This window comes from Podarcis melisellensis, assembly GCF_964234715.1.
Source record: "Podarcis melisellensis genome assembly, chromosome: 7".
Classification (NCBI taxonomy): domain Eukaryota; kingdom Metazoa; phylum Chordata; class Lepidosauria; order Squamata; family Lacertidae; genus Podarcis; species Podarcis melisellensis.
The window spans coordinates 41,632,412-41,771,450 of NC_138539.1; the positions used below are offsets into that span (position 1 = coordinate 41,632,412).

The 139,039-nt window shown below is 40.5% G+C and overlaps 5 protein-coding genes and 1 long non-coding RNA gene across 16 annotated transcripts; 3 read left to right on the forward strand and 3 right to left on the reverse strand.

The window, feature by feature from the left end:
- The first annotated feature begins 7,318 nt into the window (after positions 1-7,318).
- TRAPPC8 (trafficking protein particle complex subunit 8) lies at positions 7,319-59,801 on the forward strand. 4 transcript variants are annotated; one of them, XM_081918485.1, is made up of 31 exons: positions 7,319-7,735; positions 10,760-10,954; positions 15,709-15,792; positions 21,325-21,414; positions 22,199-22,373; positions 23,796-23,949; positions 24,482-24,572; positions 28,681-28,937; positions 32,100-32,215; positions 33,520-33,670; positions 36,086-36,186; positions 36,732-36,837; positions 38,588-38,719; positions 39,297-39,521; positions 40,866-40,974; positions 42,684-42,878; positions 43,056-43,186; positions 43,986-44,060; positions 44,569-44,695; positions 45,915-46,072; positions 46,589-47,028; positions 48,299-48,446; positions 49,960-50,056; positions 50,506-50,574; positions 50,667-50,707; positions 51,363-51,548; positions 52,401-52,502; positions 53,112-53,159; positions 55,139-55,284; positions 56,494-56,583; positions 58,696-59,801. In XM_081918485.1, exons 1-31 carry the CDS (start codon positions 7,579-7,581, stop codon positions 58,928-58,930), a joined length of 4,431 nt encoding a protein of 1,476 aa, XP_081774611.1. In that variant the 5' UTR covers positions 7,319-7,578; the 3' UTR covers positions 58,931-59,801. The 4 variants fall into 4 exon arrangements, with proteins under 4 accessions (XP_081774611.1, XP_081774612.1, XP_081774613.1 ...); XM_081918486.1 differs by having other exon boundaries at positions 28,684-28,937; XM_081918487.1 differs by lacking the exon at positions 15,709-15,792.
- A 3,882-nt stretch (positions 59,802-63,683) lies between these two features.
- On the reverse strand, positions 63,684-66,296 carry CATSPERD (cation channel sperm associated auxiliary subunit delta). Its single transcript, XM_081918540.1, has one exon. The coding sequence runs from the start codon at positions 66,190-66,192 to the stop codon at positions 63,838-63,840; it is 2,355 nt and encodes a 784-aa protein (XP_081774666.1). The 5' UTR covers positions 66,193-66,296; the 3' UTR covers positions 63,684-63,837.
- Positions 66,297-69,306: 3,010 nt separating this feature from the next.
- Positions 69,307-90,818, forward strand: LOC309373936 (opsin-5-like). Of its 7 annotated transcripts, XM_081918555.1 has the most exons (8): positions 74,013-74,181; positions 75,106-75,173; positions 77,911-77,998; positions 80,308-80,470; positions 83,734-83,861; positions 84,573-84,689; positions 84,834-84,907; positions 89,827-90,818. In XM_081918555.1, the coding sequence occupies exons 3-8, from the start codon at positions 77,911-77,913 to the stop codon at positions 90,442-90,444; spliced, it is 1,188 nt and encodes a 395-aa protein (XP_081774681.1). In that variant the 5' UTR covers positions 74,013-74,181; positions 75,106-75,173; the 3' UTR covers positions 90,445-90,818. The 7 variants fall into 7 exon arrangements, with proteins under 7 accessions (XP_081774676.1, XP_081774680.1, XP_081774679.1 ...); XM_081918550.1 differs by lacking the exon at positions 74,013-74,181 and adding an exon at positions 69,307-69,366 and having other exon boundaries at positions 84,573-84,907; XM_081918552.1 differs by lacking the exon at positions 74,013-74,181 and adding an exon at positions 73,394-73,495 and having other exon boundaries at positions 75,151-75,173; positions 84,573-84,907.
- Positions 90,819-94,552: 3,734 nt separating this feature from the next.
- On the reverse strand, positions 94,553-102,329 carry LOC309373964. Its single transcript, XR_014170316.1, has 3 exons — positions 101,332-102,329; positions 94,798-94,907; positions 94,553-94,629 (listed from the first exon to the last, which is right to left on the reverse strand). It is a non-coding gene; the product is annotated as an uncharacterized lncRNA (long non-coding RNA).
- A 5,330-nt stretch (positions 102,330-107,659) lies between these two features.
- On the forward strand, positions 107,660-124,454 carry B4GALT6 (beta-1,4-galactosyltransferase 6). Of its 2 annotated transcripts, XM_081918563.1 has the most exons (9): positions 107,662-108,699; positions 113,601-113,717; positions 114,547-114,660; positions 115,687-115,811; positions 116,120-116,236; positions 117,832-118,019; positions 119,479-119,601; positions 120,567-120,668; positions 121,673-124,454. In XM_081918563.1, exons 1-9 carry the CDS (start codon positions 108,585-108,587, stop codon positions 121,818-121,820), a joined length of 1,149 nt encoding a protein of 382 aa, XP_081774689.1. In that variant the 5' UTR covers positions 107,662-108,584; the 3' UTR covers positions 121,821-124,454. The 2 variants fall into 2 exon arrangements, with proteins under 2 accessions (XP_081774690.1, XP_081774689.1); XM_081918564.1 differs by lacking the exon at positions 119,479-119,601 and having other exon boundaries at positions 107,660-108,699.
- Positions 124,455-125,876: 1,422 nt separating this feature from the next.
- Positions 125,877-129,838, reverse strand: TTR (transthyretin). The gene is made up of 4 exons (XM_081918578.1): positions 129,687-129,838; positions 128,295-128,440; positions 127,450-127,585; positions 125,877-126,160 (listed from the first exon to the last, which is right to left on the reverse strand). The coding sequence occupies exons 1-4, from the start codon at positions 129,753-129,755 to the stop codon at positions 126,053-126,055; spliced, it is 459 nt and encodes a 152-aa protein (XP_081774704.1). The 5' UTR covers positions 129,756-129,838; the 3' UTR covers positions 125,877-126,052.
- Positions 129,839-139,039: the final 9,201 nt, after the last annotated feature.

Genomic DNA, 139,039 nt, shown 5'->3' on the forward strand with positions numbered 1-139,039 from the left:
TTTCCAAACCATACTACCATCTTGTGTGTGGATTAAGCTGTTTTGGCTTCTTCTTCTTCTTCTTCTTCTTCTTCTTCTTCTTCTTCTTCTTCTTCTTCTTCTTCCAGTTAATGTATTAATCACGGTGCCTAAACCACAGTCTCAAGGTACATAAGAATAATTAGACTACTATATGGGATGATGACAGCACCACTTTCAGCAGTAATAACAGTGACCACCAGCAAAGTGCTAATCAGAATACAAACTCTTACAGACTGAGTATATATGATCACTTTGTGGATTACATTCATTCTTCTGAAAACTGAGTAGGAAATCTTAGGATGAATCTTGTAACACAAGAACCAATTAACTTCAATCCTTGGCATCTCAAAGTTGGGCTAGGAGATCCCTATCTGAAACCCTGGAGAGCTGCTGCCAGCTAGTGTAGACAACAGTGAGAGAGTAAGATGGACTAATGGTTCTACTCAGCAGCAGTATAAGGCAACTTCCTATGTGTATATGTTCTGTTTCATTCATTAGCTAGTAATTCTGAGTATTTTAACATTTCCAAACTGTGTTCAGTATCGCTTGGAGCCTAGCAAATATGGATACTGTTATAGGATTGACAGGGGTTGCTTTGGTGGCCATCTTTCGACCCTCAACAAGCCTATGGTTTTATTTCATGGGATTCTGTAATGGAAGGAACTACTGAACTGGACAAACCAGTCTCTTTGTTATGGTAATGGGCCTAGATAAGTCTTTTTTATATCTTTTTACATGACTAAAGAGTTGGCCCTCCCTGTTTGTGTGTGCATGTTTTGGGAAGGCCTTCCTTGCTTACCTAGCTGGAGGCTACATCATTGTAGCATTAGAAGAACAATAGGCTGGGGGTGGGCTAGTTTGGGCTAGTCTCCTCTGGAGCTGGGTGGACACAGAGGCTTGACTTGCTCTCTGTGCAGAAACCCAAGCTATGACATTGAGAAGCCCCCTGGAAGCCAAAGGGAACAGCAACCTCTGTTGGGAGTGTTACTGCTTTAAGTCTGTGGTTCTCAAAGGTGCGCCACACTGGGTGTAGCAGGAGAGGATCGCAAGTGTGGCGGGAAGAGTCAAGGGCATTAAAATACAGTTGTACCTTGTGTTGCGTAACCTCCAGGTTACAGAATCTTCGGATTATGGTTGCGGCAAACCCAGAAGTGGGTTTGCTGCTTGCGTGTGCACAGAAGCGCTCTGCGTGCTTCACACATGTGCAGAAGTGCTCTGCGGCACTGCATGTGTGTGCAGAAGTGATCCTCCGGCTACGAAATTTTCAGGATATGGCCAGGCCTCCGGAACGGATCCCGTTCGTAAGCGGAGGTACCACTGTAAACATTTAAACAGTTCAGCTTAGTATGGTACAGTATAGTATAATCAAAAATAATTATTATTTGCAGAATATGGATATATTTTCAAAATGACAACAAGAGTGTCAAGTGATACTGAGGACATCCTAGTTGTGTTTTCTGACGTATTTCTTATCAATAAAAAAATTGGTGTGGTGTGAGCAAATTTTTATTCTGAAAGTGTTGCCCAGAGAAAAAAGTTTGAGAACCACTGCTTCAAGCCCTTCAACCTTATGCTCAGCCTGTATATTTGTGTAACTAAAACCTTATTACAAAGACACCAGCGTCTCCAGTGACCTTCCTTCGAAGGAAACCAAACCTGATGTGCTACCACTCCTGAAGTTTCTTACTACTTCAAGTTTGGTGTGCTCATAGCAATAGATTACAAGATGTTCAATTAATATTTTGCAAATATATATGTACTTTAGAAATAAAATATTTGTGTGGGTTTTTTTAAAAAACCTTTTTCACTCATAGTCCGAACTTAGGCAGGTTTACTCAGAAGTCCCACTAGCTTACACAGCAATCCTAAGCATGTCTACTCAAAAGTCTCAATGAGTTTAGTTGGACTTAGTTCTGGGTGAGTGTGCATAGGACTGCAGCTTTGCCTTTGGTTGTTTGACATGTTATGGCAGGGATGGGTAACCTGCAGCCTATCAGATGCTGCTTAACTACAATTCCCACCATCCCTAGCCATTGACCATGCTAGTTGGGGCTGATGGGAGTTGTAGACCAGCAAATATCTGGAGAGCCACAGCTTCCCTGCGCCTAGATTATATGGGATGATCACACTGCAATCTATCGATTGTATATCTTTATATTGACCTCTGTAGCATATAAAATTCTTACCCTAAAGTTACAAGATATTTCCCCCCTCCACACCTAATGTTTATACACATAAATATGAAGGCTATTAAAGCCAGTGTGAATTCTGAAATTATATTTAAAAAGTGCCAACCTAGAAGTTCGAAAGCAAGTCAAAGTGCAAGTAGATAAATAGGTACCGCTCCGGCGGGAAGGTAAACGGCGTTTCTGTGTGCTGCTCTGGTTCACCAGAAGCGGCTTAGTCATGCTGGCCACATGAGCGCCGCAACCCCAGTCGCTCATGACTGGACCTAATGGTCAGGGGTCCCTTTACATTTACCTTTCCTATTTAATTCTTGCTCCATGACTCAAAACCTTTTCCTGTTGCCCCAGAGGATCCAGCCGTAAGAACAAAGGCTTGCAAGGCCATCAGTTGTGCAAGTGCAGTTGAGCAAATGGCATCTTGGGCCTGCGTAAAGACTTCTGATGTCACAGCGATACACAGTTGACTCATATACAAGGCAGAATTCACTTAAAGTGTTTTAGAGCCTCTCTCTCCTGCAGTTTATCATCTGATGGCCATGCAGAAATATGGGCCGCCACTGCATTTCAGCCATCCTGCTTTTGGTTTGCACTGAACAAGTATGTCCCATCTGAAACGCATTTAGTCCTCTACCCACAATTCCTCCCTCTGACAGAGTTGTGCACATTTGGAAATTACTCCTTCTGCCTCTTTTTTCACCTTTCCTCCCTTTGCACATCATGATTTAGTGCCTAACATGTAGTAGGAGATGCAGTGCAAACATTGTGAGAAAAGGTCAGAGCACCCAAGATGTTGGGCATGCAGATGGGAGTGCAGGAGTTTCTGAGGAGAGGTTTGGTAAATATTAATGGCTGCCATACAGATGGGCTTTATATTGTGACTAACATGCTCATAAATAATAAATAAAAATATGACAGCAAAATGAATGACATAGCAGAATGTAAAACCAGAATTTATTTTACTGAATCTTTTGTGGGATTTTATTGGAATCAAATAATGCAGTGCTGGTGAATCTGTGGCCCTTCAGATGTAGTTGGACTCCAACTCTCAGCCTCAGGCAAGGACTGTGGAAATTCTAAGTCAGTGCCACCTGGAAGCCCACAGGTTCCCACCGCTAAAATAATGAGTGTTATGAAAAAAACCTGCTCCTTTCCCCTTATGGGGTACCCAAGAACCCATATAGAGTCCTTTTGTAGGTTCTCTATCAGTAGGGACACAGGTGGCGCTGTGGGTTAAAGCCTCAGCGCCTAGGACTTGCTGATCGAAAGGTCGGCGGTTCGAATCCCTGCTGCGGGGTGCGCTCCCGCTGCTCGGTCCCAGCGCCTGCCAACCTAGCAGTTCGAAAGCACCTCCGGGTGCAAGTAGATAAATAGGGACTGCTTACCAGTGGGAAGGTAAACGGCGTTTCCGTGTGCAGCTCTGGCTCACCAGAGCAGCGATGTCACACTGGCCATGTGACCCGGAAGTGTCTCCGGACAGCGCTGGCCCCTGGCCTCTTAAGTGAGATGGGCGCACAACCCCAGAGTCTGTCAAGACTGGCCCGTACGGGCAGGGGTACCTTTACCTTTACCTTTATCAGTAGGAGAAATAACAGAGGCCAACCAGAGGATGTTGAGAAGTGAAGCAGTTATTAAAGCTTGATCTTTATTAAACTTTATTAAACTGTTGCAACAGGGTGTTCACTCACCACAAGCAGGAAAGAGGAGGAACCCAGAACAAAGGTGTGCCTGCCCTCATATAGACTTTTGAAATTGCCCACCATCAAACTCCAGACCATCCCTAGAAACATCATACAGAAGGGGTGTAGCCCAGGACCACTTCCCCCAATGCATCATACATACCTCAAAGTGGCAGTTAAAAATAGAATCCTGAGTGTATTATCTCCTGTGGGGCAGGTTACCTGATTGCATTATACAGTATCTGGGTTTTGGCCACTCTTTTGTTATTATAACTACTTCATTCCAGAATCCAGGTCACAGACTCACCCTGTTCACACCTTAAATGTGCCCTTAAGGCAGGATTTATGAGCACAGAGACAATGGGAAGGTTTTTCCCCCATTTCCTTCGACCTTGCAGAGAAATATTTGAGGTCATTTTGGGAAAGACAAAATGGTTTCAGGACTTTTCTGTGGGTTTCAGACATGTGCTTTACATATTTGTATGTGTTTGCTTGGTACATTTATGAACATTATTGTATATACAGTATATGTAAGACCTTAAAATTCTTATAACATGAGTATGTGGAAATTCAGATCTATAAACCATTCTGATAGAATGACTGGATCTTATGGAATGACTTTTTGAAGTGATCCTGTAAGTGGGTTGCTGTAAATAAGCTACCAAAATAAATTGATTTGTGGTGGCTTTTCCACACCATTATTCTTATTTCAAACAGAACTTCAGCTTTTTAAAACTTCCTATTTCTTCTCCCATGTCTACTAAAACTTCCAACTAGCATTTCAGTCTGATAATTTTTAGAAGTAACATGGTAATCTGCATATCAACAAAGATTAAAATAACAATTGGTGACAAAACTGATACAGGACATTCAGAGGTGCCACTCTGTCTTGTTCCCAGCTCCCCATGACAACACAAATGGCTAATAATACACCAGGGGATTTCCTAGGACCATTTTCTTGCAGTTGCAAAACAAACATGCAAATTCTCCCACCCTCAAATAAAAGCAAGGTGTTGGTGTTTCTGCAATTAGTTTTGTTTTTAATTTGAAACTCAGTTTTAGTAAGTTTCCTTACCTGATTCTTTGCCTTCTTAAAAACAAATATATAATCCTGCAGAAAAATATAGGACAAGGTTCTACTCAGGAAGCAAAGTGTACAAAGGATGTTGTAGCAATTTGCTTCTTTAAGCCTAGAACCTGAAGTCAACATATGTTGCCACAGAGCAAGTTCCTGCCAAATTTCCTGGAATGCAGGTGTAATCTTTAACTTTTACCTTGTTGACTGTAAAGAAAGAGTGTCCTGTGACTTCAGTCCTTTTGTTATCTATATTTCAATGGACAGGGTAGCTAAAGTAAAATTACTTTGGGAACACATGTGACAAAAATACTATTTGTAAAGGAAAGAAATCCAGACCATACTAATCTTTATAAACCTGGATTACAAAATTGCATCCTAAGAGTCACATCTGATTGTTTGAAGCCCCAGTCACCAGGGATTTGCATTGCTTCAAGGCTTTGTCCCCATCCTTAATTCAATTCGCTTTAAAAGAGAATATATTTGAAAAGTATCAAATCTAAATGAACTAAGATATGCAAATAAACTGTGTGCGTAGCTTCACCACATCCCATTTCCATTTCAGAATAAAAAGCCAAAATCACCTCTAGCACCTATTCTTTTAATGTTATGAACACTGTGCATACAATATTTTGAAGCAAGAGCTTACATTTTTGTGGACTTGAAACACCCTTCCCTAGGCCCCAGCTAAAGACTTATGAGGTTTCACATGTGGAATATCACAGGTATCATGGAGGAGCTATGGGGTGTGTCTTTTTATATTACCCCTTTCCTGATTCTACACCTGGGATGGGGAATTTTTTTCCAGCATTAAAACTGCATTCCCTCCTGCAGGACCTGCATGCCAGTTGTGGGTGGGGCGGGAGGCAAAGGTAGATGGATTAATGGGAAATGATTGTACTTTTGTATAGTAGGCTACATTCCAGCCATGCAAAACTCAAGATCTGTTATCACGATTCAAGGATGCATTCCAGCCAGCCATAAGTATTCAAGGGATGTGTGGAGCAGGCAGGTGAGCAGGGACATTTGGAAGCCCCTGCTCCTTCACAATGGCAGGAGGCCCTTTCAAGGTTGCACATGGGCTACCAATGAGGAGCACAGCAGACACATCCTTTCTGAAACTGTCCACCCCTCTGCTCAATGCTTGGAAACATTGGCAAAGGCAGGTTGGTCCTCCATTATTCTCTTCCTCCATTTCCCTGCCTCACAAAAAAATAGATTAGTTAGTAAATAAGCCAGACTCATACAGTGCACCAAGGTGCCTCCCCTGGTGTCCCCCCTGAAACATAATCCAATCCTACAGTAGAGCAAAGGCTGCTCAGGACACTCTGGCCTGGCTTTCAGAACTTGCTGTTGATAAACTCAGAGAGAAGACAACACTGCACAGGCTCAAAACCAGAACAGAACAGAACAGAACACGTGATTCTGATTTGCTGATAGGATGGCCATAGCTCAGCCCTAATATCTTCTTTCAGGGTGGGTGATCTGATATGCTAATTCCCTTGTCCTGAATTTCGAGTACTACCAATCATAGGAGTCAACTCCTTGGGCCTGAGATCCCTTCCCCCTCTCCAATTTTTTTTGAGGGTGCTGGAACCCCCCCCAGTTGATGGGCGTTGCCACTCAAATGGTGTGCATGTACCAACTCTTGTAATCAATTATGCAGAGCAGGGCTTACCTGCCCCCCTCAATGTTTTATTCAAGTTGGCATCCCTGCCGGCAATCAAGAGAGCTAGATTAGGATCATAAAAGCCTGATGGATTAGGCGACTGGTCCATCTAGTCCGGCATCCCATTCAACCAGTTGACTATGGAAATCCAGAAGCAGAACCTGAACGCAACAGGACTCTCCACCCTTGTGATTCCCAGGGACTGGAAATCCGAGAATTGCATGATCTGGTGCCCAGGCAAAATGCTAGTTTTTAAAAACGTGCTCAGGTTCTCCGCCTGAGACATTTTTGGGAGGGACCTACTCTGAGTAATGTTTTATGATTGGTTACACTCTGCAGAGATCCAACTGGCCACAACGCAGAAACATCTCCCGGAATCCCTGTAAATGGAAACTGAACTCATACAGGCATGAGCACAAGCGGAAGGAAAGCGCCTGGGCTGTGTCTTATCCTTGCAGGGGCAGCCCTGGTAGGAAAATCAGCCTGCACGCCCAGATCCTTTCCCCGGATAGTTTTTCCGCTCATTGATTCTGCACAACCCTCCTGCCTTTCCCAAAAGCTCAGTGAAATGCACTCTGCGCATGCGTACTTGTCTCCCTGCCCTGCCACCCCCGGTCGCCTCCTTGATTCCGACTCCAGGAGCCTCGCCTCTTCCCTCTCCCTCCGCTGTCACGTGACTAGCCGCAAAGACTGCCGGGAGCAGGCTGACCCGGTTGTCTGGGCTCTCCGGATTCAATATGGCGGGTCTGGGCGGTCACTGAGGGGCTTGGCGGGGCGGCGGGTGTCAGCGCGGGCAGCCCAACTCTGCGCTCGTCTGCGGCGGGGATTCGGCCTCAGCGCTCGAGGCGGGAAGCGTCTCCAGGAGGAAAGGAGCGGGCTAAGCCGGCCGGAGAGGGCCGGCCCTTGGCTTGGGCTCGGCGCGGCGGGCCGCCCTGTCAGTCGGCCGGAGCGATGGCCCAGCGAGTGCAGTCGGCGCAGGAGTTCCTCCAGGACTCGTTCGTACCGTTGGTAGCCGCGCTGTGCAGCGAGGAGGCGGAGAAGGTCACCCGCAAGAACAACCTGGGCTTCTGCGAGCTCATAAAGCCTTTCTGTCGCCTCACTTCGGAAGGTCGGTGTCACCTGGCGGGAGCGAAACTGGGTTGTTTACATGGTGGGAGGGGAGAGCCGCCGCCGGAGCACCCCTGCCACCGCCCCGGCCCTTCCGGGTGTGGGTGCTGCGAGACAGCTGGGCGGGGGCAGTATGTACATCTCCAGAGCCCTCCGAGGCAGGAGCCCCTTACACTGTGTTGACTTCCCCCTTTGCTGAAGTTCCGACTTCAGGCAGCTGCTTCCCATCCAGATCGCTTGCCAAATTCTCCCTTCTGCGAAAGCCAGGAGTGTACTTGTTCACGTGGGTGATGGCATCTTGTTTACTCTGAAGGGGGGAGCATTGGATCCGGCTTATGCTTTCACTCCAGCGGGGCAAATGTCTCTGAAGTGTAATGTCCAGGGGCCTTTGCAGCGACAGGGACACCAGCGTTAAAGTCATTAGGACCCTCGTGGGCAGAATTACCCTCTGCTGATCGTCAATGTTTTGATTGTATTTTGTGAAAGTGGCGTCCTTTACCGATTTTCCACACTTCAGAGGTAAAAGATGACACAGAATGCCCTACAAGTGCTGGCTCAAATTAAACCCTGTTGATGTGAGCCATGGGAGTGGTTATTAACAATGGATGTGTCAGTTGTAGCCTCAGTTATATGTACTGGAGACTGCTCCCTATGAGACTTAGGCTGATTTGCCAAAATGATTATATAATTTTGTACCAATAGGAATATTTCATATGTTTCTCAAACAAACAAGTCTATTACACATAGGTGATGTTTGAAAAAGGAATAAATTACTTTAACTTGGCTGTTACAACCTAGGAAAGCACATTTAACAAAATGCTCACCTTTGCTTAATGAAAATCAGTTAGAAACATCAAGTAATTGTTAATTTGTTTTGGTTTGTTTTATTCATTATTGCTTTGTATTATTATGCTATCTGAACATTAAAAGCATTAAATACATTTTTAGTTGGTCAACCAGTGTTTTTATTAAATATGCACGTTTTCTGCTGCTGATGTGAATGTAACAAATAAATGCCCATACATTTTGGATTAAGCTGTTGGAATTCTAATTGTGTACATGCTAGGCTCGTTTGAAATATGTACATATGTGGACAACTTTGCTGCCCCAAAGAAATAATAAATTCTTCAACCACTCTGCTAGGATAAGTGATGGCCACTTCCTGCCAGCATTTCTGAGTACTATATTTTATACCAGCTTTTGTGAATGAGTACAGTGGAGATATTCCAGCTCCCTCCACAAACAGAAGGAGCCCTTTAGTTGCAGGTGGGGATGACATCCACACCATTATATTTCTCATTTTATAATCACTATATCGATGCAGTCTTTAATTATGTTTCTTACCTGTGCTAAACCTTCATGGATGGAAAAGATAAGTAATCACAATTGGTAAGTAAGGAGTATGTTAAGCAGGGGTGTTGGCATACTGCCTACCAAACTGTATTTTAAGTTGCTGCTTTCATTTGCATCTTGTTTTAATGTGTCCGGAATTAGGAAATGTGCATTAGAGGCAGGCAGTTTTTCAGCTGGAGATCTACCAAGAATTTTTGCAATTCACAGATGTGCTTGTTTGGAAGCATAATGAACAGGAATACAAAGTTGAGGGCAATTTCTGTGAATTTGGAAAAGTGTCAGATAGGAGACTAGAAATGGAAGGATGTCAGAGTGACAAGTTTAGTTACAAACTAAGAATTTGAATACCAGTTTTTCTTATGATTTATAACTCATCCAAAGGTGTTCAGGACAGGTAAAAACTGCTTAGATATAGTGATTGTAAAATGAGAAATATAATGGCGTAGATCTCACACACACCAAACCGCAACCAAAGGGTTCCTTTTGCTTGTTGAGGGAGCTGGGTTACTTCCACTATTGGAGGCAGTATGTGCCTGTGTGCCTGTTGCTGGGAATCACAAGTGGGGAGAGTGCTGTTGTACTCAGTTCCCTGCTTTCAGGTTTCCCATAGACACCTGGTTGGCCACTGTGAGAACAGGATGCTGGAGTAGATGGGCATTCGCCTGATCCAGCAGGCTCTTATGTTCTTACTCATTGGAGGCTTCCAGTGGAGTGCAGAGGTTTGTGGCCTTCCCCCCACCCCCGAACCCCATTTCCCTTGCAGTCCCTGAAGGCTCCTCCAACTCTTTGGAGAAGATTTTCAAGGGGATTCAGGTGAAAGTGAAGAACAGCAAAAATGATTTTCCTCTTCCACTGACAGAGCATCCTAGTAGTGGAACTCTGATCATGAGATGTTGCTGCCATTGCAACCTTCATATGGATCCAAGCCATTATTATAACATATACAATATGTACTGCAAAATAATATATACTCATAATAGTTTCCTGCATTTATCAAAACAGAAGGGCATGTTGTAGATAGGGCTAGGGATATAGGATTTTTTTAATAGGGGATGGATGTTTATTACAGATACTTTGCCTGTTTGGTTATCCCTATAAAGCATAGGTTTATTGTAATGGGAATGCCTAAAATAGTATTTGCAATTGGCATCAACTCATTGTTACTAATGAGCTTTTCAAACAGAAAATTTTCTACAAAAAAGAAACACTAGAAAATTTTCCAGTGCTTGACATCACTGACAGAAATTTCTACTATTGAAAACATAAATGACTTTTAAAAATGACTTGGACACTTCAGAGGGAATGCTGTGCTGACAGCAACAACTGAAATTATGTTTCTTTGTGAAGTCCGTCCCTCCCCCCCCCCATCTGAATATCCTGTCCTTGGTTCCATGTTGAATGCTTCTAGCACTTTCAATAATGTAAAATAGTATAATCCCATGCATGTTTAATCAAAAGTGCACCCTACTAACTCCAGTGGGAGTTACTTCTTAGAGAGATTGCAGTCTAAAGGAATGTTCTCATTTTGAATATTTTGTGCGAGGAGATCTTGCTTGCCTTTTCAAAAATTTTGAAGATACTATGTTTTGATTTTTTTTTTTTTACAGAAATGTTGTGTATTGAGCACTGCTTCAAAGCAGACTAGTCTAACACAGCTATTTTCTTACTTTAGTGCACATGAGAGATCCCAACAACCAACTTCACATAATCAAAAACTTGAAAATTGCTGTCAACAACATTATTACACAGCCACCTCAACAAGGAGCCATTCGGAAGCTTCTGAATGATGTTGTGACTGTTAGTCAGCCTGCTGAAGGATTAGTAGCTAATGTGATTACTGCGGGAGATTATGATCTCAACATTAGTGGTATGTAACAAGACATTGAAATGTGTTAATGATTTTATATTTTGTTTTGTTTTATATTTTCCCAGTGAGAGACATACAGCTTGCAGCTTTGAAAACTTGATATTGCACAGTAATTAGTTACTACAGAAAAATACAATATAATATAACAGGTACTGTTCTGCACACATAGGCAGTTTGGGAATTGTTCAGGATAAAAATACAATACAATACTGCATATGCAGGAAATGTGGGAATTCTTCAGTTTTGTTGCCTATTGCCATGTTGATAAAATTCCATATATACTGTTGGAGTTTGGGTTTCTTAAAAGCAGCAGACAGTGTTAGAAATGCTCCTACTTTGATTCCCATTCTCCATTGCTGCTTATTTTCAATTTTGGAATTGTTAATCCCAGCCAAATTTCTTTGAAGGGCAGAGGTACATGTTGTAAGATAAATGGTTGTTGCCCAAAATGTTGAGCCTTATCCTTCCCACCCTGTAACATTTAGCCATATACTTAGTGCTGTCATCAAAGTTAGCATTGTCCCACTATTGCTTCTCACCATTACTGTCCTCTCATCAATATTCATCTGGCTCATAGAATGCAGATGGACAAATAAGCAGCTGCAGACCCCAGTCCCCATCATTTCTCCAAGTGAAGTGGCTGTCAGTAGTGAGGAAGGGTTCTGGTTCTGTGAGAAGCTTCTACCCCATAGATATGAAAGGAGCAACTTGCCTGATTTCTGCCCCTCCCTCCAAAAGACAGCATAAGCTTTCTGCATACCTATGTGATATTATGTAATGAGATTCCTCAATCCACATTACTGACAGTGTCCAGGAAGTGCAGAATGCATCTATGTCAGGCCACAATTTTTTACTGTATGTTAAGAAAGGGGTGAGAACTCTAGGGTAACGTACAATTCTGCCCTTAGATATAATTACTTATGTAAAAAGTGTTGAAACCTGTACTACTTTTCCGTAGAAAAGTTGTGCAAGTGGATGTCTACTCTTGTAATGGGATTTCCCCTTCTCCTTGCAGCTCCCAGTGTTCCCCTTTCCACCAAAATAGGCTGGAGCACATTTTTGGGGAGGGGATTCTGGAACAGGTGTGGGGAAGGAGAGGAAGGAAAGTCCTGTTGTTTGAGTGGAAGTTTGTTTGGCTGGTGGATGGTTACCATTGGATATTGCCCATTAGTTCTTACTCCCATTAGCTAAAAGTTCTCTGCTTTTTGCTTAATGGGAGTAAAAATTGTTTTCTAAAAAACAATATTATATAGTGTTTGGATTAAGGGAGGCGAGGTAAGTGAAGTTTCAAAAAACTAAAATATATACATATTTCTAGAAATGCAACCTCCCTATTCATACTATTTGTAACATGTAAGTGAAAGCAGATCATAGTTGTTACTTTTTGTGTGGAGTGAAATCTGTACAAATTAAAATACATCCTATCATTTTTATTACGCTTGTATTGCTGTAGCTCTCTGTCTGTGGCTGTTCATATACAACACATCCTCATTCTTTGTTTGTGCTATGTTGAAATCCAGTTAATGTGTGTAAGTTGCTTTAGATGACTCAAGTTCTGTGTATTCACTTGACTGCTGATTAAGTAAAATAATTGAGTTTTTTTGTTTTGTTTTTGCATGGTCAGTATTTTGGTAGTTGAAGACAAAAATCCTGCAAAGGCTGTCTTTAAGGCTGTAATTCTAGAAACATCTAGCTAGAAATTAAGCTCCATGGAAATAATTTTATTACCTGAACCTTTCTGCTTGAAAATCACCTGTACATGCATCACTTTTCTAGATTACCCCATGTCTTTATGTAATCATACTGTATGTATAAGCAGCAAATGAAACATAGAGAAAATTGTTGTTATTTCTTTGTTTATTTATATTGTGTAACCAGTGTGCATGACCTTTCAGAGTATATGAGGACAAGTCTACCCAAGAAACTTTGAATGGAATTCAGTGCCACTGTAATACAATTGTTCTGTCAGCGCAAACATTTCTACTTGCATATGGAACTATATTTCCTCTCCTCTCATGTGCTATTCTGGGGGTTTTCACAACCCTTCAGAGCAGGTTTTTTGAGGGTGGGAAACCCCATTGTGTTAGTGGAAGTCCTTTCACTGGCTTGTGCTAGTGCATCAGGTTAGTTACAATCAAAAATGTGAAAGTGTAAGCAAGTGTTTTACTGTATCACTTTATCTACCAACACTTTATGTCAAAGTCTTCACAGAAAAGGTGTAATTTGAAGGAAAGGAGATGTAACATCATACAGATGTTCTTGGAGGCTATTGAAGCACATGGAGTAGCATGAGAGAGAAAGAGCAACATGTTCTGAGGCTGCAGGAGATCTTCAGGTGGTAGAAAATGGTGGAGCTTTAGAAGGAAAGATCATGGGTAGAGCTGTTGGGATATAAAAAAGAAGATGTAATGCGGTGTGAGGGTGGGCAAGGCCATGAAAAAAAGGACAAGGAACTTGTACTGGATCTAGGAGCGGAGAGGTAACTGACATAGGATTTAAGAAGTGTTTTATCTATTTATCTGTTTATTAAATTTATATACCACCTTTATCATGATAGGAGCAAATGACTTAGGCAGCAGAGTACTAGATAGATGTGATGAGACTGAGAGACAATTAAAGTCTAGAGATTGCAGCAAACTAGGTCAGGACTAGTCTACTTCGTTTTTGCAGAAGGAAAGGATTATAGTTTTTCAGTGTTGCAAGGGGAAAAGCTATGGTTTGAATATGAGGAACAAAGGTGATCTAGGCATCAAAATGCGACTGGATGGTAATAATGCCAGTGAGGAAGGAAGGGCTAGAAGAAGTAAGGCTTTGGGGAAAATGGCAGGTTTGGTCTTTAAACAAAAAGTTTGAGGCTATAGCAAAGCATTCAATTAGAAATATCAAAGAGGCAGTTGGAGATATGGGATTAGAGTGGGGAGGGACAGTTTGTGGATAGGAGAGAGAGTTTGGGTGTTGTCTGCATATAAATAGGACTGATAGCCATAGAAATTGATGAGATTACCAAAGGACTATGTAGAGCCAGCATTGGAAACTTTGGCCAGGCTCCTTTCTGGTCATCAGGATTTTGCTTATGCTGGATACCCTCACCCCAGCTCTGCTGCTCATTTTCTTTGAGTGTTTTTGCCCGGCTGGAATATGTTCTACAACTGTGATCAGGTCTCTTGCTTGCCAAATGAAGAGATGCATGTGTGTGTGTGTGTGTGTGAAACCTCTGATTTTGTTTGGCTGGAATATAGCCTATTGTAACATTTTGTTGTTCTTTGGCTTTGGACCCACCACTGGCATGCAGCTTCTGGAAGGCCTGTCATGATGGAATTTGGCCTTGAGCTTGAGAATGAATAGCAGGGGGCTAAGAACAGATCACGGAGAGACCCCAACAGAGGAAGAGAAAGGATCTTTTATTGAAAGTAGGAGTCCAGTAAAACCCAGAACTGGAGCACTAATATGTCACTCTCTACTTAGAGGATATGGTGTGAACTACAATTCGTGTTCCTGAGATATTTCTCAGGGGGGGGAAGCTGGTGTGAACAGACTTTTTGAATAGTATATTTTAAAATACACCCAGTATTTTAAACACTTAAAAAACCCCAAAAACATTTTATATGCCCTTTGACATGTCTGAAGTATCCTACTCTCTGAGTATTAAATATATTTAAAAGTGCATGGCCAATGGAAATGCTTCAGACATGTCAAAAGGCATGGCTACTGACCATGTGAGAAGTTTCGTTATTTGTTCCTGAAAAACTCTTGTCTCTTGTTATAGTTAGTTGGGTAATCAGTTGTCTGTCTTAGGTGTATGTCTCGGTTTTGCAAGTACATTATTTTCTGTATTCCAGTTAATTTTTTAAAAAAATGTTATTTCATTTTATAATGTATAAAAAACAGAACAATAGTAGCAGCAGACAAAAATTAAAAGATGCAAAACAAAACTATAAAATTGCACATGAGTTAAAGTAACAAAGTCCAAGGAAAGATTATCAACTTTATCATATCATTAAGTATAGTTTTAGAGTTGCCACGCTTGTGATGAGTGTATGTGTGTGTTCCCATGACTGATGATACCTGTTGAATGGAGAAAAATATAGTTAAGGTAGATTGTTAATATTGTTTAGGTAGTTTTTTTTAGTGATTGTGCTGAGATTGCCTTAAAAGTGTGTTCGAAGTGATGTTCTCTGTCTGACTGATTTTCCCTGCTCCCCCCACCCCCATGAAATGCCATTTTCTCTTTTGAACAATATCTGCATTTAAAGAAGAAGATGAAGACTTAGGGGTGTGTGAATATTTCAATGAGCATAAGTCTTTTTTGTAATAAGCCCCCAAATGAAAATGCTACTTGGGTATTTTTTTCAGTAAGCAACTGTTGTAGATTGATATTGTAAATATCCCATATGTTTAAACCTAGTTATGTTCTTAGTAAGACACAGTTACCCTATGACAAATGCTTAAAATATTCGATGTTACTGAATAAATTTTGTCAAATACACCTGCTTTCTCAGGAGCTTTAAAATATTCAAATTCTGAAGAGAATGAGCATGATGCAGTTCGCTCCAGACAAATTGCTCTTGGTTTTATATTTTTCATGTTTGATTCTGAAAGTGTCCTATGTCCAGAGACGTCAGTGGAAGCTTAAGGGTTTACATGTATCCAGTAGATTTTCACATGCATATAAAGGAGGCTTCCTAAACCTGAACGAAGATGAAATGTATACAAACTACCTGTTTAGTTTAATACTTCCATGTTTTCTCTGTCAGATCTCTCAGTTAAAGCTAGTGTTCCTTGGTACAGTAGTTGGAAAGACACACTGATGGGACTGAACACATCCACGTTTTATTCAGGTATTTTGTGTGGCTGGTGTGGGTTTCCTAAATAGTCCTTTCTATTCCTTTGTTATGCAACCCATCCATCTTTTCTTACCACCCTACTACACTTTTCTTAGAATAGATTTTATTCCTAGAAATAAATATTGGTGATGGTTGCTGAGATCTTATCTTTTCTTTTAAATCCAATTGTGATTATTCCATAGATCAAAATGCAGAGAAAATCATTCTCTATTGACTTGATTGAGCATGCTGAATTTTATATTGCTTGACTTTCCAGAAATGCTTGCTTCCTTTTCCTTTTTTAAACAATAACTTTTTTGTGATAGTTGGAAATAATAGTAGTGTTCAGATGAGTTGTAAGCTGCTGTTCACTACCCACCATATTTTTCTTACCTGGGTTGTTGTTGTTAATCATATTTTGTTTTAGGGTCTTGTAGTTTATAGCTTAACAAATGTATAGTTGCTCATTTGTTGCATGGAATTTGGATGTCTTTCACAACGACAGCATTCTTGTTTGTGATATATTGCATTTGCCCAGCATATTATTCCTGGGAAAAGTTAGTTCTTTTCATTGTTAACAAGGCTGTTATTATTAATCTTGAATGTGATTGTGTGATAATCAGAAACTTAATTGACAGTGCTCGAGACATCATTGGTTACTATTTTCTCCCTTGTCAAACCACTCAGGCTGCAAAAAGGGACTTGCATGGAAGGAAGCATTGGTACTGAAACTAAGGGAGAATCTGCTGGTTTCCTCTTCCCTAAATTGATTGTGTGTTTGGCAATTCCACTCTTTTCTAAGTATGTCTCAGATGGAGGAAGCAGGCATTAGGAATTTGAGTTCATTTTAGACTTTGGTTAGATCCAGAATGTGCAGAGGATTTTTCTCTTTTTTTATATTTCTTGCTCTTAGGTCTTCAGTTCTCTCTCTCCCCTTTGTTGAAATCTCTTTGGGAGACATATCTTGGAAATGTATTGGATAATGCACAGTGGGGAAACTCGCTTTAGCAGAGGTCGTAATTTGGCCTATGAGGTATTTTTCTCTATGCTGGGCCAGGTAAAGATGCAACTGCAAAGGAACAATTGGGAGCTTTAAACTGTGCTTCCAATTGTTCCTTGACAAGTGGGGCTTGTATTTAGGCAAAGGTAAAGGACCCCTTATAGTTAAGTTCAGTCGCGAATGACTCTGGGGTTGTGGCTCTCATCTTGCTTTACTGGCCGAGAGAGCTGATGTTTGTCCGCAGACAGTTTTTCCGGGTCATGTGGCCAGCATGACTAAGCTGCTTCTGGCGAAACCAGAGCAGCGCACAGAAATGCCATTTACCTTCCCGCCGGAGCAATACCTATTTATCTACTTGCAGTTTTTGGCATGCTTTCGAACTGCTAGGTTGGCAGGAGCTGGGACCAAGCAACAGTTCACCCCGTCGTGAGGATTTGAACCGCCGACCTTCTGATCAGCAAGCCCTAGGCCCAGTGGTTTAGACCACAGCGCCACCCGCGTCCCTTGGGCTTGTATTTAGCACCTTTTAAATTTGGCACCAAATGCATGTCCACTGGAATTGGTTCCCCTTGGACACTGCGAATCAGAGCTCCCAGTTAGAACCAGTAGCTACCAAATATGAGACTTCAAGGTTAACGTGCTTTTAGCTTACTTTTTACCTAGAGGTGCATAATGAAGGACAGGCCTCCCTGATCTTCCTTGATGTAGAAAAAGTGTTGGATAGTATCTTCTGGGTATTTATGAAATAAGTACTAAAAAAAATGGAACCAGGTGATACTTTATTAAGAAGTATCAATGCTTTATATAAGGAACAAAGGGCAAATATTATAGTAAATAATATAATTTCAGAAAAAAGTAATATCATGAAAGGAACAAGACAGGGATGTTCGCTCTCCCCGCTATTATGTATTCTTACCCTAGAAATTTTATTGCAAAATATAAGAAACAATGATAAAATTAGTGGAGTAAGAATGGGCAGACAAAACTCTAAAACAAAACTTTCGTAGGCAGTATAGTCTTAACTTTGGAACAACCCTTAGAAAGAGTAGTAGAGTTAGTAAACGAGATAAATGAATTTGGAAAATTGGTGGACTTTAAAATGAACAAAGGTAAAACCAAAATGTTAGTTAAGAACATGGATGATCGCCCTAAAAGGAAATTAGAGGGAATTACCAGCTGGAAAATAGAGAAAAAAGTGAAGTATTTAGGAGTGTGGTTAATGGCAAATAATCATAATATTTACAAGGCCAATTATATGAAGACTTCGAAAGAAATGGAAAAAGACCTAGATATATGGGGCAGAATGCATTTATCTTTAATGGTGAGAATCTCAGTGATAAAAATGAATTTCCTCCCAAAAATGTTATTTCTGTTCCAAACGATCTCAATACTTAATGATGTACACTGTCTAAAATAATGGCAAAAATACCTGTCTAAATTTATATGGAGGAGGAAGAAACCCAGGATAAAATATAATATTCTTATCAATATAAAAGATAGAGGGGGTTTCTCACTCTCAGAGTTGTGTTTTGAAGCGGCCTGCCTATGTTGGGTAAAAGATTGGGTGCTTCTGGAAAACACACAGTTAGATTTAGAGGGACCTGATGTCAAACATGGTTGGCATGCATGTATTTGGTGCGGCAAAGCTGGAATACACAAAAGTTTCTCTAACCATGTTATTAGGAAAAATTTAATTAGAGTATGGGGAAAAATATAAAACCTTATTGGAAAACAAAACACCAAGGTGATTACCCCCGATAGAAGCAGAGACAAGAAAAAAAATTAACATGGGGGTTAAGTGGGGTACCTACAATGAGTTGTTAGATTTCTCAGAAGGAGAACTAATAATAAAAAAAATTAGATGAGATTAAATAATTTATGTGTTGAATTGGCTAAATTATTATCAAATTAACTCCAAATTTAAGGCAGACAAAAAAGTGGGATTCACAGAACAACCACCACAATTTGAAAAAGAAATATTAAGATCCAAGATCTAACCTATCTAAAATGTATAAAATATTACTTGAGTGGGAAATGAAAGAAGAATTAGTTAAATCATCCACGATCAGTTGGCACAAGATGTGGATCACAATATTGATTTAAATCAATGGGAGCAATTGTGGAAAATAAATTTAAAATTTACTGCATGTTACGTGTTAAAAGAAATCTATTTAAAAATGATCCACAGGTGGTATCTGACGCCAAGCAGACTAGCCAAAATATTTAGATCTAAAAGTGACAAATGTTGGAAATGCCAAGAAACAGTTGGTACATTCTATCATTTATGGTGATTGTGGAGGAGATCAAAATAATTTTGGGACAATAGTGTATAATGAACTTAAGAAAATGTTTAAAAGAATGTTTCCCAGAAATCCAGAGGCCCCCCCCCCCGAATTACCCCATGGATGTGTGTGACTACAGCTGCTTGAATTCTGTTTGCACAAAAATGGAAAACAGATACACTACCATCAAGAGAAAAATGACCTCTCAAAATGTTAGAATACTTAGAAACAGCCAGTATGACAGATAGACTAAGAAATAAAGATGCTAAGAGCTAAGAGATTGAAAGAGGATTGGATATTATATTGGGATTATATGGAAAAATATAACAAGAAAATAATCATGACGGATTGAAAAAAATACTCAACAGTAGATGTTATAATGTGAGATTATGTAAGGCAGTGGTGTCCAAACTTTTCAAAGAGGGTCAGATTTGATGAAGTGAAGGGGACCAACCTTTTTTTTTTTTAAGGATTGAAGTTGTTGGGCTTTTTTTTGTTGAGCTTTTTTTTAGGATTGAAGTTGATGAGGGTTTTTTTTAGGATTTTACCCCAGGAACTGCCACAGGGGCCGAATTAAACTGACTGGTGGGCTGGATTAGGCCCCTGAAATGGACTTTGGGCATGCCCGGTGTAAGGTAATGAAAATAATTTAGTAGAGTAAGAAAACACAGTTAAAAGGATAGTAGATAAGAAACCATGGAAAAAGTGGAAGGGTAGTTTAACTCAAAATATATGTGATTTAAAGAATCTTGGAAAAATATAGCTATGTTATTATTACTATCATATGTTTATGACCTATATCCATGCTATTTATTTATTTATTTTTATTTATGTATGACTGTAACATAGTATGTGTTGACGATGAGATATAACAGAAAAACAAATAAAAAACACGAAAAAAATGCTTTTAACTTACTTTGATCAATATTTTAATGGAGATTCTTTATTCTACGTAAACTGCTTATAAGTTACGGATGATTAAGTGGTATATAAATACGTAAGTAAAATATATTCAAATTCTGAGATTAGAAACCGCTACAATACCTTTTCTCGAATGAGGAGCAGTATGATGCTTTAGTGATTAACAATATTACTTTTGAAAGTCATAGGAGGACTTCTTTTTCTGATATTTTGTGTCTTGCATATAAAAAGTGATGATGGTTATGCTGAATGGTACAAAAGTGGTGTTTACGTTCCAGAATTAAAATATTTTATGCTTTAACAAATGAATTGGGCCTTTACTTGAAAAAAGATGAAATTTATACAGTGGGTTTACTATAAGGGAATAGTAGTCTTGGTTACTATATTTGTGGTGGTAGGAAATCCAGAAATGTGCTCATTTAACCACAACCATGACAACAAAACAAATTCCTGTTCTATGTTTTTCAAATTTAGAATTATACCTATAACCAGTTTCATTATGATGAACATGTGATTTTAGTAACATTGAATGTACATGACCAGTTGTGACCCTGCCAGGCCTATACCTAGCATCTGGGGAAAACAGCCTTGCGGACCTAATGAGTTCTGTAGCCTGGAGGTTCCCTTTGCCAGTGTTAGATCAATGTATGTTAGCTATATTGCTTTTTGTTTAATATATTTTGATTGTTCTCTGAATAATCTCAGCATTAGATCATGTTTCTTAAGTGGAGCTTACTTGTAATTTGGAATTACAAAAAATGATATAACTGATTTTAGACTCTTAACAAAATGTAGGCTGAAATCATATATACACTTTCATTGTAATGCAATTTACCAATCCATTTTACATTTTATTATTCTGTTCTTTTAAAAAAATCAGTGAATCTTGTATTGGGGCCCTGCTGTCACCTCTCCTCCCTAATTCTCTCCTCCCCTTTTTTCTCCCCAGCCATTTCCTCAACTCCTTTGTATGTTACAATGTCTCGCTTAGTCTTAGTTGTTTCTGTTTATTTGAAAACTGAATAAAAATTATGTATACACATACTTAAGACTACAGACATCAGACTACATTTCATTGAACTCAATGGAGCTGACTTCTGAGTAACTTACAGATAGGGTTGCCATATTTCAAAAAGTAAAAAACAAGACACTCCAAAACTGTGTTTGTTTTTTTAGCGTGAATTCTGTTATCATTCTAACTACTTAACTACTGTTAAGCTTGATAACTTTTTCCAAGACCTCTCCTGCTGGCAGTTAAATTGTCTACTTTTTTTTTTTTTTACAGCAGAGTAGCTTGTCTCTTCATTTTAAAAGTTTCTGTGATATCTTTTTCATTTATTTCAGCTACCACTCCATGGTTTGAGGCTTATCGAGAAAGCTTTCTTCAGTCTATGCCATCATCAGACCATGAATTCCTAAACCACTATGTAGCCTGTATCCTTTGGAACAGAAAGATAGATGTATGTTGTATATAAGATGCTTCTGTCCTACCTCTGCTAGTAAAGAAGCTTGTTAAAAAGGTGGGAAACTGCAACAAAACAATTCTGTTTTCCAAAATCTTTATTGGAATTAATTGGGAGTATATGGTGCTCAAGGTCATTTTGTTTGTGTTTGAGTTGTTTGAGACTGAATTGCTAATAATTGCAGCAAAAACCTGCATTATTCAGAACCTTAAATTACTCAATTTTTATGTGTTCTTGCTTGTACAGAACCCCTTTGCACCTCCCTTTGAACGAGCCACAATTACACCAGGAAGCCCTTAATTAGCTATGGTTTCACATTTCATCTGAAATGGTAAACTGTGGTTTTCAGCTTCGGAACAAGCCAGGATATTAATTCTTGGTTTGAACTTTGTGTAATATCCTGGCTTGTTCCGATGCTGATAAACATAATTGGAGGCTTCCTGGTTTAATCACAGGTAGCCTCCAATTAATTAGCTAATGGTAGCATAGCAAACAGACTGCAATGAGCCCATCGTTTATACAACATTATTTTTAGACAGTATTTTATCTTCAGTTAGCTGCCACCTGCCTTGCTAAAGGTGGATTATTATTATTATTATTATTAATCACAAGTGACTTACTTGTAGCTTTTCTTTAGATGTAATTTAGGCACAGGTTTAAAAGAAGCACTGAAGTTGTTACTGGAACAATACCCAAGCATTAACTAGTTCTTGGTTAACTTGTGAACTTGTGGTTCATCCTTAATGTCAACTAAGGTATGCTCGTGGTGTCATCTAGTGAACCTGAACCTGTGGAACAGTTTTTAAAGCTTTCACAAGAGCAGCATCAGATTCAACATAGTAATGAATACTCTTATCCAAAATGGTTCATTCCAAACACCCTCAAATACTATGTGTTGTTGCATGATGTGAGCTTAGGAGAGGAACAAAGGTGAGTAGGGTTGTCTAAGTGGCTTCCCTGACACTTTACAAGATTTCTGAAATGCTGATTTAAAACTTGCTAATGTCTATGTAGTTTAAGATAATTCCATGATCCTCAGTTCTTGGACGTACAGGTGTAATTCCTTGTGTACAAAAACTATGTGTCTAATATATCTTGCTGTAACAAGCATAAATCATGTAGGACTATGCCGCTATAAATAACCCAAAAGTAAGTATTCTTTTAAAGTAAGTAGGTTAAATTAGATATTTTGGTCATAGAGGATTCCTAGATAAAGTGTGATTCCTCTGGCTCATGTTAAGGAAATTCTTTTAGGATTTTGTGTTCTAAGTCATACATGTTTTTTCCTTTAGAATAAAGAATGGTGCTTTTTCAAAATAATTCATGAGCTCTTCCATGAAGCAGTCAGGAAATGCAAGTGCTTGATATTGCAAAACACTCTAAAAGTTTGTTATTTAGTACCTTCTGTTACCATTGTGTACAACTGGGGTGTGTGCATTTTTAAAATAGGAAATTGGACTTTTCAAATGGTTGTCGGCAGTTAATCACTAGGACCAGAATTAGCCCATAACAATATAAAACATAAACTGGTGAATTATTATTTTTTGCACCCACCCACCCACCCACACCCATGCTGAATACTCTTCTGCTTGTTCATGTTTCTCCTGATGGACTTTATTATAATTCTGTTTGCCATTGTTTTCAGCCCTTGCCTGTGTTAAATTGGAATTACTATGGCTGCATTGACTTGTGAAGAATCTTCCTTGTCAGCAGTTGCTTATTTCTGTATCCTCAGCTCTTTAAATTTCTGGTCACTTCAACAGTGTTTCTGTTTTTTCACGTTTTTTTCTCATTCAATCCTTAATCTTTCTTCATAAAGTCTTCTAAGTTGAGGATGGACATTTCCTGATGGATCACTAGTTTTTCCTGACTGCTGGGATTTTTGTCAAGAATGCTTCATATAAATTGTTCTGTGCAACACTGATTGCTGCTCTTTTCCGTTTCTGTAGTTCTGAAGAGAAATGTTTCCTTCCTGAAACTTTGCACGTTGAGCTGAAGCAAAGTTGTTCATTCAGTATACACTAGTTTGCATTCACATGCCACAGTAAGCCATAAACCATGCACTTAACATGCATGGGTGCTGTGAGGAAAGAAATCACAACCCCAGGCTTAGTTTTACAGCTTGTTTCACCCCAAACTACAGTTGAAGAAACTGGCCAAGTGTAATGCTGAGCCAGGAATTGTTTCTTCCCAGTACAAGTGAGGAGGAGTGGATTCCGTTTGCTTGTGCATGGTAAACTATGGTCTACGGCTTATGGCTACGTGAACATGCCAGGAATAAAGGTGAAGTTGCATTACCCATCAAGAAGGATGATGTTTGAAAATATTCTGCAATACTTTACAATTTTTTAGGGCTGATTCAATTTATGAAGAAATGAAACAGAGATATGGGACTCAGGGGTGCTATTTACTTAAGATAAATTCTCGTGGGTCTAATCGAGGAGCAGATGAACAGATTCCTGATCCCTGGAGCCAATATCTTCAGAAAAACACTATCCAAACCCAGGTATATTTTTTTACTTAAAACTTTTACTGTACTATACTGAAGGGTCTCTTCACCCTTTTTGCTGTATGTTAGTCTGTTTATTTCCTTTAATAAATTATTTTGTCGCAGTCTTTAAATGTCTGATTGAGAAAGCAGATCCACATACCAGTTGAAGTCTAAAGTTTCATCTTCTTTTGTTCTTTCTTGGCATTATTTTATAATATGATTGATTGATTGAATGCTGGCTGGTACCTTCCAACACAGCTAGCCCAGGACACTTTGCTGCCTGAGGTGAGTGGAAAAGTGAAAGGCACTTCCCCTTTCAACATACATAAGCTGACTAAACTAGCAGTTTGCCTCATCACCGGTGATGAAGATTCAGTGTCCCTTTCTGCCTCTGAAGACTGCAGCTTAACTTAGAGAATGCAAGGCATACTCTGCAATAGTATCCAAGCAGCATTCTGCTGGAAAGAAATTAGTGATTTCTAGAAGTGTAAAATATGTTATGTTTTCAGAAAGTTGAAACTGTTTTTTGTATGTTTTATCCTGACAGGAACCATATGAAGATGGCCCATATACAGTAATTTCAAATAAGAATTCTGATCACTTTATACCACTGGATGGGTTAGGTAATGATTCCAAAGGTATATTTCTTTTTATAACAACTGTTTAAAAAATAAAAATAAACCAGTGGTTTATCAGAATACTGCAGGTCCCATTTTAATCATGCCAGAACGTGCCCTTATTTCATCATGGTATAATAAAGTAACTGCCATCAAAATGTAATATGTAATATGAGCAGTGCTTTTTTCTGGGGGTATGCAGGGGTACACATACCCCTAAACATATTGTGAATCTAAGTTTGGCCTCATTGAGGGGTAGTATTTCAATATGGGTAGGAAAATGAGAATAAAAAAAATGAGAATAAAAAAAATGAGAATAAAAAAAAATTCTAGAAAAAAAGCACTGGATATGAGCTGCAAATCCTCACCTCAAATCTCAGTTCTCCTATGAACTCTTTTGATGGCCTTCTACAAACTACTAACTCGCTGTCTCAGCCCCCTTTTGAAATAATACTAGCAAACTTTGCATAATTATTCTAAGGCTTACTAAGAATGAAGTGGTTTTGAGTTTTCATAAAAGTATCAAGTGCTTATGTAGGGATGCTTGTTCCTCCAGGATTAGCTGAAAAGTATTTGCTGCAGTATCAATGATGATTCAAGTAGTATCTTGCTCTTCCAAGATGAATTTTAACAGGGAGAAATGTAAAGTATTGCACTTGGGCAAAAAAAATGAGAGGCACAAATACAAGATGGGTGACACCTGGCTTGAGAGCAGTACATGTGAAAAGGATCTAGGAGTCTTGGTTGACCACAAACTTGACATGAGCCAACAGTGTGACGCGGCAGCTAAAAAAGCCAATGCAATTCTGGGCTGCATCAATAGGAGTATAGCATCTAGATCAAGGGAAGTAATAGTGCCACTGTATTGTGCTCTGGTTAGACCTCACCTGGAGTACTGTGTCCAGTTCTGGGCATCACAATTCAAGAAGGACACTGACAAACGAACGTGTCCAGAGGAGGGCCACCAAAATGGTCAAAGGAAACTACGCCTTATGAGGAACGGCTAAGGGAGCTGGGCATGTTTAGCCTGGAGAAGAGGAGGTTAAGGGGTGATATGATAGCCATGTTCAAATATATAAAAGGATGTCACATAGAGGAGGGAGAAAGGTTGTTTTCTGCTGCTCCAGAGAAGCGGACACGGAGCAATGGATCCAAACTACAAGAAAGAAGATTCCACCTAAACATTAGGAAGAACTTCCTGGCAGTAAGAGCTGTTCGACAATGGAATTTGCTGCCAAGGAGTGTGGTGGAGTCTCCTTCTTTGGAGGTCTTTAAGCAGAGGCTTGACAACCATATGTCAGGAGTGCTCTGATGGTGTTTCCTGCTTGGCAGGGGGTTGGACCCGATGGCCCTTGTGGTCTCTTCCAACTCTATGATTCTATAATTCCTACAAACTTCACTACAGTGAAGCTGATTGGTGACTTTCCCCATCCCCTGAAATTGATCTGATCAGATCACCTAGTATGACCCTAGCCTTTCACCAAGAGTTTCCCCCTTACAAGTCAGGTGCCATTAAAAAATAAAATAAAAGCTTGTTGGAGTTCTTAAGCAAACAGTAAAAGACTACAATCATTGGTAAAATTCTAGATCCTTTAGAAGTGTTTCTGAAGCTCACTGTATTTGTAGAGATAAGCCTCTGTCTTTCTAAGCTGTGTTCACTAGGCTAAAATACATGGCAAGTTTATTTGTAGACCTCTCCTAGTTGAAACATAGCCAGCTCATAAGAATGTATTGCAGAGGTGGAGCAAACAAGCAAATATTGTTGCGTTGCATTACAAAAATGCAAAGGAACTTCAGAAATGCATGCATATTAGAATTAAGCTAAATAGAATTAGTGAATGTCCTGAGATTTTTACAGTTACCTCAGGTGCTGTAGATCTCACAATTTACCACACCCCCTTTAAATATACCCTTTTGCTAAATGCGTTTCATTAACACATAATAAATAATAATTACCAAATACATGACACTTGTTTGCTTCAGTTATTTTGTGGGGCAAACCATGCTTTCATGTTGTCATGGTACGCAGGTGGCGCTGTGGTCTAAACCATTGAGCCTCTTGGGCTTGCCGATTGGAAGGTCGGCAGTTCGAATCCCTTTGCTCTGTTCCAGCTCCTGCCAACCTATCAGTCTGAAAGCATACAAGTGTGAGTAGATAAATAGGTACTGCTGTGGCAGGAAGGTAAACAGTGTTTCCATGTTCTCTGGCACTTGTCACGGTCCTCTGTACACCAGTAGCGGTTTAGTCTTGCTGGCCATATGACCTGGAAAACCTGGAAAGCTGTCTGCTGTATGGACAAACACTGGCTCCCTCAGCCTGAAAAGTGAGATGAGCGCCACACCCCATAGTCACCTTTGACTGGACTTAACCATCCAGAGGTCCTTTACCGTTACCTACCTTTTACCTTTAATGCTGTTATACAGTTCCTAGTTTATATATCTTTGGTATCACCATAGGGTTCTTTGCAGATTGTGCCATTTCAGATTTCTGGTTTTCTTGGAGAGAAGGGGAGCTTAAGAACATGTGAGTAGGAATGTGGGGAAGAGAGTAGGAATGTGACTGCCCTACCTAAATGGTGGTGGTACTTTCTGGAGCAGGCATAGGCCCTCCAGATGTTTTTGGACTACAACTCCCATCATCCCTAACTAACAGGGCCAGTGGTCAGGGATGATGGGAATTGTAGTCTCAAAAAATATCTGGAGGGCCGAGTTTGCCTGTGCCTATTCTGGGGACTATAATAATGTTGGCAATTGTTGGCTGAGTTTGGTCTTGGGTCTTTCTAGTTGTTTGATAATGCATATAAAGGTAAAGGTAAAGGTACCCCTGCCCGTATGGGCCAGTCTTGACAGACTCTGGGGTTGTGCGCCCATCTCACTTAAGAGGCCAGGGGCCAGCGCTGTCTGGAGACACTTCCGGGTCACGTGGCCAGCGTGACAAAGCTGCATCTGGTGAGCCAGCGCAGCACACGGAACGCCGTTTACCTTCCCGCCAGTAAGCGGTCCCTATTTATCTACTTGCACCTGGTGGTGCTTTCGAACTGCTAGGTTGGCAGGTGCTGGGACCGAGCAACGGGAGCGCACCCCACCGCGGGGATTCGAACCGCCGACCTTTCGATCGGCAAGCCCTAGGTGCTCAGGTTTTAACTCACAGCACCACCCGCGTCCCGATAATGCATATATATGGGTTTAAAAACCACATTTGTTTATTAGTTGATTAATTGATTAGTTGATTTGGTGCTTTCCTCAGAGACATTTCACTGGCTCCCAGCTGAGAGCTGGCTTTAGTCTCTTTCCGGTTGTAATTCCAAGTTGTCAGAATTCTAAGTTTATACTTTATCCCTTTCTTGGAATCTCCATGTTACCTTCAGATACCATGAATAGAATTTGCATGTTTTCTTCAATATGTTGAGGTCATGACAGCTCTGACTTCCTGTGAATCATATTAGGTTGGCCAATGGCTCGGGAGGCTAGTCAAATGAGAGGTAGTGGCCAGCTAGATAAAGTGGTACCTCAGGTTACAGGCGCTTCAGGTTACAGACTCTGCTAACCCAGAAATAGTGCTTCAGGTTAGGAACTTTGCTTCAGGATGAGAACAGAAATCGGGCTCTGGCGGCGCGGCAGCAGCAGGAGGCCCCATTAGCTAAAGTGGTGCTTCAATTAAGAACAGTTTCAGGTTACATATGGACCTCCGGAACGAATTAAGTACTTAACCTGAGGTACCACTTTATACCTTTTCATTTTCTATTGTTTTCCTCTTGTAAGTTGGTACATTATTTGTTTGGAAACTTTCATATTATGCACTATAATTTGGCATAACCATTGCAAAATGTCATTAAATAGTATCCATGTAGACTGGGAAAATCTAACATACACTTATATTTTATTTTGCATATTGATATAATTATTTGATTAAAATACTACTAATCTAATTTGGAATAGAGTAATAGTAGCTGTAAAATATGTTGTATACAGAGGATTGACCACTATGAATTATAGTAATTTTCAGTACATTTTAGAAAGGTGGGATGTCAATTAACTCATAATCACTTAATAAAATCTTGCTAAAATTCCAATCATTAGTATCAGAGCTTATTTAAATGGGTAATTGTTTACATATTTTGTTTTTCAGTAGATGGTTTATCAAATAATTTTAAGAGTCATCCACTTCAATTGGATCACACTAGTGAGAGTGGTTGTTTTGATGGCACTGATTATGTGAAACCAAATTCATCCATGCATGAATCGAAGAAGTCAAATACATGGACACCTCATGGCACCTGTTTGACACTCACAGATCATGATCGAATTCGACAGTTCATACAGGAATTTACCTTTAGAGGGCTTTTGCCGCATATAGAGAAAACGATTAGGCAACTTAATGACCAGGTAAGTCATTCACCCTCTAAGCCTTTTTGCCTAGCTGATAAATAAACTCAGCAAGATATGCACTTTAATCTGTTTTATCTATAGTAGATGTAACAGGCATGTAGTCAACGTCTATGCTTGCTTACAACAAAGTGGTCTGCCTGTTTTCTGGAGTTAATGCCCTCCTGATACTCCCTCCCTCCTTGCTTCAGTTCCAGTCAGGCTGTTTGGGAAAAAACCTGAGTGTTTTCTTCAGAAAAGCCTTGTGTTACTCCTATCGGTCTGGTGGCTCTGGGTGGCGCTTCTGATCTTACTATCATTTGTCATTTTTGCTTCTGGCCTCCAGATGGGATCATCTGTCACCCTGAGTTATTTTTTGTAGGAACCCAAACCCATCTGACAGAATGTGAGTCATTTGCTTTTCCTTCTTGCGTCTCAGGGGACCTGTGTCAGGCTTAAAACTACTTTTGGATAATTTTTTTTCACATGCATCAAGGAATCAGGAAGACTGAGGTTGTCAGATACTCTAAAATCACCATCTTGAGACTCAGAGGTTGAGCCTTGAAGCTAAATACTTCAAGGACCACCTCTCCCCATATGAACTGACCCAGACCTTGCAATAATAATATTGACACCCGTCTTGGTGTGCCCCCTCCACAAGAGGTCCAGGGTGTGTGTGACAACATGAGAAATAGCATTTTCTGCGGTGGCTTGCCGTTTGTGGAATGCTTTCTCCATGGTACCATTTGGGGTTACTTTTTTAAAAAGGAATTAGTGCCGCTGCTGCTACTGCAGCAGCAGAACTCTGTCCTGTTTAGACAGATCCCAGAACTTTATTGCTAAATTAATAATGAGGGTTGGGGTTTACAAATGACACTGCTCCTTGGGACACGTCTGCTTCAGCCTGTTTCCTAATCTGGTTGTTGCTAGTTTCTTCCATTAAGACCGTTTGAGGTAGTTAGTAGTGATCCTGCTGGTAGGTTTTAAAATTTGTGAATTTGTCTTAATTTTTTTCTGTAGTAATAGGGATTTTTGTAGCATTACTGCACAGTACGCCTTGTCTGATGAAAAATTCCTGTGTTTTGCTACAGCATAGGTGGGGAACCCATTTTGTCAGTACAGGCTGGATCTTTATCTTCCCGTAACCCAGGTTCCAACTTTGACAGATGGGTGATCTCACCCACTTGTAATCCTGATTTCTTAATGATACCATGTGATTGATGGGTGGGAGGGTGGATAGTCCTGCTTACCTGTCAAGGTTTGCCTGTCTGGTTGTGATTAGCTAGAGCCTTGGCTGATGAGTGGGAAGTTCAGGCCTGCTTTCTACAAGGTTTGGGTGTGCCCATCTGAACCATACACAGTCGTACCTTAGTTCTCAAACGCCTTGGTACTCGTATGTTTTGGCTCCTGAACGCTGAAAATTCCGAAGTAAGTGTTCCGGTTTTTGAATGTTCTTTGGAAACCGAACATTCGACGCAGCTTCTGCGGCCTCTGATTGATTGCAGGAAGCTCCTGCAGCAAATCGGAAGCCGTGCCTTGGTTTTTGAATGGTTCCGGGAGTCAAACGGAGTCCCAGAACAGATTAAGTAGGACAGCCAAGGTACCACTGTGATACTTTTCTGCGTCTTTACCTTGCACATGGCATCACATATGATATGAGTTGTGGGCAGTAGGCATTGTTTTTGGAAACTGGACTTACAAGGCAAATGGAAAGGCTTGGCAGGCCAAATTTTGCCAGGGCTGGAGGTTTTCCATCACTGTGCTACAGACATTGATAACTTCTGATCATCTTAGCTTGTCTCTAGGAATAAAGCTATATTTAGATGAAGGCCTGCTTCAGTATTAAGAAGTGCAACACTTCATTTTTTGGGGTGATCTATACAGCTCTGAACATACCTTGCAGCTTTGCATAACATTTGAAAACTTCATAATAGAGGGTCTAACTCTACAAAACCTGCTTTCTCTTTACAATTGCCCATGAATGGCTTCTAGCACTAGGACCATGAAACAGTCGCAGTGCATAGTGCCTTAAAAATGGCAAACACAGCCTTATTAGACCTATCCTTTTCAATATTTTATATTCAAAGGAAATTTTTCATAAATCTTACCACATTCAAAGGAAAAATCACCATCTTGTTCCTTTGGAGGACAGGTAAGACCCACATAAATAAAAAATGTTTGTGTGTTTATTTTCTACTAGGGAAAATGTGTGTTGACTTCTAAAAAACAACAACCTTTGATTCAGCTCAGATCTCTGTTTCAAAAATAACACTTGGTTGTTTCACTAAAGCTTTATTGCAGTGCATGTGCAAAATGGGTTCAGAGTTGTGTTCACATTTGCAGACTTACCCTTAACCATAGAGTAGAGCATGACATTCAAAGCTTATTCTAAAGAGTTTCGTTTCCTTAGCAGTAGCTATGAAATGTAACATTTCCTGGTCTCTTGACCCTGATTAGGAGAGCAGAAGAGCCTCATGTAAATTTATGGCTCCCTTCACCCAGTCCCTCCCATTTCCAGTGCCAGTTCTCTCCACCATTCCCCTGAATGACTGAAGCATGTTGAAGGGCTACATCAGCACTAGCTTCAAGCATGGTGAATGCTAATCCAGCCTCTCACTCCATAATTTCTGGTCATACTTACATTGGTAAACCTGATTCTATTATTTAGTCATCACTTTTATACCCCACCTTTCCTCCAAGGAGCTCAATGTGGCCTATATGGTTTTCTTTCTCTCCATTTTATCCTCACAACAACTCTCTGAGGTAGGTTAGGCTAAGAGACTAACTGACCCAGAGTCATCCAGTGAACTTCATTGCTGAGATCTAACCACTACACCACACTGGCTTTGTTAACCATGGTGAAGGGTGGTGCAGATGTAATATTTAAGGCTGTCTGAGGAATAGTGGGATGAATTTGCATGTGAGAGGGAAAGGACTGTGTGATAGCTACCATTCTCCTGATCTTTTAATTGAACTTAGAGATTGCGCCCGTACCAACACACAAACATTAAAAGCTGTTTTCTGAAGACTACATCAGAAGTGCACTTGAACATTTCAATTCTTGATTTTGCAAGGGAAGCAGTCTTTAAATTGGTTTTAAAATCTTTGTAACATTATTTGCTCATAAAATAATAAACTGTGTTGCAATTCTATGATACTATAAGATTTTCAATTTTTTTCCAGTTGATATCCAGGAAAGGCTTGAGTCGCTCACTATTTTCTGCAACCAAAAAATGGTTCAGTGGCAGTAAAGTTCCAGAGAAAAGTGTAAATGAGCTAAAAAGCACTTCTGGCTTGTTGTGAGTAGATCTACTTGCCATAAAAATGTCAAGTACTTGATTTCTATTAGGTTTTGCCTTTCTGATTTCCATATGTTCCTTGTGATTTCTCTTGTCATTGATTCACACATTGGCTGTATTCAGACAATAATAGCTCTTCTTAGTAAGCTCAAATGTGTATACCTTCTGTTAGCACAGAACCATGTCCCTCTGAGATTAAACCAGAGAATAAACTTTACACTGAGATTAAACTAGGAAGTCTTCAGTAAACCATAGTTTCTCATTATATCTGAACCAACAAACTATGATTACTGGCTTGTAATATATTAGGGTATTAGACTTGCTTCAAACTGTAGTTTAAGATCCTGGCTTCTTTAGAAGCTGGTGACAACAATTTCCAAGTTTGGATGTAACTATGCTTAATCAAAAATTCCATATTTAGATACATCACATCTAAGAAGAAAGGGGCTACATTCATTGACAGAAGGCCTGTGCACATCTTGGCTTATTAAACTTAGATATGATCCTTCGCATCAGGCAATTAAGTTTGTATCCTAATTTGTTCAAAGATTAAAAACTTGCATCCACCTTAGGCTTATAATTTTTGTTTTTAGTGGTGATGGTTGTGTGAAGATTGTCTTAAAATGTATTGATTATCACTAGTAACACCAGTTAAATACGTGTTCTTAACTACCTCCATTGCATGCCTTCTAGATATAAAGCATAACACTTCTGCATTTTAATAAATAGGTGTGGTTCATCTACATGCCCTGGGACTGCTGATTTAACAGCTATTCATTTTTTAACTTGTACAACTATTGCAACTAAAAAAAAAAAAGAAAAGTTGACAAGAATCCTGCTATTTTAATCCACATTGGAAATCTGTTTTGTATTTTTGAGCATGCCTATAAAAACTCCGTCCTTCAGATTACCGTTGAAATTAGAGGTGATGTTTAACACTTTACAAAAATTACGCTATTTGCTTTTGGTCACTGAGTTGGGTCCAAAGATTTTGCTCTGTGATTGGAAGGAGCTTACTGTCACTGGAGGACTTCTTCCATGGAGTCTCTCATTTTATTCATGGGATGAATTCATCCGCATCCATGGAATCCATTCATCCATTCCATGTGTTTGGAAACAGCTGCTAGATACTAACCAGGGATGGTGGTCACTTTAGTGCCCTTCTTTTGAGCATTCAGAGGTTGGTAATTCGGGGAAGCACAACGTTGGAGTATCTGTACCTTGGTTTAAGTCTTGTGTTATTAAGAATGTGGTATGTTCTGTTTCCCTCAAATTTTGTTTTTCATAATGTCTTACATTTTTAGGTATCCTCCAGAAGCGCCAGAGCTTCAGATCAGGAAAATGGCAGATCTGTGTTTCTTGGTGCAACATTATGAACTGGCATACAATTGCTACCATACAGCAAAGAAAGACTTTTTAAATGATCAAGCAATGCTTTATGCAGCAGGAGCACTGGTTAGTTCATTAATATTGATTGTTTTGGAACAGTATACAATTCCTATTATTTATATGATAAATTTCCAGTAACCTCTTTTTATCTAAAACTATGTTTAATGAGCCTCCTAGTAAAATGGAATTGTTGTTTTTCTCATGTAACACACATCTGTATATGTTGAGCTTCTGGAATTAAGCTAAATATTATCCAGAAACCTTGAAAGTTGTTGTCACAAGCATAAAGGGATTAGGCAGATTCCCAGAAGGGAGGTCTATCACTCACTAATAGCCATGAGTGATATAGTGAACCTAATAAGTAGAGCAGGAGGCTTTTAATCTCAGCGTTGTGGGTTCAGATTCCTGCATTGCAGGGGTGCGGATTAGATGACACTTGTGGCCTCTTCCAACTCTACAATTTAATGATTCAAGCAGTATGCCTCTGAATACCAATTGTTACAGGCAAGTGGTGGGAGGGGAATGTTTTCGCCTTCCATTTCCTTTTTCTGGACAGGGAATCTTGTTGGCCACTGGTATAACTAAATGGACCTATTCAGTCTTGTCTAGCAGGGATTCTCTACACTCATATGAAATGAATGCTCATAGTTGCCGAAAGTCAAACATTTCAAAACTATTGCCAGCCAATTATAAGACCTAAATTTAATAGATCCATGACTTTAAATTTGTTAGTAATAGCTGATGTCAGAGTAAGGTTGTGCCTTGATTCAGTTATTTTGAAGACCAGAGACAGGTAGTGCTTGATTTTTAAAGCCAATTTTTAAAAATCTGGTGTGAATAGTGTTTATCACTTTTTTTCAGGTGTGGGGGAAAGGGGAGTGAGGTTTGGAAAGAACTGGCAAATTAGAATTGGATAGAATAGGGAGTTTTATCTCACATACTGCCTTCCCACATAGAAACAAGATGATACTTCATATCCTATGTTTCTAATTCAAACAGGTTGGGTGGGTATGTGGGTGATTTGTAGGGTTGGCATTTACCCACCTTTGGTCATGTTGCATATCATCTGTGTCATAGAATCAAAGAACTGTAGAGTTGGAAGAGACCACAAGGGTCACATAGTCCAAACTCTTGCACATGAAGCAATCCTTTGCCCAATTTGGGGCCTCGAATTAATAATAATAATAATAATAATAAATTTATACCCCGCCATCTGGCTGGGTTTTCCCAGCCACTCTGGGCAGCTTCCAACAAAATATTAAAATACAATAGTCTATTAAACATTAAAAACTTCCCTAAACAGGGCTGCCTTCAGATGTCTTCCAAAAGTCTGGTTCAGTGGTACCTTGGGTTAAGAACTTAATTCGTTCTGGAGGTCTGTTCTTAACCTGAAGCTGTTCTTAACCTGAAGCACCACTTTAGCTAATGGGGCCTCCCGCCGCCGCCGCCGCGCGATTTCTGTTGTTATCCTGAAGCAAAGTTCTTAACCCGAGGTACTATTTCTGGGTTAGCGGAGTCTGTAACCTGAAGCGTCTGTAACCTGAGGTACCACTGTAGTTGTTTTTCTCTTTGATATCTGGTGGGAGGGCATTCCACAGGGCGGGTGCCACTACTGAGAAAGCCCTCTGCCTGGTTTCCTGTAACTTGGCTTCTCACAGCGAGGGAACCACCAGAAGGCCCTCGGCACTGGACCTCAGTGTCCGGGCAGAACGATGGGGGTGGAGACGCTCCTTCAGGTATACTGGGCTGAGGCGGTTTAGGGCTTTAAAGGTCAGCACCAACACTTTGAATTGTGCTCGGAAACGTACCGGGAGCCAATGTAGGTCTTTCAAGACCGGTATTATATGGTCTTGGCAGCCACTCCCATAACCCTGAGATTAAGAGTCATGTTCTACCAACTGAGCTATCTAGTCCTTCTATGGTTTAGAGTATTTGATCTGCTATTGTGAAAGAGAAGCATATAACTGTAGCATGTGGCCAGAGTTTGAGGAGGGGGTTGTTGGCATTTTAGATGGTGCAATTAAAATGAACAATCAGAGAAGGGAATCAGAATTTAGGAAGCAGGATGCAGATTTCACATGGCACCTTCCAAATTCCCCACGTTCCCTTCTATCTTGGTTTGATCTTACATGTGACTGTTACTAGCCCAGGTTAAATAAATCAAAACAAAACTGACTCAATTTTAATCAGTTTTTTCAAAGTGACTTTAAAGGTAACCTGAGCATCCTTGCTGAGTATCCATCATTATTTCCTTATAGAATCATCTTGTAAGTTCTGAGGGTTTGAAGATTTGTGGGGGTTTTTTTGTGTGTGAGCCATTTAAACTTTATACAAGCATATGTGAAAACACAAATCACCGCTGCTGCAAAATGCAGTTGAATCATAATAGAGTGTGTATGTGAAATTTACTTGAATACAGTTTGTTTGTAATAAAAGCTTTGTAGCAAAAATAGTAGATAATCACCAATTGTTGTTTTATAGGAAATGGCAGCAGTATCTGCTTTTCTGCAGCCAGGAGCACCTAGACCATATCCTGCCCATTACATGGATACTGCAATTCAAACATATAGGGATATTTGCAAGTAAGTGTGGCTATTTATTTTCATTTCTTCCTGGTAGAAGATAGACTGTAGTCTTACTGAATATTGTTTTCATTCCTCAATGGGTAATTCATGATTACTCTGGGTAATACCAGTAATATAGGGTGCTGGCAGTGGTGTGTTGTAGTTCAACTTTTGGATAAAATTGCTCTGATTGACTAGGCAGAGTCCAGCTGCAACAAAGTTACCTTTGGTCTACCAGAGGAAAATCCAAATACTCTAAAATTAATCATGTATTTAGTTCTACAAGAACTCACAAGTTTTATAATTAACTTATCAAAGAAGAAACTTGGTTAAATCCTGTGCAGATGCTCCATATAACTTATATATTGCAGTGCTAGTTAGTCCTTCTAGCCCTGAACACAATGAGACCACCTTTGGTAAAGGAAGGGCCGTGGTAATTCTGTTTAATTAAAATGTGCCATTCATATACTAATCTGACATTCATATACTAATCTGTCAAGCACCACTGATAAAACATGCATTATAAGATATATGTAACTGGGCTTAAATTTTATGTCTTTTAGGAACATGATGCTGGCAGAGAGATGTGTGCTGCTTAGTGCTGAAGTATTAAAAAGCCAAAGCAAATATTCAGAGGCAGCTGCTCTCCTGATACGTTTAACCAGTGAGGTAAAGAAGATTTCTATTAGCTGGTCTTGTGCTTTGAAATGAGACAGGCATTCTTTGAACTTTTTCTAATAAATAACTAAATTATAAAATAGAGCTTTCTAGATAGAAAGTTGTAATGGCCCTTGGGGAAAAAAGATTGTCATGTCAGATGTTGATTCTAACTATTTCCATTCCATTGCATAAAACTATTCTGCTGCTTCTCCTCTGCATCTGTTAATTTATGGGAAACCCACAGAACTCTTGTTATGACCACAAAATAAGGAAGCCTTTGCCAGCCTGATGCCCTCAATATGTTTTGGACTTCCACTCTGAAACATCTGGGCAGCACCAGGTTGATGAAGGCTGGAATAAACTCTTATCTTGAGCATTCTGCTAGCCTTCCTTGAAGGAAAGTTGACAGGAGGTTAAATGTATAGTTTGCAGTATGCTGCAGTCTGTGGTTATGAAGCACACACACTTTCAAGTAGGATAGTATAACTATTGAAGAAACTTTAAGCTACAGTTTTGCTCTTCACATTTTCTTGTGGTTCTTAGAATCACACTTTTAGATAGCAGCAGAGTAGTCTTAAAATGCAGTATAAAACTCCCAAGATGCAATATAAAGATTCCCCCCCGCCCCCGGTCTAGTAGACATGAGATTAGAAAGACCAATAGTGAATACAATTATTTTGTGTTGGGGATCTGTTAAGATTGTTTGAGGCTACTTTGCATAGGTAACTGAATAATAGGAATTATTCCTGTGTCATTTTAGAATTGCCCAGAAATTATTTTGAAACCATTTTGAAGTTATGTGAGATGTTTCAGTTATAAATTAAAAAGATAACATAGCTCCTGTTTAGTTTTTCAGAATTACAACTCAAAGTTAGCTTGTAACATTCTATACTTGTTCCATGTCTTTTTTGCTTTTTGTTTAATTGAAATATGTTAAAGCTTATATTCTTATTCTTTAATTTTTCTGTTGAAAAATGGCAGCAGAGCGCTTGGATGGGAATGGTGAGTGTTAGAAATGTCAGCCTGAGTAGCTGGAGGTTTAGGTAGTGCGTTAAATCTGTTTTTACTCATCTGTATGCCACTGTGTTTTGATATCTGGCTATTGATTAAAATACCAGTGTAAGAAATTTTTTTCATGTTGATGATTGTGTGTGGTTCTGGATACTAACATGAACATCACAGCACTGTTGTGCTCATTGGAGAACAGTCCTCATTTGCTGAACTATTGGTAAATGAGACTTCATTTTTGCAACAAGCTCTGTGGAAGGAAGCTTCTTAAAATGTTTAAGCTTTGAATCATTTTTATATTGTTTCTACAAGCATTTTCCATAGGGTTTATTCAGCTCCTTTGTTTGAGGCATCACAAGTACTGAACCAAGGACAAAGGCCATAAAACTTCCTTTTTATACCAGCTCACTTTGATCTTTAAAAAGTCAAGCAGAACCAGTGAAATAGAAAATAGTTCACTTTTTGACATGCAGTACAGAAAACACGGTTTGCGATTAGTTGAGAAATAAATCATCAAGAGTACTGTTGTAGCTCTTTGCAGTGAAATTTGGATGCAACGTATTCAGTGTTGGCTAGTGAAGATTTATAGAATTGGCATATATTCACTGCATCAGTAATACTATAGAGCCTTGCATTGTTTCAGACTTCAGAGCCTTCTCTGGTAATAGGGAATTTATATTTAAGAATATGGACACCACTGTGTTTTCTGGGTAATTGTAACTTGTCTCTTATCACTCACTGTTTTTAATAGGATTCAGATCTGCGGAGTGCACTGTTGCTCGAGCAAGCTGCACATTGTTTTATAAATATGAAAAGTCCTATGGTTAGAAAATTTGCCTTTCATATGATACTGGCTGGCCATAGGTATAGTAAAGCAGGGCAGGTAAGTTTTCTGTGTTAGGAAATAAGTACATATTCTGTAATTTTCCAGTTCTCTTGATAGCGTTTTAGCACCTTTGAAATACTTTATCATTGTTAAATACTGCTTGAGTTGAGTGGAAAGTTTTATTCTACATCTTGAGAGGGGAAACTCAGAAATGAAATGTTTCCCATTCCATCTACTGAAGAGAACATAGGTAGTTGTATCTCAAGTGCTGGCTACCTGGACGCAGGTGGGATTAGCACTCTGTATTGAATTACCAAGACCATTCTTATGCTAGATATTGGGGGACCCTTCAGAGCAGATTAGGAGGGGTACAGGGGAAAGGTAAATTATCGGAAATTGCTTTCCCAGCCATTCTGCTGATGCAACCCTTACCATCAGTTTAGGGACACAGTTGGCTTGTGTTGATCTGCCCTTATTTTCCCCAGTATTCAGTAATCTCAGAAAGCTGTTTAAGGTAATGGCTTCTTATACTGACATAAAATATCCTTTTGAACTTTTTGGGTTTTTACTCTTTAGCTCTAAATACATCAGCAGGTGGAATTGTATTTACCATGCTTCACTTTTTATCTTTCAGAAGAAGCATGCTTTACGATGTTACTGTCAAGCCATGCAAGTTTATAAAGGGAAAGGATGGTCACTTGCAGAAGATCATATAAATTTCACTATTGGTCGGCAGTCTTTTACACTTCGGCAGCTTGACAATGCCGTATCTGCCTTCAGGCACATTTTGATCAATGACAGCAAACAAAGTGCTGCTCAGCAAGGGGCCTTCCTCCGAGAATATCTTTATGTTTATAGGGTAAGATGTCAGTTTTTATCCTCAATGTTCTGCAATTGTCTTTTAACTTTTCCCTGCTTGATACTAAAATGTAAGTTAACCTTACCTGATGACGTACGCAAAAATGTTATGTTGAATGCTTACAGCTCATGTTACTTTATGTAGGGCCATGTCTGGCTAGCATCTCACTGATGCCTGTCAGCTAGCTTCTGTATTATGAAGTTTCCCCCCCCAAAAAGAAGGTCATTTAATATGGACACAATATGATGTCCTAAATTCTATCCCACTACTCAAAACTTGTATATAGTAATAAGTATTTGTAAATTGCTATAAACTCTAGTCCTGGTTCAAAGCACTGCATGACTAATTTCATGTATCAAATGGGGCTTTGGTGTGTCAAAGAGTTTATTTTTCCATTTAGTAAACCTTTTCTTGAAACAATGGAAATTTAAAATGATATTGTATGGGGAAAGGCGTTAACATTTGTCTGTTGGAATCTGCATGTGTGTGCACCTTGTTAGCATCCCCTAAAACATGTTTATGTGAGAGGCAGACCTTTTGCAGGTATCAGTCATATGTTACCCTGAAAATCTTTGTAAGCAGTTGAACCTCAGAAATAAACCCCAAAATAAAAGCTTCCTTTGAATCCCCAAGTAAAATATTTATTACAAAGAGATAATGAAGAGATTTTTAATCGCAAATTAATTAAGGTGGTATAGTTTATATATAAAGTTGTGGGTACATTTAACCCAATTTCCTAACACATTCAAAATCCCAATGTAAAGATATAAGAGTACATATCCCATAAGATGAAATAAAAGTGGTGAAGAAGAACAATTTACTATGAGACTCCCAAGAAAATAGAGATTATGAGCGTTCCTGCAACTTGATAAATATGAGTGCATGATGAAGCCAAGGCACAAAGTCAGGGTCAGGAATGGCTAATACTAAACTAATTCAAAGTACATTAGTACATTCTGTTGCTTATGTAACCCATAATGTTGACTTCTTGTATATTTATGTTAAATGAAATATTAACTGAAAATATGATAAAAGCATGCTGCTTTTAGCAGCTTTCTTTAAAATTATATTTTAAAAATTCCACAGTAAAAGAAAGTAAATAGACAGTAAAGGGGATACATTGGAAGCTGTTGTTTGGATGGTACCATTGCAATTATAAAACAACACACAGGTTCATAAATTATTGTTTAATTATTTATACATTTTATACTGGAGGAATTTCAAGATATTATTTTGTGCACTCCCCTAAATGCTTCTTGCTTTCTTTAGTTTTGTATATTCCAATTCTCAATATCTAGTTTTACTTGCCAAAAGTTGACCAAGCTCTGCTTTTCTTTCTTGCAGAATGTAAGTCAGCTATCACCAGATGGGCCGTTGCCACAACTTCCTTTACCTTATATTAATAGTTCTGCAACACGAGTGTTTTTTGGACATGACAGACGGCCATCAGAAGGTTAGCACAAAAAAGGAGATTTGTTCTTAAGCCATTTGAGTTCATTAGGATACCATACCTTAACATAAGGTTGGATTTGTACATGCTACAGAATGAGATGGTAGACTAGACTATACCACTTCATACTACAGGTGGATATTATACTGCTTTTGTATATACCTCTGCATCAGAAACTTCCTGCAAACAGTAAACTAAGCACATCAGGGAGCAAAGTTGAAGCCCAGTCCTTTTCCTCTTGTGCTGGGTTTTTTCCCCCCCAGGAATTTTTATTTTTAAGTTTAGATGGGCATTAAAATACATTCTGAAATGCTGCAACCTACTCTACCAAATCAGCATCCTTCTTCCTCATTTTGTAAACTTCTTTGAGGTTTTTCCTACAATCAGGTGGTATATAAGTTTTATGGAATAAATAAATAATTTCTGTTGCATTTAAAGGCCTAATTCTGTGCTATTCACATATATAGAAAGTGAACGAATTCAGCATTTTCCTTCCTCACCTAAATGCACTTTAATAGATTTAAGATTAATGGGAGTTCTTGCTAACAGACAGATTCAGAAAAACCGAGCCGCCTTTGGTTGCTGTGATTGGGATGCTTTCACATGTAAGCTGCTTTAACTGTGGTAGCACCAGACAATAAATAGTACCTGGGCATTTTTTCCTTTTGCTGCTAGTTTTTCTGCCGCAGTTTTTCTATGCTAATCATGCTCATTCTCCTAATGTGTTTGAACTATAAACAGTCAGTCCAAGAGTTAGAACAGTTCTTGCACTAAACACTACAGTCAGGAGTTGCAGTTGTCTTAAAGCTTGGCTCCATCTGTGTGTCCACACAGCCATGACTCACCCCAACCCTGTCCTGGTAAGCTTAGCAACACTGATGTCAGGAGAGCAGTTTCCATCTCTGCTGCTTCACACCAGCCGCTTGTTGTTGTTGTTGTTTAGTCGTTTAGTCGTGTCTGACTCTTCGTGACCCCATGGAGCAGAGAACGCCAGGCACCTCTGTCCTCCACTGCCTCCCGCAGTTTGGTCAAACTCATGCTGGTAGCCTCGAAAACACTATCCAACCATCTCGTCCTTTGTCGCCCCCTTCTCCTTGTGCCCTCCATCTTTCCCAACATCAGGGTCTTCTCCAGGGAGTCTTCTCTTCTCATGAGGTGGCCAAAGTACTGGAGCCTCAGCTTCACAATCTGTCCTTCCAGTGAGCACTCAGGGTTGATTTCCTTCAGTATGGAGAGGTTTGATCTTCTTGCAGTCCATGGGACTCTCAAGAGTCTCCTCCAGCACCATAATTCAAAAGCATCACCAGCCGCTACTGGATTTTAAACCTATTGTGTGCCTTCTATCTATTACTGTAGTTTAGAATTAGTTCATAAGTTAGAAAAAAATATTAACAATTCTGCAGTCAAAAGTTTGGGCTGGCTAGTTCAATATGTTGACCTTGGTCCCCTCCCACTGGCTTGTTCATGTCCCTACCCACTTATTGTTCTGGATTTCAATCTCACTGTCTTCCCCCAGTCCTTTGGAGTTCTGCTCCCAGCAACAAATACCATCTCTTGAAAATGCATGTATGAAACAGGTGTTTTAAGAAAATTGTATGGTCTTCCAATTGAAAGTTGATTCACCATTTGTAACAAAAACAGAAAAAGTTTTTTGTTTGGTACTCTCTGGTGTACTGAAGTGATTGTAATTTTTTATTATTATTCACAACTAGGTGAAAAACAGGCAGCAACACATATAAGCCTTGATCAAGAATATGACTCTGAATTCTCCTATCAATGGAAGGAACTTGAAGAGCAAGCTGTGGCTGCAGCTAACAAGGGCACAGCACTTTCTAATTTCCAGCCAACACAGTATTGTCTGAATAAGTATTCAGATAACTCTAGGTTTCCACTCGGTGTAGTAGAAGGTAAAAAAATTGTACAGATTTTTAAAAATGGCACATAAAACTAATATTATTTCAGCAAAGTTGCTTATGGAATAGAATTGCAGTGATAAGCTTTTAAATTATGAATGGCTTGGTTTATTCTCACATCTTATAAGAATAACCTCCCTAAATACATACATTGACTTTTCTTTTTAATAGAACCAATAACTGTGGAAGTAGCTTTTAGAAATCCATTGAAAGTTCCACTTCTGTTAACCGACTTATCACTGCTTTGGAAATTTCAACCAAAGGATTACAGTTCAAAGAATAACGGAGAAACAAAGGAAGTAGTAAGTGATTTAATCAAGTCCTCTAAGAAGACTTCATACACTACTAGCAATATTTGTATCTTTCGAAATCTTTTTATTGAAAAGTAAATCAGTGCATGCTTTCATATGTTGATTTTCATTCTACTTAGTTTTTAATCCCCCAGAGATTTTTCACACCCTCCTCTTAGAGGACAAGGTTTAGAATCATGCATGGCCTCTGCTCTTGGTTTCTGCTCTTGGAACTAAGAGTCCCACCTCATCAAAGGGAAATTTACCTTCTAATTATTAGAGAGACAATGACTATGGTTGAAATTACTGAGACTGAGACTCCTCACCACCTTGCAGTGGAGAATGGAGGCCTCTACTTTATATTAGCTGTAGTTTATTGTGTCATCCAAATCCTATACCTTAGTGAAAACAAGCCAACATTATAAATTATGGTTTGAAGTTGGCTTGTTTCCACTAACGATACATAATATTAGTCATATGTTTGGCAACACAGGAAGCTTTGGTTAATCTAAAAAGAAAGCAAAAGTTTTCAAACATACAGCTACACCAGAGGAGGAAGCGGGGAGCACATAAGTACCCCAGAGAGCACCAGGCTCTTTCTCATAATGCAGAATTTGGTTTAATGTTGTGTCCAGTCAAACCCATTACATAGGATACCTGCCCCCCAGCTATACCTAGATTTTTGTTTTTGTAAACTAGGAAGCTTGAAATACATTAACATATAATGTTCTTAGAACCACTATTGGGAACAGTTTGCTACTGAGAAATAATGGTGTGCTTAATTGAACATTTTTTTCATAATTTATTTTAGGAAACATCTGGAAAAGATATGATTGGAGCTGAAGTAATATCAGAGTTTTTGATGAACAGTGAAGAAACTAAAATGGTGAGTACTTAATTTTCTCCCCCCGCAAAAATCAAATATTTTCCAGGTCCTCACAAAAGGAGTTAGACATAAAATGCTTTTAAACATTCCTTTTGTGAGGCACTTTGTGGGGGAGGGATTATTTTTCAGTTTTAAATAACTCACTAGAATTTAATACCTACTTTAATAGTGCTTACATTATTTAAGATGGTACTTGGCAGTAGAGAAGCATTGCAGTGGGGATGTTCTTTTCCATGTAAGGGGCATCTGGGCAGCCCTTTAACAATATCTGAACAAGTATTCTGTAGAATTGTAAAGACACAAGAAAAGTAATGGCAAATAGTTTGCCTATGCTACAGTGTTGCATTTATTTTCTGAAACACTTCTGTAGAAATATGTAAATTGTATTAATCTTGCAGATGGCTTCTTAGAATGGTAAATGTAGATGCTTGCTTTTGTTTAACTAAAATGGCGTTTAAATGTAAAATAACTACACTAGCAACAACAAAAATTTAACATATCTCCACAGGCAAGACTAAAGCTCTTTCCCCATCAAACAGGGGAGCTACACATTCTGGGAGTCGTTTACAATCTTGGCACCATTCAGAGCACTTCAGTGCTAGATGGAGTAGACCCTTCTGTTGTACTGCAAACAGGTATGCCTGTTGTATTTTTATGTCTAACACAGGGTCTAGTAACACATGGAATGTGGTCCATAGGGCTGGTTCCTTCAGTTTTGCCCACTACTAATGGGATATAGGTATTTCAGTTCATGATTTGTTATCATGACTAGACCATAGTCTTAACACCAAATTTGATACTTCCCTAGGCCATATGAGGGTGATAAACTAGAGTTCTGGTTCCCTTGTAATATCTAGACCATAGTGTGGGCTCATGCACTCCTGTGCACAAGATGTAGCTCAGAAGCATCCACTTTCAACTAACTGTGCTTTATGGCCCATCCTGGAACTGGTTTTAGGATTAACGATGGTTTATTGAAACAAGTAGAATTATTAAACGCAGTTTCAGATTGACTTGTTTTCAGTCTAGGTTTAGAAATAACAAATCACATTTATTTGGAAACTCAGCAAGTGCTTCTGATCTCCTTTTCACTGATGAAACCGGTGCAGGAAAGGGGATACAATCCCAAGGATTGTGTGCATAGTGCTAAACTGGGATTTATGTGTTATTACCAACATGGCAATAAAATACTACCTGTAAATATATGTGTTGACATCATGAGATGGCTACATCACATGAAAGAGATTTTCTTACTGCTGCAGTGTTGCCTGTTGAACTCCCATATTACTTAGTGAAAGAAAGGGTTTTCCAAATTCCAACTTCACCTTTACCAGAAGTAACATGAAAAGGATGCCACCAAGAAAGTCACCAGAAAACAATGGCTCCATTGGATCTGGACTTGTACAAGCAGCAGGGTGCTGTGCACTGAGATTATCTTGCTCCCTCTTCCAGCTCCCATTAAAAGCTGCTTCTGAGGACTGGCACAGGATGTTGTGTGGAGGTCTGTAATAAGGGGAAGGAGGTGTAAAAGCCTTGTTGTGTGAGCCACCACCTGCTTATACAAGATGGAATCCAAGCCAATCTGTTGATCATGTCGTAAAGTTAGGTTTAACATTAAAACCTCATCATTTTAACAGCCAGGCACACATATGACAACAAAATAATTTCATTATCTATATTTATTTTCATCATTAAACCTGTTTTTGGAGGGATGATGATGAAGATGGTTTCTTTCAGTGTCAAATTCACTTTTAACAATTGTAAGCTCAACTCAATGTGATCTTAAAAACCAGCTCAAATTTTTATCATCTGCTTACTTGTTGTTCCTCAATATCCTGTTGGTTTTCTTTTCAGGAAAATTTATCTCTAATGGAATGTCAGTACGGGGTCGACAAGATTTAGAAATACAGGGCCCTCGTTTGAATAGCACAAAAGAAGAGAAAACATCTATTAAATATGGACCTGATCGACGTTTAGATCCTATCATTACAGAGGAAATGCCTTTGCTAGAGGTACAGCTAATCATGGACAACATTGTCAAATATGTAACAGCTGCTTTTGAAATACATAGGTGTTTCTTCCAGTTTTTCCTTTATTACTCTGTATCAGATTAAACTTGTTAAGTTATAGTGCATAGAGTTGAAATTTGAAGCCCTGTTAAAATTAAATTCAAGTGTAAAAGAGTGTAAAAGAATGTTAAAGTGGAAAAGAGTGTAAACTGTAAAAGAGCATGATGCATCTTCTTCCCCAGACTTATTGCACTGAAATGTGTATTTTTTCTAAAGTTGGTTGATAACAGCTTTCTGAGAAAAAGAAAAACTATTTTGATTGCTTGTCACTTTCTAGGTGGTACTCTTCTCATGTTAATTTTAGTAAAGGTGAAAATGGAATTTGAAAAACCACCTTTATGTGGGCTTGATTCTGCAAAATTTATTTCTGTTGATAAATATGGACAAATAAGATAGTCCTACCTTAATGAACTTTGTCAGTTTGTCAAAATGTGTTCCTATGTTTCTCTTCCAATGCAGGTCTTCTTTATAAATTTTCCTACAGGGCTGCTTTGTGGAGAAATCCGAAAGACATATGTAGAGTTTATGAATGTAGGCAAGTGTCCTCTGACTGGAGTGAAAGTTGTCTCTAAACGGCCAGAATTCTTTACCTTTGGTGGCAGTAGCGCTATTTTAACACCACTAAGCCCTTCAGCATCTGAACACTGTAGCGCTTACAAGACTATTGTTAAGCATTCTACCTCCCTATATTCGCTGACGTCCTTGGCTGATTCTTCAGACTTTGGGGTTGGAACAGGATGTCAGCCAGAAGTGATAGATGTCCCCCTTCCTGATTCTGTACTGCTCCCCGGAGCTTCAGTACAGCTTCCCATGTGGTTACGTGGTCCAGATGAAGAAGGTGTCCATGAAATAAACTTCTTGTTTTACTATGAAAGTATTAGAAAACACTCAAAAATGTGGTAAGCTTAACTATCTTCCTTACTTCTGAGTTAAGTGGAGTTTTGTTGGGGTGGATCCAGACATGTCCTTCCACAAACAGCAGGATGTGAGCCTGGAAGATCTTTCTGCAGTGTCCTATTAGCTTATAACAACAGTTTTATTATTGGCTGTAATGTTGAATCCCATTCAATTGGTTATATGCAGACACTTTTGCATGGGCAGAAACCTATGTCCTTTTCATTCATTTAATGTGTAAAGCCAGTACTTCCTTTAAATTACATGTCTGGGTAGGTTACAAAATTTTGGGGTAGAACAGATTCAATACTTAATTAAATTTGTACCATTTTTAATCAAATGACTGCTTATAGTCTTCAGATTCTGGATGAACCTGAGTATTATCATTGGGTTTAATTCTAAGCATGCAGATGAATGTACTACGTGGAAAACTGGATTTATTTATTATTTAAATTTTAATGCTGCTTTTCCATATACATATGCTTAAAGTGGCTCACAACAGAACAAAAATGAAAATCAATACAATGTTACAGTCGCAAATGACAAATCATTTCAAAACATGGCAATCCACCAAATATCTGTTTGATTATTAATCATTAGCATTTTAAAGTTGTCATAAAGCATTAAAGTTGTCATAAATGTCATTAGCATTTTAAAGTTGTCATAAAGCAAACTTACAATGAAAACATAAAAATCTATATATTTTGAAATAAAAGAATTCTATGCACTTATACATAGAATTCATATATACATGAGGTGTCTTAAAACACCTCGGCTACATTTGGCATGAGGCCATGGAGTAGGTTTTTGTCTATTTTTGGATACCAGTGGATACCATTTTGTCCCAAAATGGCAGACTACACAGCAGTGTACCACATAGAAAAACAATATACCATAAAATAATATAAAATTCAGAATAAGGGTAAATCACAATGATCAACAGCACACACCACTAGGATCACAGTTCAGGGAAGGCCTCTGTGATTTTTTTAAACAAGTATTAAGCAAGCACCTGAAGCTAAACGGTTATTGCTTGCCTACTATTAGTAGGAAGGGAGTCCAGTAAGGCAGGTGGCATCAGATATGTGGAACTTTTTAGAGTGAAATGAAACTTGATGCAAAGCTCCTTTCAGTGGGTATATAGATGCATCAGAGCGAATTTCCCCTCGTTTTTAATGCAAACCATCTTAATTGTTAGTGAACAACTTCCTGGTGCTGAAGTGCATGTGAGGGAAATACAAAGCTGGTGAAATGTTACATATTTTCTCTTTCCAGTCACAGAGTATTGAGACATACTGCCGTTATTTGTACCAGTCGATCACTGACTGTACGAGCTACCGTCTATCGAAGCAATGCTCTTGAGGATGAAAAAGGTGATGGCGACAATATGCTAGTGTTTGTGGATGTGGAAAATATCAATACCGTAAGTCTGCTTAGAACTCGGTCCAACAGTGATTGTATTTTTAAACTGAAGCTTGCTGTCCTCAAAGAAAATGTTGGGAGTGTGTAAGATATCCTTAAGTGGGATAAGAATGCACACACCCTGCTTGAAGGCAGGATCGTAGAACCTTTAAAGGAAGTTGTTGTTCCTTCCCCTGGAGCTTCAGTTTGCTCAGAGCACATTGCTTATCTGTGCATAGTCTCTTAAAACTAATTTTCAAAAACTAATTTTACTGGATTGAAAATTCAGAATAGGCATAGGCAAACGCGGCCCTCCAGATGTTTTTGAGACTACAATTCCCATCATCCCTGACCACTGGTCCTGTTAGCTAGGGATGATGGGAATTGTAGTCCCAAACATCTGTAGGGCCGGAGTTTGCCTACGCCTGGTTCAGAATAAAGTAATTTTAGTATCATTCCCTGTTCTATTGAACCTTTGGCGATGCAGATGTTTAACTTCTAACAGTATCTAGGGTAGGGTAAATTTAGAAATGTCACTTTGTAGTATTCAGCTTCATTATGTATAATTAAAATAATTGGCCTGTTCTGAACCTCTTCAGACATCATTTTCTTTCTAGGGGTCTAGCTTGGGAGAGATTGGAGTGTGCTTCTGCCAAATGGGCCTCCAGATATGTACCTCACTTGGTTTGCTATGGAGGGAAGTGAATAACCAGATGTAAGAGATTCTGTGCCTTTGTTCCTCTGAGATTAAAATCTCTATACAGAGGGTTTAAACTTGCAGTGTTAAGAGAGATCTCCACATTCAAATGAATGCAGGATCTTCTGATTCAGTTGCTTTCTTTCATCCACAACGAAGGGAGTAGAGGAACAAGCTGACAATCTTAAGGCCCACTTCTAGACTCTCTCCAGGCATGAACCTGGCCAGGTGGAGATAATGTGATTAAGCAGGGCTTCGTTTATTTCGTTTTTTCAGTGGACAGATTAAAATAGGTGTGGAAAATGTGAATGATGAAATCTGGAAGATCTTCAGGTGCCGCGACTCACACTCTCTCTTTTTATATGTAAACTTTACTTGAGTTACTAACACTTGCAGTGTATTAAATTCTATTGAGCAAATGCAGCCAGAGTTGAATTAGGGACAATTAGGTATCCTTAAAGTATACACCAACTTAAAGTGCTTCCTGACAGGGCCTTTTATGGCAAGCAGGCCATTGAGATTTGATTTTTCTGTGTGCATGTTTGGCATGTTAGATTGTGTACATACATGTTCCTCACCCCACAATCATAGATTGCTGTCCAGTACTAGTGGGCGAAATTTGATGGAATGTTTCTGGAGGTTTTTTTTTGTCCCTACACTGTCCTTTTTCTGTTCTGGAAGCACCATTTTGTGAATTGTCCTGATCTAACCTTTTCAGAAAGATGCATGAATAAAAATACTAAAAATTTTGAGTAATATCAAGTTATTGAACATTTTCTAATATATGACTTAAATAAATTTCCATCTCTTATCTCTCTTTTTGGTGCTTGCTTATTAGAGTGAAGCTGGTGTAAAAGAATTTCACATAGTACAAGTATCTAGTAACAGCAAGAACTGGAAATTACAGGAATCCATAAATCTGTCTGAAGACAAAGGTTTGTGAATTGCAGAAGTAGATATGGTAGTTCAAATTGTGTTTTGTATAAATGTTTAGGCTTGGATCCTAAGAATGCAAGTTCAGCTCATCAAATGGAACTTTCCTGCTTCCTTTTGACTGCACCTCCCTGCACCCCCAAAAACTGTTCCTGAGGGTCTGTAGGACATTATTTAATGTAGGGGTGGGAGGGAGGGAACAGTAGTTGTGCTTGGGAAGTGGTGGGAAAGTTCTGGACCAGAAATTGTAACATGTCACAAGTAAAAGATTTAGAAGCACAAGAAGAATTTGTTAAGTACTTGAAGAATAATAATAGTATTACCCTAACACACACACACGTTTGTGATTATGTTGCTGTGTGTAAAATATGTGAGCTTAGCAGTTATGATGTTAAAGTGTAAACTTATATGACATGAGAAGCAATCCATATTTGGTCATTCCTTCTATCAGATATTAAGCTGGCTAACAGAGAGAAAGGAAAACTGTGCTTGAAAGCAGTAAGATGCAAGCATTCAGTCGGTAAGTATTCAGTTTGTTGGAGTATAATATTTCTATAATTAAATCTTCATTCATTTTTATGGGCTAACATTTTTCTCCCTTTTCATTTGTAGAAAATTATACATTTGCAGATATCGTTTTTGGAAGTGAACAGGTATACATGTCATTTTTTTAAATGCATTTATACAGTGGTGTAATATAACCACATGAACAAAGCATTTATTCCAATAAATGATCTTGGGTGATGGAAAAGAAACCTTACTAAATCTAAAACACAGAAAAGTCAATGGTCCAAGTACCCATGTACTGAATAATAAAAGTAAAAATAAAGTATTGATATGTTTTATGTAGTTACTCACAAAGCTCAGGAGCTTTAATGTGCCTAAAGGCATTTTAAAAACATGTGATAATTACTCAAGTACAATCACATTCTCTCTTCCACATTGTATATACGGTTTTAGCCATAAGCAGAAGATGACCACAATCAATGTGCATGTCTAAATATTTCTTGGCCAGAGAACAACTCTGCTGAACTGAACTGCTTTTTAAAAGTGCAGTGTGCAAGTGCACAATTACAAACATACAGTAGTACCATTTGCCTTTTAAAATGAAATTATTGCAGTAAATCCCCAGACTGTTTTGGAACTGGAGGAACATGATGAACCATTTGAGGTTTCTGTGGAATTATAATTTGAGAGGCAACCTCTGAATGCACATCACTCTTGGATTACAGTTTATAGTTTGTTTTTCAAACAAATATTTTACTGGCTATTTCTGAAGAACAACACCCCTGTTCCCTTTTTTCACAGATAATCAGTTCAACCAGTCCATGTGCAGATTTCTTTTTCCGAAGCTTATATTCTGACTTAAAAAGAACTCGGTCACAGCAAAGTGTGCACACATCACAAGGAGCTGCAAAACCATCTCCTGACAATGCTGTCAGACTAATACAGAAGTGCAGTGAGGTGGATTTGAACATCATTGTACTTTGGAAAGTATGTATAAAATATAAAATATTTCCACAGATAAGCAAATCAGTACAACCTAAGCTTACAAAACAGTAGAGATGCTGCTTAGTGTTATTGACTGACACAGATCTAGGAGACCGGGGCCATTTTAAAACACTTCCTAAAGGATAGCATTATCAGCCCCTGGTGAATGTGTCTGGAGATGAAGTTCAACAATTTGGAGATGAAGTTCAACTGTTTCCACTAACCGCCCACTTAACTACATGTTTTTAAATATGTCATTTTAAGAGTTCTTTATAAATGTGTTTAATAACCAAATAAAAGTACAGTGGTGCCTCGCAAGACGAAATTAATCCGTTCCGTGAGGCTCTTCGTATAGCGGTTTTTTCGTCTTGCGAAGCAAGCCCATTGACAGCTTAGCGGATTAGCGCTACAGCTGTCAAGCGGCTTCCAGCGATCAGCTGTTAAGCGGCTTATCAGCGGAACAGCTGATAAGCGGCTTAGCGGCTTAAGAAAAGGGCGAAAAAAGCAAAAAAAAACCCGCGGGGGGATGCAAGATTTTTTTCGTCTTGCGAAGCAACTCCATAGGGGAATTCGTTTTGCGAAGCGCCTCCAAAACGGAAAACCCTTTCGTCTAGCGGGTTTTTCGTCTTGCGAGGCGTTCGTCTTGCGGGGCACCACTGTATTGGGATGGCTATACTCTGGTAACAGTACTCAACAATATAATTTACAATAGATCTATAATAGGTTATTATTTTAACCATATTTGTCCATATTTGTGTCCATTCTTAGCTGTCAGTGTTTGGAAAATTCCTGTTACAACTTACACCTTACAATTTCATTTATGTTGTGATCTTTTTCAACCTTTTCCTCAAACAGGCATATGTGGTGGAGGATAACAAGCAACTCATTTTGGAAGGACAGCATCACGTTGTGCTTCATACCGTAGGGAAGGAGGCATTTTCTTTCCCTCAAAAGCAGGTATCATGGAAGAATTACTTTTTTGTTTTTAAGAAAAGCAAGGGTTTGTTTTTTTACATAAAAGCTTTATTGCAGTCCATAGATCCCAAAACACACAGTACAACAATAGTATATATCAACAGTTATTAAGGTGTAAAATCGGCCTTGCTAGCATTTTAATAGATGAACTTTGAGAAATATTTGGGAGGAGGAAATCTCCTTGACCAGATGGATCTCAGGCAGAATTCTATAACATAGTATATATTAGAAGTTCCATTATTAAGAACACAATGAATGTAGGAGTACTGAGATACTTCCAAACGCTTGGAATGAAGGTTGGACTAGAGTGCTGCATGGGGGGGATGTGAAGATGGGCTATAGTATCAACCTGTTTTCTTGAAGCATGTCTAAATAAAAGTTATTTTGAGTCAAGTGCAAACATAATGATGACTTCCTTCCACCTATAGATCATGACTCAACCTCAGAAAATGTTTCCTCCCTGGTGCACATATTAATCACAATTAAGGCCAGCCAGGATTTTCCTTAGCAAAATATCTTTAACTAACTTTAATTAGCATATTTGTGCATGGTGGAATATATTATCTTGCTCTTATACCTTTGTTTTTTTAGGGTTTTAAAAAAATACTCGGGAATTCTGACTGGGAAGACTTGGAACAGGTATGGGAATCCAGGGGAAAGATACATTTCTATAGTGCTGTATGGTCACCATTTCTGTTATCCTTTTTTAATAACCTGCTGTTACCTCATCCTCCCTCCTCACCAAACAAGCTGGGTGTCACCACAAATAGCTTGATCTCTGCTTTTGACTTCCTTGCCTTCCTTTGAATAAATTCTTGGGAGGCTTGACACTCACACTGCTCTTAAAATTCTATTCTCCATGTAGGAAATTTATATATGCTCTTTCCCCATCCCCTCCCCAATTTGTGCATAAAGTGACGTAGAGAATGACCCTCCACCAGATTAATAAGAATTGAGTTCTTTCATGAGTAAAAGTATTTGGGGTTAGGTTGTTCTTTTGCTTAACTATAGTGTCATTTCCCCCCACAAAGCTTAACTATCGGTAGCCTGTGCAATTCTTTAAGAGGCAGTGTAACACAGGCGATAATCTGTCCCAGTGAGCAGCAGAGGTGCCATATTCTCCACTATCTGCAACTTCCAGGTTAACCTCAAAGGCACATAAAGTGCCTATCAGTAATTTTCTCTGGAGGTTACTAGCACATGAACAACAGTAGTCAAGCTGTCCCAGTCCAAAAATGGGTCATAGATGTCTTACCATCCCAAGCTGGTAAAAAGCACTTGTAGCCACTGAAACCACCTGGGCCTTCATTCACAAGGTGACACTGAAAAGACAAAGTTATTAGGTGTTTTGTGTCCAGGAAGTATGAAGAGAGCCCATAATGGACACAGTTGCAGTCCTCTGGAAGGAACAAGTTTGGAGCTTGTGGGGTAGTCCTGGATCCAGTGGTGTCACTTGAGGCCCAGGTGGTCTCAGTGGTGAGGAGTGCCCATTTCCAGCCCTGCCTGTTTTGCCTGCTGTGGCTCATTTTGAACAGAGATAGTTTGGCCATGGTACTCTATGCTCTGGTAACTTCCAGATTGGATGATTATTGCAATGTATCCTATGCAGGGAAGCGCTTGTAGATAACTTGGAAACTTCAACTGGTCCAAAATGCAGTGGGTAGGGTTGCCTTTAGAACTCATCTTGGACTACTGCAATGCACTCTACGTGGGGCTACCTTTGAAGGTGACCCGGAAACGGCAATTAATTCAGAATGCGGCAGCTAGACTGGTGACTGGGAGTGGCCACATAACACTGGTCCTGAGAGATCTGCATTGGCTCCCAGTACGTTTCTGAGCCCAATTCAAAGTGTTGGTGCTGACCTTTAAAGCTCTAAACAGCCTTGGCCCAGTATACCTGAAGGAGCATCTCTACCTTCATCGTTCAGCCCGGACACTGAGATCCGGCACCGAGGGCCTTCTGGCGGTTCCCTCATCGCGAGAAGTGAGGTTACAGGGAACCAGACAGAGGGCCTTCTCGGTAGTGGCGCCCACCCTGTGGAACGCCCTCCCTTCAGATGTGAAGGAAATAAGCAGCTATCCTATCTTTAAAAGACATCTGAAGGCAGCCCTGTTTAGGGAAGTTTTTAATATTTAATGCTGTATTGTTTTTAACACTCGATTGGGAGCTGTCCAGAGTGGCTGGGGAAACTCAGCCAGATGGGCGGGGTATAAATATATTATTATTATTATTATTATTATTATTATTATTATTATTATTATTATTATCTAACCACTTTTCTTAAGCATACACATTGCCACTTTGTTTCTGGGTCCAATTCAAGTTGCTCATGCTAGTGTTTAAAGCCCTGAATGACTTAGGCTCCAAATAACTGAAAGATTGCCTCCTTCCCTATGGTTCCTCTTGGGGAAGATCAGCAGAGGAGATGGTTGTTCCATCTCCTGCAGAAGTTTGATCGTATTGGATATTTCTTCTGCATTTGTTTTAAGGAAAGAATCAATGAACAGTTTTTTTCCTCTCACATGATTTGAATAAAATCTCTTATGTATTTCTCACATGCGGGATTGAGTTCTTCTTGATTTTATACGACTTTGCTTATTTAACACTTGTATTCCAGGAGTCATCGGAGATAGGGCTCTTCAATTTTTTTCGGCCAGAAAACACATCGGTACCTGCTAGGCCATCTCTGGATCAGTTTTCCAGCCTTATTAAAACTAGTCTTCATTATCCAGAAACCTATAACCACCCATTTCATCAAAAAAGGTTTGAATGCTTCTTTGTTCTAATTTAAGGAATTTAGATATTGTTGAATGTGATGCAAGTAGTCTTCAGTGGAAGAACTATGCAGTGCAACACTGAACTACAAAGAACAAAAAGAAATAACCATTGTAATAGTTAGCCTTTAATTTTAATAGTTATTTAAAATTTAAAGGCTATTTTTCATCACTGTTAAATAATATCACAAAGGCCTCTTTTGAAGCGGAGTATTTGGGAGGGATCTTGAGTATGGGAAGCTGGTGTAACTCTTTTTTGCTGACATAAATTCTGCTGGGTTGCTAGGTTACATGATCAAGCTGAATGGTGTAAGGATCCACAATAAGTCGACCCTGCCTGGTCCTGCCCCCACCGCTCCCCCAGGATGCCCATTTTCAGGACTTATACTGGTGTAAATTCTGTTGGTCCTTCTGGCTAAGCTGAAGATCCACCACATCCTAACTAACTCATTGAATTAGATCTGGGGTTAGGCTTCCTTCCTTTGCATTCTCAAATTTTGAATAAATTCAAGAGCTGAAAGAACCATAGGAGTTTCTCATGCTAAAGATCATTTTTTTAAATCAAAACTTCAGCCAACATAAACTAAGAACAACCTCATTCAAAATGTTGCCTTCTCTTATTGTGTTTTAACACCCCATGTAAGGTGGGGGTGGAGATATGGTCATGTGTCTAGTTCAGCAAAGAAGGGTACAGCAGCCTCTGCTTCAGAGTGCTGCATTCTCTTTGGTTAAACACTTGTTTCTAGCCTCATGTTGTCACTTTGCATTTGAACCCAGAAAGGAGAATGGAGGCTGTTGCAGAGCAGCTTCATTATAATTTCCCATCTAGCTGAAGAATAATGATTCCTTTCTTTATTAAGAACTGTGGATAAGTCAAAAGTAGCCCCACATGTTGATAGGTTGCCTGAGCATTTTGGCACAAGAGCATAATGTGCTATAGATAATTCTGCCATCAGTGGACAATCCCTGCTCCAGAGACCTTGTAATTGAAAGATGTTTGTGAACAAACACAGGTAACATAGCTAAGATGGTGATTTATTTTGGAATTATAACTGAAGGGTTTGGCCTCTGGCTGATTTTAAGTGAACGGAAGTCTTTTTCATTCTTGTTAATAAAGGTGCATATTGTGTTGTGTAGTTGTGTTTTCCAAAGTCAGAAGTATCAGGACAAAGCTTCTAATGAGACTTTTCTTTTGTAGCCTTTGTATAGTACCAGTCACTCTTCTACTTTCAAATTGCTCTCAGGCCGATGTTGATGTGATCATTGACTTGCGACATAAAACAACAAGGTAATATTCTAAAGCTAAATTTTATATTAATGAAGCAAATCAAATTTAGATATTCACCTCTAGACAACATATCTTAATTAAAAGGGAAACCTCCTCTCTGTGTATGAACCACTTACTTCAATCTAAAGGTTTATTGAAGGCAGTGGAAAAGTTACAAATGATGAAGGAGAAATGTTATCTAAAATTTCAGCTCAACAGTTTCAAATCTCTACTCACTTGCAAAGCTTCCTGGGTGATATTGTTGCAAGCAGTATCTTTCAGCCAGTATCTCTCGTCACAAACATAGGATAAAAAGAGTTGGGAATCATGTTTGCAGCCCAGACCTTGGAGGGGGGCAGATAACAGTGTAATAAATTAGTAAGTAACTAAGTACTTCACATGTTTTTCCAATTTATAATTTTGTGTTATGTAGGAGTGATTCAGAGTATTCCTTGTTAGATCCTACTCTGTAATATTATTGTGAGGAAAGTCAATCCAGTTTGTTGACTCTGACATTCATACTCTGTTGGGGGAGATATGTGTCTGGATTTATTCCTCATATTATTTCCTTTGGTTCTCTAACATGCGCACACACATGCACACACACAGTGACACCAGTACAGTTCCAGAATGTGTTTCCACATATTGGACACAGTTGATGTTTCAGGACTTAGCAATTATAAATGTGTACTGTTGCAAAATTCAACCACAAAACTGGGAAAGCAACACTGGCAGGAAAAGGGGAGGAGGGAACTCCCAAGTGCTTAAAATGAGATTTATTCCAAGCCCAACACATATTGGAATAAATCTTTGCTTGGAGGGTCTCTTGCATTTAAGAATTGCTGCTAAAACATGTCTCTGAGTAAGAATTTGTTCTGACACATGTTGGGCATAAATATTATTTCATGCACCTAAACTTCCTTCCCTACTTTTTTCCCCTTACCAAATTCATAACATAAGAGAAAAAACCTTGTGCGTTGTTTGTAGTATAGATGATAACCAATTGCACGACTGTGCATGTGTGCACAGCACTGAACCTAAAAGTGGCAGAAAACGTCACAGAAAAGAGGGGCAGGGCACACTTATATGTGCTCTGCTGGTGCACGCAGGGGCCAGGAACGGAACCCCCACATTAAATGGTTGTCAACTGTAATGCTCTTTGAATTGAGTAAGGAAATACATGTTCTCCTTGAGTTCTTGGTGGCTTTAGATATCATTGACCGCAGTATCCTTTTGGGAAGGTGGGGTTTGGAGCAGTGTACTTCAGTACTTCTTCTCCTACCTCCCAGGTCATTTCCAGAAAGTAGTTGGAGTGGGGGGCACGGCTCAACACCATTGGAGTTTCCCTGTGGTGTCCTGTAGGGTTCAGACTTGTCCCCCATGATATTTCACAACTCTCTGTAGCCACTGGGGGCTGTCATAAGGAGATATGAAGTGAAGTGTCACCAGTATGCAGATGATACCCAACTCTATAGTTCTGTTCCAACTGAATTGGGAGAGGGGGGTGAAGTCCAAGACTGGTGCTTGGAGGCAGTGATGGGCTGGATGTTGGCCAACAAATGAAAGCTACTGATGTGTTCAAGTTCTCATGTTTAGGAGGTGGAACTAGATGGGGCTGTATTTCTCTTGAAATAGCAGATTTGTAGGTTGGGGGTATCCAGCGTCATCACTGGAAACGTAGGTAGCTAGGAGTGTCTATTTCCATCTCCAGCGGGTTCATCAAATACAACACCTTTTGGACAGAAATGACTTGGCCATGCTACTCCATGCTCTGGTAACTTCCAGACTAGATTATTGCCATTCGCTCTATGTGGGACTACTCTTGAAAACTACTCGGAAATTTCAATGTTGCTTTTTAAACTTCTGTAACCTGCCCTGGAACCTTGTGGTGAAAGGTGGGCAAGAATTGAAATAGTAATAATAGGCTGCAAACTTTGGAATGCATTAAACTGAAATTCCTTGTGGTGTGGATAAATAAGCAAAAAGCTAGTATAAATATAACTGGTTTTATTATATCCCAGTCTGCTTTGATTAAATTATTGAATCACTGTCACTTTGGCTAAGTTACTCATAGGTTTATACTAACACTTTGGGGCATGAGCCGAAGAATATGACATGTTTTCTCTTTTCCAGTCCAGAAACACTTGAAATCCATGGTTCATTTACTTGGCTTGGGCAAACACAATACAAGCTTCAGCTGAAAAGCCAGGAAGTATCCAGCCTGCAGTTAAAGGCCTGTTTCGTCCACACAGGAGTTTATAATCTTGGAACCCCACGAGTTTTTGCCAAGCTTTCGGACCAGGTTACTTTGTTTGAAACAAGTCAGCAGAACTCGATGCCAGCACTGATCATCATTGGCAATGTTTGACTTGCTGCAGGTTTATTTAAAACCAAAAAGAAAAGAAGTGTTTTGAGTACTGTTACTTACTTCATTACTTTAAACCTGCAACCTTGGCATATGAACTGTTAAAATAGTGTAGATAAAATTCCAAACTATTACAAGTACTTGTCTCCTTCTGTTTCATAATGCCTGGTACATTAGACTTGACAGAACATTTATTTTTTAAAAGGTATTCCATAAATTAAGTGGAAATACACAACATTACTGGTGATATCCAATGTTAGTCATGCTCAGAACAAACCCAATGAAATCAATTGACATAATTTCTGTGGGTCTACTCCATGTAACTTAATTGGGTATCATCCTCCTCGTAACAGAATTGGAAATTCCTATATACCTTAGACCCTGTCAAATGCAGCCATACTGCTGTTAAAACCTGTGTTAATATTGTGGCTGCATTAGGAAGCAATTTAGGGCACAGACCCCTGCTGGCATTTTTATTTGTTTGTTTGTTCATGAACCATCTTTTCATAACATTTCTGTGAAGTTCAGTAAGATACAAAAATAAATCCTACCCAGTTTTTCATTTTCCACTTTTAAAAAAGTGAAATTAGGATTTCTTTCATATTCTGATAGCCAGTCCTCTTTGCAAACTGCATATAACTCCACTTAATAGCCTTTAAAAACAGAAAACCCCAGTTTAGATATGTTCTCATTCATCTCAGTACAAAATGCACTATTTCACAACCATTAAAGTTTGTCATGTAAACACATCCACTTTATTATGTAACTATAACAATTCAGATGATCTGTTTAAATTACCAGTTAATTAAGCTTTTCGAGAAATGTATTATATTTATAACAAATGTGCTGTAAATAGAATAAAATGTGCACCATATTCACTGTATTGATTTATTTCATAATGTTTCTGAAATGATGACAGAAATTAAGTAGATTCCTGTGAATGGTTTGTTCTGGACCGTTGTCTTGCCTCAGTAATGAAGCAGATGAGAGCCAAGAAATTGAAGCTCGATGAAGCCGCAGCTTTCTGCTGGCTAAAAGACTGGCTACTTCTGGAGGACACGGATGTGCTGGATTTGGAAGGTTTTAACAATGCATTTGGATGGCATGCATATTTATGGTACGACAAGGTTAAGATCAACAAGGTCTTTAAGAACCATATTGTCAGAAAAGCAATATTTAACGTCTGGACAAGATACAAAGACTTATTAGAAAACAAAACACCGAGGTGGCTGTCACCTTTGGAGGCCAAGGCCCGAAAAAGACCCAATATGGAGGCCAATTGGCCAAAATATTGGGAAATACTAGAAAGGGATGGAGACAATTGGAAACTGCAGAGTTTAGAGAAAATGAAAGATAAAGTGCGAGACTGGTTACACTATGCTCAGATTAAGGAAGTGTTTAAGATTGATAAAAAGTTAGGATTCCAGGTGGAGAAATCGAAACTGGAGACAGAACTGCTAGAACCTAAGACCAAGGTACTTTCAAAAATGTATAACTTGCTGCTGAAATGGAACACACAAGACGAATTGGTTAAATCGGCTATGATAAAGTGGGCCCAGGATATTGGGCACAACATTATGTTTGAGGACTGGGAAAGGTTATGGACCACCGGGCTGAACTTCACAGCATGTAATGCTCTGAAGGAAAATGTAATGAAAATGATATATAGATGGTACATGACCCCAGTGAAATTGGCTAAAATATACCATTCGTCTGATAACAAATGTTGGAAATGTAAGGAAAATGAAGGAACATTCTTTCACCTCTGGTGGACCTGCCCTAAAGTGAAGGCCTTTTGGGAAATGATATATAATGAGTTAAAAAAGGTATTTAAGTATACCTTCACCAAGAAACCAGAGGCCTTCCTTCTGGGCATGGTCGGCCAGAACGTGTTAAAGAAGGATAGAACATTTTTTATGTACGCTACAACGGCGGCAAGGATACTTATTGCTAAGAGCTGGAAAACCCAAGATCTACCAACACTGGAAGAATGGCAGATGCAGCTGATGGACTATATGCAACTGGCTGAGATGACTGGCAGAATCCGCGACCTGGGAGAGGAGAGTGTTGAAGAAGACTGGAAGAAATTTAAGATTTATTTACAAAAGTACTGTAATTTGGTTGAATCCTAACAAGGAAGCCAGAGCAGAAATAACTGTCTACCATTAAATTAGGGTTTTTTTATTTGAGTTTAACCTAAATATTGCACTTAAGAGTATAAACAAGATGATAATTTGCTTGGAAAAATTCGTTTTTAATGATGAAAGTGGAAGCGGGAGACGTGAGGGAGTCCGCAATAGAATGAAAAGATGTTATGAAACCTATTTTGTTTGTTAAATATGTATCTGTAAAAAATCTTAATAAAAATTTTTATAAAAAAAAAAAAAAAAGAAATTGAAGCTCAGTCCAGATCAAGATTGAGACACAAGACACTGTTAGTAGGCGGTACCCTAGACCAGATGGATGGGAGATGGCTTGCTCTTGATGGGGTAACACTCCCTCTGGAGGAATGGGTATGTAGTTTGGGGGTCCTTCTGGATCCACTGCTGTTGCTTGAGGTGCAGGTGGCCTCGGTGGTGCGGAGTGCCTTCCATCAGCTTTGCCTGGTGGCCCAGCTGCACCAGGATCTGGACACAAATAGCCTAACTTCTATATTCTTTGTTCTGGTAACCTCTAGGTTACATTACTGCTTCACATAATATGTGGGGCTGCCTCTGAAGAATGTTTGGCAGCCTCAACTGGTGCAGAATTTGGCAGCCAGGTTGTTCACCAGGACAAGACGGTTTAAGCATATAACACTGATTCTAGTCCAACTGCACTGACTGCAAGTTTCTGGGCACAATTTAAAATTCTGGGTTTTGACCTATAAAGCCATAAATGGTTCAGGACTGCAGTACCTCAAGGACCACCTTTCCCCATATGACCTGGACCCCGTGATCATCATAGAGGCCTCCACTAGAGTTCTAGAGGGCAACATGAGAACATCCCTTTTCTGTGGTGGCTGCCTGATCCTCCCCAGGGAGGCTTGCCTTGCACTTTTACTGCATATCTTTTAAGTGCCAGGTGAAAATGTTTCTCTGTAACCAGGCCTTTGGCTGATTACACATTCTATAGGCTTTTAAGTGTGTTTGTGGGATGGGGTGTTATTGGTTTCTTTGGGTCTTTTTATGTATTTTGTGTTTTCATTTTGTATATGTTGTGAATCACCCTGTGATCTTTGGATGAAGGGCAGCACACAACTTTAATAAATAATAATAAGTTAGATGAAACAGAGTTGTAGGTTTGGGGTTTGAAGTGGGGAGCCCCAGTTCTGGGTATCCTCAGATTGACAGTTCACCCATGTAGGACCACCCCCAGCCAAAAAGGATTCTGCAAAGAGGTTCGCAAGTTGGCTGGAGACAAATTAGGAGCAGCTAAAGCACTCCAATGTGAAGCTGGTGTGACAAACAACACATCAAACATGAACAGGATGATTATGCATTTTGGATAATGTATGATCATGGATTAAAATCTCAGCACAGGAAATGCAGCAGGTGCACAATAAACGGGAATGTGAACAACACCTGGGCAACAATTCCTTCTCCACCAGGGAAGCAAAGCAAAACAAAACAACAAAACACCCCTTTCAAAATGAGCCAGAAGTACTGTCAAACAAATCAGGCATTCCTTTCTCTGTTTGAGTCTAGAGGAAAATCAGAGTAACACACCAAAACACTGCTTCAAAGTGAACCAGAAACTACCTTCGACAGTGTCTCAAGAAGGGACTTTCAGAATTAGTTTGAAGCCAGTTTTGAGTCTTCAGTAATGCAGGTGTAACTATGTTTCTGTAAGGCACTTGAGAATCAGAGTTCTGACTTTGTGAGCTGCAGTGCACTGCTGATCCAGGATGTCATGAACACATCTGTCCCAAGTATAGAAACACAGCGTGAGTTTGGAAGCAGTCAGACAGCTGTGAGCAGTTCCCCTCCCCCTCCACCTGACACAGAATGGAATGTAGATAAGGTGTCAGGAGAGAGTGGGAGGGAGAGAAATCAGCCTGCTCAAGCAAGCTATCCCCTGAGCCCACGGAGTAGACGTATGAGACGTATGAGAAAGGTAATAGGTTCAGCATATTCTGCAGAACCAGGAAGCACTTAGAAGGGCCGGCATGGACGCTTGGTTAGATGTCCGAGACTAATTGTTTGTATTGCAATAAATCTTCAAGCTAATTACAACTTGTGTGTTGTGTTATCAAGACGGCAGCCACACACAGAGAGAGAGAGCACTCCCTTATCTCCAATATAAATATTCTACCTAAATCTAATCCAATATTTTGCTCCCCAATTTTTCAAATTACTGAGAAGTTTGCACTTTTTAAAAAGAGTGGGGCAAGAAGAGAGTAACATGGGCTGCTTGCTTAGTATTTCAGCCTTCAAGGCAGCATATCATGTAGCATCAGAGTGCATTAGAGATGCACACCCACATTGAAAAACAACCAAAACCACCACACACACACACACATACACAAACCTAACACCGATTACTGCCTATGAAGCACTATTCTGCTCATATTTAGATAGTGCAGAAAGAAAAAGGAAATGTGAAAAAGTTTTCTTGAGTCTGTGCCCTCCCCCCTCCTGTCCCCCCCTCCTTGCATGGATGCTTAAGACACTGGAAACAACAGTGTATTACTCTCTCCCACTGTGGATTTGGAGCTGTGAGTTTGCTCAGTGCAGGTACTCACACTGCTAAAGTCATAGAACCACCCACAAAGCACTTTCTTTTGACAACTTGTATTTATTAAAACTCATACATTTTTAAACCATCCCTTATCCATAAATACTGGTTTGCAAACCAAATGGTATTTCCTTTCAGTGCTGTTGAGAATTAACCTACCCCTCCTCAGAGCATGACATTACAGGACTAAAATATTACGCCCAAACTGTTTTCATTCTTGCATTTTCCTTCATTAATTTAGGAAAGTAGTATACCATCAAAATAGAGCCAAATATGAGAACCAGAAAACTAATAAGTGTTTTACCAACATTGATCTGAGACTTTGGGAGGGCGCCATGGACATACACACTGAAAACCGTTGTTAGGTCACAGTAGCTATAGTGTGTATCTACAACAATGGCTTTGAAGACATATATGCCATTGTACTGTGGAAATAATATTCTGTTCTTCTCATTCCTGTTTAGAACATGATACGGCCTGGAAGCTGATGGCAAAGGCCCATTTTCATGGGGAATCTTACAATTTTCATAAAGCAATCTGTTCCACACATCACTTGGCTCTCTTCCAGGATCCTCTGCCATTAGAGTGATCCAGTTCTGCGCTGCTGTCCTACACTCGGCTTCTACTTCATTCAGGAGATAATCATAATTATGCATGCCATGTATTTCATACAGTACAAAATCAGCAGAAACATATTCTATGAATTCATCATTGTCCCACAGCTCAAGAACGGGGAGCCATGGGCTGTCATAGTACAACAGAATAGGACACCTCCAAAGATCATAACGATAGGTAATGTTAAGGTTTGGCTGTGACAATTTTTTTCTGCCAAGGAACTGTGGGTCATATACCTTTCGATCAATTGAATAAACAAAATTATTCTGCAGCACAATATCCTGAAAGAGACCTCTGTTGCATGCTGTTATACTCTCAGCAATTTTGATATGTTTCTTAGGTGAACAGCCCACTACAATAAGGGCTGTCATTGGATGCATGTCAATACAGAATATGGCTTTGTTGTAGATATCCACCGTGACGGTGGATATCCTGCTTGAGTAAATAGTATCCTGAAACTCGAGTTGAGACATGCCCGAGAAAGCCTGTTGAAGCAGCCTAATATGTAGCCTGTATTTAGTGTTTCCATCAAAGGTAAAGCCATCCTGATCAATATGTGCTTGAAATGCCAGCGCATGGGGATTGCTCACAGTTACATATGGATAGGTCCCAGTGCCCGGCTTGGGCACAAATGTGACATTAAAATGAAGTTCCTGCTTCATATCAATATAATATATTTTGTTATGGAAATTACCACTGAGGATCTCTACAGGACAGGGCTGCAGCGGTGGCCGTAAAGTCATGAGTGTGTCCTGTATGTTAATAATGCATTTCTGAAAATGATACAATGCAGAATCCGTGCTCGGAATAAGACTGACAAAAAAAAGCACCCCAATATTCTCAAACATCATCGCCTCACAAGGATCAGTGGGTTTGCCCTTGGTGTTATCACCAATGTATACCATCTGTGTTGATTCCATGTCCAGGGTTCCATAGAAAAGCTTCTGGTTCTTGGTGAGGGCTGCAATCTCATTTCTGTTGGTAGCTACATTACAAAGGCCATGCGGAGGTAATGTCACATTAACATATTTATCAGTGGGATGCACTGTTATCAGAGCGACATTCAGGCCGTGGTTGAAAGAGAACACGAAAGTGTCTTTTGTCCAAAGGAGAATAAAACCTCTCAGGCCAGGGGGAATTATGCCAATAACAGATTCATTTGCATAGAGTTTCATGTCGAATTTTGCACCTTGTTCTTGATGGGCTAAGTTCATATCTGTATATGTAAAATAAGCTTCCCCATCACCATCTGTTTTATTGAGGATAACTCCAAGTTGTGCCAAGGAAACAAAGTTGTAGATACCAATCAGTGCATTTTCATAAGCGGCAGGGCTTGTTTTTACAAATCTGTATCCCCCATCTTTGGACGTGAAGACATCAGTGGATTCAGCAGGCTTTCCAGTTGTATAAGCCACAATTAAATTGCTGGTATCGTAACAATTGCTGTCCTTCAAAGAATAGCAGCAGTCCATGTTTGTGATATCTGTAATGGGGCTATCGATGCCAGTTGACACTTTCCAGGTTTTCCATGCGCTATAGAAATACAAATAGACCTTTCCATTTATTACGAAAAGCGCTCGATTGGTTTGCACAAAAAGAGCACTAGTGACTTCAGCTGGGGAGCTTATTATTATAGCTGGAATGGTCAATGGCAAAAGGCTGCTCTGAAAATTATCTTGGCTGAGGAAAACCTTTTCCCCAAGATATATGGCTGGAGGAGTCTGTCCTCCAAAGTAGAATGCCTCACATGGGTGTGGTATTAGACGAGGGTCCTTATATTTGTATGAGAGAACAGTGCCGTGTGATACCATACTTGAATTGAAGGAGACGCTTGATATAATCAGTAGTTCATGAGTGCATGGCCAAGAATCACCCCTATCCAGACACAGCAAAAAAATCACTAATATGATTACAGAACTGCTTGGCTTCCGCATTGCTGATTTCTGAATTATTCTCTTAAGCCAACCCCATAATGCATGAACAGATGTGTTCAGTGTGAATGCTGTTAGCTGTAGTGTTTTTAAACGTCTGTTTTGTCCCAGATTCTAATTCAGTTATTCTGAATTCCAAGTGGCAGTTGGCTGTTAGATGGGATGGGGTACCTGAGGAGATTTCACATGATGCTCATTATATCTTCTGTGCTGTCTTGTTCCTGAATAAAAGATGATAAAATGGATTCTTTTAACCAGGGGACAGTGAAACCCCACTCTCTTTCTCTACACCCACAAGCATGTGCATGCAAAATATCACATCCACTCCCTGAATCGTCCTCTATTGCTTGTTTTTGTACCTGCTGAATCAGAGGATGGGGAGGGTTGCAGAGTCCACCACATAGGATTGGCTGAGAGACCAGCTCCATCTGTCTCCCTCTCTTCCTAAGCTCTTATTCAGGTGGCCATTCCACAGTGGGAACGTAGGTTTCGGGGTGGGTTGATCATGGTGAGGGTTTGCCAAACGTGCCTTCCTCTTAGCTTGTTTCTCCATTTCGTCCTGAGTTTGAGTGTCTTCAAAGTCCATGACACCTTTGGTAAAAGCTGTTCACCAATTGGAATGCTCCTAGGCCAGTGTTTCTCAATTGTCAGTGTTTGTTCTACTTTTTTTTTAGATTTGCCTTGAGAGAATCATTAAACCTTTTTTATTGACCACCAGCATTATGCTTTCCATGTTTAAGTTCAGAATAGAGTAGTTGCTTTGGAAGACGATAATCAGGCATCCACAAAACATGACTAGTCAAAGTTGATGTTGAAGAATCACACTGGTGATCTTTGTTTCTTCCAGTACACTGGCATTAGTTTGCCTGTCTTCTCAAGTGATATGTAAAATTGTTCGGAGACACCGTTGATGGACTCTTTTGAGGAGCTGGAGATGGCGTTTATAAGTGGTCCATGTTTCACAATCATATACAGTAGTAAGGTTGGTAGTACAATAGCTTTGTAAACAAGCATTTTGGTTTCCCTGCGAATGTCCAAGTCCTCAAACACATTGCACTTGCAGAGCTCAGGCAATGCTGGATTTCAGCATCAAAGTCCACCCCTGTGGAAAGATAATTGCCCAGGTAGGAGAAGTGGTTGACACTTTCCAATGTTACATCATTGAGTTGGATTTGTGTTGCTGCAGAAGGTTTATTTGTGCTTGTTGGTGCAGCACTTTGGTTTCTTGGATGTTGAGTGATGGGCCAAGCTTTCCATAAGCTTATGTGAAGCTATTTAGGATGGTTTGATACTAGGACTATGTGTACTTTACCCAGTGGCAGGCCAGAGACATTAACCTTTATCTTACTCTATTATTGGGCTCCAGCCTTTCCTATTCCGATTAGGTTGTTACTTTAAAAGACAACTGTTCTATTAAGTTGCTGAGTGGTTGCTTCTCCTATCTCCTTTCAGATGGTCCTTAAGAGTCGTTTGGAAGCAATCCTGCTTAATAGGATCTTTAAGGGCTTGAGTGGTCATTTTGCGCCTTGGTTTCCTTCCTTGAAGCCTGCATTGAGGTATAATCTTGATCGCCATCGTGGACTGTATTAATCAGTGATCTGTCCATCAGTTATCGGTCGTCGTCATAGCTCTGGTAAGGAGTACATCGCGGCGATCTTCAGCTCAGACATACAGTGGTACCTTGGTTTACAAGCATAATCTGTTCTGAAGGTCCAGTTGTAAACCAAAACAGGTTGTAACCCAAGGCGGGCTTTCGCCAATGGGGCCTCCCCCCCCAATTGTTTGTAATTTTAAAAAGGGTTGTAATCCAAAAAAAGGGACATGCACTTCCGGGTTTGATGTGGTTGTAATCCAAAACGGTTGTAATCCAAAGCGGTTGCAAACCAAGCTACCACTGTAGTCTAAGAGGTGCTAGTAGTTCAACCGTGGGTGCCTCCATGATATTTTAATTTTTTTTTGGTCGAAATAGGGTGTTGGTAATAACAAGGTTGTGTGCTGCAAATATAGTCAAAAGTAAGATTCTGTTCTGGTTGCTGTTGCCAATTCCTTCTTTCCTAATAGATCGAAATCTCACCCAACTCTTGCATTAAATTCACACAGGAGGATAATTTTATCCTCCTTAGGCTTATCTGATAGGATGGCATCCAGCCGATAATTTTTTTTCCTTTAATGTTTTAATTGGCATCCAGTGCATAAGCGCTTAAAATAGTAGCCTGTTGGTTTTTGGTGAGTTTTATTTGAAGGGTTGAAAGTTGCTCATTAATGCTGGTAGGGACTTCTGACAAGAGCTTTACAAGATTGTTTTTGATAGCAAAGCCTACCCCATGTATTTGACATTCTTGTTCAGGTAGACCTTTACAGAAGAATTTATAGAGTTATTTTTTATTCTTTCAGTTGTCCCTCTCCTGTTCTTCGAGTTTCTTGAAGTGCTGCAATAGCAATGTTAAAACATCGCAACTCTCTTTCAGTGATGACAGTTCTGCATTTGGGACGCTCATTATCTGTGGTATCCAGCAAAGTCCATATATTCCATGTTCCAAAGTTCAATTGCCTTTTACGACTCTAGGTGGTGATCCCACTGGGTGCTGTAATCCAGTCAGGGGAAAAAGTGAGGCAGACTATGTTTAGGGCACCTTTTCTAGCCCCTCCGCCTTTTTGGGGTGGGTAGAGTGGATCTTAAACAGGACTGCTCAGTTGTGGATACAGCTGCCGAGCTACTCAACTGCCTCATTGAGTCAGAATGACTGAATCTGTATCCACCGCCCATGAGCTGGTTCATGATTAGGGGCTTCCAGATTTCATGGTCCTGCCTCTGTTACCATTTGCTGATCGTCATGGGACTTTTTTGGGTTTGGGGTGGGTTTTCGGAAGACGCCTGTGCGTGAATTTGTTTTATGTGTGTAAATCAGTGCACGCTGACCAATGCACAGTCTTCACAGTAAGGCTCTGTTCTGATAGCATGAGTATCACAATGACCAGTAGATTCTTATCTGCTGCAGCCTTCATCCATCTTCACAGCTGTTGTAACATACCCTTTGTTATCTTCTGTCTGTTCTGCCGTTGAGAACTTATTGGATCATTCTTTGTCTAGCTCCTCCCCTTTGATCTTACCACCTTAGGTGAGCCTGCTGGGAGTAGGAGACTCAGGATGGCTTCGCTCACAAGCGTCATGATCCAGTGAGTGAGTGATGATCCTGCCCCAGCCTTATCCTATTCAACTCTCCTGGTCCACGGTTAGCGCTGTGCTCCTTAGTCGCGGTGTCATATATCAGCCCCTAGAGGGCGATGGTGTCATAGGAAGTCTGCAATTACCACCCATGTTTTATTGTTGCATTAGTTATGCGCCGTTCCAAAAGCTGGCACTTCTCCGACTCCAATGCAGAAATCATGATGGTGAATGTCCGAGCGAATCTGACCACCTTCTCTATTCCCCTCTCTCTCTGCTCGGTTTGCTGCGCCGGGTACATAAACCTTGCGGTGGTGACCGGCTTGCATCGGAGAATCGCAGAAGTCACGCTTCAGCTGTCAGCGTCGATGTGAACAGTGGGAAAACGGAGCATGTGCAGAGCACCTTTCGCGCGCCCATCTTGCCCCTGCTGAACAGCCATTCTCTGCATGCAACTGCTGTTTCCCACTAGGACACAGATGATCCTATCTTAGGCTCTCACCATGAGCAGACGAATATCCACAGGATCAGTGCTGAGTGGATGGAGGGGTGTGGCTATTCTGCCGTGTTGCAGTGCCTAGCGTACCCATCCGGAGGGCCGTGAGCTGCAAAGTAGTGAGGAGGCCTGGATCCCAGCCCTGTCTCGGCCAGCGAGCTCACTGGGTTGCCTTGGGCAAATCAGATCTCCACCGCACAGTCCCAATCAGGATTGTTATGAGAACAAACTAGGATCCATTCCTTGGGAGAACAGCGGGATACAAATGTGGACGGAAATAAAAATAAATTTATTTACGTGAAGCAATGGTAAAGCATGGAATGGCGCTCTGTGTGTGTATGAGAGAGACGTTAATTATGTGCTTCACAACTGAAGTAACAAACGGCCGTCTAAAGGCGCCTGTCCCTAAATCTGAATCAATCCAGAATTTAAATTCGCCCAGCAGCCCCACCGCAAGATTCCAACGAAGTAAGAACAATTCTACTTAGGTTCAGTTTAGATTGTGGGCTCCGGGTTTTCTACCCTACTTAGCGCCGGAGCTTCGCCCTGGCGCAATCGCAAGGCGCACGCCAGGATCTCTCCCCCCCCCCCTTTATTAAATATTTTATTAGTTGGATACAAGAACAATATATAACCAAACACAAGGAATCAAATACAAATTTCCCCCATCCCCCCCCCCCCAATTAGCGCCAGGATCTTGAGAGCCCTTGTGCCGTCTGAGAGACACCGCCGAGATTTCTTTGGCCAATGGGAAGATGCGGAGCAGACCTGCTTTCTTCTCACTGGAGGCGCCGCTTCAGGGTCTTTTCGCAGGCATCCAATCCAGTTTCTCAAAAGGCGGGAAGGCTGCTGGGAAGCCGCCTCATGCTGGAGGGCCAGTCGCTATCAGGGGGTGGAGGAAAGGGAAACTCCCTCGAGTTCCCCGCCCGTGGCTATAAGATGAGGGAGCCCCCGAGAGAGCGGCTCCCTCTAGCCGTTGCCATGGCCCTTCCTCCGGCCTCTCAGCAAGTGGGAGAAGCGGGCGGAGGTGAGGAAGAAGCGGAAAGTTCTGATCCCTGAGCTCCCCAACTTGGCGCCGTCGCCTCAGGGCAAGGGGCTCCTTGTGCTTCGCGCCCGCAGGAGTTGTGGGCTAATAGTAGTAGCAGCAGCGTCATGCTGGAGCAACGAGTGGCGTCGGCGGCAGAGGCGCTTCCCTTGCCTCAGCCCCGGCTCCAGCCCGCCCCAATCCGCGCCTTCGCCTTCTAGACCCGCGGGTATTGCCCCTGCCGTCTCGTGAGTCACTGGAGGTTCCTTGGCGAAAGCGCTTCGTTTCTTTCTGGCGCTTCGCAGAGCGGCACCGTCGGCGGCGGAGAATGCGAGCGCGCGCCGCTGCGCCGACTTCCCCGCGCGCCAGCCCGGAGCCAAGGTAAATTTGCGCGCCCGCTCACCTGGTCCACCTGCAGCTTCTAGCGAGCGCCTTGTGGGAAGGGAAACTGGCAGCCTCTAAACCTTGGACTGTTTGTTGCCTACTGGACTCTAAAGTTCCTGATGATTTTTTTTTATTTATTTCCAGTCCCCCCCTCCTTTAATCTGTCTCCAGTTTTCTGCCAGGACGCCCCTGTTTATAGCCGTTGCGTGCCCGACTGAAATCTAATAGCTTCATGCAAGGCTGGATTTTGAGCAGGTGGCCGGTGCCAAAATGAAGATGTCCTGATGGGGAAAGCAACACCTGTTGAATCTCTGCTAGGCATCCAGTTATAATTGGACAGAAAGGTTCTGCCAGTAAAAACAATGAAATTCAGATGGCAGTCCTGTTGGGTTTTCAGGTTCAGTACTAAAGTAGTGGGTTTAGAGAGGTGAGGTCAGGTACTGGTGGAAAATGAAGGCTTAGCTATGCTGTGCCTAATGAGAAGTAAGTGCAAATAACCGTGGTACAAGAATGTGGTGTCTTACAGCACTGTCTAAGAAAGTTGTAGCCAATAACTATATGTTGTTATCAGTTTACTCTGTGCTGTTACTCCTTTCCTTGGCTGTGAAGGTGTCCAGCTTCTGAGAGGGTCAAGTAGCAATCCAAATGGGCAAGGTGCCCGCAACCTCCTTTTATGATCCCTGTGAGGTAGATCTTGCTATATAGATTGTGCCATGCACAAAAGATTGCAGAAGGCGGCTGGCTACCTTGCCTTAAATTCCACAAGCTACTTTATCCAGCATCTGCTGTGACAAAGAACTGCCAACAGCAGTTGCTAATTCTGAACATCTTTGACACTACAGCTGCTGTTGTGGATTCATCTGTCCTTTTAAGAATGCAAAAGAAGATTAAAAGAACGTACAGAGCAGGACACCTTGAAGGGGGCAATGCCTGTTCTGTTAATTTCCAAGGGAGTTGGTGTTACTTTTAGCCTGCTGGGAACTTGGAACTGTCGAGCTGTGTGATAAGGGGCGACTCTGCAACAAAGAGCATCTGAGGTAATGCCAAAGCAGAGGTGCTCAACACAGCTCAGACTTTCTGTGCGTATTGAGACAGGCAACATGATATTCATTCATTAGCATCTGTCAAGCTGTGAAGCTATGGTTCTTTGGACCCTCTGTTGCTAGTACTCATGTAGTGTAAAAGGGAGCCAATTGCTCTCTGTAGTGTAGCTCTTTCATTTTAACTGCATCTCTCACCAAATTAGCTAACAGCTCTTTTTTTCCTGCTTCTGCTCTAGAAGAAGGCAGTGCTACGTGCTCTTGCTAAATCCAGAGTACACAGAATATGGGCAAGGTGTTCTGGAGGATCCTTTCCTTTCCATAGATCTTAACTATCTGAACTTTCATTTACTATGAGCAAGAAAAGGATGTTCCTCAATCACATCACCCTTGTCTGCTTCTTTATACTGCTATTGGTGAGCTTTAATTTCAAAAGTAAGTTCAGGGAGTTGTCTTTTAAAATCTTTGTGCAACAGTTACTAATTGTAGATGCTTTATTTAAAAACGATGATGGAGTGGATAGTAGCTAGTTGACTGTTTCCAACCATGTGTTTGGAGTGTGACAAAATCTTTGTGTCTGTTCTATAATCCAATGTACTTGTCTTTCTCTGTAGACATAACAAGTCAAAGACACTTAGGCATGCTTAAACACCAAGGTGGTTGTTTTCCCAATGATATATTCTGCATAGTTTCTTCCAGCTTCCCAGGTGTCCATCATATGCTGCTTTTTGGCACATGGGATGCGGGTGGTGCTGTGGGTTAAACCACAGGACTTGTTGATCAGAAGGTCGGCTGTTCGAATCCCCTGCGACAGGGTGAGCTCCCGTTACTTGGTCCCTGCTCCTGCCACCCTAGCAGTTCGAAAGCACGTCAAAGTGCAAGCAGATAAATAGGTACTGCTCCAGCGGGAAGGTAAACGGTGTTTCCGTGCGCTGCTCTGGTTTTGCCAGAAGCAGCTTAGTCATGCTGGCCACATGACCCCGGAAGCTGTATACCGGCTCCCTTGGCCAATAAAGTGAGATGAGCGCCGCAACCCCAGAGTCAGTCACGACTGGACTTAATGGTCAGTCCTTTACAATCGAAACATATTCAGTGAGGTCTCTAAAGGTCAAGAACTCTATAAACATCTAGAGCTGGAACGGCAAATGTGAAGCCCTTTTGTGCTGGACTCCCATCAGCTCAAGCCAGCGTGACCAGTAGTCTGGGATGATGGGCGTTTATTTCATTTATTTATTCATACATATTTATACTTGTTTATTTATACTTTGCCTGGTGGGTGGGTATGTTCCCTATCAGTCACCTGATGTCATCATGGCATCACATGACTGACTGGTCAGTGGCCCCACCCACACATCAAAGTTGGCCCTTAAAGTGGGGATAGCGGATAGGGAAATAAAGATCAGACTCATTGGGTTAAAAATAAATAATTAGAATGAACTCTAATAAATATTCTTATGTATGACAGGAATGCATACGGACAGTTTGGGTGTGCAGGTAGCAGTGTCACAGTGTGAGAGCACGTTTAGGTTTCATTACTGGTCATTCAAATGTAACTCTTTTTACATATGTGAGAGTTGCAGTCAAATTGTGGGCAGATGGTGCATTTGACACTGTAGTCCATCATTTGCAGCCTTTACATCAACAGAATTCCTATTATGAAGAGAGGAAAGAGCTTGAGTAGTATATTACAAGTGGTGTTCCCCCCCCCCCCAGAAACGACAGTTTCATTGAAGCTTGTGCAAGACACGTTTCTGGTGAACTGTGCTTGTGGAATTTTTAACAAACTTTCCCCGTGACTCATGGTTTCTCAAAAGAAGCAAAAGGTTGGGGCTTTACCAGTGTGCTTGTTTTATCCAGGCTGAGCAGTTTCAGATATTGCAGGGTAATAATAACATGTATGCAAGATACAAGTCTATCAGTAACTCGCTTTCTCAAGCCAAAACCGACTGTGGTTCTTCTATTAAATTCCAAGGATGAGAAATATTGGCCACCACCACTCTTAGAATTATTAGGTAAATTGTATTACATAATAAAATTTGGGAAAATATTTTTTGTTCCACACAAACTTTCATTCAAAACTTATGCTTTGTGGGATGTTTTCTGATTCCTCATGTTGCTAATTGCTCTGAAAGCCTTTTGATGTCCTGTTTCCCATCAGAGGAAAAAGGAAAGTAGAAGCAAGCTGCATTGCAGAAAGAAAAATAAGAATCTCTGGAGTCATCTTCTGCATGCACGCTATCACGTACTTCCAAGTACCTTGTGCTTAGACATGCAAATCAGGATCTTTTATCAGATGAAGTGATTCATTTGAGTACCTTGTAAGTGACTGTGAAGCGTGTGGCCTGAAAAGGATTGAACATTAAATATAAACATTTGTCAGGCATAACAGTCATGCTGGAAGGATTTTGATACTCTGAAATGTGGATGGCTATTTTTGTTTTTTTGCTTGGGGCCAGATTGAGGGTTCATCACCCCTCTGAGGCATAGCATAACACAGGTACAGACATTACATCTTCTCTCCCTCCTGAGTCCCTTGGTTAGGGGTTCCAGTGAAGGCATTTTTGGGTTCCACGGCAACCATTGGCACCAAGTTAGTGACCCCTGGGTTAGAGAGTAAGGCGAGAGCAATTACTCTCTAGCACAGAAAGTTAGAAGGGAGAAAAGGAAGGAAAGAGAGGAAATTGATGATGGGTGATGGATTAAGTGGCCAGCCAAGTGTGATGGAAGGAAGAGAGATAACAGGAAGGATGGAGATGAGGTCTGAGTAACCACTGTTATTTTCTTCACTGGGGTTGTTCCATGACAGATCAACACAATAAGGAAGGTTAAAAAAAAAAAAGAGTAGCAGCAGTCCTTCAAGGTAGTGACAAACAGGTATGATGCACTCTAGCAAAGTTATGAACACAAAGTTACAGAGAGAAGTAGAGGTGATATCTTATGAATACTTTGGCTGGCACCCATTGTCCTAATCAATTGAAGACATCAGCTTTTGGCATATGCTTGTTGGGTCTTCCTATAAATATCTCTTGATTGCAAGCCAAAAATGATGTAGCTAGTGCAAGCCAGATATAAAACAATAAGGGATTAATAAAACTGTTCAGTATCGTGTCATATGAGGTCTCTCCAATAAAAGCACAGCAGTGTTTCCAATTCTTTTGGCTCAGTTTGACCTGTTTCCATTAAAATAATTGAGAACTGATTGTCCAGTCTCCCCAGGTTCTAGGTCAACATTTTTTTAGTATATATATATAAGTATATATCTGTCAATTAAAAAAAACTTTCATTTAATATTATATAAATTTAATATACTAGTAATTCAGTCCCATTAGGGGAAAAAGCAGGGCATAAATAAATATATGATAATAATAATGACCTAGTAAACACTAACAATAGCTAGTGACTTGCAGCATGTGTTCTGGGGAAAGAGAAAGTTAAAATTACCTATTATATTAGTAAACGTTTATCATCATGGCAGGTGATATGTGTGTGTCTGTATGTGAAAATAAGAAAATAAGCTCTGTTTTCAAATACAGACACATACAGAGCCTTCATCAAGTGATTCTTTTTTCTGGAAGGGTCAGTGAGTATAGTGACAGATCTGCACATGTCCCCGAAGGCTCCCCCCCGAAAGGATCCCTTGCTGAAGGCTGCTCACCCACACAATGGTCTGGTCCACACATAATTTAAAACCATAGTTACCATATTTTTCGCCCTATAGGACCCACTTTCCCCCCTCCAAAAATGAAGGGGAAATCTGTGTGTGTCCTATGGGGCGAATACAGGCTTTCGCTGAAGCTTGGAGAGCGAGAGGGGTCGGTGGGCACTGACCCCTCTCACTCTCCAGGCTTCAGGAAGCTATCAGCAAGCCTGGGGAGCCCATGGGAGTTCCCGCAGGCCTCCCTAGGCTGCGGATAGCAGCCTGCTGCACGGAGCGCGGGGCGCGCTGAAGCAGTGCGCCCCGCGCTTTGGGCAGACATTGGCCAGCCCCACAAGCTCGGGGGACAGCAGGGAGGCAGAGCGCTGCCATACCACTGTTCCCTGACCTGGTTTGGTTTCCCCGACCTGGTTTTGGGGGGGAAATAAAGGGGAAAAAATTTCCTTTATTTCCCCCCCCCAAAAAAAACCTAGGTGTGTCCTATGGGATGGAGCGTCCTATGGGATGAAAAATACGGTAAACTAAAACTTAAATGTGACTGTACAGCATGCCGGTGCTCTTTGCTGAAACCACAGGTGGCTCACACTTCCTTTGTTCCTGCTTCACTGTTGGGAAAGTCACCACTCATGGGCCAACTGTAATCATGAAAATTTTGGATTTTTTAATTTTTCTGGGCTTTTGGGGGGGGGGCGGGGAGCTGCATCTGAATTTTTGCCCTAGTCAAAAGTAGTTTAACTAAATATTTGAATAGATGGGTGGTAAGTAAATGAAGCACTGTTAAATGTTGTTGGCATCCATCTGTCTTGAGAGACAATGGAGTGTGCTTCCAGGGGTGAAGTCAAGCAGCTGGAGATTCACAGTGCTTGCTGGGGCTGCAGAAATTGGTAACTCATACTTCTGCGTCCTGCATTGTTTTTACTACGTTACCAGCATCAATGAGACCTCTTTGACATGCAAGCTTGGACCGTGTGTATGGAGGTCCTGGGCTGCCAAGACAACAAGACCACCTTGTTTTGAGTACGTAGCTTGGTGAAACATGCTTGAAGTCTGTGTGTCCTCTGAAGGCTCTCAATCCACTGTTCACAATCACTGATGTAAAATCTGTGATGGAGATTTCTGTTTTTGCTCATCTTTCCTTGGTAGTGCAAGGTTGCTTACTCATGTTATAAATATCTTCTTAAAGTATGCTTTGGATAACAGTGATTGTTTTATTTGGGCAATTTTTCCATAGTGACTTCATACAGAAGTTGCATTGAGCCCTGTGAAATTAGAATTATGAACACAATAAAAGGTTGTTGATAAGGACTGTGTTTTGAAGAATATATTCTGTGCTATTTATACTTTTACTGTGACTTGAAAAATATTTTTTCAGCACGTAGTATGCAGTATTAAATTGATGAATTGCGAGAAGGGCATTTTTAATAAAGTTTGAATGAATAATGTCAACACTTCTGATTTTTATAGTTTATTTTTAAACATTTACCGTTATGTTTGCGGTGCCACGAAGGAACACATAAATCCAGTGTCATTCTATGGCATCTTTTAGATTGGTGTGGATAAAGCTTTGGCACATTTGCAAATTGGAAAAATTATTGTAGGCATCACACATACGCTGTAGCCACATCTTATTCTATTTCCTATTGACTGCAATAAAGTGTTGTATGTGCACCTATGAGTGACATGTTTGTGACCCCTGCTCCGAGTAGCCTGTGCATAGTGGGCAAGTCGACTTGTGCTTGCCCAACCAGGTTGTGGGGGAGATCCCAGATTCTCAGAGGGTTTGAATCTGGTCATGTTTCCTTAAAGTCTCAAAATGTCAGTTTTTAAATTACCGCAAGGCTTAAGAAAATGCCTCCACATTAATGTATCAATGCTTGAAAACACTGTACCTGAAAACTGAGGGTCCTGAGATGTACTTATCTTGAATTCTCTCTTCTTCATCATATTTTTTTCCAGATGGGTTCTTACTTTGTGAACGCAACATTTCATTCCAAAATAACTGAAGCAGCTGATATTATTGTTGGAATCTTCTATATTATATTTGGTAAGAGTGATTGTTTGATATTCTCTACATATGATTGTGATATTCTCTACATATGATGATGATTTTATTTCACATTCTAGAAAAGAAAAGAAGATTTTGTAACTGTGCCACTGGCATGTGTGTGATACTGTTTAACTCCTTGGTCCTGATTACCCACCTGATCCAGGAAGCTGTTTGTGGACAAACCTGAAGCGAGATGAGCGCCGCACCCCATAGTCGCCTTAGACTGGACTTAATCACCGAGGGGTCCTTTACCTTACCTTTTACCCATGTATCTGTTTTCTCATTCCCGGCCCAGTCTGAGCTTTGCATTGCTTATGTGTGCTTTGGTAGTAGATGCAAAGGCTGTAGGTGACTGAATCTGAAATATAATCCATCCAGAAGGTGGCCACATTTTCCTGTGTGAAGTACATATGGAACTGGATGGACCAGCTGCTAGAGAGGAGAATCCAACTGTAGTATATATAGACTGGAGGCCTCTGCTGGACTTGGACCCCAGCAAACCTGGACTCAGATTTCTGTTTAGCTGTGAATTCCTGGGACAGCAATGGGCAAATTACAGTCTTGAGTTTCGCCCATCAATACAAAGGGAATTTTGGTGACTTGCTTCACAGTATTGTAGTTGGAATACATAAAGCAATATGCAAAATTTCATTTTTTAAATAAATAAGTGTAATAAAATAATTACATTTGCATTGATTTAAGTTAGTTTATGGAAACCAATTGAGTTTTTTATTATTGTATTTTCTTATATTTTACACTCCATTTTTACACAGAAGCGTCATGGAACCCAAGGTGAAATACATGTGGTTCCAAGGTGGTCTCCCATCACCTGACCACACTTGTTGAGGTTCAGTAAGGTGGTGCCTTCATGTGCCATCAGACCTTTAGAGACTGAAGTGTTTTCTCGTGAAGGAAATAATCTTTAAGTAATGACAACATAGGGTCTTTTGCATCTTTGAAGACTAACAAATGCATTATACAACAAGCGTTCATGGATTAGCACCCATTCCATCAGATGCATGATGTGTAATCCTCAATTGGTAGGCATAGATACACATGGGTGTTAAGTGGGGGGAATGTAGAAGTTGGAGTTAAATGATGATATAATGCACAAAGTACACATTGGGGTTTTCACAGACATATTGATGTGTTGTAGGAAGCAGTGTTTTAGCTGAACTTTCACACATAAAGAACACAGATTACAATTACTGTGGGAATAATGTTTATTATTTCCTGGCAAGCTAGCAGAAATTTATATTGGACTTTACTGAATCTGAATCTGGTGACTTTCCTAGCAAATCAACTAACTCAAGTACTTGATGAACTAAACATTAAGACTAAACATCTCTGAGACAGTCCAGGACAGGGACAGCCAATGTGGTGCCTTTTAAATGTTGACAAATTGCAATTTGTATCATTCAACAGCATCTGGAGAGCACCACATTGGTCACCCCTGGCCTAGGTTCATAGCGTTTTAGAGCCAAATCACATGTGACTTGGGATCTTTTGGCATGTGTTCTTTAAAACAGGCACAGGGAGTTCCAAATTTAATTGGAAGAGAGGTGCTGAGATATAAACTGTTTTGCCTTTTCCTCTATTTGGTTTCTCCAGTCTTGTGCCTCAAAAGCTGTTCTTACCCTATTTTACAGAAACACAAGATATAGCATAAAGCCTTTCCATATGGTGCATCTGTGCACAAAAGAAGATGGTAGCCATTATGGTTCAGAGGACTGATCTGGATGTGATATATTTGCCTTTAGCTTTGAGATCAATTCGTGCCTTGAATAAATTCGCTACTGCTCATTTTAACAGTGCAGTCAGCTAGGTTAGCTGCGGTCATCATGAAAACCTGATTGGCAATATATAAAAAGCTTGAGTGGCTTTTTAGCATTTTGTGGAGTGGGCTGCAGTCTGGGTCAGCTTAACTTGAACTAAATTTGGTTCATGGTAAGGTGCCATTAGTTCCCTGCTGCTTTGTTTTATGTCTATTTTTTTTCTATACAGATAGTATACTTTTTATTATATGGGTCATATTCATTAATTTTTACAAAGTGCTCAACCACTTTGGAGGCAAGGGTGATAAGAATAAACTGACACTGAAGGAAAGAGAACAATTTGGAAATCATGCTGCAAAATTATTTTTTTTTGTAAAAACCCCTATATAAAAATCATGACTAGTCATCCCTTTGCCCTGTATGTTTTTCCCTTTAAAGCCACTGGAGAAAGGGACAACATGCTACTTTCACACAAAGTCAAAATGCGAATGAGAGTGAAAACAGTTAACCCTTTTTTGTTTTGTCCTACAGGCATATGCTCCTTTTGTGGGAACAGTATCCTCCTCTATGTTTCCTACAAGAAAAAGAACATATTGAAACCAGCAGAGTACTTCATGATCAATTTGGCCATCAGTGACCTTGGTATGACTCTGACCTTGTACCCTCTAGCTGTTACATCCAGCCTTTCACACAGGTGTGTTCAATGTGCATCCACTGGAGTTCTCTGTTAGTAGGAAACAGTAACTAAACTTTTCTTCTTCCACATTTTTTTATTACTATAGTGATGAATAATTCCAAGGGCTGAGAAAAGCAGTCTTTCAAGCTGCTGGCAGTAATTAGTATTCTGAGCTGCACAACACTGTTGTCACTAGGGTACCTTTTGGGGAAAAGTTGCATTCATTCAGTACAATTACTCCACCTGGTTTCCTAATTTTCAGTGGAAGGAATAACAAAAGATCCCTTTCTACAGTAATACATGTCATTGTTACTTAGTTACAAATGATTTTTATTTTTTTTACAGAGTGAAATTCAGTTACAATTGAAATGAAAGGAATACATTAGTGGAATTGCTTATGTTTCTTTTTCAAGGTTATGCGTTCTGACGCTCATGACCTCATCATGAAAACTGCTGTAGCCACTCCCCAGGGATAATCCATAGCCGTGTCTCCAAGGAGAATCCAAAATTACAGGCAGTTGTGTGGATCCATTACACACACACACACACACACACACACGTGCAATTATACATTGTTACCTGGGAGTAAGCTCCAATGACTGCATAAATTTAATTTGTACAGTGGTACCTCGGGTTACAGACGCTTCGGGTTACAAACTCCGCTAACCAGGAAGTGGTTGCTCCAGTTTAAGAACTTTGCCCCAGGATAAGAACGGAAATCGTGCGCCAGTGGCAGCAGAAGGCCCCATTAGCGAAAGCGTGCCTCAGGTTAAGAACCGTTTCAGGTTAAGAACGGACCTCGGAAAGAATTAAGTTCTTAACCCAAGGTACCACTGTAAAACACAATGAGCTTTAACTAAAAATATTTATCCAGCAGAAATAAAACTGTTAGCTTTTAATTTGAAATGCATAAGAAGGTAAAGGACCCCTGACAGTTAAGTCCAGTCATGAACGACTCGGGGGTTGCGGTGCTCATCTCACTTTACTGGCTGAGGGAGCTGACGTTTGTCCTCAGACAGTTTTTCCGGGTCATGTGGCCAGCATGACTAAGCCACTTCTAGCAAAACCAGAGCAGCGCACGGAAACGCCGTTTACCTTCCTGCAAGAGCAGTACCTATTTATCTACTTTCACTTTGATGTGCTTTTGAACTGCTAGGTTGGCAGGAGCTGGCACTGAGCAACGGGAGCTCACCCCGTCGCGGGGAACCCCGACCTTCCAATCGGCAAGCCCCAGGCTCAGTGGTTCAGACCACAGCGCCACCCGCGTCCCAGTTGAAATGCATACAATTTTGCAAATAAGTGTTACTGTTTAAACTATTGGTAGAAAAGTAGGAATTCCATCAAAGAAAAAGAAAGAAGCATCCAGCATCTGCTCTGTTATTTTCCTCATTATCTGGCTTCCTCTATGCTATGCTTGTCACAAAAAAATGTAAAAGCCTCATTACTGTCTCATTCACTTGCCAGAGCAAGGCTTCTTTTAATTACCTGGCACTCTTGCAGATGGTGACATCAGTCCTGCTTTGAAAAAAAGTCAGAGTTGTGCTCCCCAGTATTCCCTGCCATTTGTTGTAATTGTAAATCTTTCGCACAGCCTATGAGTGGTTGAAAAATCCCCCCTTGTACTCAGAAGATTTGAACAGTTGCTCATGCCACTTTTGACCAGCTCTAGGTACACTTGGGTGAGATCAATTTCAGTTAGGCTTTTGGCACTGAGACTGTCTTGGTTGGTCTATGTCAGGAGATAGACACAGATTTAAGAGTTCATCTTTGGGACTCAAGTTGATGGGGGCAGTTAATACAAGGTAGGTATTATATTAATATGGCTTATTATAAAAGTAATTTTCTTTAATTTAAAGATCTCGTTCTTCTACGCACTGCTGTCATAATGGGAAGGGCCCAGTAAAGTACAGTGGTACCTCGGGTTAAGTACTTAATTCGTTCCGGAGGTCTGTTCTTAACCTGAAACTGTTCTGAACCTGAAGCACCACTTTAGCTAATGGGGTCTCCCGCTGCCGCCGTGCCACCGGAGCACAATTTCTGTTCTCACCCTGAAGCACAGTTCTTAACCTAAAACACTATTTCTGGGTTAGTGGAGTCTGTAACCTGAAGCGTATGTAACCCGAGGTACCACTGTATCTGATGACAGGGTGTCAGGAAGCCATGTGGATCTTCAGCACTAAAGTCTTACAATGTCATTGAGTCAGAGAGCTGGAATCAAAACACAATGGCTCTCCTATCCCAATTCAATTTTTAAGGTTGTCACTTGTTGTCTAGGGCACAGTAATACATGCCCTATGTGGTAAGTGATTTAGGAAAATACTTCCCATCTCAGTGTCATGCAATCCAAAACTATTTTAGATTGATAAGCAAAGGCCAGTGTTCTTACTAGCTAATGCAGATAAGAATGGTTAAATCTTACAAGCTAGAAAAAACTAGTTGAACCTTATTGGGCTCATTAAGTCTGTCGTAGCTATCTATTGAATCTTATTCATTCAAACCTTTCTAAAGAAAGTGTTTAGATACTAAGTGATGCTGGTAAGTATGTTGCATTATTCTTTTTTTAAAAATTCAATCTTCATTGGTTTATAAACAATACATGCAGAAAACATAACTCATAAATGAGGGGAAAAATTACAGTATATTGCATTATTCTAGAATTGTTTATCCTTGGAATAAATGTGTCAAATTTAGTATAGGTATGGGATATATAAAATAAATAGACAAATAAGCAAACAATTGCAGTACTCCTGCAACTCATGTGAGAGAGCATTACACTGGAGTTTCCTTTTTTTTAGACTTCAGTTCTGTCTCAATATGTTAGAATATTAAATCTGCACATCCACAATTTTCAAATGTGCCTTTTCTCCACCCAACTTCAAATAGCCATTTTTTCAAGTTAAGTGGTATCAAGCAGACACTACATGCCAGAGATACAGGCGAGATACTGAACGCTTTTATAGAATGGTGTGTTATTTCTTTAATGAGTTTATATATTGGTCAGAATCCTTCCAGATGCATGCTGTGTTTTCAATTATGTTATTTAAATTTGAAGGAACATAATTTCTTTCATGGGATGGTTGCAAGCATTTACGTGCATTACTTTTTTATAGACAAATAAAGATACAGTAAGTTCCCTCTTGGCTCAGAATGAGCATGGACTATAATCAGTATTGCTATCTCAGTACAGCAGTGACCCTTGAAAGTTACTTTTGAATATATGACTGAACAGTAGAGAAAAGAGTATTTTTTGATACTAATAACTGTTTCATTTTTCTTCCTAGGTGGTTATTTGGCCAACAGGTTTGCTTGTTCTATGCATTTTGTGGAGTATTTTTCGGAATCTGTAGTCTGTCTACACTAACATTACTGAGTACTGTGTGCTGCCTAAAAATTTGCTTCCCAACTTACGGTAAATATTTTATTTTCTTTCCTTCTGCACAAATTTAGAAGAATCAAGAGTTATGCAACACTAATTTTGGTACTAAATGCTTTAGCGAGGTTATAATCATGGCAGTTCTAATATGGCCGCTGAGTCTCAGGAAATGGAGTGTTAGGGAGTGTGATATCTCTCTCTCTCTCTGTCTTTCTCTCTGGCTCTCTCTGTAGAAAGGTTCCCCCCTTTTGTGAATAATACTGTTATAACTTGCATTGGAGGGCTGTTGAATAGCAACACAATGTACATGTCATGACAGAACATAATTACTTGCTTACTATGTATAGGTCAGGGATGTCCAACTTTGACCTTAATCCCCCCCCCCAAAAGGGGTAGATCACTGCCAGATTTTAATCATGTGAGTAGATTGCAGTCTCTAGGAAGTTGGACATTCCTGGTATAGACCAACCTGGGTTGCTTTGCTCCTTTGGTTTGGACATAACACTATGTTTCACTCCCCACACTGGTCATGGTTGGTTTCAGTAACTATTGGGTTGGGCATACTAGTTGTAGCTAATGAGAGTTAGAATCCAATAAATTCTGGAAGGCCATAAGTTAGTCACCACTTCTCTATAGTCAGTAAACAGAGAGGCCTGTATTTTGATTTGTAGACTTAAAACCAGCTGCAGTATTATTACAAGCAACATCTCACCCATGTATCTTAAATGTGAATATTTTGTATTTCAGGGAATAGATTTAGGAGAGAACATGGTTGGATCTTGATAGGATGCAGTTGGGCCTATGCAGCCATTTTTGCCCTTTCCCCACTGGCTCACTGGGGAGAATATGGAGCCGAACCTTATGGTACAGCATGTTGCATTGACTGGTATTCATCAAATATAAACACAACAGCAATGTCTTACACGATTGTCCTTTTTGTCTTCTGTTTCATTATCCCCTGTGGAGTAATTGTTACCTCCTATACTCTTATTCTGATTACGGTGAAAGACTCCAGAAAAGCAGTGGAGCAACATGTCCTGGGACCCACCAGGATGAGCAACGTGCAGGCTGTTACAGCCAAGGTATTTAAAAAGCCATGCTCTTTTTTTCCCCACCTATTGATTTGCACTCTGTTTTTTTAAAAGTATTTCATTGCTTTTTCACATGTAATAAACATAATTCAAAGCCCCATAAACAACAACAATAGCAACTAGTCTGCCATTTCTTGGGAAAAGGCATAGCAGCAGCTCAAAATTAGAAACAGTTCATAATGCATATTAAATACTCTAATTTAATAGGTCTTGCCAGATGTTTCCATGGATCTGTTGAAGTTGTTTTAATTGATCATAATAGGGAATTGTGGTTTAAAGAGATCAGGATCAAAGTGCTGAAGCCAGGTGTCAGGGGAGGGCACAGCAATTGAGCCTGGCACTTGTTCCCTGCTTAATAAAATGGGGTTCTTTTAAGCCAGGAATGATAGTTCTGACTCGCTACTCTAGATATGAAACTTTGCTGAGACTCTGCCTAGCTCTGCAGGGGAAAGAAACAAAGCATGCTTTGCCAAAAGAATTTAAACTTAGTCCTCAGTCTAGAAGAATCTAATGGGTCCAACAGGCTCTTGCGCTCACCCCAAAATTACTAATTGCCTGAGCTATACATAGTCAAAAGCAAAATCCCATTGAGTTCAATGAGGTTTACCCTCCAGTAAGTATGCAGAGAACCCTAACATGAAAGTCCAGAATAGCAATGATGACTAAACCACTAACTTCTGCACCCGTTCCCACTTTCTCTTTCCCCTATCATGAAGGGAGACAAGTTGCCCCTTGCCCCTCTCACAGTCTCTGCAATTCATGAAGAACTTGGATGGGGGAGAGAGCTTATCAGAGGGGAAGACACTCTTGCCATTGGCATTCTAGCAAGGGGAACAGATGAGACCTTTTTCTTCCACTCTGCAATTTGGGTCATGGGAATAACATACGGGACTATTCCCATGACTAAAAATCAAAATGTGGGGGAACAATGCAGGCTATTTACATATTTTATCAAAATGGAGACATCTACAATACAACAAAACATTTTTAATGTAGTTTGTTGTGGTATTATATTTTCCTTTATGCTTATTTGTTGACTCTAAATCTGATTCAAATTAAAAATTTACATGGCAGCATTTTGGAAAATTAGATTAGGGAAATAATCCTTCAGATATCTTTCTGTCTCTACCTCTTTACTGAGGTGGTACATGTAAGATAGCTAAGTTAGAAAATGTGTATCTTTTGGAGACAAATGGACGGAGATTGCCCTGATGGGACAAATCTGACGTTTTTGCAAGGGCATTCTAGGGAGGAACTTGTTTAGCTTTTGGGCTGCTGGCTCAGTCAACATTTCAGGAAGGCCGAGCTTATTCAGGATCAGGCCAATGGTAGCTAGACTCTTAAGAGTTGCTTATGGGTAATTTACAAACCATTTGCTCAGCTGTAGTTCCACTGAGATCAATGAAGCCACACGATTCTATACAGCCTGTAAATTATGGTGTGTTTTAGGCAATGAAGCTCTTTGCAGTATATCACAGCACCATAACTTGTTTGCCAGAAGTGTTAAGTGCAATATGTCATCAAAGTACATTTTAGATGCAAGTTTCATTGTCCTGTTGATTAATGCCTGCAGAGTTTCTGTTTAATGATTGAACAGTCAGAGACTACATTGATTCTGGCCTGCAATCTGTCAATGTGTTCACTGTAATTCATGCAGTCTATGGAAGCTCCATCTTTCTATTATTATGCTGCTAGCATAGTACTATTGTACTATCTAATGTCATGGAGGAGGTGAGCCTTGCTGCAAGGGGGGGCGGGACTTAGTTCACTTTGTATTCTTTTGAATCTAGTCCAACATATATCAAGTTTATCAATGGAGTGGTGAAACTGATGACCAGATTGCTAAACAGCTTTTGATTTAAGTTCAGTCCTAAAGCAATCTTTAGCATTTAGTCTCTCCCATTTTAAAGGCTGCATGAGTATACTTTAGAAAACAAATATAAAAATAGATGCAATTTGTGTAAACTCTTGCAAAGGTGGAGGCAGGAGGAAAGGGTTTGTCTTGCTGTAGGCCCTGTCAAGTAGGAGCCCATGATAATCTCACCAAATATACACATCTGTTGCAGCAATACTAGTTTAACTTAGGGAAATGTCCTATTATTAACTGTCTCCTGGACTCAACAAGTCACTCCCCCTAAGAAGTGATAGGTTGTACTAGAATATAGGCTTGAGCATACAGATGGCAGGGTGCCCACTCACTCCAAGCACCCTGTTGCTATCCCCAGGCTGCATAAGCAAAGCATCGTAATTGCCATCTAGTCTTCCTGAGGTGGTCACTGGTACTGAACAAGTTGGTTTCCATGGCTGCTGTGCACTTATGTTGACAGCCTTTTGCCTTTAATGGAATCTGTGGATAGAAGAAGCAAGAGAAGAAGGCTATGATATTCTGAAATTATACTGAAGCATGAACAGGAATTGTGTTTGGCACTGAGTTTCCTGTCTAAGAACAAAGAATCCAGTTATTCTGACTTCTGTTCCTAATACTTTTCATGGTGCCAAAGACTGCTTGTTGGTCCACGTTTTACACTTGTAGAAATTTTGGCTTGTGAACAGGACTATCTTACCAACTTTTACACTAATGCTAGATTTAGGGTTGGTGCTCTAACCAGACCCTTGATTTTCTAGTACCTGGGCTTGTAGGAATCTTAAAAATGTTAACGTTTCATTAAAGTTCATGGGGAAGGGAATTAGTGCTCACACCTGGATCTCCAACTGAAGTTTGCCTTGTGCCACCCACTAAGATGGAGGGAGCCGCCTTGTTTCTATGGCCAGTGTTGTAGCATACATGTTACTCTAATTCATAATGTGGCCTCCATGCTCCAGCAGTTTTGGTCCAACTGGAAGTAAGCATGGGCAGGCCAGAAGTGATGTTTATGGCCTGCTTACTCAGGATGATCTTGTCTCTCATGCCAGGCCATAAAGGGGAAGAGTGACAATAGAGTGATAGAGACACACCAGGGGTGTGGCGTTCGTTGTACCTTTTCCCCAGTGCATTCTTCAATGGAGGAGTGATTGGAATCACGTGTGCATCATGCTTTATTAAAAGCGAATGTAAGCAGATGAAATGTGTCCTGGACTCACTTCTTCGGGGTGTGTGTGTGTGACTTGCCAAGCCTCCTTTGAAGAAAGATTGGGACTCACTGAGTGCATTCTTAGGACCTCCCTTTCACCCCTAGGAGGATTGTGACAGCAGATAATGGTGGGGAGGTAGCCTGTGATTCACTGCAGCTGATCAATCTTTTAATCTATGAGAGCTTTTACCTCCACTAAAAAGAACAGATGCTGGCACTATGAAATATGTATAGGTAATTGGTTGTCAAAGCAAATGATTATATATCCTCGCTTTATTTATAGTTACGACCAATATTCTTAAGTGCTAATATAAAAAAAGAACCTTCCTATTTCAGAACTATTATATACTCCATTTGATAAATGCTTCCGAAAAATGGAGGAGATCAGCAGGAGATAAACAGATAAACAGGCTTTGATGTTGACATTCTCTTAATATTTTAAAGCACATTTATAGTGGAGGTGAAATTGTCTTTATTGGCTTTTATCTTTATTGAACCTCACAAAGTTGTTTGATGTTTTGCATATGCACCCAGAAGTGGAAGCAGGTATGGTCAAAGGTGGACCTAGCTTGTATGGCCAATGTTCAGGGATGATGGGAGTTGGCGTCCACAGCATCTGGAGGACACAACAGTGGCTACCCCTGCCATAAAGACTAAAATATGAAGCACCTTTTAAGGATCACCTCACTTTTTGAGGCTTTGTGACTGGTGCTTTTTTCCTCTTCCATTTTTTGGACCGAATGTAAGATTGCATGAAATGGCATAATTCTTGAGTGCTTTGTAACGGTCAAAGGGTTGGGCAGAATGCAGCAACAAGGCAATTTAAGTAAAGACTTAAGTTGCCTCAAATAAAGAGTTTGCATACTCTCTGAACTCTGTGTGGGTATGTGAATGTATGATCAAATATGAAGGAAGAACACCACTTTTGTGAGCATGGAAATGCTGTTTGCAGGCTGATTGCTCATGGGCTCTCCCAAGTTTTAACCTTGGAAAATGGAACAACCATTGCTATGCTTTGGTAGCAAAGCCCATAGTGTTTGCTTTGTATGAATGAATTCCTATTGCACTAGCAGAGGGGAAGATATGGGACCTGAGCCATGCAGCCAACTGCAGAGACTGTCTCAGTTCTCCTGCTGCGGATCCGTCATTGAAGTGTGAAATCATTTTAAAGCATGTCTTTATTGTTAGTGCTTTTATTGTTAAATCACTTCAGGGTATAGGAAGCAACCAATAAACTCACAAATAAAATAAATAAGAATAGAAATAATCTCTATTTTGTCTGCCATTTAGCTTGCAAGATGCACCTGGATCTCCTTGACTGTGATTGGATGCTATGCTCTTTGAATATATTCATAGCCATTTGTAGCCTATTTGCAATCTTGGCTGCCCAGTGTAGGTTATAAACTCTTGGGAGGGACCATATCACAAAGTCTAGGGGACTGAAGGAGCTAAATGCATATTTAGTAGCTATTGCCACTGGTTATTGTGGTGGCAAGTATGCATATGGAAAAGGGCCAAGTATTAGACAAATTTCCACCAAATGAATTCATCTGGTTCACATTATTAAAAACAAAGCACATCTTATTTAAAACAAGCCAATGAGATTATAATGTCTGTGATGACACCGTAATTGTTAGAGCTGCAAACTGTAATTAAATAGACTAAAAGCCAAACCAAATCTGTTAATGGCCCTGAAATTGACTGACAGTCATGTCATCACTCTTGGGCAGCTTCTGCTTGGAGGTGGGACAGTGAATTAGGCAATCCATTGATGTAACCCACCTACTGTTTTGTTGTTTTGAATAGCACAAACTTTCTTTTCTTCTTTTAACTTTGCAGCTGAGCATTGCTGTATGCATTGGATTTTTTGCTGCCTGGAGCCCATATGCCGTCATTGCCATGTGGGCAGCCTTTGGGTCAATAGAGAGGATTCCTCCACTAGCCTTTGCTGTACCTGCTGTTTTTGCTAAGTCTTCAACACTCTATAACCCAGTTATGTATCTTATGCTAAAGCCTAATTTCCGAAGCACTATTGCCAAAGATTTTGCTGTTCTCCAACAATTATGCATCAAAACTTGTTTTTGTCTCAAGCATGTACAGAGCTGTTCTTACAGATCAGTTCTGGAAGTTCACTCAAAATCATTTAAGGGAAGACATGAATCCAGCAGTAACTCCATGCAGATGGTAGAAGGATGTTCTTATTTTCCCTGTGAAAAGTGCAACGATACCTTTGAATGCTTCAAGAACTACCCAAAGTGCTGTCAGGACAGGCTAAGCACCATGGAACACACTCTTCAAGAAAACATACCCTTGGAAAATAAAATTCAATCGAACGCAAAGCATGCTTCTGAAAAATATGTAAAGGTTGTTGTCCGAGGAGAAAAAAACAGTGAGATTGATAGTTTGGAAGTAACATTAGAAAACATACCTATGGATACTAGATTTGTCAACGTCTAGAGTATGTTTAATCAAATGCTCCAGGTAATAATTTAATTGCACCAGACTTAACGAATGTAAAACTTTTCTAAGCACTACCCTATTTTTATACAGTTATTTTTATTTCCTTATTACCCATGGGAGGACGAAGTAGTGCAGCATAAATATGTTTAAAAGTGTATTTGACTTTCATCATGTCCACAACCATACCTATGTGCATTCAGAACAAATTGTGTACTATTGCATTTCATTCACTTCTGATTTTTTGAGTTTCAGAACTTATGTCCTTTGCTTCACAGAAGCAAACCACTTCATACTTGGGAGGCTTTTCTGCAAAACATTAATCCTTCAGATGCTTGGTAAATATATTTTATATGCTGCATATTCAGCAAAAAGCTTGGTCTAGGTTGGATTTTCTGAGAGTGCTTTCAGAGAGGTATTGTCCATTGAACTGTTAATAGTTCTACAAGGCATATGGTACCCTCACTCCCTGCCCCCCCCCCCCCGGAGGCTATGAACAGTTTTTTCCATTTTCAGCTTAGGCTACTGTTCACATCTCCTTTCTCATGCAGTTTTCTTTCTAGGAGAGGGAGTGAGAAATTTTCCTTTCTCTGGTACATTCCCATGTTGCTCTTGGAGCACTTACAGTCAGTTCCACTCATGCATGAGTGCCCCAGCCTGGCCTTTCAAGAACAAACTTGTGAGGGGCCAGATGTTTCCTGTATTTCTGAACTTACAGCTTGAGAAGCATTATAAGGCTATCATTACTTCTTTCAACGAGGCACCTACTTCTCCCACAACAAAACTCAGAGGCTGAGCCACTTGGGACAAGGTGCAGAAGATATTAGCTGCCCCTGGGCTGTAGCCAGGGAAGGACACACACACACAAGAGGATCACTTTATACTCTGTCCACCCTGGAACTGGCACCCCGCTCTTAAAAACATTTTCTGCTACCATACTTACCTGAAGCAGGTAATTAGTGTCACTGAGTTGTCAGTGCCTGACCTGACCTGAAGACAGATAGTGCCACAAGAAATTATTTGGGAAAGGTTGCTCTTGCCACAGGCCTGCTACTCTCTTAACCTTCTGTCCCTCTCCCCATAGCCGTTTTGCTTTGCAAAAGCTGGAGAAGGGGGTGGGATGAGATTTAAATACAACAGTGACACATTCAGACTCTTCATCTAGGCAAAAAGCAATATAATCAAATGTAGACGTATAGGATGGGGGATACCTGACTTGACATGTGAAAAGGACCCCAGGATTGGATCTCAAGATTATAAACTATTAGCTGCTGAAAATGAGTTGATAAGGTTTTGCAGCTTCAAACAAGGCTAATATTCTGCACTAATCATACCTCATCTGGAGTACTTTGTTCAGTTTTGAGTGCTGTGACACAGGAAGGTTGTGGATGAATCAGAAACGGTTCAGAGAAGAAGAATGGGTGGTTAGAGATGTAGAAAACAAGTTCTCTCAGAGAAGGTTGAAAAAATTGGGTATCTTTAGCATGAACAAGAGAAGACTGAGAGGAACATCAAAGATTCAAAGGACTGATACATAATACTTGTTCTCTGGTGCCCTGGAGGGCAGGACTTAAGGACAGTTTTCAGCTGAACATTAAAATAAACTTAACAGTAGGAGCAGTTTGACTGTGGAATCAGTTACTTGCAGGGGTGATGGGTTCTTCCTTGCCAGAAGCCTCGAAGGAAAAGCTGAAGGTGCTCTAGGTTTGGATTTTCTCCATCAAGCCGGGGTTGGTTAGATGCTTCACAAGGCCTCTTTGGTTCTAAGATTCTATTTGGTAGCCTTTCAGAATCACCGTGGCAAATAGATAAAGAAGTGAATTTGATTTATGGGAATTGTAGCTCTGGGAGCTAATGGGACATCTCCCAACAACTCTAAGCACCTTTAACAAACTACAACTCCCAGAATTCTTTGGGGGAAAGCCATGACAGTTTAAATTGGCATCACAGTGCTTCAAATGCATAGTGTGAATGTGACCTAGAACTGTGCTGCACCAGATGAATATGGAAAAATAATATCAATAAATACCTATACACTGATCCATATAGTAATATGACTATGTGCTTTGAGGCTCCTTCTCTCTCCAGTACTGCACTAAAATGAAGACTATGGCTTGGATCCCAATTTTTGTTCCCATGAACAGAACAGAATTATTAATGGGGGTGGGGTGGCTTGGCTTGGCTTGGCTTCCCTGCCTGCTGAAGACCCCTGTGTGCCCTCTCCAAATCTCCTGAGAGTTGAAGGGCTCTATGCAATAGAGTGACACAGGGCATGCTTGGAAGAGGCATGGGAAATCAGCAACCTCCATGCATTAGCAAAAGTGTTTTCTATTTGGGCAACACTACCCAGCGGTGCCAACTTGAATAGAATAATGGGGGTGGGGGACAGGTAAACCCTGCCCCACATAATCAGTCACATGACACAACACCCACCCACCATTTGAATGGCAATGCCCATTAACTTTGGGAGGGCCTGGCTCCCTCAAATATTTTATGGGGAGGCGCAAAGGGAACTTAGCCCCTAGGAGCTGGCTCCTATGGCACCACCTTTTGGATCTTGAGCACCCATAGATTTTACAATATCACACAACAAAGCACTGGTCAAAAAGAAAATGTACTCTAACTAAAGGGGTCACAAGTATGTCTTGCGGCCCACAACTAGTGATCAAGCAGCCAGTGTTCTCCTGTTGTTTTTCCATGTTTATAATCTAATAGAAAAACTATGGGCCAATATTTTCTTTTGTCCATTTAAGCAACCACAGGACAGCAACTCGGTTGTGTAGCTGAGTGGAAGGAACTTTAAAGTATTATTAGCCATGTGCCACAGCAATTGCTGTGGAGCTAACAGAACCAGAGAGAACACTTTAGATGGGAAAAATCTAATATGAGGAGAAGGGTTAAACCTTCCTCCGGTGTTACTGCTCTAATGATACTTGGGAAAGACGAAAACATCAGGAGACCCACTCATGGAGCTCCTGCATTTTGTGTAATTTAACCTTAATACTGTTAGGTATTCCCACAGGCTTTATCATTCCTGATGTAACATATATACAGCCAATTGTGGTATTATGCTTTACTTCAGATGGAAGGAGAAGAGGAATTTTAAAACAGGAAGATATTTGAGCCCTCAGAAATGTGATATTAGGAAGGCAGGGAGCTTTTAACCAAAGTGTTTAAATTAATTTGCAGATCAAATGGGATTTGAGCAGAAGACTTCCAAGTCACAACCATGAAAATGCTTTTTTGTACTGAGCTCTGTGACTTCATTATGTGTCTTTGTTCTTAAAACAATCACTACCATATGTGCAGTAGCAACTGCAAAACTTTGGAACAAGTTATTCACTAATCTGCTTGCATTTGCATACTAGATGGTTTTTAAGCGACACGGGTGGCGCTGTGGTCTAAACCACTGAGCCTCCTGGGCTTCCTGATCAGAAGGTCAGCAGTTCAAATCCATGTGATGGGGTGAGCTCCCGTTGCTTTGTCCCAGCTTCTGCCAACCTAGCAGTTTGAAAGCACACCAGTGCAAGTACATAAATAGGTACTGCTGCAGCAGGAAAGCAAACAGCATTTCCATTGTGCCTGACGTGCTGGCCACATGACCCAGAAAGCTACCTGTGGAGAAATGCCAGCTCCCTCGGCCTGAAGTGAGATGAGCGCAGCACCCCATAGTCACCTTTGACTGGACTTAAGCATCCAGGGGTCATTTACCTTACTAGAGGGTTTGCTACATTATAAAATTATAAAATCAAACTCTTGTTTTCTAATCATTGGTAAATCAGCTTGATTTAATACAAAACTCGTTTTGTAATGCTGCAGATTTCTCCCTGTTTTCAAATAACTCTGCAGATTCCACCTGCTTGTGTTTTTTTAATTAGCTGCTGCAATTGCCTGTTTTGTCAAGGTTGATATAAATTTTATATTATAAAGCAAAAAAAGAAAAGAAAAATAAATCCAAGTTTATCAAGCAGACTCTGGAAATGTGTTGTTACTGGCCACCTCAATCTCTGCTGAGCGGCAGTGAGATTCCAGGGGTCTTGGCAGTGAACCAAGGTTTGTGTTCCTTTGGAATGAGGCACAGTGGAAGCTGGTGTCTTTATGAAATATGGTTTATTTTACACATATTTGCAGCTTGATGGAGAGAGTGAAGAACAGTATACCCCAAGAGTGTCTCTCATTGCTTCTCTCAGCACCGGCAAGCAGTGGCGTAGCGTGGGTTGTCAGCACCCGGGGCAAGGCAAGTAATTTGTGCCCCCTAACCCGTGGATTTGCGCCCCCTAACCCGTGGATTTGCGCCCCCTAACCCTAGCCCCCAGATGTTGCGCCCGGTGCGGCCGGCCCCCCCCACGCTACGCCACTGCCGGCAAGCTTGGGTCCCAAACAGTAGCCAGCCCTGCTCCCAGGTCTCTGTGTGTAGCCTCACCCAGCCAGTGCATGGAGTTCAGGCCCCTCTTTTCTCCTTCCTGAAAAACATTGTTCAGAAACCTTAGTTTCAAAGGACACCTTTTTTCCTATGGTGACATAACGCCCCCTGTTAACCTCCAGGGTAGAAATTGGGATTGCCTATAGCAGTATCTTTACACAAATCGTGAGGAGTACCACTATATCCAACATTGTTGCTAAGAGAACATTAGAATTTCTTTTTAGCTTTCAGTTAATGCATGGCAAATATTCCATGGCTGTTGTATTACTCTGAAGGACAATTAATATACTATGAAGTCAGTTCAGCCATAATTACACAAGCAATTCTATGCTCACAGCAGTTCCAGAGATATGCCACAACTGTCCAGGTAGGACAACCACCATATCCAATAGACTTTCAACCTAGAAAAGTGGGAGGGGAAAACCCACAACTCAGAGAATACAAAATACAGTGGGAATATGGGAAAATGACAAAATGAAAACGCCATTGCTCACCACCATGTACCATGCCAGTGATGGTGTCCAAACACCACATGGATATGTAATGAGCTAGCACACACAATATGAACTGGAAACACGTATGTTGTGTTGACACCAATGGTGTCCTGTGGTACTGTGATTAAACAGAAACACTCAGGAGATCACTCATTCAAATCTCTTCAAGGGTAAAACATCCTCACACCCCACAACTGAAGAAAGACATAAAATCAGGTGGCAGCAACAAGCAAGGTTATGCAACACAGTCTGCAAAGTGGGCACAGCCATGGTTAGGAAGTTGTTGCTTTAAGATGTCCATGTGGGAACTTTACCCCCTTTAATCGTATCCATCTGTTATTGAAAAGGGGATAGTCCATTGTGGGGGCACATGAGCATAAAAGCATTTGTTCCCATATTCCCAGTGAAAACATATCTCACCTCTTGCAATATTGGCTGGGAGATCTTGCATGTGGGATTGTACCATATATCTGAAGTCCTATGTACACTTTCCTGCCTTGAACACAGTGGGGTTTACTTCTTAGTAAATATGCACAGGACTGAGCTACAAGTCCCAGTGATTTCAATAGAATATTTAAACATGGGCTTAAATGGCACCAATTATGGGATGCAACCCCATAAGCAGCCAATTTTAGATGAACTAGTTATGCAGAAATCTCATTCTGATTCGGTACAAAATTGACTTCTAAAACAACAGGTTTACCATTGGTGTGCTACCTTTTTGCAGGTTTCATTTTTCCAAGTACACAACTCTGCAGGAGACTTGCACATCTGAATGCTATAGAGAGGCTGATGTGTGAATCTGCCTTCTTACTTTCACAAATTCAAATGAGAAGTATTGGCTAAAACTTCCCAAAACATTGTTTGATGTGAAAATAGAACTCATTCCATGCTGCCCTGTCACACACAGTTCAAATAATGAACTCCAGATGACATATAATTGTTTCTCCAGTCCTGAGAGAGGACAGAACTTTGATTCTCACACAATATCAGGCAGCAAAATTATGGTACAGTTGTGAAGCCTGGCATCTGATGGATCCTCAGACATTCCTGGTGCAGCCCAGAAACGTTTTTAAAACAGTTTAATCAGGGACACTGCATTAACTGCTGCTGTGTACCACAATAATAATAAATTATAAAAATTTTATTTATATCCTGCCCTCCCCAGCCGAAGCCGGGCTCAGAGCGGCTAACAACAGTAAAATAATACAACATTCTAAAATCATTTCATTATAAAATCAGTTCAGATCAAATTAATGGCAACCATTGGGCTAGAGTTCTGCGAGGATTGCCAAAGGTTGTATGCCATTGACAAAGATCTGAGCAGCTGCTAGACAGGCACAAATATATTGAAATTATGTATTTTAAAGTTCTGTTCTTATAGGCGTAACATAAAACCATTAGGAGGAGTTTGGATTTGGATTTGATATCCCACTTTATCACTACCCTAAGGAGTCTCAAAGCAGCTAACATTCTCCTTTCCCTTCCTCCCCCACAACAAACACTCTGTGAGGTGAGTGAGGCTGAGAGACTTCAAAGAGAAGTGTGACTAGCCCAAGGTCACCCAGCAGCTGCATGTGGAGGAGCGGAGACGTGAACCTGGTTCACCAGATTACGAGTCTACCGCTCTTAACCACTATGCTACACTGGCTCTCAAAACCATCAGGCTACCATCTTACAAAACCATCTTACAAAAAACCGTCTTACAAAACTATCAGGCTAGAACTTTGGAGCAGACGTCTACGGGCTCCACTCAGCAGAATGACCAAGAGATTGCCCAAATGCAAGCAATACACATCACCATATAAAGAGAATCCCTGCCCCATTTTAATACCAATGGAGTCTAGAGTCTGAGGTTACCTAACTAGGATGACTAGCTTTCCTTTGGATTGCAGCTCTAGATAGCTGGTTACCTACAACAGGTCCTGTCCTTGTTTACCCAGAAGTAATCCTGCTTGTTCAGTGGGGCTTATTCCTAAGCAAGTGTGTGTACAGGATCGCATTCCTAGTACAGAAGTAAGGCTTCCCCATTGCTGAGTATGGAAAAGGATGTAACTTTACATTTGCAGATCTCTCATCACTCTCTATTGTACAAACAGCTTTTTTTTAAAGACTCATACAAATATATTTAGTGCTCATTTTTACTTTTACTTTTATTTTTATTTTATTGGCTCTTGTGGCGGCTTATAACAATAAAAAAGTTAAAGAGAGGAATGCAAATAATAAAAACCGATGTAAAAACAAAATAGTGGAAAATAAAATAAGCCAAACAGTCCTCAACAATCAGAAGCAATTTTTAGCCAGCAGAGCACAAAAATTCTCATCAAACAGAATAACCTCTGCAGGAGGGCTGGGGGAGTAGCTGCTGCTGCAGTTTCTTGACCTGTTTAAATAGTTTCACTTATTTCACTTGAGAACTCTGCAAGCTTGTAGTATTAGCCTTTAAGGATGGTATTACTGTGTGGGTAAGTTTGGCTTGGGAGAGAGACAAATGGATGAACTGGATGTTCCAGCCCTGGAGAAAAGCGATAGTGACACAGTGATTTGGCTTCCTGGGAACTTGGAACCAGTGATCAACTCCACACTACAAACAAATGCAGAAGTGACAACATGAGACTTGCAGGAAAAGCGATGCAGTTAAAAATCATTACAGTTGTGCACAACATATCAACACGAACCCACAAAACTATTTTGTGAACCTATGGAACGTATCAACCTTGTGCATTCAGGCTTTCAGCCTCATGTACTATATATTTTGAAGATGTATTTGTCTTTTTGTCTGTCCTATATATACTTAAGGCACCACAAGCAAAGTGTGCATTATGGTTCCTGATATCAAGGAGAAAGTTTTTTGTCTGTTTGGTTACAATTGGACACAATTTTGAATCAAGATGGCAGACTGAACATTTTAAAATTACATTGAAATGTTACACTGATTTCAAAATAACACTGATTTCCCCCCTTTTCTTATAATTCCTGAGCAACTACAGGTAGTTTTAGCTAGTAAAACCATACATGATCTGTGTATGTCATCACTACATTGATAAATTGTTGTTATGCCAACATTTCCTTTAGGCAACTGACAAGAGGACCTTCCATGAAAACATGAATTTAGAGAAAAGTATCATTTTGCCTCATGTTAACAGATTTTACAAACTTTTAAAAAATCAGAATCTGTGTTGTTCAGAATTGTCTTGTTTGCTTTGTAATATCATGAATACTTGGAGCATGACAAAGAAGTCTTTTCTTGTCTGGGCCATAGCAGCAGATTTATAGTTGTTCCCCATCCCTTACGAATAAGTCATTATTACGCAGGCCCATAGGAGCCTTGCAGTACATGCCTATATATGTCTACTCATAAGTAATTTATAACTCAATTTCAAGGAGCTTATTCTCTACTAAGTGGGTCTAGGATTGCAGCCTTAGGCATTTTGGCAAAGTGAAATAATTTTTCCCCTTGCATCAGATCCTGGAGCTCTTTTGCTGGGCCACCCTTCCCCATCCACTGCTATCTGTCAAAAGCTTGTCAAGTCCCTTCACTATCTTTATTCTCAGAGTCTCCCAGAAAGGTTACCCTTATGAGGTTCCAGTTGGCCCTCAACTGCAGCTCTGCAACATAAAGAATGTAAGTTTATTTATTTTTTAATGAAGGCTGGGATTCTCTGGATTCTCAGAAGAGCCTACAGGATATACAGGAGGGACTCAAGTGCTGCAAGTTGCTTTCCCTAATTAATGCAATTTGGAGAGTGGTGCATGACTATGTAGTCACAGATGCTTTCTTAACAATTGCATTTATCTATTGCTTTTGAAGGAGCAGCACAGCAGGTATATTATTATTATGTTCTCCTAATTTCAAAACTGAAGCTTAGAGAGATCAATGCAATCCTATGCATGGTCTCAGAAGTACTCCCCATTTAGGATATGAGCCTAAGACTACTTAGTTCATGCTGAGGAAAGCTTTGAAGTGGAGACTTTTGGGCTTGCAGCTCACACTCTGACCCAGATCTAGACCTTTGACCAAGATCTAGAACTGACTTCTGTATTTATTTTGGGAAGGATTGGGGGTGGATTTCAAAATAGCTTTGGATGGCACTGGGAGCTCTAATTCTGAAGGGCAACATGGCATACAGCACCGTCAGCTTGCATGTGCCAATATTAGAAACTCGGAGACAGCTCTCTGAAACAGATGGACTTTTTAAATGGATGTCTGCATGCTGAGATAAGGTCAGAAATAATGAGCTGGTTCTGAACGGAGGCTATGAATTAGCAGCTTAAAATGCAGCAAGGCCATTTCCCCCAATGTATCTCAGGTTTGCACACTGTTGTACACACCAGAGAGGGGGCAGGGGTGTCTCTACCCAATGCACGTTACCTGTGTGGTTTCCCCCACCCTTGCAACCCCCTAATTCCTTTTCACTTCTATTTCAGTGGTTCCCAAACTCCCACTCCCCCACAGATCACTTGAAAATTGCTGAGGGTCTTGATGAACCATGGAAATGATCCCTGCCCGACTGTTACAGCAGTTGTAGTTCCATTGAATTCAAATTGTAATACAATAAAATATAAGATATAAACAATACAAATACAATTAAACATAATACATATTTGCTGTGATGGATTTTCCAGCTTTCATTTTCAATCACAAATCCACAGACATGTCAAGTACCACCCAAATAAAGCTCACAGACTAACATACATAGTTATGGAACCCCTGACCTATTCCATTTCAGCAGGCCAATAATATATGGGATATTATTTATTTATTTGTGATCACATCATTCTCCCTTTAAATCTATGTCTGGCAGAACAACCGAAAAAAAGTGTGCCAATTTTTGTTCTTGTTGTTAAAGCTGAGTATTATGAGACAATTGGAACCCTGAATAATAACGACATATATTATTAGTCATGCTTAATAAAATGTAGCTTGGGTTGCAAAAGGGAATATCTTTCCTTTTTTAGGAAATTGGAGGAACAATATGGTTTCAATTATCTTTGTAAAGGACTTGAACAAAAATACAGAATACTTGTAATTAGGAGATGCGCGGAACAATTATTTTTTAAAAAACGATTAAACATTCCATACTCATAGCAATATTTAATAAGATTTCTGTTGGTCTGAGATGAGAGGGCAGGATCATGGAGCCAGTCACAAAGCACTGAGCCCCCCAAGCAATTTTGTATATACAGCATTGCGTTAATCAGCAGGAGGTTGCAAACTGTTGTGATGTGAGTAGCACATGTAATGTTAATAGCTTGCACTATAAGATGCACTACAGGGTGGTTCAGTGTGTGGCCAAAGGGGCACATGCGGCCCTTGGTGCTTTTTTTGGTGGCTAAGTAGGCTTTTGGATGGAGGCAAGAGGACTAGGACCTTGTCAGAGCCCTCAAGCCTGCTTCCCAAAGCCCAGAGCCTCATTTGCTCAGTTTTTGGAAGGCAGCATGAGGGCAGGGGAAGCATCAAATGTTGTCGAGGGCCACAAAAACGGTATCAAGGTCTGCATGTGTGTTGGACTATGAGCAATAGCTCTTGGCCTAAGCACCATTATCAGCATCCAAAAAGAATGGGTTGGGATGCAAGAGATACAACTAAGTGAAGGTACTCTCTTTGCAAACAAGTGAGCCTTACACTCCTCTTCACCTAGCTGGTAGATAAAGAACAATAGCTGGTGTTGTGGGAGAGCTGAACTAGAAGCAGGCAGAAACTAGAGAGACAGAACCATGCTTGATTTATGCTGGCACCCAAAGCCGTGACTAATGGGGAAGCAATACCATTTGGGGTGTTAATGCTGTGAGCCCTTTCACCTTAGGTTTAGGTTGTCTATAAGTCTAAATAAACCATATAGTCTAAAGACACCACAGTCTCCACTTTCCCCCATTCCAAGGAAACCAAACCCTGGCTAAGCACTTGAAACCTCTGGAATCTCTCACCACTTAGAGACTGGGGCAGCATGTAACATTAACAAAGCTTACAAGAAATAACCTTTCTCCAACTTCTAGCTGTGCTGTAACTTCAGAAGTCAGGGGAAGGACACTCTGGCTTTTTTGTTCTTCACAAATGACATGTGGAAACAGCTGTGGATGAAAAAGTCTGGCTAATTAAAAAATAGTATTATAGCTAGAGGGGTTGGGGGATCCACATGTTGCTTGACTCAAACTACCTTCAGCCCCAGTCAGCATGGCCAATGGCTAGGGGTGATGAGAGGACCCACAATATATGGGCCACGGGATCCCCAGTCTATGTAGTGCACTTCTGAGAAATAAATTCTATAATAAGTTCTTAATAGTAATTATTATTCTCAAAAATTTTCCCTACTCTGTTATATTTTCCCCAGCTCACTTGAAGCTCACTAATTTTTCACTAAGAAAGCTACAAAATGTACATTCTTCAAATCTGATAAGTGGCAATGAGAAATGCCCATTTATTTTTGTACACTTTCGATCAGGTCCCATGTTACTCCTGAAAGCCTTTCAGATAAGAGAAGTCCGATAGATCATCATGCTTAAAACTGCCTTGTGTTCTCAAGGCTGCTTGACTTCTTGTTTATCTTTGGCAATGAACAGGGGAGATCACGCAAAATGAATTCAGTTGGAGCATGACTGTACTCATTTCCAACAAGAAGATGTTTATTATGATTGTCTTCCTTTTTCTGGAGAGATGCACTGTGTGTGAAAGTGAGGCCTCATGTGACTTGATTTTGAACTTGTTACTAATCTTAGCCAGATGGTCAACTGAGAGAGGTTTGCAAAAAGGTTGACATGTATCATTTGTTTTTATTTAAGAAGCAGGAGATGCCGACCATGAAAGCCAGAAAAAATATGGCATGGATGTTTAGTTGCTCTAAACTTGAGAATTAACTGTGACAGTTAGAGGCTATAAGTGCTAGAAATTGTGCTAAGGGCATGGAAACTAGCCCTTTCCTAAATTCCAGTAGTCATGATTCTTGTGATTGATCTAATTTGATCTGCCATGTACTGATTCTGCAGTCTTGCTAAATTAAAGAGAGGTTCTTCAGTGGAGTTCTGTTGATTTATATCACAATTGTATGTTGCATTTTCCACATTTTTTTGGCCCAACGAAAGGGAAAAACTCAAAAGGAATGTTGCAAAGAGACACATCCTGGTACAAATGATTGCATCAACTGAAAAGGGATACATACACACATAGCCCTGTTTGGTATTCATACCAATAAACAATCTGGTGTGGCATAGGGGAGACTAAACCCAGCTCTTCTGCCTGAATAAGCTCAGTGTTAGCACATATTCTCTAACAGAAGAAGAAGAGTTTGGATTTGATATCCCACTTTATCACTACCCGAAGGAGTCTCAAAGCAGCTAACATTCTCCTTTCCCTTCCTCCCCCACAACAAACACTCTGTGAGGTGAGTGGGGCTGAGAGACTTCAGAGAAGTGTGACTGGCCCAAGGTCACCCAGCAGCTGCATGTGGAGGAGCAGAGATGCGAACCCGGTTCACCAGATTATGAGTCTACCGCTCTTAACCACTACACCACACTACACCACATGTGGACAACCGTAATAACAGAATAAGGGGAGGAACTATAAACACGACACCTATCTCCATTGGCCGGTTATTCTTCCACCTAGGAATATGCCCACAGAAGTGTCTTTTGTGAGCATATACTTCCTAACTTGATCAGGCACCAGGGTCCAGAAGGGCAAAGAAAAACTTTATGCAGAAATAAGCAAAAAAAAAACCAAACCAAAACAAAAAACCCCAACCCGCCCCCCCCAACCCAAAACCTTTCTGATCTACAGATAGGCTATGTATACACTATACCTTTAAAGTACATTCAAGATATTTCCGCACCCCCTTTAATAATTCTGGGCACTCTAGTTCACCTGTTACATAGTTACAATTCCCAGCAACAAACTACATTGTCCAAGATTCTTTGAGGCATAGGAGCCAACTACCAGGAGCCAAGGGAGCTCTGCTCTCCCAATAAAATATTTGAGGGAGTTGAGCCCCCCAAAGTTGATGGACATTGCCATTGAAATGGTGTGCATGCACTGTGTCATGTGATCCATTATGTATGGTGAGGGTTACCTGGGGCCCCCAGTGTTTTGTTCAAGTTGGCACCCCTGCTTTGAGGTAAAGAATGTGCTTCAAATGTGCTTTGTGTTGCGTACACAGCAATAAACAGCAGATCAGGCGGCAATGCTGTTTTTCGTGGGGGAACATGTGAACCTTCACAGTCTGAAGGGGCATTGCTGAGGCATGGGTTACCAGCTCAATAGCTGGATCCGATCCGATCTATAGATTATTTATTTATTTAGGACAGCTCATGGTTATACATATATTCCTAATGTAGAATACTTACAAACAACAGCCACTTAGTCACACAGCAGACTAACAAACACAGGGACTAAACCTAGCAACAAGCCTACATGCTAACTCTGTCCTCATATGTACCCAGACAACTCTGCTACAGGATCTAGTAATATCTGATACAACACTGTTTATTCACTTTCAGATGGAATACATGTTATCACCTGCCAGCCTGCATTAAACAATAAAAAGATACAAGTCAAAAGAGTAAGACACAAATCTCACAATGTAAATGGTAATATCAAGAAAGCATGGTGAGATGATTTCAGCATCCCAGTACACACCAAAACTGACCTGAAAGCTGCCATTTTTTTAACAAAGGATTTTCAGAGGGAGATTCTAGCATGGAATGACTGGATTTAAATGTATTAAGTACTTTGGCAAAATATTAACAATATTTATTTAAGATTATTATTATTATATATATATCCAGCCTTCCGTCCAAGGAGCTGAGTGGTGTACAATACATGCTTCTCCTCACAACAGTCCTGTGAAGTAGGTTATTCTTGCCTAATGCCATCATGTGGTGGTAGTGGGATTTATTTGGGAAAGAATGGATCCTGGGCTGGCTTAGCCTCACCCACTCCCTAACTCCAGAAACCCCTGACTTCATATCAACTTAGCTTTGTAGCCAATTGAAACAATCAAACAGCCCATAATTTATATAAATTCCACTATTCATGCAACAAGGGTGAGAAATCACAGTGAAAGTGTCATAATTCAGCACCACGTAGAGATGGAAAGAGCCATATGAGTGATCCTTAAATTTGACAAGATTATCTTATTGTTTCTTCAGTGTTCTACTGTGCCACTTCACATAAGATTAATTTCCTGCAGTGAAGACACTTCTATGCGGGAAACTGCAGGAATCATAGGTGAAGACTGATCACAGGTGACAAATCCATGTGCATCTATTTCATTATGCACACTGTGCTATGTGTGTGGTAAAATATCTGTCAGATATTTAATGCAGGGTGAAGCAGACAGGCACAAAATGCTATTAATAGAAGTGGATAAAAGCTGAATGAATTTGCTACCAGGAAAGGCCTTGCCTCTTTCATGTTAAGGAAGGTTGTCTTTTCTCTCCTCCCACTCACGAATTTAAAGGTTGCCTTCCGGTTCTTGCATTACTTTTATCCACAACATGTCCTCTGCTGGAGGAACATTTCAGACATGCACGTGGAGCCACCTGTCACTCGTGTTGGACTGTGGCTGCTGAATGAACGTCACAGCCTATGAAGTCAAGGCACATGCTCAACCTACATTTCTCCTCATGGATAATTAATAAGTGTTCTTGGTAGAAAAAAGGTTATTTATACCCTGCCTCTCACTTGCATGTCAGTGAAATCTCACGTGTAGGCAATTATGGGATACTGTCATAAGCACCCAGAGATGTCTGCTCTCAGTGGAAAATAAAAGCCTTCAGGAATTTGCTTTCTTTTTTTAGCACTCCACTAGGGACTAGCTGATGATATCCAACTGCAAAGCTCACGTGGAGTTGGGAAGTACAAAGGATGTTGCAGATGAGAAACTTTAGTTTAGAGCCGTGCTTAGAATAAATGAGTGCATCTTGTCTGACGGTTCTCCTTCCAGATTTTCAAGGAATAGGTTGTGTACAGGGCTGATGTGGCCTCAATGACTAGAAATGTCCTTTACCATTTAGTTTATGGTTGCCATCAATTTTGATTTTAATTAATTTTTATAATGTTTTTATAATGTTGCACTGTTTTAGTGTTGTTAGCCGCCCTGAGCCCGGCTTCGGCTGGGGAGGGCGGGATATAAATAACATTTATTATTATTATTACCAGCTGTGCCTGGTGTGACAGTTGATACTGTTCCTGGACTGAGAGAGCTTGACCGCAGTAGTTCAGGTACTGCTGACTTCAAAATACCATTGCCATTATCAGAGAACAAGGGAGGTGTTCATGGTGAATCCTGCACCTCTTTAAAAAGAAAAGAAGGGGGAAATGCACTGCGCATTACCATCCCTTTTGAATGAACTTACAGGGCCTTACAAAACGTGAGTGGCTGCCATACTCACATCCCAATAGATAAAACCTCTATTTTCTTCAATAAAAAACACAGATTCCCTCAGCTCAAAATTCCAGAATGTCTATTATCTCCTCTTAGTGCAGAGTAACCAGAGGACTTTGGGTTGCAGAACTGTCTGTGTCAGTCTCTATCTCCCTCCTGTCCTGCCCCATCATTTCTTAGAGTTGCATTTCTTATTAGAAGCGTGAGATTAAGGAGGGCTGAACATTTTTAGAAAATGATTATCAAACTATATAGATCTGATCTTCATTTGTATGTGCTGACAATAGTACTGCTTTGATAACTACAGAAAAGATTACTCCAAGTTTTCAAAGGTAAAACAAAACATATTGTTATTTATAAAACTTTGGAGTATGTTAAAATGGTGACATCTAGTGGTAGTATCAAATATTAGCAATGCTTCCAATCCTAGCTGCCCAGTTTCTGTGATGTTTCACTCTGTTCTTCCGTCTCCTTCTAATTAGAAAAGGTAGATCGATCAGATTGACATCTTAAGCACTGCTTACCCCTCTTCAGGGGACGCGGGTGGCACAGTGGGTAAAACCTCAGTGCCTAGGGCTTGCCGATTGATTGGTCGGCGGTTCAAATCCTCGCGGCGGGGTGAGCTCCCGTCTTTTGGTCCCAGCTCCTGCCCACCTAGCAGTTCGAAAGCACCCCTAAGTGCAAGTAGATAAATAGGTACCGCTTTATAGCGGGAAGGTAAACGGCGTTTTCGTGTGCTGCGCTGGCTCGCCAGAGCAGCTTCGTCACGCTGGCCACATGACCCGGAAGTAGGATTTGCATGAGTGCCTTTGCTCTCATTTCTATTTTAACACCCTATGTGTGCAGGTGAATGCCTAAGTATGACTATAACCAACAAAAATGTGTGTGGAGCCCCCACAGATAGAAATGTTTCCCCACTGAAGATAGGCTCCTAACACTAGACAAGAATTAACTCGCTCATTCCCACTGCCTCCCTATCATGTGTTTAATTAACCCCATTTGGAACACTTGAAGAGGGGTAAGGTAAAGGTAAAGGTACCCCTGCCCGTACGGGCCAGTCGTCTCCGACTCTAGGGTTGTACGCCCATCTCACTTAAGAGGCCAGGGGCCAGCGCTGTCCGGAGACATCCCCAACATCCTTGGGCACACAAAGTGCTTGTCAGACCTTTGTGTATTTACCACTAAGATCTGAAAAGGGTTTTAAAGTGTGTTCCGTTGAATCTCCCTTAAATCGAAACCCTGATAGCACATGGGAAGAGTAAAAAAAAGTATGACAAGTGGGGTGCCGTAGGGTTCTGTCCTGCATCCATTGTTGTTCAGCTGCTTTATGAAAGAAATAATTGAAGGGATGTTCATCAAATTTCCAGATGACAGCAAACTGGAAGGGGTAGCTAATGCCTCAGAAGACAGAAATAGGATTCAAGGTGACATTAACAGACTGGAGAACTGAGTCAAAAGTAACCAAATGAATTTCAATATGGACAAATACAAGGTTCTGCACTTAGGCTGGAAGAACCAGCAGCAAAAATATAAGATGGCTTGCCAGTAGTACAGTACAGTATATGTGAAAACCTTCTGGTTTTCCATTGCATCCTCCCCAGTCAGTGAGCTTTGCATACTCATGCATACTGAGTATGCTTAGTCCTCACTGTGACGTTTGGTTCCTCACACCTTCTAAGGTTTTCTTTTCCCTATTCTTTTTTTTTTTAAGTAGTTTTTAGTGCCTCTGCAAAATCTTGTGCTGGGTTCTGCTTCCAGGCTCCCCACAGGCATTTGGTTCGCCAATGTGAGAACGGGATGCTGGACTAAGAAGGGCTCTCCTTTCGTCGCAGGTTCCGCATTGGCCCGGGGAGCGGACCGGCGCGCGCTTCCTTCCTCGCGCGCGCCTGCCCGCCTTTCCAACCCACGCGAGCGTGAGCGGCGCGCGCTCCCCACCCCCATCATCCCCCGCCGCCACCCGCGCGACACGGAGTTCTGCAGTTCCCCTTCGTCACGCCGTGGAGCCCCCCCCCTCCCCGCGCGCCAGCCCGGGCACCCCGCACTTTCCCTCCACCGCCGCAGTCCGAGAGAAACCCGCTGGTGGGAGGAGGCAGGTCTCGGGAAAAGAGCAAGAGCAGCAAGCCGAGCGGAGAGAAAGCGGCTAGGGATGCCCGAACGGCAACCGCTCCCAGCCTGCGGCAGGATGGCGAGGCGGGCAGCGTCGGCCAAGGCACCAGCAGCGGGGGCTTCCGGTGGGCTGAGAGGACCCGGAGCCAAACGGCAGCAGCTTCCCCTCAGGAGGCGTTGCTGAAACACCTCTCCTTCCCGCCTCACAGGGGGAGCGCCAAGTTCGGACTGCAGGGAGGTGGGGGCGGCCTAGAGGGACCACAACGACACCCCCTCCCACTTTCCTCAGCGTCTTTCACCTGCGTCATGAAGCATCGCCCTCCTCCCTTCAGGGCTGCGGGCGCTCGCCCTTTTCCTTGACGCCTCCCTTTGGGGTGGCGCGCGCTGCCCCCTTTCCCGCCCTCCGCTTCGTTCTGTGCCCCCCCCCCGCGCCGGACCTTCTCTCCGTCCCCAGGCTGGCCCATCCTGTGTGGGATACCCTCGCCCCGCTGACCATGCCTGGGAGTCCGTCCCCGCTGGCGGGGCTTCCTGCTCTCCCGAGGCCTCGCTCTTGGCTTCGTGGTCTGTCTTAGCAGCTGGTGGTTTGGCTTGGCATCCAGTCTGTGGGCAGCCTGCCTTTTCTTTCTTTTCATTTTGGTGGGGGTGGGGTTTGCACCTTCAAGCCTGGGAAGCGCAGCCGCCACTTGCAGCCGGTGGGAGGGAGGGGGGTGGCCTGCCTCTCTGCCCCGGAACAGGAGCATGTCTCTCTTCACGAAGGCGCTGCGAGTCTCCAACCGCTCGATTTTCGTCTTTCTCTTCTTCTTTTCCTTCTCCTCCTCTTGCCTGTATTTCATTTATGTGGCACCCGGAATAGGTAAGAAGGGATCCCCGGCTTGCGTTTTTTCAAGGTCGGTGGGTGGGATTAAAGGGCATGTCGTTCCAAAAGGGCTCCAAGGATTCACCAGGGACTTGGTTCATTCATACATGTGCATATGCGTGTTTTTTCTTTCCTCCTCACATGCGATTCTCCATTGAAAAACATTATGTTTGAGATTGTACAAGGAGCCGATGATCAAAAAGTCTATGTTGTTTGATCTTGTGGTGGCTGATCTCACACTTGCAAGTCATTATTACCTGATGCTGCAGGTGTTGAGTGAGAAATGCACAAGTGTGAACTCATAAATTGACATGCTACACTGATGCAGTTTCATTGTGTTGGGTGAATGGCAAAGCATACGGTGGTCAAACATTCCTGTGTGTACACAGTCAATAAATGCATTTTGGAAGTACATATGTTTTCAAAGGGATGGATTGTTCTTGTCCTTGTGTTGTGAGAGATGCACACTTGTCTGTTATAACATGCTATTACAGGAGTAGGGCTTCTAACAAAAGAAAATACCAGTTTTACCTGCATTCTGTTTGGTAATTCTAGTTGGTGATGATATCAGATGCACTCTTCTGCTCATTATGACACTTGAATATGTAAGACTTGTGAGTTATGGGAGTGTGTTGGACAGTGCTTGTGACATAGTTTCTAATGCGAGCAGCCCATGCAATTATGCTGAGAGAGCTTTGGACAATTTTACATTTTATTTCTATAAAGCCTGAGTTCTCAGCCTTTCCACACAAATACTCTATAGCAGTCATTTAAAAACAATTCCTCCTGCGAAAAATATTGTGGCCACATCTACTACATTAATCCACTTGTAGATGATTTGAAAACTTCACTTGGTCCAAATTACAACATCAAGATTACTGGGTGGGGTTCCATTTAGATCTCTCATAACTCCTGTTTTGAAACAGCTGCACTGGTTGCCATTTCACTTCTGGACTCATTTCAAGGTACAGTCGTACCTTGGTTGCTGAATGCCCTGGAACTCGTATGTTTCGGCTCTTGAACGAAGTGAGTGTTCCGGTTTTGGGAAGCTGAACATTTGGCATGGCTTCTGCAGCTTCTGATTGGCTGCAGGACACTCATGCAGCCAATTGGAATCCGCGCCTTGGTTTTTGAACGGTTCCGGGAGTCAAACAGACTCTTGGAACGCATTCTGCTCGAGAACCAAGGTACGACTGTACTCTCATTAGTTCCTAAATTCCTAAATCAGGGGTGGCGCATCCCAATTCACTACTTGAGGTGAAATGGGAAGTTCCAATTTGCCTTGCTGCTGCTGCTGCTCCTGGCACCACCTACTTGGCTCCTGCTGCCCTATCTGCTCTGCTGCCACCACGCACCCTGCCTCATCTGACATGGGCGGAGAAATGGCACAATTTTTGGAAAGATTTTGCCCAAAATGGCTTCAATTTTTCCCCAGGGAGTGCTCCCCAGGGAGTGCTGCCTGGGAGGCTTCTCCTGCCTGAAGCAGTTGCTTCACCTGCCCTGTCTGGGGCAGCTCTGCCCTAAATGACTTGGGCACCAAATACCTGAAAGACCACCTCTTTCCCTACAGACCCCCTTCAGGTGTTAAGATCAACAGAGGGGCCATATTGGTTCCGGATGTAGTCCCCCAAAAGAGGACATTCTCTGTAGCAGCGCCTAAGTTGTGGAACTGTCCACAGAGGTGCATCCAGCATCTTCTTTGTACAGCTTTTGGTGAGTGCTGAAGGCAATACCTGTTTAGCCTGGCTTTTGACATATTAGATGAGAGTCTTTTTAAAGAGGTGGTGCTCCACTCTCTCTTTAAAGGCAATTTCTTTCTCTCCCTTCTCCAATGAAGTATTTGTCACTCCATGGATCCACCCTGTCAATCCCCTAGGGCAGTATTGGCCAAACCTGGGTCTCCAGCTGTTTTGGGACTACAATTCCCATCATTCCTGACCACTGGTCCTGTTAGCTAGGGATGATGGAAGTTGTTGTTCAGAAACAGCTAGAGACCCAACACTGCCCTAAGGCTAGCTCTGAGAAGCTAAGGTGGGCACCTTCTCACAGTACAGTAATCTAAACTGATCCAGTATAGATGGAACTGACAGTGCTCTAGATGCCTCCATTGGAGTGGCTCCAACTCTGACTCTAGTCACCAATCCTCCTGTGTACCTGAAATACAAAGGTGATCTACATGCCCCACAGTAATGACAAGGGCATTCAGGAGTGATTGTTTTGGTGGTTCTACTTCTCATCATTCTACAGTAAGACAAGAGCCTTGAAAGGGGCACCAGCCATGTCAGCCAGAAAATCCCCCAGGGCACTCAGGAATCCATCTGGTTCCATTGGTCTTTGGGGGTGAACTAACCCTTGCGGAGTGGAGTTACTACATTTAGCTCAACCAGAGAATGATCCACCCATGACAACAGACTAACAGCAAGCCCCCAACCTGCTCTGTGGCAAGACTAGGTTGAGAGTGCCCACCCACATTTGTTGGACCACTGATGCAGTGAGACAGCCCCATGGCTGTCACAGAGGCCATGTGGTCCTTAGCTGGCCCATTTGTGGCAGCCTTAGCCTGAATATTAAGTTTCCCAACACCACCATAAAAGGGTTCTCCAGCACCACGTGTCAGACAAGCTCTGTGAGTTTAGTTAGGAAGGTTGAAGGGCAGTGGGTTGGATGGCACACAAAAAAATCCCCTCTTTCTGGCCCAGCACCACAAATTAGACTACACACCTGCAGTAGAGGATAACAAATATCAGGAGAACATCCACTAGTTGACACTTTAAAAAAATTGGACATAAACTACTTTCAAACAGAAGTGATTACTTCATATGCTTCTTGGTACAGTTAAGCAGGAAATCTGGAAATAGATTTGGATATGAACTTGTCTCAAAAAGGGAGAATATAAAATTGAGAAGATCCTATATGATTTAGGATGTATCAGTATTCATGATAGTGCATAGTGTTCAGTAGGAAAATGAATCTTTCTTTTCTGACATAAGTCCTAATATTTACTTGCACTGAACTTTCATATTGTGGAATGGCTACCTATTTTTAAAATCAAGTTCACATTTCTTTATACAGCACCCTTTAATTACTAATTGAACAAAATTGATTTCACGTTGGTTTCAAACGGAATATGTTTCCTTAGAGGATGTCTGCCTGTGGATTAAACTACAGTGCAGTGGTGCAATGACAAGTTTAATTGATTTAAGTAACAATAATCTAGTTGTGAAAGCCTCATGACTACTTACCTTTTCTTTGGTTGTGATGTGTGATTTGGTTACCATATTGAAGTGTTTTACTGTGGTAACTAAGGAAGAAATTCATTGTAGTGCTATGGCAAAAGTTCTATCAGCACAAGCATTTCAGTTTGCCAGATGGAATGATCCTCTGTCTCCTCCCACTGTGTGCTGTTCTGGGGGTTCTCCTGACCCCCTCAAACTAATTTGAGGTGTGTGTGCAGGGGGCTCACAGGGGAATGGGGAGAAAGCCCTGTTACACTAATGGAAGTCCTTGTGCAGGCTTCCATTCACGTGACTCGTGAGTTGAATCCAGACTTAAATTTGTTTCCATGTTTACATTCAGGGTAATAATTATGGATTACAGGATATCTTAAATGACATGGACCAAACTTACACATGCCCAACTAGTTTATGTGATATTTTGCATTCTTGATACTAGCATTGACATTTCAACTAGCTGAAAACACAGTTCGAGTTCTTCTTACAGTTTATGTCACAACAAAGGCTGCTTTGGGTAAATAATACTTTTATGTACAGTTGGGCCTGATTCATATCCAGCTTTTGCATGGTTGTCCTGTGGCATGCCAGTAGCCACATAAATCAAGCAACAATGTGTTTTTTTCTCTTGGGAAGAGAAAATGGCATAAGAAGAAATCATGACAGCGGGTTGGCAAACTTATTATGCAGATTTCCCATAAGCATCTGGTTGATCACTGTGAGAGCAGAATGCCAGACTAGAGGGACCCATTGGCCTGATTCAGCAGGCTCTTTTCATATTCTCATGCTTCCTCATTATAATGTCACTGTTGTATCATGATACAGGGGCATGCAGAAGCACATCTGATGGTATGGCTCTCTTCTCTGCTTTCATATACTGTATTTTTCGCTCTATAAGACGCACCTAGTTTTTGGAGGAGGAAAACAAGGGGGGGGGGGAATCTGAATCCCAGAAGCCAGAACAGCAAGAGGGATTGCTGCGCAGCGCTCCCTCTCACTGTTCTGGCTTCTGGGATAGCCGTGCAGCCTCTTCAGGGCAGTGGGACGAAGGCTCCCCGCTGCCCTGAAGAGGCTGTGTGCGGCTAAGCCAGAAGCTAGAACAGCGAGAGGGAGCGCTGCGCAGCGATCCCTCTCGCTGTTCTGGCTTCTGGGATAGCTGCGCAGCTTGCATTCACTCCATAAGACGCACACACATTTCCCCTTACTTTTTAGGAGGGAAAAGGTGCATCTTACAGAGAAAAAAAATACGGTATATTATTTGACAGAATGTGCCAGCATTGTCAATGCTGACTGCATTCATCACGTTTTAAAACAGAGAGATGCCAGATGTCAGGCTTATAAGTAATTCTTCCTTCTCCCTTCTTTCCTTTGCATAAAGTAAGTTCAAAAAAAATATTACCATGTTCTCATATTTAATTGATTCTTTTCAGAGTTAGTGAAGAAAAAGACAGGTACTCTACACTGAATATTGAACTTTGTACATTTCACTTCCAACTGTTATTGAGCTTCCACAGCTTTCCCCCTTTTTTCAGTGCCTTAATTTATATTTGGAAATGACTATATATATTATTATATTTGTCAATCATGTAATTGTGCAATAATGAGTAACATTTATAGTTTCAGTTTCAAATTGAAGCCAATTTTGAATGATATTTCATCTCTCAACAGCAAATACGTATCTATTTATGGTTCAAGCACGAGGTATAATGCTGAAAGAAAATGTGAAAACAATAGGGCATATGATCAGGCTGTACACTAATAAAAATGCTACTTTAAATGGCACAGGTAAGAACGTTATGCTTTTCATTTTTTATCTTAGAACATTTTCATAACCATCTGTTGAGTGAACCGTAGATTACAATGCTTTTGTTTATTGTAAAAATTTCTAAAATGGCCATGAAATAGATCCTAGAATAGCGTACAATAAGATTGGAATAAGAATAGAATAAGAGCAGCAAGAATTGAACCCAATAAATGCAAAACATAGAAGAATACAAACTAAACAACAGCAGCTGAAAACAAATAAAGACAAACTAAAGACAAATGTAAACCTTTTAAAATGTCCAGACAAGCAGAAAAACCTTAATCTGGTCCCAAAAACATTGTAATGTCAGAAACAGATGATTAATAGAAAGGAAATTGTTGATGTGGTGTAGTGGTTAAGAGCAGTGGATTCGTAATCTGGGGAACCGGGTTCGTGTCTCCGCTCCTCCACATGCAGCTGCTGGGTGACCTTGGGCTAGTCACACTTCTCTGAAGTCTCTTAGCCCCACTCGCCTTACAGAGTGTTTGTTGTGGGGGAGGAAGGGAAAGGAGAATGTTAGCCGCTTTGAGACTCCTTTCGGTAGTGATAAAGTGGGATATCAAATCCAAACTCTTCTTCATCCAAGTCATTTATAAAGATATTGAACAACATCATTCTCAGGACATAACCCTTTATCACTCCATTGGCATTTTGTTTTTCTATTGTATCTTTCTGAGTTCCTCAGAAAGTATATGAGAGAGATGTTTTAAAATTAAATAATATGCAGGTGGCAATGCTATCTTATAAACATAGAAACAATTCTGTTTTTTCTTTCTCTTTTAAATTGTAATTGTATTTCTTTCTATGAAGATTACCCTGAAGGCAACAATTCAAGTGATAACCCTGCACAAACTGTGATGTACCTTCCAGAAAATTTCACTTACTCTCCTAGCCAACCTTGTCCGGAAAAGTTGCCCTACATGAGTAAGTTCACCTTGACATATGATCTGTTTTACTACAAATTGCTTTGAAATAGTCTCCTTCAATAAAGTGTATTAAAATTATTTCCTAGATGAGTATGGATATATTTTATATTAAAACTATTTCTTAGATGAATATGGATATAATTTATATAACTACTGTAGAATCCTCAAAGTAGAAGAAAAACAGGTTAGATTTATTTATTTTTAATAATGAAAACTGTTTAGTAGAAAAATAAGTTTTGGAAGTTCATACCACAGTTCAGAGCTGGCTACGAGAATTCATTTTTTGAAAGCAGTGCGTTCAGGTGCAGTGTTCTTTTCAGTTAGAGGATTCTGTCATCTTGCAGGAGAGAACTTTTACCCATTGCCGCAATTAACCACAATTTATTTTATTAATTAATAAAAATATTGATAAACCACTATTCATGAAAAATATCAGAGTGGTTTACAAAAGTTATACGTACGAAAGGCCATCCAGTGAAAACCATATGATTTTATTTTTTTTAATCAGAAATCAGCTAATTATTATGGAAATTGCCTGATGGAATAGAAAAGTTTCCAGCCCACCTTTCAAAATTGAAACTTTCTGAAATAGAATGATCCTGTTGAATCTCTATTGGAAGAGTGTTCCACAAGACTGGGCCGATGACACTAATAGCTTGAACTCAAATGGGGACTGCAAAGGAAGAGCCATGTGGTAAAGGGGGTTGCAGTTGGTGGCAATAAGCTTTCGGAAGCTCTGGGGTGGATCCAATTCTAGCAGGGCTTGCATTTGCTGCCAAACATTAGAAATGTCAAAGAAAAATAAGGAGTGCTCGTAAAGGCTCCCAATTGTTATTTTGTAGCTGCATTTTTACCTGCCCCACATTTAATTTGGCCCGTATTTCAGAGGTTCCCCATGCCTGACCTATGGAGTTTATATATTTTAGTTTTATCACAGTAGTGTTCTATTTTAAGTGATAATTATGAACAACTTCAGGTTGGTTTTTTTAATTCACATTAATACTTCATTCTTTTCACAACTTAGGAGGCTTTATTGATGTCAATATGAGTGAAATTGGTTTGGATGAAATTCAGAAGATATTTTCAAAAGATTTAGACATTGAACCAGGTGGTCACTGGAGGCCCAAGGACTGTAAACCACGGTGGAAGGTGAGGTGAAGGTGAAGATGATATTTTCTTAACATCTAAAAATACTTCTTAAATGTTTCAGTCTGTGTGCAGCATGACCTAATAAAGCTAGGTGATTTTTTCAAAGTCTTGGCATGGTTTTTCTTTTGCAATACTGGAACACATCTTCAAAATGATATAAAATATATATGTTATGTATATGTGTAATTTGTGTTTTTCAGACCAGAAGCTGACATTGAAATGTAGTTTAAAAGTAATACTGTATGTATGATAGATGCAGGGTAACAAATACACACATACTTATACACACATACTCATTGTATTTGAAGGTTGCAATACTCATTCCTTTTCGGAATCGCCATGAACATCTTCCAATATTTTTCCGACACCTGATACCAGTGTTACAAAACCAAAGGCTGGAATTTGCTTTTTATGTTGTTGAACAGGTGAGCGGCTTTATATTTGTTTTAGAATGAATTCAAATATATTATTGTAAATAATGCATTGGAACTATGTTAATCATGGTTTCCAAGGTGGAATCTACACACATATAAAAATACTATGAAAATGCTTTTTTAAAATAAATGTTTCAAAATAAATGTCACCATCTAGTGTCAGATTTGTATATTGCACTTTACAACACATTCAAAACGTTTTGTTTGCAGCTCTGTAGTTGAGTCCCGGGTGGCGCTGTGGTCTAAACCACAGAGCCTAGGGCTTGCCGATCGGAAGGTCGGCGGTTCGAATCTCCATGACGGGGTGAGCTCCCATTGCTCGGTCCCAGCTCTTGCCAACCTAGTAGTTTGAAAGCACTTCAATGTGCAAGTAAATAAATAGGTATCGCTCCGGTGGGAAGGTAAACGGCGTTTCAGTGCGCTGCTCTGGTTTCGCCAGAAGTGGCTTAGTCATGCTGGCCACATGACCCAGAAAAACTGTCTGTGAACAAACGCCAGCTCCCTCGGCCAGTAAAGCGAGATGAGCACCGCAGCCCCCGAGTCGTTCGAGACTGGACTTAACTGTCAGGGGTCCTTTACCTTTTAGCTGAGTCCCAAGAAATATTACTCTTGGAAGCTTTGGGCAAAACTCCTTAAAATGTTTCCTTTAATCAGGTGAATTAAAAACTAATTCTTTTGCTTCAGAAGATTGTCTCTTAGTTTATATAATTTTAACTGTGGCATTGCATATCTGATTTTGTGGGTTGTTCCAAATCAGCTGTGATCACTCAGTCAGCAGAGCATGAGACTCTCTCAGGGTCATGGGTTCGAGATCCGCATTGGGCAAAAGATTCCTGCATTGCAGTGGGGTTGGACTAGATGACCCTCGTGGTCCCTTTCAACTCTACAGTTTTATGATTATATCATACTATGACTTTAACAATGTTTCTGCTACTCTGCTGTTAGAAGTAATGTAGCCAGAGGTGCCAACTTGATTAAAATATTTGGGCGGGGGTCCCAGGTAAGCCCTGCCCTGCCCTGCCCAATCAATCACATGACATGTCACACACATCATTCAAATGGTAATGCCCATCAGCTTTGGGGGGCCTGGCCTTCTCAAATATTTTATGGGAGGGGGACGTTTGCTATGAAGTAGCAAACATTATATATTAAGAAAACTTTTTATGTTAAAGTTTTGTATTACAGTGGTACTTCAGGTTGCATACGCTTCAGGTTACATAAGCTTCAGGTTACAGACTCCTCTAACCCAGAAATAGTGCTTTAGGTTAAGAACTTTGTTTCAGGATGAGAACAGAAATCGTGCTCCAGTGGCGCAGCGGCAGCAGGAGGCCCCATTATCTAAAGTGGTGCTTCAGGTTAAGAACAGTTTCAGGTTAAGAATGGACCTCCGGAACGAGTTAAGTACTTAACCCAAGGTACCACTGTATCTATCTTATGTCGATAGTCAATTCTTTTATGTCAGTTCTTATTTAACACATTTACAGCACTATCCTAACCATGTTGCCTAGAAGTGCCATAGAATTCAAAGGTGCTTACTCCTGGGTGAGGATTACAGTCTTAACGTCTTGTTTTTTCCTCTTATTAAGACTGGAACACAGCCATTTAACCGAGCAATGCTCTTCAACATTGGTTTTAAAGAAGCCATGAAGGATGGTGACTGGGACTGTGTAATTTTTCATGATGTGGATCACTTACCTGAAAATGATCGAAATTATTATGGATGTGGTGAGATGCCACGACATTTCGCCGCAAAGCTGGACAAATATATGTACATGTAAGTGATGAATTCAATTAATTTGTGATTGTAGAAAATTCATTCTGAATTTCTATAGTTATGACCAATGTTTTGAATTAGACAAAGCTTTGCCATTAGGAAATGGCATAACATTGGAAAATAAATATTTAAGTCAGTCATTCCTCCTGTCCCACAAGTATGGGTTAAATTTAGTACTACTAGACGTTCCTTGAAACAGTATAAAACAGAAAAGTTAGTATTTGTTTATAACAAATGTTAAGCAGTTCATGCAGATGATCTATGGATTAAAAGGCCCATGCATTCCGTATAACTTCCATATATGACTATGGGTTTTTAAGCTTTGGCACAGAATTTGGTAATTGTAAATACAGATATGGCAGTGAAAAAGTTTTGGACTGTAACTACTTTGAGGTACATCTCATATCTCAAAAGATCAACATGAACTTGCAAATGTGAAGGTTTTAAACACTTTTAATTCACAAAATATGTACAGTTTTATTACCTAGCCCTTCTACTGAGGCAGTTTCCTTTCAATGAAATTGGGCTTTCTAAGAAGTTTCCTTGTTAACCTTATTGACATGTATTGCATTGGCATAGCTATGTAGTTACATTGTGCAAATAGGCTGAAAGTCACTCCCTATCATTCTTTGACAAACAACCCTCCCATAATAAAACTTACTTACTAGTTGAAATCACAAAAAACTATCTCTTCTCAGTGATGTATGCACTCTGACTACATATCTCCCTTACCTAAAAACCTGTTCCCATGGCTTAATCTTGCAATGGCCATGGCAGATTTAGTTTCTATCTTCTAAAGCTCCTGGTCTTTGTGATTCAGCTGCCCATTTGCTCCATGGCTGTCTTTTATTCCTATGGCTCTCAGCCTACATTTCCCCTCACACCTTGCATGTTTATTGCTCAGCTGCTTTATATCATACCTCCTTGCTCTTCTTTTCTTGCATTTGCATGGTTGGGTTCTATAGGTGCATACCCAATATGATTTTTGCTTCCTCCCTATGCTTTGTAAAGTAGATTCTCATGCCATATCACAACCTGCTTTTGAAAGTCTCTTTATTTTTGTTCTAAATACATGTGAATAGGGGCTGCTCCTAAAACATCATTAGTTTCATGGAGCTAGTTGTGCCATTCTATGAACCCCAGCCCATATTTCCAAATCTTTATTTTACACCTGTATGCCTAAATCCAACCTCCTGACTATGTGGTTAGTGTTTTCCTTGTGTGGTTTCTATGAGATGGTGTGTTTGTACACAGCTGCAAGATGACCTTATAGAAATTCACTTGGCCTCTGTGTTTATTGAATTGATTTAACAAAATTGTGAAGGCTTTGATTTTAAAAGGTGTATTCATTTCTTCAAAAAGGTTAATTGTTTGTCAAATGTGGAAAGTTGTAGGAAGAAGTAATTATTTTTACCTAAATGCACTAAAGAAAATGAAATTTGCCTGCTGTCATTTTCAGTCTTCCATACAATGAGTTCTTTGGTGGTGTAAGTGGACTAACAATAGAACAATTCAAAAAAATCAATGGATTTCCAAATGCTTTCTGGGGATGGGGTGGAGAAGATGATGATCTCTGGAATAGGTGAGTGTTTATAGAATGTATAGGTTGATCGCCTAGATGGAAGTGACTTTCAAGTTATCTTCTGGCATTGAGATAGAAGATTTATTCAGATGTCCAGGTGCCTATTAGACACTTGTAAATTAGTATCTAACAGTCATTTAACATCATGCTAATTCCTATCACTTTAATGGCACATCAAAGCATTTTCTATTAAGTTATTTGCTATTAAAATTTATATGCTGCCCTTCATTATAAAGCAATCTGAGGATGGGGCACAACACACAACATTCTACATACAAGTCATCCTATTAGGCAGTCCGGATGGTAGTCTCTTTTAAAGAACTTCAAAGAAACATAACTAGGATAAGGATAAGTTTTAAAAGTGAAGTAAACTCAGAATATGTTTGGGAGAATTTTCTTTAGTTAATAAGTAGGCTATAAACAAAAGAAATGTCTCCCCTGCTCATGTTTTGAAAAGTATGACTGGATCTGCCTGATGGTTCTTCTGCGTGTTCCTGCTGCCTCACTATTGTTTTTCCAGTTTGCAGTTGCAGTTAATTGGAAGATGTGTGTTTTTAAAGACTCTTGCCAATGTTTCTGTCATGACATTTCCTCTTTAGTAGATTGTCTAAAAACATTTATGTGAATTTCAGTATAATCTGAGAGCGAACAAGTAAATCAAAATTTATTACCCTTCCCTAACAGCTTAAAAATAAATAAAAATAAAGACATACATGTTCTGTATAGGTCAGAGACAAACAGACATGTTGCAGGATGAATCTTGCACATTCAGATGTTTTGCACAGCTGACCAGATAAGCTATGTTCAGTTTTAAAATGTCTGACTGTGGTGAATATCTCAAAGATACCTTGCATCCACAAGATTTACTCTAATTTGTGCAAATTGTTCGTAGGATTGCACCCACAGTCAAAATGGCTTTACAAATCTTAAGTTTTTCTTACACATGTTAACTATTTCAATTGTAGGGTTCACTATGTAGGATACAACGTATCAAGACCAGAAGGAGAGCTAGGGAAGTATAAGTCTATTCCTCATCATCACCGAGGAGAAGTTCAATTCTTAGGACGGTAAGAAAAATGGCTTAGTGTCAAAATGCTCACAAGGAGATTTTGTTTTCGGCATATTATGCTGTTAGCTGCAAAACATAACAGTTGCAACTATTCAGTGTGGTGTAGTGGTTAAGAGCGGTAGACTCGTAATCTGGGGAACCGGGTTCGTGTCTCTGCTCCTCCACATGCAGCTGCTGGGTGACCTTGGGCCAGTCACACTTCTTTGAAGTCTCTCAGCCCCACTCACCTCTCAGAGTGTTTGTTGTGGGGGAGGAAGGGAAAGGAGATTGTTGGCCGCTTTGGGACTCCTTTGGGTAGTAATAAAGTGGGATATCAAATCCAAACTCCTCTTCTTCTTCATGTATATAGTTTCTTCACATGCAAAACATGTCTCAAGTTTATCATTGTTATTCCCGGTGTGATGAAGATACAATTTAAAACCCTGAATGATCACAGTTCCAATTCCTGTGGTGATCTTTCATGAGAAGAAGAGGACCTCCTCCTCTTCACATGAGTGGAACTCAAACTCACGGAGGGCTGTCAGCACAATAAAGATGGCATGACAGGACCTCCCGTGCTCTTGGGTGTGTGGACAAATATCCAAGTAGAGTTTACATCTTGAGTAACACCATGGTTGGTCTAGGATTTGAATTGGTTGGTTCTGATGTCAAAATAAGCACTAAATAGCATTAGCTTATTTTGTGTTCGCATATTCCCAGCCATAGGCCAATAGCCTATATCTGGAAGTAAGCCCCATTGAATTCAAGAGGACTTACTTCCTAATAGAGATGTATATGGTTGCACTGTTAAAGTGTTGCACTGGGTAAGTAATAGTATGCCATATAACCTGTAAGGTACTGTTCATATATTGTCAAAGCTTTTTTTATTTTGAATATGTTTACATTTGATAAACAATTATCTGCTTGTTTAAAGGCTGAAAATCACTTTCAGATTGCAGCCCATTACAGTAAACATGACTTTCCATAGCTTTTAGCAACGCTCCTTACTTTTGCTCTCCACAGGTATAAACTATTAAGATATTCCCGAGAGCGTCAGTACATTGATGGGTTGAATAATCTGCTATATACACCTACTGTTTTAGTCAGCAAATTGTATACAAATGTAACAGTAAACCTTATGCCAGAACTAGCTCCTGTCCAAGATTATTAATGGAACAGCAGAATAAATGGATCAAACATTTGAAAATATTGATTTAAAACCGCAAGTTAAAGACATCACACCAGATATTTCTGAAGACTTAACAAAAGAAGTCAAATGATTGTATGTATGACTATGTGCCAGTTTGTGAAAAGAAACCCGCCTAGTGGCTGCTACTTAAAATGTTTACGTCATGAAACCAACACTATTCAAGCCTTGTTTGGACACATTTTTCACAACAGAAACCACTCGTCTCAACTGTAATTAACAGTCGTGTTGCTTGTTTAGAAGTCAAGAAAAATCATTTTCACCCAGGAAATATGCTTTCAAGAAATCACAGTTAAAATGAAGTTTTTAATATTTTTCATGTTATGTAAATATCTTTTAAATTAACAAGCTTTTGAACATGGCAGCATTCAAGAGTTCTGTATGTGCTTGAGAATACTTGTGTTCAGTCTCTTGGATTTTGTTTATTGGCATGAGATAACATGTAAGCAGTTAATTCTAGACAAAGACTTCGATTGGTTTACAATGAAGGACCAATTTGCTGCTTATGGTTGTAAACTATTTTGAGCTCCTATATGCCTACATACGTGATTTTACCACTAATTTTTCTGTGAATAATCCTTAATTTTTTATTCTATTTATTACTTAGGCAATGCCATGATTCCCTGATTATGCTTGAAATAATATTGTTTATGCATATTGCATGTACATTTTGGGAATCCATCAAGGATGTTATTGTGTGCCAATAGTGTTGGTATCAGATTTATGCCTAGTCAGTCTATTTATTAAGATATTGCTGCTTGTAGATTTCTTTTTAAAATAACTCCTTCCCACCTAAATGGAAAGTGCAGATATATGTGCTCATTAGAAGAGATTAATGAGTGATAATAGGAGGGGAATGATGGCAGAAAGACTTAATATGAACAGAATGAAATTTTCAGAACATTTGCCATTGGTTCAAATTTATTTACATTAAAGTCGCTGGAGCTGGGGTTACCCCAAGGGGGTATGTTTTGAAGATTTCTCACATAATAATTGGCATTGGTGTCAAAAGCTTCTCTTTTTAAAGTTGTGTGCATTTTCTGCAACAACCTAAGACTCTTTCCTTCATGACCTCTAGAAAGAATGAGCATTGTCTGTGTTCTCTAATTTCACCAGCTTTTGTGGAATGGGTGAAGATCACCATGTTATAAGTGCTATTATTTAGTATATTCTTATATTAGTGCAGTTAATACCACGTGAAATTACTTCTTTAGAGCCTCAGCATAATTTTTTTTATTATATGCTGTGCATAGTTAAACTGTGGCACTTGCTCTCTCAGGAGGCAATGATGTCCACCAACTTAGATGGCTTTAAAAGTAGATTAAACCAATGTATGGAGGAGAGGGCTGTCAATGGCTACTAGTCATGACAGCTATGCTCAACATCCACAGTTGGTGGCAGCAGTGCTTCTGATTGCCAGCTGCTGGAAACTACAAGAGGGGAGAGTGCTTTTGTGCTTGAATCCCACTTTCTGAAAAACATCTGGTTGGCTTCCCTGAGAGCAGGAAACTGAGCTAGATGGGCCATTGGCCTGATCCAGCAGGCTTGTTGTCTTATGTTATGTCCTTATGTTATGTTATGACGTTGCAAGAGACACCTATCATTCTAAACAGTATGCAAAATTCAACTGGGCATTTTACACAGTTAAATATGAAGAGTTCTTGCTGAAAAACCAATGATGTCAGGAAGACATGATGTAAACCGGGCATTTAAAAGAGTATTAAAATTTTATCTAGATCTCTACATTGGGTGTTCTTCTTCCCCTCACCCCCAATTCATTAGTGGACTTTTACAAAGTTAAACATGCCACACGTTTACCAGATTTAATATGGCCACATTATTTGAATGCAAATGCTTAACTTTAAAATGTCAGCTTGTTGCATAACTTTTATATAGGTATATATTTATATATATATTATGCATTCATTTTTAATCTATATAAAAATAATAATCCAAGATACATTGTACATTATTTCCTGGTTGAACACACCATTCTAGAGCAGATCTTAATATGCCATGTGCCTTTAAAGTAGCATAAGACTGGAGCTGGGAGCCATTCATATTCTCTTTATCCATGGCCTCTTGTAAAACCCCTAAAAAATTGTATTTTGTTTCTGGTTTCCAGTAGTTGACAATTAAGAATTTCCAATAGTTGACAATTAAAAATGCCTATATTTGGAAATATGATTTTTAAGATTAAAAAGAGAAATTATAATTAAACAAAGTAATGATAATTGTGTCACTTTGAAGTCTGCTGAGAATACTAACTTTACCCCACCCCTCTTGGTCCTTTAATATTTTGGGCTAAAATTAGAGGTAATTGATATATGGATAATAAAACATGCTTTTCCCCTTGGATGTCTGGGTCTGTTTCAGAATCTTGTTAAAGAGTTGAGCTTGTATTTTTTCATGTAAACTATGTGAATTGTTAAAAAAAAAAGTACTTGCAGCATATCAGAGGAAAGTGTACTTAACATTATTTTACTGTTCCAGCTGTGAGATGCACATTTAATGCACTGAAAACTAATGTTGGAAATTGTAAAGAATCATGCTATGACATTTTATTTTGCACATTAAAATGTTTGTACTTTTAAAATACATTGTCTCTTGAAATGTAGTATGCTAAAAACTGATGTACTGTTACTTTTAGTAATATTGCGTTCATTTTGTTTGAAATAGTTTTGATATAGCTTACAAAGTGTATTCCTTCAATTTCTTCTCTTTTAAAGCACAGGTTTTAGGAGAGCTCTGCATCATTATATTGTACAAAGTTTAAATGAAAAGAGGTTTTAATCTTTTGTTATTATTTTTCCTTAGAGTGGAATCCGACTAAGTCATATTCAGAGTAGATCCACTGAAACATGTGTTCTTATGTGAGTCATTTTTACCTTAAGTCTCTTGATTTCTAACTCAGTGCAAGCAACAACACTTAGTACCTGGTTTTAGAAACATGCCCTTAATTACCCAATATACAATTCAGCTCATTGCTCATGCAATTTCTCTGTGCATGCACACCTAGCTATCTTCAGGTTCCTGAAGGTGCTTTTCAGGTTAGCTTTTCCTAAACTACTGGTAGTTTGATCACTGATTTTACAAGGGAATACAGTGGTACCTTGGTTTTAGGACCGCTCAGTTTATGAACAACTTGGAAATAGAACACTGCAAACTCGGAAGAAGGTGTTTCGGTTTGTGAACTTTGCCTTGGAAGTGGAACCTGTTGAGTGTGTTCCGTTTGTAAATTGAGTCCCTTCTGCTAATCAGAGGCTTCCTGTTGAGTCTGTCGGCTGTTGAGTCCCGAGCACCCACACAACACAGAGGTGATATTTGGAGCTTATGTTTTTGCTATTTTTTGTGTTTTTGTTTGTGTGGTTTTTTTTTACTATGACTTGTCCTTCGTGCACATAAGAAAAAATAATTTTAATTTTTATCATCTACAATACTGTCTTATTTATTTTATAGTACAGTACATTGATTATTGCTTTCATTTTATGGATCAGCGGTCTCGTTAGATAGTAAAATTCATGTTAAATTGCTGTTTTAGGGGTTGTTTTTAAAAGTCTGGAAAGGATTAATCCATTTTGCATTCGTTTCTATGGGAAAGTGTGCCTTGGTTTTGGAACAGACGGATTAAATTTGGGAACCAAGGTACCACTGTAATGGCTTGGACTCTACATTTTTGCTCCTTTCACAGAAGGCAAGTTGCACTCATAGTGGAAACTATTTTAAGAACACATTCCATTCGTGTGTGTGCGCGCACGCATGTGCATCACTAAGAACACTGAGTGAGATCTTCAGTACAGTGTCTCCTTCCCTGCCACTTCCCTCTGCATTAAGTGTGACTTATTTGCCAATGGCACTGCTTTCTCTGGGCTTCCTGGAGTGAGCATAGGTGTGCCAGCAGCTTGATGTGCAATGGGTATAGATCCTATAAAAATTGAGAAAGGACCGCGGGTGCCTCATGAGCTTTTGTTAAACAAAACCGGATCTTGTTTTGTAACACAGAAAATAACACTGAAACTATTTAGAGAAGAAATATTTATTGATGCATTAAAAAAAAAAAAAGTTTTAGCCAAGATGTTAATGCTAGATGCTACTTTAGCAAACAAGCCATGGGTTATACAAATTAACTGCTGCCTCTAATATAATCCTACAAAAGTGGAATAGTAGAGAGAATGTTGTGAGAATAAAGTATGATGTCACTCCTTTGGGTCGCTGACAACAGCTGTGGTTGAATAAGAATAGGGACTAAGAAGAGCAGCAATGGTGTAATGACGATGACCAGAATCGTTAGCAGTAAAAACCACCTGCAAGAGGAAAACACTTAAGTTGGTCAAACAATGCTTTTTTTCTGTAAAAACCTGTATTAAAAATATTAATTCATCATAAGTTGCCTACAAACTGTCCAAGTGCTCTGATTTGTCTGGTATCCTTGGATGGGCCAATTCATTTCAATAGAAGGAATACATCTGTATACAATAAAAGAATATAAAGATTGACTTCATCTGTTAAAATGAATGGCAATACCTTTGCAATTTGGGAATCCTTATATTCACATACTTGTGAAATAATCATTGGGTAGGGACAGCTTTGTTTAGATTTCAGTTAAGAAGTTAATGAAAATGCTGGAAGGCATTCAGTGTGATACGGTGACTCCATAAGCATGCTAAATTTGGTTGCAAAATTTACAGCGACTTTTTAGTGCTGAGAATCATCTTGTCATTGATCGGTGAAGATATGCTTTTTATGTGGTTAGTTAATTAAAAAACCACTGAATGCATTGCACAAAAAAACAAGTTGTTTTTATAGAAGTTTTAAGGAGTGCCCAGCTTTAACCAATATACATATTGTTTCTTTCTAAAGATGCATTTGAAATTAGAGAGGCAGTAAAATATTTATGCTGTTTAATAAGAAGCACCATAGATTCTTAGAGCTGGAAGGGATCCAATGGTCATCTAGTCCAACCCCCTGCAATGTATGAATATTATGCAATGCAAAGGATATTATGACTTGGGGGCTTTCCTAATGTTTTGCACTTTGAGAACCAGCAGAAAAACTGATTTGGCAGAATCTACTTGTTAAGTCATGATAGCCTATTTTGTCTACATTTTTCAGGCACTGAGCCCTTCCTTATGCATGTGTGAGAAAGTTAAGGTAAGCCTGTAAGCTTACAATGTCTAACCAACAGACGTTGGATTGTAACATTGCTTTAATTTTTTAAAAAAGTTTGTTCACTATTTAAGGAAAGTAACGGTATACTTGTAGTTCAGCTGGAGGTTCATGTATACAAATGCAAGGTTTATTGGTTTTGTACAGGGTGAAGTTCTGATAGATTTAAGGGCAGATTTGGATGTGGCTTTTTTTAGGGGATCGGACACTTAAAATGCAGCCACTCCTGTAGTCTACACATACGGAAACCTTCAGCTTTCATCCTCTTCTCTCCCCACTCCTGCTGCATAGTCGATAGCAGTAATTACCCAGTCAATTGGTCCTATGATAATATTTGACTCCGGAAACTTACTATATTGTGGGATTTAAACAACTCTGCCAGTGGCTTGCATTACGGGTGCGGGAGGACGATGACCCAAATACTCACATCAGCATATTCATGAAATGGAGAAACGCCAGCTGCCTTCCAGTATGTATTGGTGTCAAACTGGACCTTGTACAAGCCTTCTGTAAATTGTTCATCTGTTGTAAGCTCATGGATTTCCCCAAATTCATTTGTTTCCCTGTAATACAGGTGTGGAAATGTAGTAAGGATGGTATCTTTTTATATATATTTTTTTCTGATACAAGAAGTGGGTTGGGACTGTTATGGAGCACCAAATTTTCTCAACAAGACTTCTGTGTAGTCATGTAAAAGACTGCTTTAAGTTGCAATTCAAAGTTCGCTTGGAAATTCATTCACTTTCATTTCATAACTAGCCAGATGTCAGGGATATGCGCAGTACCGGCACCTTTTTTTACTAGAAGAAAAGCACTGCATCTCCCTCTTATCAGCTGACAAGGCTCTAGGTGTTCTAGAGTGGGTGAGCAGTTTGCAGCCCTGTCTCCATACGTAGCTTCCTGTGAGGATATTGAAAAGGTTAGTTTTTATTCTTTTTAAGAGAGCAAACATCTAGTCTTCATAGCTGCAGAGACATATGGCTTTCAAATGCAGATTATAGTACTAGTCATGTTCCTAGGAAGTCGTTCTGTGGTAGGTCATGTAACAAATAAGTTCACTTTACAAATACAGGATGGTTGTGATGGTGCTCCCATAGTGATAAGGCAGAAAGTTGTTCCTGTTGCTGTGAGTAAACATATATTATCTGTATAAATCCTTGGATATAACAGAAACTTGGTTGGTGGTAGTGTTGTGGATTCACACAATTTGGAGGTGCCGTCTCAGCAAGGCTGAATTGCTCCTCAAGGCACTTCGCATGCAGGGCAACTTACCCAGTAGCAAACTCCTTCCAGGTGCCATCTTCAGCTCTTTTGGACACTTTTACCAGTAGGCTGGTAGCTGGTCTTCCTTTAACTGCATCCAGGACTTTCACCATAAGAGGACACTTTGAGTCAATGGAGCCATGGGAAACCTTGACCTGGCAGAAGAAAATATCTATCAGGGTGTCTGTGGGCCATAGCCTATTTCATGGGCATAAAGAACACATTACAAATTCTTCAACAGCCTGTACACATCCAAGAGCTGTCAAACAAACAAACAAATTAACTTGGGCTAGGAGTTACTGCAAACATTTATATACGCATAGACATGAGATGCAGCTTTGAGAAATGGTCTGTTAAGAGTAATTAAAAGCAAGCATAAAAGACAATGTTTTGCCAGTTCAAGCTTTGCTTTTAGCAAATAGATATTCCTCTTATTCCTCCCTCCACACTTTACTCTGATTTAAAGGTTCAGTGGGTCTATCATTATTAATGAATATTCAGCTAGCACAACAATATTTTTGAAGCTGACATACATTTGAACATTGCACTATTAATGTTTAATTATTAACTGTAGTCAATTGAGAATCAAACTTTACAACTCACTGTAAATAAAAGTAAAAATGATTTTCATTTTACAGAGTAAGAAGATGAGCTGCAAACAATTATCAGATTTGTCACTGTCACAAATTGCCTTGGGTAGCATACTGCACATTTTTAAATAATGACAAAAAATAATGAATAGTGTAGTAAAATAGAACAGACCTCTTACAAACACTTACCTGTGTGTAAATCCCCTTGAACTCAATGGGACTTACTTCTGAGTAGACATGTATGAACAGAATTGCACCAACTGTTGCTTAAAAAGCAGTGGCCTTGTAAGATTTTATGGTAACATACATTTGGAATATGCATATATGAAGAACAAATAGAGAGCTATTATTATCTTTTTAATGACAAACTTAACCAACAGATCTAGTTTTCTAACTATAAATGGCAGGTGCTAAAATTTTCCTGCATTGTATACTAAGAAACCTTGGGATTTATGGGTACCTTTCTTGCAAACAACTGATATATTGAAAGGTGAAATTGTCTGCAATTCCTAAGAGACAGCCACGTATCACACTGTGCCAGGCATGTGACAATATCTTGGACTATTCTTTTAATTTCTTCAGCATGATTAAATTACCAGTTGTCAGCAGTTTGGTACATATTATTTCACAAATAGAATGTGTCTCCAGCAACCTGAAAGCCATTCTAAAGTACCTTGGTAAACGATGCAGCCATCAAAAGATATGGACAGTTCACTATGGATCAGTATATGTAGTACAAATTTGGTAATAAGCTTGCAAGAAGATTGTACTCCCCCCCGAGAAACTGCTGTCCCACTAATGCAATACTTACAAGTGGCGTAGCTTCAGTGATGTACACCATTGCAGCCAAGCAAACGAGAAGCAGAGAGGAGGAGGCCATGGTGTTATATGTGTGTGTGCAATCAGCAAAACCCTGCCAACAGCTATAGGCTGGTGAGGTTTGAGTTTTTATACTCCATCCTTCTGCAAAACAGCCTACTTATCAAGTGCCCGTATGACTTTAAACCTGCTGATTCTGATTATTTACTTAGTAAGCAGTCCAGCTGGGCAGTACTTCCATCCATTGGCCTTTTGCAGAAATCCATGGGATTATAGTATATGGAAGGAAAGACTCCACAGGCACTGTGAGTAAGCCAATGAGTAACCCACACAAACATGAACCTTGCCTATTGGGATTAGGATGTTTGGACATAAGTGTGTGTGTGTGTGTGTGTGTGTGTGTGTGTGTTGGTGTTGTGGGGGGCAGGGAACTGTTAAGCAACTGTTCTTTGCTTACATTTTACAGGCCACAGAATGTCCATTGCTTGTGGAAATATCCAACTTGGGAGTCAGTCTTCCTTGCATTCCTACCTGTAATGGGCCATTTGGGCACGATAGATCTTGTTTTTCTGCAGTGCGCCAAGTACTGTCATGATTCCTATCTGCCATTCTATAAAATTCTGGGGTTCTCCTTGGTGCTTGTCACTGCAAGATGTTTAACTGTTTTAGTACCTGATCATTCACATTAGGAAGCAGTCTGCATTGCAGAAGCTGACAGTTACCCCCACCAAAGCAATGATGAACTGATTGTAGCCGTGTGTCTCCATTAGTGCCAATCTGTAGCACACATGGCATGAAGTCTAATGTGTAGAAGATATGTGTTGCCTGCGATCCAAAATGCTGCTGAGACTTACTCAGAGAGATTCTCCTGCCATGGACAATGGAACTCTTTCTCCATGTCCTGTAATTAGCAACTACTCTCTTGATCCACTGCAGTTTAACAGCATCTGCTGCTGCTGCTAGCAGGTGATAATGGTTATTTACATGCTGTGAAAAGCTCCAGATGATGATTTTGTAGATCAAGTTGTTTTTAAAGGCTCAACATCAAGTTAGGCTTTTCTCATATTTTGAAATTTATTTATTTTTTTTAAAGTTGTTATTGTACAATACAGAAATAATTTCTATAAGGTTACAGTAAATAAAATCCATCATACGGTTGTACATAGCCATGGTGTTTATCATTCTCAGACATAGAGAACACAGCCCATTTCTCAAATTGCTTAGGTCCTGACAGAAGAAGCATAGTTATGTCACAGGCCTTCCTTCTATAGTCTCCCATGTAGAGACAGATGATTCAGTGATAACCTATATGTATTTGTGGTTATAACATTATTTATTTGAAGTATTTTAACTCCAATCTTTAACAAAAAAGGCTCCTAAAGCAGCTTCTGAGCTTCAATAAAAAGACAATCCTTACTCTAAAAGACATGACACAAAAAGAAAACAGATTTGGAGGAATGAGAAAGAAAGCAAACTTGAGTACTAGACTAGATCTTAGTTACAAAGTGCTTATAATGGCCAGCTGGAACTGAAAAGGTTCAAGTAAAGGTGGAGCTAACAGGTGTTGATCTTTCAGCAGAGTTGATAGAACAATACTGCTTCTCTCCCTCCCTCCCTCCCTCTCTGCTGTAGCCTGATGGCAGCCTGCTGCCAGGTGACATTGATAAGGGAGGACCCTGATGGAGCTGGCTTATCAGCTGATGGTGGCCCTTCTTCCCTTACCCCTCTCTCCCCTGTAGTCTGATGCAATGGCTGCTCTCCATATGATAGCTGAGGGATGGGAGGCCCAATAGAACCAAACTTTCAGCACAGCTGCTGGAGGCCCAGCTTCACTTCGTCTGCTGTTGATCAGTTGCAGCTAACAAACAGCAATCCTTCCCTTGCATAAATGCTGCAGGATTCTACACAACGCCCCTGCTTTCATTGGAGAAATGTGGAAGGCCATGGAGTTATGCGACCCCAGAGCCAAGGAGATAAGTAACTTTATAACCTTTAGAAGATATCTGAAGGCAGCCCTGTATAGGGAAGGTTTTTTAAATGTTTAATATTTTACTATGTTTTTATATGTGTTGGAAGCTGCCCAGAGTGGCTGGGGCCACCTTGTCAGATGTGTGGGGTATGAACAAAAATATTATTGTTGTTGCTGAAGAATAGAACGTCCCTATTTTCATCAGAGAAATGTTGGAGGGTATGAAAGACTCTCTCACCTCCTGTCTTTTATTTTTTCCCTTCCATGTTGCTTAGCACATCATGTAATGTAGGGGTGGAGGACCTTTAGTTCCCACCAAGGGGTCAAATTTGGCTCACAAGGCCTTTTTCAGGAAACCGTGGCCACCTGCAACATCACTCCAATGGAGGGTGACAGTGGCAGATTGGCATGGTAGCGGGGTTTGATTCAGCATTAGCTGCTCATACCAGTTGCCCTGCTGGAAAATAGTGCACACAGCGATGGCAGCAGGATTTAGTGCCTGCTCCCTTTGGCTGTGCATGCCTGGTCCCCTGCTTGAAGCAGGCGTGCAGAGCCAAAACTCAGTGCAGGGCTGTTTGAAAGCCCTTTTGCTGCTCTTTGAACCTCTGAAAAACATGACCACTGGACAACACTTGCATGCTTGTGTACATATATTGCTGGACTTGGTGGGCCTTTGAGCTGACTCAGCAGGGCTCTTCAATTTTATGATATGCTATCACTGAGTATTTGCTGCCAGCTTTAATATCCGTATTTGCAATTCTTCAGTCTGACACTTTAGTCCTTTCCACTTAAAATATTCCCTTAAAAACATCAGACCCATTTTTGTTTCCTAACACTGAGTCTGTTATAAATACACATCTGGTTGGATTCTATATGGACCAGAGAGAGAGAAAGCTGGCTGAGCTTACATCCTGTTGAAATCTGTGGAGTAAGTTTTGTTTATGACTAACATAAGCTCCATTGATTCAATGTGGGTGAGCATATTCTGAACTGGGGCTTTTACTGGGTCTTGTTTTGGGTGTGCTGATGCAAGTAGAACCAGAAACAGGATCCAAGATGATCTTGACAGGCTGGAGAACCAGACAAAACTAGCTAAATTTTGGAGTTGACAAAATTAGTTTAAGAAGCATTCAAGGAGTGAAGGCTATGAAGAGCTAGTAGCCATCATGGCTCTGCTCTGCCTCCACAGATGGAGGAAGTATGTTTCTGAACACCAGTTGTTAGAAACCACAGGAGGGGAGAGTGTTCTTATGCTCAGGTGGGCTTCACATAGGCATCTGGTTGGCCACTGTGAGACTAGATGAGTCATTGGCCCGACCCACCAAGTTCTTCTTATGTTCTTAAACAGGGATACATGTAAACGTCCACACTTATGTCAGATCAGATGCACAAATATAGGATGGGTGGTACATGTAAAAGGTCTTGGAGGGTTTAGCAGAGCTTAATCTAAACATGTGTCAACAGTGTGATGTGGCAGCAAAAAAGGACAGTGTAATTCTAGGTTATATGAATAGGTGTATAGTTCCTATATCATGAGAAGCAATGGTGCTGCTCTATTCTGCTTTGGTCAGACCTCGTCCAGAATCTTGTATCCAGTTCTGGGCACCACAGTTTAATAAAGATATTGCCAAAGCAGAATGTGTACAGGGCGACAAAGGAGTCCTGGAAACACAAGCAAAGTCCCACAAGCAAAGGCTGAACAAGTTGGGTGTGTGGTTCACATGCAGAAGGAGTGAGGGGAGTTGTAGTTCAGCAGCCAAAGTTTCCCCTCACCTGCTGTAAGTAGTGGATTTCCAGATTAGGTGACCTCTGGGGGTTCCTTTCAAATATATCACTCTGTAACCCAGGTTGTACATGTGATTAGAAATCTGAAAGAGGTCAGTTGTGTTTAAGTCTCATAGAACATAGTGGGGCAAATTAGCAAATTGTGTGGGGCAAATCATATTTTCAAAGCAAACCTCCATTTGGGCTCCTATTCACATATGAAGCTCCCATTTGTGTTGGCTTGGTGCATGCAGAGGAGAGCATACATGGAGTTAGTTATTTGTGCTGCTGAAGTGAACAGGGAAGCCTTTGTGGTTCAAGTGTGGAGCTTCCATGCAGATAAAAGGAACCCTAACATTACGAGGTGCTAACTTTGATTCCAGTACTCATAAGAGTTACCTAGATTGTCAAAGGAAGCATCAGTTCATAGTCTACTTGTTGCAAAAGGTGGCTTGAATCAGTGCACCTGGGAATGTGACAAAAACAGTGGCCTGTTGGGAATCGGACGAAAGCAAAGTATTAGTTTGTATTTCGGGAGTCAAGCTTACTCATCAGGGGAAGGAGGAGTATTTATGGAAATATTCATTATTGAAATAATCCACAAATATTTAAACACGTAGTGGATTATCTAGATTCCAAAGCATTTGAAGTCCACCTGCTGCTAGTTAAAGTAAAAAATTCTAATAACAGGACCTCCCTAGAAGTAAGTTTTGTTCTTGAAATGAATTCTTTCCCTTTTCTTTTGGTTAATTCTCTTGTTTGCATCAAAGCTGTTTTGCTGTTGCTATGTACTTAAATCTCATATCTCTCCCCCACCCCACAAGTAAGCCTATTGGCCATTTCTCGTTGCAGTTGATTTACAAAGGTATTATTTTGTATGAATAGTTTCTAAGATGACGATAGTAAGATGCCTGCAGCAGACTGGAGAAATAGCATAAGCTATGCTTATATCTATGAAAGGTCTTGGAGTCAGGTTCTTTTTTGTACCTGACATCCCCCAAAGTAAGGTTTCCATCATGTTTTGTTGCAACATAGTTATGCTTCTTATATATACTTTGTATTTTTATTTTGAGGATTTAAGTTGCTCTCAAAGTAAATAAGGTATCAGACCCTCGAAGGCTGTAGTACTGTACCCACTTAGCCAAGTATGGTAGGAGTGTGCTGTCAATCAACTTCAGGATGCATCAGCTTCAAAGAGACTCTGGGCTCATCCACTCTTTCCAGGCATGGCTCTTTGACACATGGGATAAAAGTGAATGTGGCACAAGTCACATGTATAGGTTTATTTATCAAGGAGTTTCTGCCCTGAGATTCAAATGTCAAATTTAGATTATGATGAAAAAAGCGAACAGGGTTTCTGCCCCATTGTTAGTTGTGTACAAGAGGGAATTTCAGCTGGTGTGTGACGAGCTACATGAAAGGCAGTAGAAAAATGAAATGAAATGAATGAACAATTAAAGGTGTGGTATCTCTGTTCTCCCTTTCACCTAGTCCCCCTGTGTGCAGCCTCATCTTATGCATATTTGCTTATGTGTAAACCTAAGTTAGGAGTAAGTCCTTAATTCAAAGGGGTCTACTCGCAAGGAAGCATGCACAGGATTGTAGCCTTGGTACTACTTAGTGATTGTATCATTAACAGCTGGTGCTGGTTCTTTAACAGAAGTATGCTGTGCTGGGCTGCAGTCATCTTAATGCACTGATTAAATGGATAGTGAGTTTGGGCTTCGGTGTGTTGAGACTTGTACTTTGCTTGTTTGTGCTTCTTGCTAAGATCATAAACTGCTTAGTCAATGGATCTGTCTCAGGCCCTGTTCTGGTGCTTAAAACCACTACAAATAGCAACGTGGAAATGGCTGTCTTATTTGCTAGCACTTCAGAGTTCTGCAGTTTATCTTTAGACCTTGTGTAAATAATGCTGTTCGGCTGAAAAATACTGAGCCACATTAAAAGCCATCGACACAATTTGCTGTGTGTGCAAGAGAATGTTCTGATAGATTACACTTGGCTGTATGATAATGTCTTGGTCTCAGTGTTCATTCTCATAAAGCATAGCTGAGAACAAGCTGTATCATGTTGTATGCATAACCTGTACAAGTGGTCAAAGTAATGTGTATGTGTGTGTACTCATACCCAAACTGTAAGGTAAAGGTAAAGGGACCCCTGACCATTAGGTCCAGTCATGACCGACTCTGGGGTTGTGGCGCTCATCTTGCTTTATTGGCCGAGGGAGCCGGTGTACAGCTTCCGGGTCATGTGGCCAGCATGACTAAGCCGCTTCTGGCGAACCAGAGCAGCGCATGGAAACGCTGTTTACCTTCCTGCCGGAGCGGTACCTGTTTATCTACTTTTTACCTATTTATCTGCTTTTTAATATCTATATGAAGCCGCTGGGAGAGATCATCAGGGGGTTTGGGGTTCATCAATATTCAGATGACACCCAGCTCTACCTCTCCTTTAAATCAGAACCAGTGAAGGCGGTGAAGGTCCTGTGTGAGTGCCTGGAGGCGGTTGGAGGATGGATGGCGGCTAACAGATTGTGGTTGAATCCTGACAAGACAGAAGTACTGTTTTGGGGGGACAGGGGGTGGGCGGGTGTGGGGGATTCCCTTTTCCTGAATGGGGTAACTGTGCCCCTGAAAGACCAGGTGCGCAGCCTGGGAGTCATTTTGGACTCACAGCTGTCCATGGAGATGCAGGTTAATTCTGTGTCCAGGGCAGCTGTCTACCAGCTCCACCTGGTACGCAGGCTAAGACCCTACCTGCCTGCGGACTGTCTCACCAGAGTGGTGCATGCTCTAGTTATCTCCCGCTTGGACTACTGCAATGCGCTCTATGTGGGGCTACCTTTGAAGGTGACCCAGAAACTGCAATTAATCCAGAATGCGGCAGCTAGACTGGCGACTGGGAGTGGCCACCAGGACCACATAAACACCAGTTCTGAGAGATCTGCATTGGCTCCCAGTACGTTTCCGAGCACACTTCAAAGTGTTGGTGCTGACCTTTAAAGCCCTAAACATACTCGGACCTGTATACCTGAAGGAGCGTCTCCACCCCCATTGTTCAGCCCGGACACAGATCCAGCGCCGAGGGCCTTCTGGTGGTTCCCTCATTGCGAGAAGTAAGGTTACAGGGAACCAGACAGAGGGCCTTCTTGGTAGTGGTGCCTACCCTGTGGAACACCCTCCCTTCAGATGTGAAGGAAATAAGTAGCTATCCTATCTTTAAAAGACATCTGAAGTCAGCCCTGTTCAGGGAGGTTTTTAACATTTAATGCTGTATTGTTTTTAATACTTGACTGGGAGCCGCCCAGAGTGGCTGGGGAAACTCAGCCAGATGGGCAGGGTATAAATTACTTGCACTTTGATGTGCTTTGGAACTGCTAGGTTGGCAGGAGTAGGAACCAAGCAATCGGAGCTCACCCTGTTGCGGGGATTCGAACCGCTGACCTTCTGATCGGCAAGTCCTAGGCTCTGTGGTTTAACCCACAGCGCCACCCGCATCCCGAACCCAAACTGTAAGCAAACCCAAATCAATTCAGACTGGTGACTGTGTTAACACACATACTGTACACACATCTGTTTGGTGAATGGTTGAACTCATCATAACTGCCCACCCATAGCCCAAATTGCCCTTCGTACTATAGAGATAGTAGCAATTTGTTCAACCTAAATTATGGAATATTCATGCTTTTTTAGCAATTCCTGCATGCCTTTTTGCTGCCCTCTGTCACTTGTTAGTGGTTGGGATATTTGCAACAGCATGCCGAAATGGAGTGGCTTGGATGTACAAACAAATAAAGCGAATGCATGCACATTTAACCAGTGAGAATGTATATACAAGTAAACAGATGTGTATACAGAAGGATTCTTCACATGCTGTGTTCACAGATTATGCAGGGGGCATGGTAGAACAGAGTGAAATCAAAGCAGGAAGCCCCACTTCTGCCCCTACTTGCATTCACATAATGTGAAAGAGACAAGATGCATATAAACTGTAGACATGTAGGCTTTTGCATGTGCAAAAGGGGATTCTGTCTGTTCAAGGCTCCCTGATCCCTTGTGTACATTGCCTACTTGCATATACTTTTATTGTACATAAGCTGTTTCACAGGATATGCCACACATGTGCAGGGGCAGGAACAACAGGAAGGACCCCGCTCCCCATTTGTAATATGTGAAAAAGTCTGAATAGTACACATGTTCCGTGTAATATCTGAACAGTGTACCTTCACTAGTTACACCCGTGATAGCTATTTGGAGTCATCTGAATGTGGTCTTCTGGTAAGTCAGAAGTCTTTTTCTAAAATTAATTTAAGAATGCCAGTCACTGACTAATCACCCTGTTGATCTCCTTAAACCCTTCTCTCAACTATTTCTCTGCCCTACATTGCTCTAAAGCTATTGGTCTTTATTGCATACCACTGGCAATTTGAGCAAGATATAGTGGCAGTTTCTGGACTCAATGGCCCCAAATGAGGATAGAATTCCTGGGGGAAGCTTCACCTGTTGAATTTCTGCATGTCATGGTGTTGAAGTCTCATGAGCTCCGCCCCAAAAGCTTTTCCAGGGAAAGTGGCAGGGCAAACAGAAAATCACTCAGACCTGTGCTTTCTAGTCATGGGACAAGCAAAGTGTGGCTGGGCCCTGAGAGGGTGGCTGGGGGGGGGAGAGAAAGACAGAGACTAACTTTTCTGAGGTGTGACACTTTAGTCCCTTAACTGAAGGACTGTCACTCATAATTTGATTAGCAGTATGTCAAGCTGTTCCCTTCAGGTATTCCTCATTAAGACAGATGTGTACATTTGGCAACATGTATGTCGCTGTTGTGGAGCAGAGATTTACGAACAGCAAAGCTAATGAGGAAAAGTATTCACGAACATGAATATAGAGGCAGGAAACATCTGAGAAATGTGTTTTCCCTCAAATACCAATTAAAGATTTTGACTTTACACAAGCTTTTCTAAAAAGCTTGGTCGTAGCTTTTGGAATTGGTCCTAAAGCTCATAAAGCCTTTTCCCTTTACCCAAAAGTAAACTTCCAAACTGAGGCAGAAAGCTAAGAAATGATCAAATCCATTCTAGATCACAATGTAGCCCAGAGATAGCCATTGGCTGGACAACAACTCCCATCATCCCCAGCCATTGACTATAATGCCAGGGGCTGATGGGAGCTGTAGTCCAACAATTCCTGGAGGACACCATTTTGTCTACTCATGTGTAGCCATTAAAAAGAGGGAAAGAGCAGCAAATATGAGACTGTGGAGAATGTCTGTAACACATTCCACATTGTGAAGATTCAGCTCTCCTTATTCCTACTTGTGGTTATTCCTCTTCCTTCTGTGTGAAAAGGTGCAATCTACATTGTCTAAACCAGGCATAGGCAAACTCGGAAGTCCAGATGTTTTGGGACTACAACTCCCATTATCCCTAGCTAACAGTACCAGTGGTCAGGGATGATGGGAGTTGTAGTTGGCTCCAAACTACCCTCTCTGAGAGGCAGTGTGGTGTAGTGGTTAAGAGCGGTAGTCTCGTAATCTGGAGAACCGGGTTTGCGTCTCCGCTCCTCCACATGCAGCTGCTGGGTGACCTTGGGCTAGTCACACTTTTCTGAAGT

Bases quoted from the DNA above. Each gene is read 5' to 3' on its own strand.
- TTR (XM_081918578.1), bottom strand. From the start codon at position 129,755: ATGGCCTCCTCCTCTCTGCTTCTCGTTTGCTTGGCTGCAATGGTGTAC. The intron at 127,586-128,294 runs GTAAGTTGCCCT...CCTGTATTACAG, and splicing joins TGGAAGGAGTTTGCTACTGG to GGAAACAAATGAATTTGGGG. The intron at 126,161-127,449 runs GTGAGTATTTGG...TTCCTCTTGCAG, and splicing joins CATTTCATGAATATGCTGAT to GTGGTTTTTACTGCTAACGA.
- LOC309373936 (XM_081918550.1), top strand. From the start codon at position 77,911: ATGGGTTCTTACTTTGTGAACGCAACATTTCATTCCAAAATAACTGAA. The intron at 83,862-84,572 runs GTAAATATTTTA...TTTGTATTTCAG, and splicing joins AATTTGCTTCCCAACTTACG to GGAATAGATTTAGGAGAGAA. The intron at 84,908-89,826 runs GTATTTAAAAAG...TTAACTTTGCAG, and splicing joins TGCAGGCTGTTACAGCCAAG to CTGAGCATTGCTGTATGCAT.
- TRAPPC8 (XM_081918485.1), top strand. From the start codon at position 7,579: ATGGCCCAGCGAGTGCAGTCGGCGCAGGAGTTCCTCCAGGACTCGTTC. The intron at 38,720-39,296 runs GTAAGTTTTCTG...TTTATCTTTCAG, and splicing joins GGTATAGTAAAGCAGGGCAG to AAGAAGCATGCTTTACGATG. The intron at 43,187-43,985 runs GTAAGTGATTTA...AATTTATTTTAG, and splicing joins ACGGAGAAACAAAGGAAGTA to GAAACATCTGGAAAAGATAT.
- B4GALT6 (XM_081918563.1), top strand. From the start codon at position 108,585: ATGTCTCTCTTCACGAAGGCGCTGCGAGTCTCCAACCGCTCGATTTTC. The intron at 116,237-117,831 runs GTGAGCGGCTTT...CCTCTTATTAAG, and splicing joins CTTTTTATGTTGTTGAACAG to ACTGGAACACAGCCATTTAA. The intron at 120,669-121,672 runs GTAAGAAAAATG...TGCTCTCCACAG, and splicing joins GAAGTTCAATTCTTAGGACG to GTATAAACTATTAAGATATT.
- CATSPERD (XM_081918540.1), bottom strand. From the start codon at position 66,192: ATGCGGAAGCCAAGCAGTTCTGTAATCATATTAGTGATTTTTTTGCTG.